Source organism: Oncorhynchus masou, chromosome 33 (genome assembly GCF_036934945.1).
Source record: "Oncorhynchus masou masou isolate Uvic2021 chromosome 33, UVic_Omas_1.1, whole genome shotgun sequence".
Taxonomy (NCBI): domain Eukaryota; kingdom Metazoa; phylum Chordata; class Actinopteri; order Salmoniformes; family Salmonidae; genus Oncorhynchus; species Oncorhynchus masou.
Window position 1 is genome coordinate 18,143,550 of NC_088244.1, and position 121,896 is coordinate 18,265,445.

A 121,896-nucleotide genomic window follows, 5' to 3' on the forward strand; every position below is an offset into this window, starting at 1 on the left:
TTATAATAGCAATAAGGCACCTCGGGGGTTTGTGGTATATGGACAATATGCCACAATATAAAATAGAGGTCTTCCGATGATTATGTGAGAAGGAATGGAATTTAATAAATCCTCTTCTGGTGCCTTCTTGGAACATTCTGTTATTATTGTGACCTTCTCACAAGGTTGATGAGGTAAAGTCTTCTCGTTGCCTCTAACTCACGACCCACCTGAGAACTGCTTGACGGAAAAAGAAACAGAAATGCAAATGAAAGGGTTTCATAACACCTTATTTATATAAAGATGATTATGTTTCTCTGCAGAGACTCCAACTGTGCTCCTTTTTAGTGTTTGAAACACACAGAAATAGTTTCTCAAAGGTACATCTTGCTTCATTAGTGAAACAAGGGATGATAATTACTGGATTAATGTACTAAAGATGCTATGTTGAAAGAGGCAGCCTCAAGTGATCTAAAAGCTGAAGTTGACAATAAGTTAAAGCTTTTAAGTGGACATTTTAGTAATTAGCTTAATTGTAATAGTAAGGGTTAACGATGAAGGATTTCATTCCACTATGGCATCATGAGGTGTATGGTCTCAGAGTGACTTCGAGAGTTCATACTCTAGTCCATTATCATTCTTGAGTGATTCATATACTGTTACAGTCTTTGAATATAAGCCAATTCAGAGTTATAAGTAATGACGGATTTACAGTCCCATGTGGCTCCCAGGACCAGGACAAAGCGGCTGTGTAAAACCCAGTGAAATCGGATTCCCTTTCGTGACTTTTTCTTTTACAGCTCTCTTTGAAGGATTTACCCAATATATGGCTGTGGGTGGCAGTTTGAAGGTTTACTGTTATGCTAGCATGATTTCAGTTTGTGTGACTAATTCGTAGACTCTTAAAGGTTGTGGTTTGTAGCTTTTTGCTTTGATTGATTCCATTGGTTCGGTCTGGGCGAGAAAGAGCAATGTGAGAAGGAGGTTGACAGACAGCTGTTAAACTTCTCCCCATGTGTGTTTTCTCTGATGGTGTGATTTGGTGAAAGGGCAACAGACTGACAGGATTAGAGGTAGACAGCACACACACAGCCCTACAGATGTGACGTGTTGTCAAGTGTCAGTTGTGCAGAGGTGAGGACAGAGTCAGACGCAGGACACAGAACAGAGTAAAACAACGTACTTTACTCTGGAAAATAAATCAGCCAAAATAAATCCACGCAGGGATAACAAACCCTAACACAAAATACTAACGCAAGACCAGGAACAATGATGCACAAAACATAATGAGAACCAGAGGGTTAAATAGGGAAATAATAATGTAATGGGAACCAGGTGTGTACAAGACAAAACAAATGGGAAAAGAAACGTGGATCGGTGGCAGCTAGAAAGCCGGCGGCGGAAGTCGTGACACGTGTCTGTGTGTGTGCATGCGGTGTACATGCGTGCATGTGTTGTTTAGTCCATTGGGCTCGTGTCAACTTGGCTTAATGCTCTGTCATTAACCATCCCCATAGTGGATGTGTAATGTTCAGGGGAACGGACCTGCAGTGAGCTGTACATGGGTAAAACTCCACTACAGTAGGGAGATATATCATAAATCCTCCACTAACTGCCTAAAATATATTTTTGAAATGTCATTCTGCACTGAGGCGTCCATTGGCATATGATGGGGAAGAATGTTCTGTTCAGGAAGCTGTAGCTTGACATTTGAGATTAACTTCTTATAGAATAATAACACTTACAAGACAGTTACATTTTATAGTGATAAACTCGGTCTACTTGAAAACCAATTTGGATTATTCATGATAGTTGATGAGATGCCGTTATCCATGTGATACAACAAGTGTGTGTTAAAATCAGTTAGAGAGGCAAGTGAATGTCAAACTTGTGAATTATGAGTAAAAATGGGTTTTCCACTGAATTTCTGACTGTAGAAGATGTTTTTGTGCACATTGTTTTATACCAATGGAGACAGAAACTTTTTAAGATGTGAAAAACATCAAAGTGCCTCTCGTGAGATTGTGATTGTGGAAAGGTTTAGAACTCATGTATCAGCATCATCTAAGAAAGTGTAGCAGAAGAGAAAGAGAGAGAGTATGTTCAGATGAAACACAGCCTCACACTCCAGACAGTGTCTATCATTCCTCTGCTGCTTATTTTCATTTCATCTTGCTGAAAGAGAGAACTGTATTTCACTGCAGAAAAAAGCCAGACACTGACAATGTAAAAGTTCCCAGCATCTCCAGCATGAGATAAGAAAACTGTGACAGAAGACATGCGTGTGTGTGTGTGTGTGTGTGTGTGTGTGTGTGTGTGTGTGTGTGTGTGTGTGTGTGTGTGTGTGTGTGTGTGTGTGTGTGTGTGTGTGTGTGTGTGTGTGTGTGTGTGTGTGTGTGTGTGTGTGTGTGTGTGTGTGTGTGTGTGTGTGTGTGTGTGTATAATGTATGTTTTGGCTTTGGCCTCCTTTTGTAAAGTCTTAAGGATTCTTTAGGGAAGGCCTCTGACAGCTGGTCTCCCAGGGAGTTGTGATAAAGAGTGATAAGATATACATATGTCTGCCTGTTGACGTTTCTGTCATCCTCTACAGAGGAGCATGTAGTCCCCAGACCAGGTGTATTTACAGTGCCTTGCGAAAGTATTCGGCCCCCTTGAACTTTGCGACCTTTTGCCACATTTCAGGCTTCAAACATAAAGATATAAAACTGTAAATACTAACACCTGCATATGTTTATTTTTGAACCATTCCATTGGAGAAACATGTAGAAACATGAAAAACATGTTTTGGTTTCAGTGGTGTAGACTGAGTTGCAAGATGAAAAATGGTCCTTTACAGCAGAAGAGGCCCTCTTTTAATAACTAACTCCTATTCTCCATGGAAAACACCATCATCGCATGAAACACTGTTTTACTCCTCCTAACAGTGACTGTTTACAACATGTGAAGAATCAACAGCAAGTGGGACACAATCATGAAGTGGAACGACATTTATTGGATATTTCAAACTTTTTCAACAAATCAAAAACTGAAAAATTGGGCGTGCAAAATTATTCAGCCCCCTTAAGTTAATACTTTGTAGCGCCACCTTTTGCTGCGATTACAGCTGTAAGTCGCTTGGGGTATGTCTCTATCAGTTTTGCACATCGAGAGACTGAAATTCTTTCCCATTCCTCCTTGCAAAACAGCTCGAGCTCAGTGAGGTTGGATGGAGAGCATTTGTGAACAGCAGTTTTCAGTTCTTTCCACAGATTCTCGATTGGATTGACTTGGCCATTCTAACACCTGCATATGTTTATTTTTGAACCATTCCATTGTAGATTTTGCTTTATGTTTTGGATCATTGTCTTGTTGGAAGACAAATCTCCGTCCCAGTCTCAGGTCTTTTGCAGACTCCATCAGGTTTTCTTCCAGAATGGTCCTGTATTTGGCTCCATCCATCTTCCCATCAATTTTAACCATCTTCCCTGTCCCTGCTGAAGAAAAGCAGGCCCAAACCATGATGCTGCCACCACCATGTTTGACAGTGGGTATGGTGTGTTCAGGGTGATGAGCTGTGTTGCTTTTACGCCAAACATAACATTTTGCATTGTTGCCAAAAAGTTCAATTTTGGTTTCATCTGACCAGAGCACCTTCTTCCACATGTATGGTGTGTCTCCCAGGTGGCTTGTGGCAAACTTCAAACAACACTTTTTATGGATATCTTTAAGAAATGGCTTTCTTCTTGCCACTCTTCCATAAAGGCCAGATTTGTGCAATATACGACTGATTGTTGTCCTATGGACAGTCTCCCACCTCAGCTGTAGATCTCTGCAGTTCATCCAGAGTGATCACGGGCCTCTTGGCTGCATCTCTGATCAGTCTTCTCCTTGTATGAGCTGAAAGTTTAGAGGGACGGCCAGGTCTTGGTAGATTTTCAGTGGTCTGATACTCCTTCCATTTCAATATTATCGCTTGCATAGTGCTCCTTGGGATGTTTAAAGCTTGGGAAATATTTTTGTATCCAAATCCGGCTTTAAACTTCACAACAGTTTCTCGGAACTGCCTGGTGTGTTCCTTGTTCTTCATGACGCTCTCTGCGCTTTTAACGGACCTCTGAGACTATCACAGTGCAGGTGCATTTATACGGAGACTTGATTACACACAGGTGGATTATATTTATCTTCATTAGTAATTTAGGTCGACATTGGATCATTCAGAGATCCTCACTGAACTTCTGGAGAGAGTTTGCTGCACTGAAAGTAAAGGGGCTGAATAATTTTGCACGCCCAATTTTTCAGTTTTTGATTTGTTAAAAAAGTTTGAAATATCCAATAAATGTCGTTCCACTTTATGATTGTGTCCCACTTGTTGTTGATTCTTCACAAAAAAAAACAGTTTTAAATCTTTATGTTTGAAGCCTGAAATGTGGCAAAAGGTCGCAAAGTTCAAGGGGGCCGAATACTTTCGCAAGGCACTGTACAAGACAGGTGCTTTGAGGAGCTGAAATGGGCAGGATGCAAGAGAGTAAGAGACAGAGAGAGAGAGGAGGGAAGGGAACCTTTAAGAGGTTGAAAGGGGCAGAGTGATCAGGGTACAGATGGAAGATTGGAGGTTCAGAACTTCATATACAGTATGTTTTCAATCTTCGTATTTTTTCAATCTGTTTTTAGTGTTTCCCTTCTCTTGCTGTGTACGGCATGTCTTAAAGTCATTTTTTAAAAATCTATAAATATTTTAGTTTTTTAATCATGGGTTTCAACGAGGGAAAGGGAATCACATTTTATCCAAACCTCATTCTTTATTTGTATGATCCAAGTGCTTTTTCTGGTCCATGAAAGTGGATTATCTTTTCTGAGTGATTTCTCTCCCTCTCTTAGCTAGAGTCTCGCTGCTTGCTTGTGCGCTTGCTCAGCCACTAGGGAATCAATGGCCTCATCTCTGAAGAAACACACACACACACACACCACACCACATCACATCACATCACATCACATCACATACACACACTATTCTTACTAATGTAATATTAGAAGGTAATAATGGAGCAATCTAAATTTGTATAATGCACAATTTTTTGTTTAACATAATGTTTTATTTCTGTTTGGACCACAGGCAGAGTAGATGCTGCCTTGGCAACAGCTAATGGGGATCCTAATAAAATACTTTATCTCCTGAAAGCTCGGAATGGTCAGAGTGTGAGTCGCTATGACCCGGGTTAACCCAATAACCATCAACTCCATCTCTCTTCTAGGTCCATAGTATTATACATCACCTTCCACTCCAACAAACCCAACAAACCCACATGACTGGCGGAAATAAATTCTGCTGAAGACTACATGTCCAGAATAGTGGAGATCGTAAATCAACCATAACATTTCAAATAGTTGGGAATAGCCTACATTGACGATTACATGGCATGCACACAGACAAAGTATTCTATACAAATGCAATGAACAATGATAGCAGAAACAACCAATAAGCCAATTACATGTACAATGTATACTGAACAAACATATAAATGGAATATGTAAAGTGTGCTGAAATAAAAGATCCCAGAAATGTTCCATACGTGCAAATGTTCCATTCTCTCAAATTTTGTGCACACATTTGTTTACATCGCTGTTAGTGAACATTTCTCATTTGCCAATATAATCCATCCACCTGACAGGTGTGGCATGTTCTGGGGACAATAAAAGGCCAGTCTAAAATGTGCAATTTTGTCACACAACACAATACCACAGATGTCTCAAGTTTTCAAGGAGTGTGCAATTGGCATGCTGACTGCAGGAATGTCCACCAGAGCTATTGCCAGAAAAATTAATAGTAATTTCTCTACCATAAGCCTCCTCCAACGTCATTTTTCAGAATTTGGCAGTACGTCCAACCGGCCTCACAACCGCAGACCACGTGTAACCACACCAGCCCAGGACCTCCACATCCAGATTCTTCAGCTGCGGGATTTTCAGAGTCCAGCCAACCAGACACCTGATAAAACTGTGGTCGTTGTCCTCACCAGGGTCTTGACCTGACTGCAGTTCGGCATCGTAACCGACTTCAGTGGGAAAATGCTTACCTTCGATGGCCACTGGCATGCTAGAGAAGTGTGTTCTTCATGGATGAAAATGGGTTTCAATTGTACCAGGTGTTGTGTGGGTGAGTGGTTTGCTGATGTCAACGTTGCGAACAGCGTGCCCCATGGTGACAGTGGAATTATGGTATGGGCAGGCATAAGCTACAGACAACGAACACAATTGCATATTATCGATGGCAGTTTGAATGCACAAAGATACTGTGACGAGATCCTGAGGCTCATTGTCATGCCATTCATCTGACTCCATCACCTCATGTTTCAGCATGATAATGTACAGCCCCATGTCACAAGGATTTGTACACAATTCCTGGAAAATGAAAATGTCCCAGTTCCCATACTCATCAGACATGTCACTCATTGAGCATGTTTGAAATGCTCTGGATCGATGTGTACGATAGCGTGTTCCAGACCCCGCCAAAATCCAGCAACTTCACACAGCCATTGAAGAGGAATGGGACAACATTCCACAGGCCACAATCAACAACCGGATCAACTCTACGTGAAGGAGATGTGTCACGCTTCTTTTTAGGTATCTGTGACCAACAGATGCATATCTGTATTCCCAGTCATGTGAAATAAATAGATTAGGGCCTAATTAATTAATTTCAATTGACTGATTTCCTTATATGAACTGTTACTCAGTAAAATATTTTAAATTGTTGCATGTATATTGTTTTGGTTCAGTGTACCATTTTAGAGCAGTGAGAAGCATAGTACTGTATTCAATAACCGGTGGCATGTTGTAAACAGTCACTGTTAGGAGGAGTAAAACAGTGTTTCATGCGATGATGGTGTTTTCCATGGAGAATAGGAGTTAGTTATTAAAAGAGGGCCTCTTCTGCTGTAAAGGACCATTTTTCATCTTGCAACTCAGTCTACACCACTGAAACCAAAACATGTTTTTCATGTTTCACGTTGTTGTTTTTTTATTGTGTTGTTCTGTAAAGATTGTATTTTTAGACTTGAGTACAAAAGTGTGAATTGTTTCTTGTCTCCAAGGAACAGAAGCTGCTTCAAGGTCTCCTTTCTTTAATGGCTTAAGGATTTAGTCTGTATCTTCAATTATGCCAATTTTGACACATTTGGACTTAATATTGTACAAAACAAGTAACCAAAATATTGCTACTAACAACCTTGGTTTTCTGTGCAGGACTGGACAGAGTAGAATAGAATAGAAAAAATATATATTGTCCACATAAAGTGGAAATTTGTCTGTGAGAAGATTTAGATCATGTGGGATTTACAGTTTCTATTGTTGTTAATCAATTACTTACTATTAGAGTAGCGTTGATATTAAGGAGTTCTGTTGTTTTGTCTGTTATCATGATTTGCAATAGGGAAGTGACTTGAGATATTCTACCTGCCACACAGACGTGTTTACCGTGACAGTGAGGGATGGGAGGGCTGGTTATCTCTCTGTAAAGTTGTGTGATTAAATCAATGGTCAGACAAGCTGTCACTGACTCGAATAAACTCAACTCATCACCAGCAGAAACTTTATCGCCTCTCCAGCTGCCAGATTGGTTCAATAACAAAATGCTGTCTTGGCTTCCATTGGCCCATCAGTGTTTAACAGTGTTTATTTTCGGCTTGAGTGGTTGGCTCATAGTTAGGGAAATGGCTTCTGTAATTCACATGCTGCTGTGGACCTAAAGAGTATTTTTCCCAAGGCTATGTGTGTAGTCTTAGAGTGCTATGGTCACATACACAAACACACAATCAATCAATCAAATGTATTCATTCTTATATCAGCTGATATCTCAAAGTGCTGTACAGAAACCCAGCCTAAAACGTCAAACACCAAGCAATGCAGGTGTAGAAGCACGGTGGCTAGGCAAAACTCCCTAGAAAGGCCAGAAGCTAGGAAGAAACCTAGAGGAACCAGGCTATGAGGGGTGGCCAGTCATCTTCTGGCTGTGCCGGGTGGAGATTATAACAGAACATGGCCAAGATGTTCAAATGTTCATAGATGACCAGCAGGGTCAGCAGGATCACTATAGCAAATAATAATAATCACAGTGGTTGTTGAGGATGCAAAAGGTCACACACACTATGTTACTTAAAAAATTAAGGAGCATCACATCGATGGAAAAAGTTGTGTGTGTTAACTTTAGTGGTACCCATGGTGCTGGAGATCAGAAGTGTCCTGGGAGAGAAAGGCAAGGTTGAGGTTGCCAGGATCAGAGTAGTACAGAAGGTGTTGTATGCTGAAGCAGTGAAGAGATTAGTAGAGGAAGATGGGTCCAGAGTGAGGGATCCTAAGAGGCTCCCTGTGAGTAGGGAGAGGCCAAATGAGAGTGATAGGAATAGCATATGCTTCAGTTAAGAATAGATGTCCCTTGTGAGCAGGGCTATAAATAAATACAAATATTTTGTAGAACTGGTGCTCCCAACTTGAAAAAGTTAGGAGCAACCACATGAAATTTAGGAGCACCAGAATTGTTTTATTGATTGAGATACAACCTATATTGGGCCTATACCAATTTGAGCAACTATAGCTAGATATTTCATTAGCATTTTCATGATTGAGTATGCATAATGTCAGCCATATGAAAAATAAATAACTAAGTGTGTTTGGTGTTTTATTTCCATGGTACTATCAAATACAACACTGACACATTTAATATATGTGTATATATATATATATTTAATATGTAAATGCTTAAATGACAAATAATTTCTCATGTTTGCCATTTAATTTCCTTGTTGTGATTGCATGAATTGTGATGAAAAGATAAATAATGATCAATTCGCAATTGACAATTAGTTTCCATACCCTGTGGTTTAAGACCGTCAAAATTCTAATGATCAATCAAATACGATAAATCAATCGCAATGCTTAATTTTGCTATTTAGTTTCTTAATTTGTCATTTTCGATTGTCATTCAAACACTGTAGGTGGGGTTTCGGTAACACGAGGCTGAAGAGGTAGCCTGTGCTTGCTGGCAACAGTCATTTTCGGTCATAAATGTATCAATGTGGCGTGGGTAGACAGAAGTTTGAGTCCCAGGAGTTTCGAATATGGACGATGAAGACGGGAGGTTGATAGGCATCAAGTGCAAAAATTGAAAAAAGTATTTCAGTTGCTCGGAAGAGAACATGAGGAAGAAAGCAGAAAAGTTGAAGAAACAAAAGGAAAAAACCCTGGGACAAGAGAGGATGTTGAGAGAAGTACAAAAATGGGAAATCATGCTACAGCAGTTCAGAAAGTGAAAATGACAAGAGGGAAGATGGTGGCAGGGTCGAGTGAACAAGGAAAAACCCTGGGGAAAGAGAAGATGTTGGGTGTCAAGTACAAAACTAGAAAACAGTACTTTAATAGCTCAGAACGTGAAACTGAGGAGAGTGACATGAGTTGAAGAAAGAGAGGAAGACATTTAAAAAAATGGAGGAGCGGATTCGGAGCTGCAAAGTGTGGAGGTTGATGTGTCTGTGAAGAGTGGGAAGAAAGAAAAGGATGACAAAGATGATTCTGGCCCTGTGGGAGTGAGATTTTAGGGGAGAATGGATCCCTGCCTTCTGGCTGATCCATATGTGGTGTCAGGTTGAGTCGGTGAAAGTAACTGGAAGTGGACTCGTGATGATTTGTTGTGTTTTTTTGGTCCAGAGGGAGCAGACACAGCACCACGTGCCTAAGGACAAAAACTGACTTGTTTTCCTCTCAGAGCAGTGCACCGAGTGAAAACTGTGGTGGCATTAACTGTTAAGTAGGATCAACTGAAATGGAAGATTCCCAGTGTCTGAGACGGCTGCCATTTGTTGCGACGCAGACCGGCAGAGAGCGTGGTGAAGCAGAAAAGACACTGTCTGTCCTGCAGAGTTTTGATGTAAAGTCTTTACCCAACAAAATCAAGTTAGGATGTGTACTGACAAATATCCTGTATCCATTTGTCCCGAACCCATTAAGGTGTTTTAGGTGCCAAGGTTATGGTCATGTTGCAGCGGTGTGTAGAAGGGAAATTCCTAGATGTCAGAAGTGTGCAGGAGTGCATGAGACAAAGGAATGTGTGATATTCATGGAAAAAGTTGTGCGTATTAACTGTAGCATTACCCATGGTGCTGGAGATCAGAAGTGTCCTGGGAGAGAAAGTCAAGGTTGAGGTTGCCAGGATCAGAGTAGTACAGAAGGTGTTGTATGCTGAAGCAGTGAGGAGATTAGTAGAGGAAGATGGGTCCAGAGTGAGGGATCCTAAGAGGCCCCTTCTTTGAGTAGAAAGAGGCCAATAGAGAATGATAGATAAAATGTGCTTTGGTAAGGTTGCTACACAGGGTGTTAAAACAACTAAAATTGGACGTATCTTGAATATTTGACGCAGGAATCTGAAGTCAAATTGTTCAAACTGTGAGCTCTTGTTGTTGAAAAGACCGCCTGAAATTTTAACCTATTTTGCAGGGATGGAGTTTTGGCCTACCTGGTGACATCACCATGCAGGAAATTAGTTAATACACCAATAAGAAATAAGAGTGCAAAACCTCTCTGCCAATAACAGCTTGTTTTCAGTTTCCCCCCCCTCACTCAGAACACTCCCAGACAGTCCTAGCAACATTCTTGCTTGAGAAAGTGCTCTATGCTAAGAAACAATTTTTGTATCTTTTTGACCATTTTAATTTAATTAAATACAGTCACAATAAGGTACATAATTGATACCCAGAAATGATTCGATATTGATGTAAAAAACAGCTGCATTGGCCCTTTAAAGAAAGAGTGGGTCTTTAAACCAGTCATCACTCTTTGTCCTTCTCCATGGCCAAGGCCAAAATGGAGGATATGTGATTGCATAACAGATTAAAGATTTCCTCTCCACATCTATCTTGCTAGCCCCGATCTACTATCTGCTAGCTTGTTAGCACCGGCCTACTAACTGCTAGCTTGTTTTCTGTCTGAATCGCCGTGTCCCCAGCCAGCCCAACCACTCACTGGACCCATATGATCACTTGGCTACTCATGCCTCTCTCTAATATCAATATGCCTCGTTAGTGATTACTGTCTTATTTCACTGTAGAACCAGTAGCCCTGCTCAATATGCCTTAACCAACCATGTTGTTCCACCTCCTACTCATGAGATGACATCACCTGGTTTAAACGTCTCTAGAGACTATATCTCTCTCATCATTACTCAATGCCTAGGTTTACCTCCAATTAACTCACATCCTACCTTACCTTTGTCTCTACACTATGCCTTGAATCTATGCTATCATGACCAGGAAGTATCTCATTTTACTCACTAGACGGCCAGTTCGTATAGCCTTTAGCCATACCCTTATCCTACTTCTCCTTTCTTCCTCTGGTGATGTAGAGATTAATCCAGGTCCTGCAGTGCCGATCTCCACTCCCACTCCCCAGGTGCTCTCATTTGTTGCTTCTGTAACCGTAAAAGCCTTGGTTTCATGCATGTTAACATTAAAAGTTTTACTCGCTGCTTTAGCACACTCTGCCAACGCGAATGTCCAAGCTGTGTCTGAATCCTGGTTTAGGAAAACCACCAAAAACCCTGAAATTTCCATCCCTAACTGTAACATTTTCCTACAAGATAGAACTGCCAAAGGGGGCGGGGTTGCAATCTACTGCAAAGATAGCCTGCAGAGTTCTCTCTTACTACTATCCAGGTCTGTACCCAAACAATTCCAGCTTCTACTTCAAAAAATTCACCGTTCCAGAAACAAGTCTCTCACCATTGCCGCCTGCTATAGACCACCCTCTGCACCAGCTGTGCCCTCGACACCATATGTGAAATAATTGCCCCCCATCTATCTTCTGAGCTCGTGCTACTAGGTGACCTAAACTGGGAAATGCTTAACACCCCGGTCATCCTACAATCTAAGCTTGATGCCCTCAATCTCACACAAATTATCAATGAACCTACCAGGTACAACCCAAATCCGTAAACACGGGCACCCTCTTAGATATCATCCTAACTATCTCGCCCTCCAAATACACCTCTGCTGTTTCAATCAAGATCTCAGCGATCACTGCCTCATTGCCTGCATCCGTAATGGGTCTGTGATCAAACGACCACCTCTCATCACTGTCAAACGCTCCCTAAAACACTTCTGAGAGCAGGCCTTTCTAATCGACCTGGCTGGGGTATCCTGGAATGACATTGACCTCATCCCGTCCGTAGATAATGCCTGGTTTTTCTTTAAAAGTGCCTTCCTCACCATCTTAAATAAGCATGCTCCATTCAAAAAAATTGGAAACAGGAATATCATTAGTCATTTAGGTCAACATTTGATCATTCAGAGATCCTCACTGAACTTCTGGAGAGAGTTTGCTGCACTGAAAGTAAAGGGGCTGAATAATTTTGCACGCCCAATTTTTCAGTTTTTGATTTGTTAAAAAAGTTTGAAATATCCAATAAATGTCGTTCCACTTCATGATTGTGTCCCACTTGTTGTTGATTCTTCACAAAAAAATACAGTTTTATATCTTTATGTTTGAAGCCTGAAATGTGGCAAAAGGTCGCAAAGTTCAAGGGGGCCGAATACTTTCGCAAGGCACTGTATGTAGCCATTTTGTCAAGCAGAAGATGCAATCACAAACGCAGGATTAAAAGAAAAATAATTCACTAACCTTTTGAAAATCTTCATCAGATGACAGTAATAGGACAGTAATAGGACATGTTACTCAGTACATTTATGTTTTTTTCAATAATATGCAATTTATATCCATAAATCTCAGTTTACATTGAGCCATGTTCAAAAAATGCTACAGAAATGTATGGAGAAATTATAGATAGCTCCCCCAGATAACGCCAAATAACAGCAATACACATCATAAACTTTGACTAAATATACATGTTCTACATATAGTTAGAAAGATACACTGCTTCTTAATGCAACCGCTGTGTTACATTTATTTTTAACGTTACAGAATTCGTTCACTAGGCAATAATCTGAGGCGGCGCTCAGACATAAGCAATATTTCTCTGCTATGTTGGAGTCAACAGAAATACAAAATTACAACATAAATATTCCCTTCCCTTTGATGGTCTTCGATCAGAATGTAGTGGAAGGAGTCAAACTTACCCAATACATTGTTTGGTTTCAAGTTGTGTGTCTCTGTATTAGCATATGCTAACAGCTTCAGCTGAAATACACCCAAAATTACTTCTGGTCCCGCACAGTTGCGCATCAAAACTTAAAAATTACATATTATATGTCGACTAAACTGGTCAAACTAAGTGCAGAATCAAGCTTTAGGATGTTATTAACGTACAAAACAATTGGCGATTCGACCGGACAAAAGCAGCTCCTCTCAGGCAATCTGGAACGAAGGAATGATTGTGTACCATTCGTGCCAGAACGAGCGTCTATTTTATCGCGACACCTAGTATTTTGGCTGCCAAAAGGTCAAAGCTCGCGGGATTTTCTCCATTACTCGCCCTATTGAAAGAACACATCCCGCCGAAGACACAGAAACTGATCCCAGATCCGTAGCTGGTTGGGAAGGGTAGGGGCAATGACGTCAAAGTTGGCCCAACTTTCCTGATGAGAGAGGGAGTTTGGGAGAATGGCTGCCCTGTGAGTTCTGCTTTACATACAGACATAATACAAATGGTTTTAGAAGCTTTAGAGTGTTTTCTATTCAATAATAATTATATGCATATATTAGCAATTTTGGACAGATTTTTTTTTCTGTTTACTATGGGCACGCAATTCCTCCAAAGGGGGCAGTATTGTGCCTAGCCTTAACAGGTTTTAACCTTTTTTTGGTTACTACATGATTCCATATGTGTTATTTCATAGTTTGATGTCTTCACTATTATTCTACAATGTAGAAAATAGTCCACATTTTTTACTGGTACTGTATGTGGTGGTAGCTACAGAGAAGTACTTGGGTGTACAATATTTTACTGCGGTAGAGTTACAAGGTGTGTTGAACTACAGTTTCCCATCCTCCCGGGCTGTTGGCCTGGTGTCGTATCAGACAGGGCCATGTAATGGAATAGTGGTGAGGATTGAATGGGTGTAGGACTAGTTGGTAGGATCATTTTTCTTCCCTTTTCCCCATACTTTTTCCCTTCCTTTTTGTGTCACAAAGGGTTATGAATTCACTCTCCAGAGCAGTAGGCGTAACACAGGGCTAGATTAGATACATTGATTAATAGAGAGGCCATCACCTGCCTCACACTCCAGTACAGTACGTGGTAGTATATGCACCTCTTGGTTGCGATCCACCAATACAAATTTAAAGAAGAAGAATAAAATGTGGCAAGTTTTACAATGTTCCGGCAACAAGAGGCAATGTGACACCCCACAGTAGAGTTGTGCTTGGGTGTCTCTCAAGGATTTATCACCAATCGGAAACGTCTAACTCACAATTGTGATCTCTACAGAACTGTCGGGTGAACATCACTAGCAACATTCTTATTTATAAGGCCATTTCAGGAAACTGACGTTTTATCTATCCTCTCTTCTAGCTCGAAATGAAAACACATACATTCAATCAATCTTGTTCTATGCTAAAAGTCCCAACAATTTGAACCAAGCTTGGGAAAACTACTCAGCCCCCTGGTCATGGAATTCTCTCCAAGCCAACCTAAAACTGTAGGATCTGATATCCCTGGGGAAGTTCAAAGGACACATAGATTAGCAGGTTGTTGAAACGTAGTTGTTTCTAGTTGTCACCCGATGTCCATAGTTTGCATTGCCTTACGTAAGGAAGTATGTTGTTTTACTTCACACACACTGTACATGTGCCTTTCACACACACACATCCACTGTTTGTTTGCTGTTGTATTTGCCAGGGTCTTCTGTCTGTGTTGTCCATTTTTGTCTTACATTGTGTGTGTGTTGTTGTTTTTTTCCCCAGTCCCAACAGGAGCACTTTTCCCTCTTGCCAGGTTGTCAGTGTAAAAATAAGAATTTGTTCATAATTGACTTGCCTGGTTAAATAAAGGTTAAATTAAGAAAGAAAAAGAAGGACAGCCAGTGTGTGCAAGGAGTTTGCGGAAGGGGACTATAACGCTCAGTTTTTTTAAAGTTTTTTTTATTTCACCTTTATTTAACCAGGTAGGCTAGTTGAGAACAAGTTCTCATTTGCAACTGCGACCTGGCCAAGATAAAGCTTAGCAGTGTGAACAGACAACACAGAGTTACACATGGAGTAAACAATTAACAAGTCAATAACACAGTACAAAAAAGGCGAGTCTATATACATTGTGTGCAAAAGGCATGAGGAGGTAGGCGAATAATTACAATTTTGCAGATTAGCACTGGAGTGATAAATGATCAGAAGGTCATGGACAGGTAGAGATACTGGTGTGCAAAAGAGCAGAAAAGTAAATAAATAAAAACAGTGTGGGGATGAGGTAGGTGAAAATGGGTGGGTTATTTACCGATAGACTATGTACAGCTGCAGCGATCGGTTAGCTGCTCAGATAGCACATGTTTGAAGTTGGTGAGGGAGATAAAAGTCTCCAACTTCAGGGATTTTTGCAATTCGTTCCAGTCACAGGCATCAGAGTCCTGGAACGAAAGGCGGCCAAATGAGGTGTTGGCTTTAGGGATGATCAGTGAGATACACCTGCTGGAGCGCGTGCTACGGATGGGTGTTGCCATCGTGACCAGTGATCTGAGATAAGGCGGAGCTTTACCTAGCATGGATTTGTAGATGACCTGGAGCCAGTGGGTCTGGCGACGAATATGTAGCGAGGGCCAGCCGACTAGAGCATACAAGTCGCAGTGGTGACTTGAAGACACAAGGGGAGCTACTAGCTAATATGGCTAATTACTATTATATGTAGTTAGCTACCAGTAGGTTAGATAGCTAGCTGGTAGGTATTTTTTATTTTTCCTTTATTTAACTAGGCAAGTCAGTTAATTAAGAACAAATTCTTATTTACAATGACAGCACACAGTAGCAACAGTGGGTTAACTGCCTTAGTGTCACGCCCTGGCCTGAATGTGTTTTTGTACTGTCTAGGGTTTTTTGTAGGTTTATGGGGTTATTTACCATCTAGGTGTTAATGTATGTCTATGGTTGCCTAGATTGGTCCTCAATTAGAGGCAGCTGTTTATCGTTGTCTCTGATTGGGAACCATATTTAGGCAGCCATCTTCTTTGGGTATTTTGTGGTTTATTGTCTATGTTATGTTGCACGATAGCACTCAGTTTTGATAGCGGTCACGTTCGTCTTGTTGTTTTGTTTGTTTGCTTAGTGTACTTCATGTTTTTTCGTCTTTCATTAAAAATATGTATTCACATCACGCTGCACTTTGGTCTCCTCACTACGACGATCGTGACAGAAAAACCCACCAACAATGGACCAAGCAGCGTGGTAACGGCCAGCAGCAGCAGCGGCAAAGAACGCAGGACTCATGGACTTGGGAGGAGATTCTGGACGGCAAAGGACCCTGGGCACAGCCAGGGGAATATCTCCGCCCCAAAGCAGAGCTGGAGACAGCGAAAGCAGAGAGGCGCCGGTATGAGGAGGCAGCACGGCAGCGCGGCTGGTAGCCCAAGAGGCAGCCCAAAAAATGTCTTGGGGGGTGGCACAGGGAGAGTGTGGCAGAGTCAGGAGTCAGACCTGAGCCAACTCCCCCTGCTTACCGGAAGGAGCCAAGGATGGAACCAGAGCCGGTCAGGGTGGTATTGGAGGTGAGCGAAGCAGAGACAGTGAAGGAGTTAATGGGGAGATTGGAGGAGAGAGTTATGAGGGAGGTGCTGTGTTGTTGCTTGAGGCACGACATCTGCCCAACGGAGCGTGTCGGGGATTTGATGTCACCTGGGTCAGCTCTCCATACTCGTCCGTAGGTGCGTGCTCGCCGTCTGGTGTAGACTGTGCCAGACCCATGCACCAGGCCTCCCTAGCCCTGCACGTCATGTGCCAGCTCGGCGTTTACAGTTCTCCGAGCCGTACTTACCGTGGCGGGCGTTGTACTGGTCGGGCACCGTGTTATGCGGTGGAGTGCAAGGTGTCCCCAGTACGCGTGCTTAACCCGGTGTGCTACATCCAAGCTCCCCGCATCTGCCGGTCTAGGGTGAGGATCCAGCCAGGGCGGATGGTGCCAGCCCTGCTCTCAAGATCTCCAGTGCACCTTCATGGTCCGGTCTATCCGGTGCCACCTCCACACACCAGCCCTCCGGTGGCAGCCCCCCGCAGCAGGCTGTCTCTCCGTCTCATCCCTACAGGTGCTCCCGCCTGTCCAGCGCTGCCAGAGCCTTCCTCCTGCCCAGCGCTGCCAGAGTCTCCCGTCTGTCCTGAGCCGCCAGAGTCTCCCGTCTGTCCTGACCCTCCAGAGCCGCCAGTCAGCCAGGAGCCACCAAAGCCGCCTGTCAGCCAGGAGCCGCCAGAGCCGCCTCAGGAGCTGCCAGAGCCGGCAGTCAGCCAGGACCCTCCAGAGCCGGCAGTCAGCCAGGACCCTCCAGAGCTGCCAGTCAGCCAGGACCCGTCAGAGCCGTCAGCCAGCCAGGACCTGCCAGAACCGTCAGCCAGCCAGGACCCGCCAGAGCTGTCAGGCAGCCAGGAGCCGCCAGAGCCGCCAGTCACGCTGGCGATGCTGGATTTTCACTCCTGTCCGGAGCTGCCAGAGCCGCTCCTCAGTCCAGAGGCGCCTTTCCGTCCAGTGGCGCTCCCTACGATGATCTTCAGTCCGGGGCCCGCTGTGAGGGTACCCGCTCCAGAGGCGCCACCTAAGTGGGCCAAGACTGAGGTAGAGCGGGGTCCACGTCCCGCACCCGAGTCGCCGCCGGGAAAAAGGCCCACCCGGACCCTCCCCTTTTGATTAGGTTTTTTGCGGCCGGAGTCCGCACCTTTGTGGGAGGGGGGGTACTGTCACGCCCTGACCTGAGTATTCTTTGTTTTCTTTATATATACTGGTTAGGTCAGGGTGTGACATGGGTGATGTATGTGCTTTTGTACGGTCTAGGGTTTTTTGTAGGTTTATGGGGTTGTTTACCATCTAGGTGTTGCACGATAGCACTCAGTTTTGATAGCGGTCACGTTCGTCTAGTTGTTTTATTTGTTTGTTTAGTGTACTTCATGTTTTTCGTCTTTCATTAAAAAGAAGTATTCACATCACGCTGCGCTTTGGTCTCCTCACTACGACGATCGTGACACTTGGTCAGGGGCAGAACTACAGATTTTTACCTTGTCAGGTCGGGGATTCGATTTTGCAACCTTACTGGCCCAACGCTCTAACCACTAGGCTACCTGCCACCCCAGGTAGCTGGCTATGAAGAGGAACTACTGTCTAACTTTAGGTACAGAGTAGCGGAGTAGCAGAGTAGCGCTCTATTATGGACAGACTTCTCCCCATCTTAGCTACTGTTGTATCAATATGTTTTGACCATGACAGTTTACAATCCGGGGTTACTTCAAGCAGTTTAGTCACCACAACTTGCTCAATTTCCACATTATTGATTACAAGATTTAGTTCAAGTTTAGGGTTTAGGGTTTTTTAAATGATTTGTCAAAAATACAATGCTTTTAGTTTTTGAAATATTTAGGACTAACATTTCTTTCCACCCATTCTGAAACTAAATTCAGCTCGTTATTAAGTGTTGTTGTTATTTTAGTCACAGTAGTAGCTGATATGTATAGTGTTGAGTCATCTGCATACATAGACACACTGGCTTTAAACAAAGCCAGTTGCATGTTGTTAGTAAAGATTGAAAAAATAAGGGGCCTAGTCAGCAGCCCTGGGGAATTCCTGATTCTACCTGGATTATATTAGATAGGCTTCTATTAAAGAACACCCTCTGTGTTCTGTTAGACAGCTAACTCCTTTTCCACGATATAGCAGGGGGTGTAAAGCAATAACACATGTTTTTTCAGCAGCAGACTATGATTGATAATGTCAAAAGCGACACTAAAGTCTAACAAAACAGCCCCCACAATATTTTTATCATCAATTTCTCTCAGCCAATCATCAATAATTTGTGTAAGTGCTGGCTTGTTGAATGTCCTTTCATATAAGCATGCTGAAAGTTTGTTGTAAGTTTGTTTACTCTAAAATAGCATTGTATCTTGTCAAACACAATTTTTACAAAAAGTTTACTATGGGTTGATTGGTCAGCTATTTGAGCCAGTAAAGGGGGCTTTACTATTCTTAGATATTGGAATGACTTTTGCTTCCCTCCAAGCCTGGGGGCACACACTTTCTAGTAGGCTTAAATTGAAAATATGGCAAATAGGAGGAGCAATATGGTCTGCTATTATCCTAAGTTATTTTCTATCCAAGTTGTCAGACACCAGTGGCTTGTCATTGTTGATAGACAACAATAATATTTTCACCTCTTCCACACTCACTTTACAGAATGCTTTTCTTTCATAATTTGGTCAGATCTCCTTGGATGTATAGTGTCAGCGTTTATTGCTGGCATGTCATGACTAAGTTTGCTAATCTTGACAAAAAATGTTTTAAAGTAGTTGGCAATATCAGTTGGTTTTGTGATGAATGAGCCATCCAATGAATGATATTTTTATTTATTTATTTTTATTTCACCTTTATTTAACCAGGTAGGCTAGTTGAGAACAAGTTCTCATTTGCAACTGCGACCTGGCCAAGATAAAGCATAGCAGTGTGAACAGACAACACAGAGTTACACATGGAGTAAACAATTAACAAGTCAATAACACAGTAGAAAAAAAGAGAGTCTATATACATTGTGTGCAAAAGGCATGAGGAGGTAGGCAAATAATTACATTTTTGCAGATTAACACTGGAGTGATAAATGATCAGATGGTCATGTACAGGTAGAGATATTGGTGTGCAAAGGAGCAGAAAAGTAAATAAATAAAAACAGTATGGGGATGAGGTAGGTAAAATTGGGTGGGCTATTTACCGATAGACTATGTACAGCTGCAGCGATCGGTTAGCTGATCAGATAGCAGATGTTTGAAGTTGGTGAGGGAGATAAAAGTCTCCAACTTCAGGGATTTTTGCAATTCGTTCCAGTCACAGGCAGCAGAGAACTGGAAAATAAGAATTTGTTCTTAACTGACTTGCCTGGTTAAATAAAGGTAAAATAAAAAAACATGACGCTAACAAATTTGCACTCACTTTTTCTCTAAGGCACTTGGCAACAACGGTAGAGCAAAGCCTTTTTATTACAACAATTATCATCTGGGAATTTTTTTATCCTGGGCGCACATCCCTCCCAAAATAAAACTGGTTTCACTTTAGAGCACTGCTCGTGGGTAGAAAGCCTACATTTGGAAAGTGTGTTGAGGAACTCATGATCAACATCTAGGTGTCAGTATTTAACACCAATAACCCCTTCTGAAACTCTTTTGTTCAGATTAGCATTCATACGGACATTATCGCTGCAATGTATTGTATGAATTGCTCACGAGTCACGGCCATTAATAATCAGTAATATGTTGAGCAAGGCACTCTAAATACATACACTACTCTTGTTCCCACGTACTGGTAGGTCCTTTAAAAACAGCCTTGTGTCGTTGTCGTGCCATACATCAAGGTCAGTTGTCTTTAGCTATTTTTATGAAGTCCAGCCTTGCATGGGGATGAACAGCATTCTCCTCTCTGCTTCTCTTCAGAACGTGAAGCGTAACATTTTCCACCATATTGGTACAGAAACTCTCATTTCCATTTCTGAAATTAAGAGAAAAGCAGATCTGAAACAGCTGTCAAATACACAAAATCTACAACAGATTCAGAAGACTGGCTATAGGTGTACTTACAGTATTGCTGTTTATATTTAAAGGCAAAAGAGGACACATTGGACATGCTTGGCTAACGTAGTTTGGATGCACTCAAGACAACCATTCAACAGCTTTACATGGAGCTCACCCTCCACCCCATCTCTGTTCTCAGCAAGTTGGACCTCCCAGCCCTGGAGATGCTAACCAGGGCTAATAACCTCACAGGAGATGTAGCAATCAGACCACCACACACTGAGGATGCAAAAGAATCAATGCTGGATCTATGTCTATCTATGTGCGTTTCCATCTGGAACAAGGCTGGAGTGTTTATGGTCTGCTTTTTGGAGTGCTCTAACATTGTGCCACCTTGAAATAGTTACACAGGTAAGACACCATTTATGAGTCTATAGGTTAAGGGTGGCAAGTCAGACATACATTATGTTTAGCTGCACATTGGGTAGAGCAGTTCACTTTTTAAACGTAGTCCTTACAGAAGTTTGTACAAAAGGACAATCTTGTCTTGATCACTTATAATTGAAAACAGACATTTTATTGGACGTGCTAGTGTTTATTGTCTGACAAACAGACACCAATCTGACAAACAGAAACCCAGTCAGTTACACAGAAGGTCAAGGCTATTCTGCCATGACACACACAGACCCAGAATCCGTTTTATTCCTACCCTCATCTCTCACTCAGGGAAGTGCTAATCTGGTCCTGTGATGAGGATGTTAACTCAATATCTCTGTTGGCCTTCTAGGCAAAGTCCATTCTGTCAGGCATTTCATTCTATGAATATCATCCTAGCAACTGATAAGATGATAGATATGTTTCTCTTCTTGTCGCTTTCAGTTCCCCTCCTCTTCCCCTTCCACCAGTGGAGGCTCCTCAGTGAATTTCTTCAAAAATAAATAGTGAAACATTAAAAAAGTTATAATTTTAGATACAATTATACAAATATATTCACACCATCAAATAATTGATTAAAACACATTGTTTTGCAACGAAGTTCTGCAGCAGCTTCAACAGCATTCTGTAGGGTAGCACCTTGTTGTAGCTGGAGGACAGCTAGTTTCGGTCCTCCTCTGGGTACATTAATTTCAATACAAAACCTAGGAGGCTCATGGTTCTCACCCCCTTCCATCGACATACACAATAATTATGACAATTCCTGGAGGACGTCTTCTAACCTATCAGAGCTCTTGCAGCATGAAGTGAAATGTTTTCCACCCAATCAAAGGACCAGAGAATGAATCAAGTACTGAAAGCATAAGCTACAGCTAGCTATAACTATAGTGCATAAAATGGTGAGTAGATGACTCAAAGAGAGAGAAAGACCATATGTGAACAGTTTTGATCAAATACATTTCTTCAAAAATGAAGGCGAAGCAGGAGAAAGTGGGAGCGCGAGAGAGCTAGCTATATTTCATAGTATTTTTTAATCTTTCAATTTCTTTGCCAGCTAGCTAGTTTGGCCTACACAAAAACTGACTCAAACAGAGAGAGAGAGGGATGCTATGTTAGCGAGCTGGCTATGGCTATCCAACACTGGAACTCTTCCAAGTCAAGGTAAGCTTTTGGTTTTATTAATTTATTGCAACCGGGGCCTGCCGGTGCTAAAGTGCTTGCTAACTGTACACTGTACTGCAATATTGTAGCAGGTTTACCAGCAAATGTGTTAGTTTAATTAGCTATGCTGACTATGACGTTAGATAATATGTTGACAACAATGTAGCCGGATAGCGGTTATGATATGAAGGTTTGGCTTGGAAAGGTTGGTCACAGACATCTGACGTGTTGTGCACGAGAAGAAAACGCATAGACGCGAGAAAGAATTACAAGAGTGAAGATATCATGCTGTTGGTATGTAGCTGCTATGAAAAAAACTGTGTTTGCTTGTGATCATTCATTCGTCCAATTCTGTTGAAAAAAATGTTTCTTAAAATCAAATCAAATTTATTTGTCACATACACATGGTTAGCAGATGTTCATGCGAGTGTAGCAAAATGCTTGTGCTTCTAGTTCCGACAATGCAGTAATAACCAACAAGTAATCGAGCTAACAATTCCAAAACTACTACCTTATAGACACAAGTGTAAGGGGATAAAGAATACGTACATAAAGATATATGAATGAGTGATGGTACAGAGCAGCATAGGCAAGATACAGTAGATGGTATTGAGGACAGTATATACATATGAGATGAGTATGTAAACAAAGTGGCATAGTTAAAGTGGATAGTGATACATGTATTACATAAAGATGCAGTAGATGATATAGAGTACAGTATATACGTATACATATGAGATGAATAATGTAGGGTATGTAAACATTATATTAGGTAGCATTGTTTAAAGTGGCTTGTGATATATTTTACATCATTTCCCATCAATTCCTGTTATTAAAGTGGCTGGAGTTGAGTCAGTGTGCTGGCAGCAGCCACTCAATGTTAGTGGTGGCTGTTTAACAGTCTGATGGCCTTGAGATAGAAGCTGTTTTTCAGTCTCTCGGTCCCAGCTTTGATGCACCTGTACTGACCTCGCCTTCTGGATGATAGGGGGGTGAACAGGCAGTGGCTCGGGTGGTTGTTGTCCTTGATGATCTTTATGGCCTTCCTGTGACATCGGGTGGTGTAGGTGTCCTGGAGGGCAGGTAGTTTGCCCCCAGTGATGCGTTGTGCAGACCTCACTACCCTCTGGAGAGCCTTACGGTTGTGGGCGGAGCAGTTGCCGTACCAGGCGGTGATACAGCCCGACAGGATGCTCTCGATTGTGCATCTGTAGAAGTTTGTGAGTGCCGAATTTCTTCAGCCTCCTGAGGTTGAAGAGGCCTACCACTGTTGTGTCGTCCGCAAACTTGATGATTGAGTTGGAGGCGTGCGTGGCCACGCAGTCGTGGGTGAACAGGGAGTACAGGAGAGGGCTCAGAACGCACCCTTGTGGGGCCCCAGTGTTGAGGATCAGAGGGGTGGAGATGTTGTTGCCTACCCTCACCACCTGGGGGCGGCCCGTCAGGAAGTCCAGTACCCAGTTGCACAGGGCGGGGTCGAGACCCAGGGTCTCGAGCTTGATGACGAGCTTGGAGGGCACTATGGTGTTAAATGCCGAGCTGTAGTCGATGAACAGCATTCTCATATAGGTATTCCTCTTGTCCAGATGGGTTAGGGCAGTGTGCAGTGTGGTTGAGATTGCATCGTCTGTGGACCTATTTGGGCGGTAAGCAAATTGGAGTGGGTCTAGGGTGTCAGGTAGGGTGGAGGTGATATGGTCCTTGACTAGTCTCTCAAAGCACTTCATGATGACGGAAGTGAGTGCTACGGGGCGGTAGTCGTTTAGCTCAGTTACCTTAGCTTTCTTGGGAACAGGAACAATGGTGGCCCTCTTGAAGCATGTGGGAACAACAGACTGGGATAGGGATTGATTGAATATGTCCGTAAACACACCAGCCAGCTGGTCTGCGCATGCTCTGAGGGCGCGGCTGGGGATGCCGTCTGGGCCTGCAGCCCTGCGAGGGTTGACACGTTTAAATGTTTTCCTCACGTCGGCTGCAGTGAAGGAGAGTCCGCATGTTTTGGTTGCGGGCCGTGTCAGTGGCACTGTATTGTCCTCAAAGTGGGCAAAAAAGTTAGTCTGCCTGGGAGCAAGACATCCTGGTCCGTGACGGGGCTGGTTTTCTTTTTGTAATCCGTGATTGACTGTAGACCCTGCCATATACCTCTTGTGTCTGAGCCGTTGAATTGAGATTCTACTTTGTCTCTATACTGACGCTTAGCTTGTTTGATTGCCTTGCGGAGGGAATAGCTACACTGTTTGTATTCGGTCATGTTTCCGGTCACCTTGCCCCGATTAAAAGCAGTGGTTCGCGCTTTCAGTTTCACGCGAATGCTGCCATCAATCCACGGTTTCTGGTTTGGGAATGTTTTAATCGTTGCTATGGGAACGACATCTTCAACGCACGTTCTAATGAACTCGCTCACCGAATCAGCGTATTCGTCAATGTTGTTGTTTGATGCAATACGAAACATATTCCAGTCCACGTGATGGAAGCAGTCTTGGAGTGTGGAATCAGATTGGTCGGACCAGCGTTGGACAGACCTCAGCGTGGGAGCTTCTTGTTTTAGTTTCTGTCTGTAGGCAGGGATCAACAAAATGGAGTCGTGGTTAGCTTTTCCGAAAGGAAGCAAACGGAGCGAAACAGGGATAATAAACATGCCCGAATATGTCCAATAGGAACTCTTGTTTGCAACTGTTGGACTAATGATTACACCCAAGATCAGCTAGATACAGGCAAGAGTGTGCAAGGTGGTATTGAATGTGTCACTGTCTGTCACCTTGATTACAAATAATTATCTTGACTGGTGCACCTGCGTTGTAACCGTTCATTCATAGGCTAGGTTGTAGCAACCTCATGATGGGTATAGGGAAATTTGAGCATCATGTAGTAGCCAAAATCTATCAACGTTACATTGAACTGGGTAAATGGAATATGAATTACAGTCATCCAATATGCTATTATAGAAATAAGGCCATGCTCATTAATTTTTTTTCCGTCCTCCCTCATTTTAAATGCCACCGACCACCATTGGTATACATCCTTCTTTCTGAATAAATGGCCAAGATGGTTCCAGTTTCCCTTCCGTCAGAGTAATTGCTTTTGAGTTAATAGAAATTTTTTAACAAAAAGGGAGACTGTTAAGAAAGATGGCTGTCTGGCTTTATAATCATCAGGTTATTCTATTATGTGCATCAGATGTCAATGCCTATTTTCAGGCTGAAACAGAAATGTGTAGAGGGGAAATGGCTTTAACAGCTACACTACAGCATTCATTTTCAGTCATGTGGATTGCTCTGTCTCCCTCCCTCTATCCATCTCTCCTTTCTTTCTTGCTTACCCCTTTTTCCTTTCTCTTCCTTTCTTTAGAAGCCTTTTCGTTCTCTCTATTTTTCTGTTCATATTTCTCATCACTTAATATCTGGACTTTTCCTCTGACTCTCTCTGATTCTATCGCAGAACTCAAAGAAACAGGAGGAGGAAATTGATTGGGATCGGAGCGCCTGGCAACAGACCACTTCCGTATTGACTCCATGGCTAAATCACAGTTCCCATCTTTAACAGCGGCGTCTGTTGTTGAGTTACTGTTACAGTATTGTGTGTCTGTTGTTGAGTTACTGTTACTGCATTGTGTAATGCACGTTGTACTGACGTCAGATTTTCCATAAATCTGGAATCAAATTAAACTCTGGTTCAGTCACAGATACTGTACACGCTTGATTTGTAATACCCCTTTGCAATAACACATTGGTTTTATTAGCATGTGTGTACTCAGATTATTGTGTTAAGGATGAACTAAAATTCAGGGGAAAGGACCAGATTTGAATGTAACGCTTGCCTTGAAAACAGCTTCCTAGCAACTCAACAAGCACCAGCTGCTATCCATTGCCAATCAACCTCAACTACTGTTTGCAACACTTAACTAGATGGTTTGAACGTAACTCCTCAAACAAGCTCAATCTGCCACTAACTGCTAATCAGCCTCAACACCTGTTGTCACTCTCCTTAATCACCATTACCACCCTACTTAAACGTGACCAAACGTTAATTAATTTAACGTTAACAATAATTTAAAAATGAAGGAAGTCCCCGTTGTGTAGTGTCGTGTCTTTGGCATCATTAAATTGATGACTGTTATTTTATCAAATCGATTATTTGTAATTATTATTACATGATTAAACTAATCATGAAAATATAATTAACTAGGAAGTTGGGGCACCAAGGAAAATCTTCAGATTAAAACGTTGTAATTGTCCTAATATAGTTCTCAGGATATTTTAATATCTGATCAATTAGTCTTCTAATTAGTTAATTATTCTTTACCTCACGTTACTCTCATTCCAAACATCGTAAATTGTGCACAAACCCAGCCTTTACTATGAATCATCCATACACCAATTGTCTTAATTATGTATTTAATAACTAACTAAATAATCACAGAAATGCGTAAACAAGCAAACAGTAGATATCATTTCCTTGTAACCATAGGGGAGGTTCCCTAGTGGGCTAAGCAGATATGATGGCTAGGTGGACAAAGGGAAGTGGGTGTGGACTGAGAAGGGCGGGAAAGACAAAACGGAGTCACTACACAGTTGATAATTATATTGATTGAAATGCTAATCCTTTTCACATGAAGCTCACTCATTTGGGAATGATTGTAATCCATATATATTTAAACTCAGTGTGTCGTCATGATCTCTGTTGGAATCGTCCGTCTTTCTGTTGGAGAGTTCATCCGAGTGTCTTTTGTGCTTAGAATGGATACTTTAGAGTACCATTCAGAAATATTCTCATAGAATAGAAGTTTCAGTGGTTGTCGGTCTTCGCATCCCAGATTGACATAATTTCTAGCTGCAGACAAGTAATTAGCATCTAATATTTGCTCTTATTCTGTCAGGATCGATAGTCTCAGAGTTGAACCATTTCCCGCCGCGGAGCCAATGCTCCACGTGTTATGGTTAGGAATTCAACAACCATTACAACCTAATCATAAACTGTGTTTTTTGTGGACTCTACTCAAACCTTTTCCCCCTCGGTGTCCATCGAGGTACGAGTGGTCTGAAGAGGATTTCTTCAGGAGAGGGTTTTATTCGTAACAGTAGAAAAGGGCTGTCTCATGAGCCAGATCATGTCTGTGCTCATGGGGGCAGGCCAATGACGTAGTTAAACTTTAAAAGGAATACAATTCTCTCACATTAACGGTTTAACAAAGCATTACATAATTTAACAAATAGTTTCGTCTTTACTCATTTTTATTTTATAATTAGACGCAAACCTCATAACGGAGGCACCTGTATAAACAGAGTTATGGTAATGTTGCTGTATTGTCTTTCATGAGGTCACAAACATGAAACGAAGCGGACCGGGTCGTAGCTGGCTTCTCCACCGAACATGGATATTGTTCCATTCTCAAGTTCTGTGATGTAGAAGAAGATCCTTTGTTCTACTATGAAACTCTCTCTCTCTATACTGCATGGCCAGGAGGAGAGTCTCCTCCAGGAATTTACGACCTGAGAAATCAGAACCTGGGTGCAGGAGAGAGAGAGAGAGAGGGGGAAGCCACGATCTATACCCAGAAAGGGCCACGTCATGACAGTAGTGTAAATCCACTAGGGTCCTGGGGAGCCAGAGTAGCTAACCAAGCAAGAGGGGCCGAGGCACTCTTTTTGACTCTAACGACGACGTTTGACTTTCAGATCCGGTGTTATATGCCTGTTTACAAATGCTAGCTACAAGTCAAGATAGTCTGGTGTTCTATGCTTTACCACACTACTTTTTAGCCACAGAAGAAAACATGTCTCTTTTTAAATTGTAATTGCTAGAGCTTGAACAGCAAGAGCTTATACTGCTATTATTACTCAGGAGGAGAAAAAAAGAAATCGAAGACTACAAGATGGAGAATACACGTCTCTTATTCAACCTATGCCAAGCATTGACGAGGAAAGACATGTTCAATACTTCAGGATGTCAGTTACCTTGTAACCATGTCAGTTGCCAGATTTGACGACTTGCTTCAGCGGCTTGCCCCTCACATCTTGCAGAAGAGAACTCACAGCTTACCCGTAAGTGCTGCAGAAAGGCTGTCTGTGACCTTTCGGTCGTTGGCGAGTGGCAGCACACAGCAAAGTAACACTGTGTTATAATTTAAGCTAGGAATCTCGACAGTTTTGTGCCATTGTCACGGAAGTGTGTCACGAAAAAAGTCAGCCCGAGAATTGAACCATGTGGCACCCCCATAGAGACTGCCAGAAGACTGGACAACATGCCCTCCGATTTGACACACTGAACTGTCTGAAAAGTAGTTGGTGAACCAAGCAAGGCAGTCATTAGAAAAACCGAGGCTACTGAGTCTGCCGATAATAATATGATGATTGACAGAGTCGAAAGCTTTGGCCAGGTCGATGAAGACGGCTGCACAGTACTGTCTTTTATCGATGGCGGTTATGATATCATTTAGTACCTTGAGCGTGGCTGAGGTGCACCCGTGACCGGCTCGGAAACCAGATTGCACAGCGGAGAAGGTACGGTGGGATTCGAGATGGTCAGTGATCTGTTTGGTTGACTTGGCTTTCGAAGACCTTAGATAGGCAGGGCAGGATGGATTTAGGCAGGGCAGGATGGATTTAGGTCTGTAACAGTTTGGGTCCAGGGAGTCTCCTCCTTTGAAGAGGGGTATGACCGCGGCAGCTTTCCAATCCTTGGGGATCTGACGATACGAAAGAGAGGTTGAACAGGTTGGCAATAGGGGCCGCGACAATGGCAGCGGATAGTTTCAGAAATAGAGGGTCCAGATTGTCAAGCCCAGCTGATTTGTATGGGTCCAGGTTTTGCAGCTCTTTCAGAACATCTGCCATCTGGATTTGGCTAAAGGAGAAGCTGGGAAGGCTTGGGCGAGTAGCTGCAGGGAGGAAGGCATGGCCTGTCGTTGAGAAATGCTTGTTGAAGTTTGATTATCATGGATTTATCGGTGGTGACCATGTTACCTATCCTCAGTGCAGTGGGCAGCTGGGAGAAGGTGCTCTTGTTCTCCATGGACTTTACAGTGTCCCAGAACTTTTTGGAGTTAGAGCTACAGGATGCAAATTTCTGCTTGAAAAAGCTGGTCTTTGCTTTCCTGACTGACTGAGTATATTGGTTCCTGACTTCCCTGAACAGTTGCATATCGCGGGGACTATTCGTTGCTATTGCAGTCCGCCACAGGATGTTTTTGTGCTGGTCTAGGGCAGTCAGGTCTGGAGTGAACCAAGGGCTGTATCTGTTCTTAGTTCTGCATTTTTTTGAACGGAGCATGCTTATCTAAGATGGTGAGGAAGTTCATTTAAAAGAATGACCAGGAATCCTCAACTGACGGGATGGGGTCAATATCCTTCCAGGATACCCGGGCCAGGTCAATTAGAAAGGCCTGCTCGCAGAACTGTTTTAGGGAGCGTTTGACAGTGATGAGGGGTGGTCGTTTGACCGCGGACCCGTGGCGGATACAGGCAATGAGGCAGGGATCGCTGAGATCCTGATTGAAGACAGTGGAGGTGTATTTGGAGGGCCAGTTGGTCAGGATAATGTCTATGAGGGTGTCCATGTTTACAGATTTAGGGTTGTACCTGGTGGGTTCCTTGATGATTTGTGTGAGATTGAGGGCATCTAGCTTAGATTGTAGGACTGCCGGGGTGTTAAGCATATCCCAGTTTAGGTCACCTAACAGAACAAGCACTGAAGCTAGATGGGGGGCGAACAATTCACAAATGGTGACCAGGGCACAGCTGGGAGCTGAGGGTGGTCGGTAGCAGGCGGCAACAGTGAGAGACTTATTTCTGGAGAGAGTAATTTTTAAAATTAGTAGTTCGAACTGTTTGGGTATGGACCTGGAAAGTATGACATTACTTTGCAGGCTATCTCTGCAGTAGACTGCAACTCCTCCCCCTTTGGCAGTTCTATCTTGACGGAATATGTTATAGTTGGGTATGGAAATCTCAGAATTTTTGGTGGCCTTCCTAAGCCAGGATTCAGACACGGCAAGGACATCAGGGTTGGCAGAGTGTGGTAAAGCAGTGAGTAAAACAAACTTAGGGAGGAGGCTTCTGATGTTGATATGCATGAAACCAAGGCTTTTTCAATCACAGAAGTCAACAAATGAGGGTGCCTGGGGACATGCAGGACCTGGGTTTACCTCCACATCACCAGCGGAACAGAGGAGGAGTAGGATGAGGGTGCGGCTAAAGGCTATCAAAACTGGTCGCCAAGAGCGTTGGGGACAAAGAATAAAAGGAGCAGATTTCTGGGCGTGGTAGAATATATTCAGGGCATAATGCGCAGACAGGGATATGGTGGGGTGCGGGTACAGCGGAGGTAAGCCCAGGCACTGGCTGATGATAAGGGAGGTTGTATCTCTGGACATGCTGGTTGTAATGGGTGAGATCACCGCATGTGTGGGAGGTGGGACAAAGGAGGTATCAGAGGTATGAAGAGTGGAACTAGGGGCTCCATTGTAAACTAAAACAATGATAACTAACCTGAACAACAGTCTACAAGGCATATTGACATTTGAGAGAGACATACAGCGAGGCATAAAGTAATTGCAGGTGTTGATTGGGAGAGCTAGCTAAAACAACAGGTGAGACAATAACAGCTAATCAGCTAACACAACAACAGCAGGTAAAATGGCGATAACTAGGCAGAGAGGGTCGGATTAACGACACACAGAGCCTGAGTTCGCGGCTGGGGCCGACAGAAAAAAATAAAGAAACAGAATGGAGTACCGTGATTAATGGACAGTCCAGCAGGCATCAGCTATGTAGCCAAGTGATCATAGTGTCCAAGGGGCAGCAGTAGATGGAACAGGGAAGCCGCCACTACGCTAGCACGCGGGCGACATGTCGTTTAAAGTTAGTAGCCCGGGGCTAGTAGGAGCGTCTGCTCCGACGGAGGCCGGTTGAAGGCACAGCGGATGGAGTATTCATCGGCAGACCAGTCGTGATGGTGCAGCGGGGCGCCGTGTCGTCAGAGAATCCAAGCCAGATGGCGAAAGAGGTATTGTAGAATTTAGTTTGCTAGCCGGGAGATGCGCCTGGCTCATGGCTAACTGGTGCTAGCTTCCTTGGCAGTGTCGTTAGCCACTATAGCCAATCGGTAGCAGCGGTGATCCGGTGCCAAGGTCCAGAGTTTACAGCAAGGATCCGGTAGTATATTGGGCTCTAGCCGTGTATGAGTGGGGTTCGGGTGAACAGCTGAGTAGGCCGGGAGGTGGGCCTCAGGGATAGCTTCGGTACTGGGTGCCACAGTGAGTGCAAGCTAGCTGTGAGCTAGCTAGCTGCAAGCTGTGAGCTAGCAAGGTGCAAGTTAGCTGTGAAGATCAGAAGTAGTGGTCCTGGGATTACGGCAGGAATCCGGCGTTGTTGTGGAGAGACAGTCCGATACTGGTAGACTGGCGAGTATTATCCAGGCTAAAAACAGGGCTGATATCTGTGCAGAAGGTAAAAGCCACTAGCAGTGGCTAACAATGACTAAATAGCTTGTAGCTAATTAGCTGGTTAGCTTCTGCTGGTTCTTGAATGTGTTCTAAAATTGAAAATAATAATAGCGATTCCGTATCACATTGCGTGAGGCAGGTTACCGGAAGGTATAATCAAATAAAAAATCTAAAAGTGATTGAAAATAAAATTGAAATATATATACAAAAAATACATGAGAGGACAAACAAACACGTCTTCACTGCTACGCCATCTTGGTTAATTGATTAATTGGTTTGGTTTATTATCAGCAAACATCACTCCTGTGTTCCAATGTCACATTGTGTTAGCTAATCCAAGTTTGGCATTTTAAAAGGCTAATTGATAATTAGAAAACCCTTTTGCAATTATGTTAGCACAGCTAAAAACTGGCCTTCTTTAGACTAGTTGAGTATCTGGAGCATCAGCACTAGTGGGTTCGAATACAGGCTCAAAATGGCCAGAAACAAAGACCTTTCATCTGAAACTCGTCAGACTATTCTTGTTCTGATACATGAAGGCTATTCCATGCGAGAAATTGCCAAGAAATTGAAGATCTTGTACAATGCTGTGTACTACTCCCTTCATAGAACAGGGCAAGCTGGCTCTAACCAGAATAGAAAGAGGAGTGGGAGGCCCTGGTGCACAACGGAGCAAGAGGACAAGTATATTAGTGTCTAGTTTGAGAAACAGACGCTTCACAAGTCCTCAACTGGAAGCTTCATTAAATAGTACTTAAAAACACCAGTCTCAACGTCAATAATGAAGAGGCAACTCCGGGATGCTGGCATTGTAGGCAGAGTTGCAAAGAAAAAGCCATATCTCAGACGGGCCAATGAAAATAAAATATTAAGATGGGCAAAAGAACACTGACACTGGACAGAACGCCAGCATCCCGGAGTTGCCTCTTCACTGTGGTTGTTGAGACTGGTGTTTTGTGGGTACTTAGACCAGTGGAAATGTGTCCTTTGGTCTGGAGTCCAAATTGGAGATTTTTGGCTCCAACCGCCGTGTCTTTGTGAGACACGGTGTGGGTGATCTCCGGATGTGTATTTCCCACCATACAGCATGGAGGAGGAGGTGTTATGGTGTGGGGGTTCTTTGCTGGTGACAATGTCTGTTTAGAATTCAAGGCACACTTAACCAGCATTGCTACCACAACATTCTGCAGCAATACGCCATCCCATCTGATTTGGGCTTAGTTGGACTATTATTTGTTTTTCAACAGCACAATGACCCAATACGCCTCCAGGCTGTGTAATGGCTATTTTACCAAGAAGGAGAGTGATGGAGTGCTGCATCAGATGACCTGGCCACCACATTCTCCAGACCTCAACCTAATTGAGATGGTTTAGAATGAGTCGGACCGCAGAGTGAAGGAAAGCAGCCAACAAGTGCTTAGCATATGTGGGAAGTCCTTTAAGACTATTGAAAAAGCATTACAGGTGAAGCTGGTTGAGATAATGCTAAGAGTGTGCAAAGCTGTCAAGGTGAAGGGTGGCTACTTTGAAGAATCTCAAATATATTTTGACTTGTTTCACACTTTTTTTTGTTACTACATGATTCCATATGAATTATTTAATAGTTTTGATGTCTTCACTATTACTCTATAATGTAGAAAATAGTAAAATAAAGAAAACCCCTTGAATGAGTAGGTGTTCTAAAACTTTTGACCGGTATAGTATATATTGTGGCAAACCTCTTCAAGGTTAGGAGCGTTTGTCACAAACTAAGTAGTAAACTGTCACCAAATCACCCAAGAATGAGAGTTCTTTCGAACAGGACAGTACCTGTGTGTTTGTTTCTCCGTCCTGGTCCACCCAGGCCGTAGGCGAGGTCAAGGATAGCAGGGTTCGGTACACGAATCGGGTTCTTGGTAGGTCCAGGTCCAAACGCCAACAGGTAAGTCCAAAACAGTCCAACTCATACACGGTAAATCCAGCCAATCTCTATTGTCTCTTTCTCTATTGTTCATAGATCCTTCCAGCACACTCTTCTTCTCTTCCTGGTTTTTCTTGACCCTTTATCTGTGGGTTGGCTCCACCTTCTGAGGGTTCCCCTTGCTTCTGGGACTTCTGGGAGTTTTGGTGGTCGGCCATTTTGTGATCTGTAGTTCTGACAGGGGTGGCCATTTTAGTGATCGGGCAGAGCCCGTTTATTAGTTCTGCTCTCACATATCTGCCATTTACCACTCGACCCCCTTCTTTGCCACACATCTCTCCCCCTAGATCCGACCCCCTAGGTCGGGCTACCGCAGCAAAATATGCGTGCATGCGGGATAACCCATCCACGTTTCCCATTTCCTTCCCTGCTCTGTGTTTCAAGTCAAAATGAAACGGTTGGAGACTCAAAAACCACCGCATCACCCAAGCGTTCTTCTCTTTAGCCCTATGCATCCAGGTGAGTGGGGCATGGTCACTGATGAGGGTGAAGTGGCGCCCCAGCAGGTAGTATTTCAGGCTTTCTAGAGCCCACTTTACTGCCAGCGCCTCTTTCTCAATGACTGAGTAGTTGGTTTCCCGTGGTTCCAGCTTCCTGCTTAAAAACAGGATGGGGTGTTCCACCCCTTCTACCTCTTGGGATAGCACTGCTCCCAAGCCGACCTCTGAGGCATCCGTCTGAACCATAAACTCTCTCTCAAAGTCTGGTACCACCAGCACTGGATTACAGCAGAGAGCCTCCTGTAATGTCCTAAATGCTTTGGTGGCCCTTTCATCCCATTTGATCATGTTTGGCCCTCTGGCTCTAGTCATGTTGGTAAGTGGGGCGGCCACTGTGGCATAACTTGGGATGAACTTCCGGTAGTAACCCGTCAGCCCTAGGAAGGCTCGAACCTGCTTCTTATTTACTGGTTTCGGCCATTCTCTAATTGCCTTCACCTTCTTATGTTGGGGTTTGATTAACCCTCTTCCCACAGTGTATCCCAGATACTCTGTTTCCTCTAACCCCACATAACACTTGGCAGGGTTTGCCGTGAGCCCTGCCTTTCTAAGGGCGTCTAACACTGCCTGTACCCAGGGTAAGTGGGATTCCCAATCTGGGCTGTAGATCCCCACGTCATCTAAATAAGCTGCGGCATATGCTTTGTGCGGTTTTAGGACTTTGTCCATGAGCCGTTGAAAGGTGGCTGGGGCCCCGTGTAAGCCGAATGGCATGATGGTGTATTGAAACAAACCGTCAGGTGTTGCAAAGGCTGTGTTTTCTTTGGCCCTGGGGATCAGAGGAATTTGCCAGTACCCTTTTGTCAGATCAAGAGTCGTAATGTACCGAGCATTACCAATTTTCTCCAGTAGTTAATCTACTCGGGGCATGGGGTAGGCATCAAACTTGGAGATTTCATTTACCTTCCGAAAGTCGTTACAGAACCGCAAAGACCCATCGGGCTTGGAGACCATCACAATTGGGCTAGACCACTCACTATGTGACTCTTCGATCACTCCAGCTGTCAACATTTTCTCCGCCTCTGCTCTAATCGCGGCCCGTCGAGCCTCGGGTACCCGATATGGCCTCATACTCACTTTTCTCCCTGGTAGGGAAACGATATCATGAGCCGTAACCTCAGTTCGGCCAGGTACCTCTGAAAACACATCTCTGTTCTTCTGGATCAGGGTCTTTACTTCCTGTACTTGTGCTGGGACAGAGTGGGTGAGATATTTACTTCGGCTGTCTCCTGAGTGTGTGTGGGGTATGTGACCATTAGTGTTTCTCTCTCTCTCCATGATTTTAACAGATTTATGTGATAAATCTGTTCCTGGGGCCGTCGACCTGGCTGTCTGATCCGATAATTGACTTATCCTATTCTCTCCAGTACTTCATATGGTCCTTTCCATGTGGCCAGTAGTTTACACTCTACCGTGGGGATCAGCACTAACACCTTATCTCCCGGTTGAAATTCCCTCAGGGTAGCCTGCCGGTTATAAGTGTGCCGCTGGTGCTCCTGTTCTTGTCTCATGTGCTCTCTGACGATGGGCATGACTGTGGCTATCCTGTCTTGCATTGCCATGACGTGCTCTATGACACTAATATACGGGGTGGATTGGTGCTCCCAGGTTTCCCGGGCGATGTCTAAGATTCCCCGGGGATGCCTCCCATATACCAGCTCAAAGGGAGAAAACCCCAGCGAGGCTTGAGGAACCTCTCTAATGGCAAACATCAGATACGGCAACATGCAATCCCAGTTCTTCCCTTCCTTATCGATTGCCTTCCTGAGCATTGACTTCAGGGTCCGGTTGAATCTCTCGACCAGCCCGTCCGTCTGAGGATGGTAAACCGATGTCCTCAACTGTTTCACCTGCCACAGTTTACAAAGGTCCGCCATAATTCGGGACATAAAGGGGGTCCCCTGGTTGGTAAGGATCTCCTTTGGAACCCCTACCCTGGTGAACAAGAGCACTAATTCCTTTGCAATATTCTTGGAAGCCATCGTCCGAAGGGGAATGGCTTCTGGGTAGCGAGTGGCATAATCTAGAATGACCAGAATGTATTGGTGCCCTCTGGCGGATTTGGGTAGTGGGCCCACTAAATCCATCACTATCCTCTCAAATGGTGTTTCGATTATGGGGAGTGGCACTAACGGGCTTCGAACAGCTGGTCGGGGAGCTGTTAACTGGCACTCCGGGCACTCTCCACAATGCCGAGCCACTTCAGCTTGAATTCCTGGCCAGTAAAACCTCCTTACAATCCGGTCTCGGGTTTTATCGATACCAAGGTGTCCACCCAGAATGTGCCCATGAGCTAGATCCAGTACTGTCCTCCGGTACTGAGTGGGAACCAACAACTGTTCCACCACATCAACCCCTATTTTCGAGACTCTGTACACCAAACCCTTTTTCATGATGAAGTGGGGAAAACTATTAGGCATCATACCAACATTTATGGGAGTACCATCTATGACCTGCACATCTGCTCTGGCTTGCTGCAGGGTTGGATCCTGGTTTCGGGCCGTCCCAAAATTAGTCAAGGAACCTGCCAGGTCTGCGGGTTCTAGATCATCGTCCTCTGGATTCAGACCGACCCCAGCCCCACTAGTACCGGGCTGTTCGTTATCAGCGAGGTTTGCCACTTCATCCTCCTCCTCCCCTACTAGCACTTGTGATGTTGTCCCCTGGGAGACCTCTTTTCCTGGCTTTGGTTGAAGGCCCCATGCTTCTTCCTGCTTGGTCAGGGTTGTTGGCTTCTCAAATATGCCATTCTTGTGGCCTAACTTCGCAAAGTTAGGAAAGTCTCTACCCAATATTACATCATATGGCATCTTTGGGACCACACCGACCTCATAATCCAGCAGACCGTCCTCTGTTTGTATGCTCACTAAGGCCGTGGGGTACAGACGAGTATCCCCATGAATGCATGTAACACTGATATCCTGTCTTGTATCCCGTTTATGATTCGGCACTAGGCTTGCAACGACCAGGGTTAGCATACTGCCGGAATCCAGCAGTGCTTCAACCTCTTTCCCTTCAACCTTCACCCTGCACATATGTTTGTTTCTTGATCTTTCAAGTACAGTGGTTACAACAGGACATGCATACCGTATATCATCTTCATTTTCACCGAGGTTACATTGCATTGGCTCTTCTTTAATAGGGCAGTAGACATGCAATATGTCCTGGTTGATTACAATTATAACAGATAATAGGGGTTCGGGGGAGAGACACCCTCGACACCCAGTCCCGGTTTCCGTTTTTTCCCTTAGTGTCTCGGCCTGATTCTGATTCTTTCCTCATGGCCCCACGCTGCTCTCTTCCCCCTCTATATGCTGGGACAGCCTTACCCTGTCCGCTGGTTTGCCCATGCCTGGGGAACGGGAATCTTTCCTCCTGTGCCTGCTCAGCTGTTCCTGCCATACAATACCGTTCAACCAGGCCCACGAGATGGTCGGCGGAAAGTACCTCGTTCTGGCCAACCCATCGTCTCACTTCTTGGGGTAGACCTCGCTGAAACTGGTTGAGTACGATGGTCTCTACGATCTCGGCGGATGACCGGGTCTCTGGTCGCAACCATTTCCGTGCCAGGTGAATCAAGTCGAACATCTGTGTTCGTGGGGGTTGTCCCGGTCGGTAGGACCACTGGTGGAAGCGGTGTGCCCTCACGGTATTGGTCACTCCCAGTCTAGTCAGGATCTCTCCCTTTAGTTTATCATAATCCTGTGCATCTTTCAATTCCAGGTCGAAATACGCTTTTTGAGCGTCCCCTGCCAGGTATGGTGCCAGAAGCCCTGCCCATTCTTCTTTTGGCCACTTCTCCCTCTCTGCCGTCCTTTCGAAGGTGGTAAGATATGCTTCCACATCATCCTGCGCTGTCATTTTTTGAAGAAAATGATTGGCCCTCCTCTGGGTATTTGCAGCTGGTAATTGAGCCCCAATTTGGTCCGCTAGAACCTTTAGGCCTTCTCTTAACTCCCGGGTGTTTCTCTCTTGCTCTTCTCTGAGCAGCTGGTTGGTGCGGTGCTGGACCTGTAACGTGTCCTGATACATTCGCATTGCATCCTGATGAGCTATTTGTTGAGCTCTAGTTGCCTCTTGTTGGGCGGCCGCCGCTTGTAACATGGCCTGTATGGCTCCCTCCATACTCATTTTCCTGAGAAACTGTCCTAACCAAACAAAGCCACAAAAAAAAACCTGACTCCCCTTTGAAGTGCTAACTGAACATTTTTCTTTTTCTTCTACCTAACCAGTGGTATGGTTAGTCCATGTCCGCATCCTCCACCACGTGTGGCAAACCTCTTCAAGGTTAGGAGCGTTTGTCACAAACTAAGTGGTAAACTGTCACCAAATCACCCAAGAATGAGAGTTCTTTCGAACAGGACAGTACCTGTGTGATTGTTTCTCCGTCCTGGTCCACCCAGGCCGTAGGCGAGGTCAAGGATAGCAGGGTTTGGTACACAAATCAGGTTCTCGGTAGGTCCAGGTCCAAACGCCAACAGGTAAGTCCAAAACAGTCCAACTCATACACGGTAAATCCAGCCAATCTCTATTGTCTCTTTCTCTATTGTTCATAGATCATTCCAGCACACTCTTCTTCTCTTCCTGGTTTTTCTTGACCCTTTATCTGTGGGTTGGCTCCACCTTCTGAGGGTTCCCCTTGCTTCTGGGACTTGTAGTTTTGGTGGTCGGCCATTTTGTGATCTGTAGTTCTGACAGGGGTGGCCATTTTAGTGATCGGGCAGAGCCCGTTTATTAGTTCTGCTCTCACATATCTGCCATTTACCACTCGACCCCCTTCTTTGCCACAATATGTTATAATTTTCAATAATGGACGTGAGAGACTATAATATCACCAGGAAATTAGCTCAAAGTGATTTTAATTTAGTGAATCTGTTCCAAAGTATTCCCAATAATAAATAGAGAGGCGTATGTGATCATATCCAAATGTAATCAAGGTTTGAAATAATTCTGTTTTTGTCAAATACTAAATGTGTTTGGGATTCTTGCAGTCAATTTGCAGTGTACAAATTATTTATAACTATGCTCCTACCCTTCCGACCATCCACTGAAGGAAAATCGGCCCATGGCTGAATGTAATTGGGGACCCCTGGTGGCGATGGTGACAGGTTGGTTGAATGAATGTCACCATAATCCAACAGTTGTGGTCAGTTGTAAAGGGTTTGCAATCAGCAGCACTTCAGAATAAGAAGGAGAACCAGCCCTAGAATTCCCTGATTCTGCCCAGCAGGTTTATTTATCCCCCCTATTCAATCAGGCGTAACCCAACAGGACAAACTAGCTTATAATCAAGAAGATGTCAAATCCACCAGGGGACTCTGCATTCCCCTTCACTTTCTGTGCCTGATGTAATTATGCATGAGACGAGAAACCCTTTCCCTGACAGACTACTGTGACACAGTTTCAAAGAGGAATGCAGCTGTCATTCACTGACTACCTCTCATATGACCAGAGTCCACTGAATCCCCGCCCATAAAATCGACAAGTATGTAAAAGTTCTCTCAGACTTTCCCCTTCCTTGTCTCTGCTTGTTTTATCCTCGTCTCCTTCCATCCTTGTTTTATCCTCGTCTCCTTCCCTCCTTGTTTCATCCCCTTCTCCTCAAGATAGCAGTGGTGCAGCCTCGGCCCTGGTTAGTACCCTTGTGATTTTAATCATAGGCAGTTTGCCGCGTTGTGATTGGCTCAGAGACGATGACTCACTCTCTAACAGGCTGGAGAGATGATGAGAAGAGGAGGGGGGGGGTAGAGGTGGGAGTAGCTTTCTATCAGTCTATCTCTCAGTGTGAGCCTGCTTGCCTAACTCTCATTAGCGCTCACAGAAAGTTCATAACACACATGCCATGCATGTGAAGGAAGCAAACACAACCTGAATGTGCTGATCTGTTGTAGTATTCTTCTCCCTTTACCTCTGAGCAGCCTTGAGGAGAGACACCACGCCTGGAGGAGAAATAAAGAGAGAAAGAGAGAATAACAGAGTGAGGGAGGGAGACTTGAGCTGGTGACAGAGCTTGCAGGCTCCAGTCGTGCCTCTCATCTGTCTGCTGCTGCTGCTGCGTTGCAGTCAGAGTCAGAGCCAGGGGCTGAGCTGAGCTGGTGTTTTTCTCAGTGATCGACAGACAGACAGAGCAGTGAGCTGTAAGCTGTGAACAGTACTGTACCTCTGCCACACCACTGCCATGACAACACTGTGAGTGAAAAGAGAGAGTTCCTCCTGTCCACCACCTCTCCAAAGCTACAGCTGCGGAACCCTGCAGCCACAGACAGATAATTACAGAGGTGAGTCTGTCTGCTGCTTTTCTGTAGTCTGTAGTCAGAGAGAGAGGGCGAGAGAGATTTCAATTTGCAGTAGTGAACTGTTTTGGCAATAAAACATATGTATCCACTGAATTGAGGGAGAGAACGAAAGAAAGAGAGGAAAATAATTGTGTGGTGTGTTTTGGTTCACAGCTTACTGTGCTCGTAAAACTTCATGAATTGATCTTTGGTATTGTTTTCATTCGTCTTGGGTGAGAGAATGTGACGTCTTAGTTTCTTGGTGTGTTAGATGACTCAGAAAGATGTAACACTGAAGTGTTTATAATAAGACTGAACAGGTTTAATGCTGATGATATTACCAAAGGAAAGTGTGGAAAGGTTTATGAGTCTGATACCATTTCTAGGGTGTATCCATTATGAACTGCCACAGACAATGTGTGTGTGTGTGGATGCTATGTTTATGTTTGTGTGTGTGTGTCTCTCTGTTTGTGTATCATGTTTACTTTTTGAATGGCAAGTTATGTATCGAGCTATACCCCTCTTACAACCTACGTCGTGTGTGTGTGTGTGTGTGTGTGTGTGTGTGTGTGTGTGTGTGTGTGTGTGTGTGTGTGTGTGTGTGTGTGTGTGTGTGTGTGTGTGTGTGTGCGTGTGTGTGCGTGCACGTGCCCTTGTGTGTGCGTGCACGTGCCTGTGCCTGTGTTTGTGCGTTCCAGTGAGAGAGAGAAAGAAAGAAGCAGTGAGAAAGAGCGAGAGAGTGGGTGGATGAACACAGCAGCAGCAACATTACTGTTATCTGACTTAGCTCAGGAGTAATGAAACATGAACACACAAGTGTCTTTTCAGCTGCTCTGATTTAAACCACCGACCAGTTGACAGAATGCAAATATCCACATAGCTAGGCTACTGTACCTTACAGCTGTCCAGCCAGTCAACTGTATAACTCAATATCTGTATAGCTGTCCCTCTGGTTCTCAGGGTGACTGTGGGTCTAGAGATCATCTCCTCTGTACTGTATGAAGGCTGAACCATCCCTATGGACTGAGCTGTGTGGGCAGGGGTGGAGCATGGAGAGCTGTACTGCAGTAATCTTGCCCGTGACACAGTTGATAACTGACTCCTATTTCCGCTTTCTAAGCCATATAAATGGCTTTCTAAGCCAGCATGGGGAAAGGGTTCAGTGGTGATGTCTAATGTGTTAGTACTAACCACTTGTAGATGCTTCTGGGGGGTTACTGCTGCAGATTCTTCTGTTAGGTACTGTCTATTGCTATTGGCAGGCTCTGACTCTTTTGGAGTTTGTTTTTAATAGACCATCAATTCAGTGTGAAATTCCTCCATTTTAGTGTGTGAAGACATCGATTGAGGCCATTTCTGTTTCTTACGTCAGTTACTGGAGAAGCATAGAGGAATAGACTGAGAGGAAATGGTGGAGAACGTTGTTTCCTTCATTCATGTAGAACAAGGACAACTGCAGATTTCAGAGAAAAGGCAGCTTGTGGATAATACGCTGGGAATGCCACAGCCTCTGCCACAGCCTCTGCCACAGCCTCTGCCACAGCCTCTGCCACAGCCTCTGCCAAGCCTCTGCCACAGCCTCTGCCACAGCCTCTGCCAAGCCTCTGCCAAGCCTCTGCCACAGCCTCTGCCAAGCCTCTGCCAAGCCTCTGCCACTCCTGTCTGTCTATTTGAGAGATGTTGAGAGATGCAGAGAGATGCGTAAGCTTCCTACTGACCCTTTCACATCCCTTTATCCCCCTCCTTCCACCCCTCCATCTCTCTCCCACTGTAATTGAAGTGTCGTCTCTCCACTTTCACAGAATCGGCCCCCCCCTCTTCCGACCCCCTCCGCTTCTCCCCCCAGCTCTGTCGCCACAGAAACGGCTGATTCTGGAAGGGTGGTGGGTGGAAAAAGACACAGAGATCCTGAATGCTCTGCCTCCTGCAGCATTGTACTGTAGTTATCTGCATCTGTAGTGCCTATTGGCCGTGGCTCGGATGGGTTAGTGAATGGTGCTGGCAACACCACAGTTGTGGGTTCAATTCCTGCTTGGGTCACTGTTGGTTATTGAATATGTGTGCTCACTGTTCTGTGCTTTGAATGAAAGGGGCTGCTCAATGACTATGTTGTGGTTAATGTAATGCTGGAGGGTTACACACCTGACAGAGGACACTTTGTGTGTGTGTGTTCTCGGAGGTATCATTGAGCTGATTAATAATGTAATGTAGCATGACGAGACAGTTATTAATGGCTGTGGCTCGACCTTGCACTCCTGCAGTCGATAGGATGCCTAGTGAATGATGGAGAGATATGGATCAAGTTACAGGAGAGACCACAAACCAGATGTTGAGAAGCCATGCCATGCAAATCTGTTCATGATGTGATGTAATGGAACATGCTTGCCCCCTCAGATTGTAAAGGACCACACACATGCCAATGAACACTGTAAGAGGCAGGTCTATGGTAGGACCGACAGCACAGTCATGTCAATCAAACAGAATCCTTTCTGTTTGTCCCCTCCTACACACACACATTTTTCTGAGTGTTCTGTGTTTGTTTTCTTCTTGTCAAGTTTTCCATTCCTACAGTACAATATACAAAAATATTATTAATTCTATGCAACCTTCACTGTGTGTTTTTGCCATATACAGTTGAAGTCGGAAGTTAACATACACTTAGGTTGGAGTCATTAAAACTCGTTTTTCAACCACTCCACAAACAAACTATAGCTTGGCAAGTCTGTTAGGACATCTACTTGTGCATGACACAAGTAATTTTTCCAACGATTGTTGGAAAGGGTAGCCTAGTGGTTAGAGCGTTGGACTAGTAACTGAAAGGTTGCAAGTTCATATCCCCGAGCTGACAAGGTCGTTCTGTCATTCTGCCCCTGAAAAGGCAGTTAACCCACTGTTCCTAGGCCGTCATTGAAAATAAGAATTTGTTCTTTAACTGACTTGCCTAGTTAAATAAAAATAAAAAACATACAGATTATTTCACTTATAATTCACTGTATTACAATTCCAGCGGGTCAGAAGTTTACATACACTAAGTTGACTGTGCCTTTAAACAGCATGGAAAATTCCCGAAAATTATGTCATGGCTTTAGAAGCATCTGATAGGCTAATTGACATCATTTGAGTCTATTGGAGGTGTACCTGTGGATATATTTCAAGGCCTACCTTCAAACTCAGTGCCTCTTTGCTTGACATCATGGGAAAATCAAATGAAATCAGCCAAGACCTCAGAAAAAATGGTGTATTTCCACAAGTCTGGTTCATCCTTGGGAGCAATTTCCAAACGCCTGAAGGTACCACGTTCATCTGTACAAACAACAGTACGCAAGTATAAACACCATGGGACCACGCAGCCATCATACTGCTCAAGAAGGAGGCGCATTCTGTCTCCTAGAGATGAACGTACTTTGGTGTGAAAAGTGCAAATCAATCCCAGAACAACAGCAAAGGACCTTGTCAAGATGCTGGAGGAAACAGGTACAAAGTATCTATATCCACAGTAAAACTAGTCCTATATCGACATAATCTGAAAGGCCGCTCAGCAAGGAAGAAGCCACTGCTCCAAAACCGCCATAAAAAAGCCCGACTACGGTTTGCAACTGTACTGTACTTTCTGGGGAAATGTCCTCTGGTCTGATGAAACAAAAATAGAACTGTTTGGTCATAATGACCATCGTTATGTTTGGAGAAAAAAGAGGGAAGCTTGCAAGCCTAAGAACACCATCCCAACCGTGAAGCACGGGGGTGGCAGCATCATGTTGTGGGGGTGCTTTGGTGCAGGAGGGACTGGTGCACTTCACAGAATAGATGGCATCATGAGGGGGAAAATTACGTGCATATATTCAAGCAACATCTCAAGACATCAGTCAGAAAGTTAAAGCTTGGTCGCAAATGGGTCTTCCATATAGACATTGATCCCCAGCATACTTCCAAAGTTGTGGCAAATTGGCTTAAGGGCAACCAAGTCAAGATATTGGAGTGGCCATCACAAAGCCCTGGCCTCAATCCCATAGAACATTTGTGGGCAGAACTGAAAACGCGTGCGAGCAAAGAGGCTTACAAACCTGATTCATTTACACCAGCTCTGCCAGGGGGAATGGGCCAAAATTCACCTAACTTATTGTGGGAAGCTTGTGGAAGGCTACCCAAAAAAATTGACTCAAGTTAAACAATTTAAAGACATTTCTACCAAATACCAATTGAGTGTATGTAAACTTCTGACCCACTGGGAATGTGATGAAAGAAATAAAAGCTGAAATAAGTCATTCTCTCTACTATTATTCTGACATTTCACTTTCTTAAAATAAAGTGGTGATCCTAACTGACCTAAGACATGGACTTTTTACTAGGATTAAAAGTCAGGAATTGTGAAAAACTGAGTTTAAATGTATTTGGCTAAGGTGTATGTAAACTTCTGACTTCAACTGTAGGTCCTTCAGATGTTTTTTAAAATCATTTTATTTCACAAGTCAGTTAAGAACTAATTCTTATTTACAGTGATGGCCCACCGAAAGGCAAACGGCCTCCTCTTGGGACTAGGGCTGGGCTACATTTTTTTTAAATAAAATCGAATAAAAATATAGGACTAAATATATCACGGCAAGAGAGACAACATTACATAAAGAGAGACCTAAGACAACAACTCATCATGGTAGCAACACAACATGACAAAAATATGGTAGTAGCACAAAACATTATTGGGCACAGACAACAACACAAAGAGCAAGAAGGTAGAGACAACAATACATCACACAAAGCATCCAACTGTCCAGTTTGAGTACACTCAGAAAAAAGGTGCTATCTAGAACCTAAAATTGTTATTTGGCTGTCCCCATAGGAGAACCAATTTGAAGAACCATTTTTGGTTCCAGGTACAACCTTATTGGGTTCCATGTAGAACCCTTTCCCCATAGGGTTCTACAAAGAAACCCAAAAGAGTTCTACCTGGTTCTCCTATTGGGAAGCCGAAGAATCCTTTTGGAACCATTTTTTCTAAGAACATTTGAAATATATTGTGATATTGATTAATCACAATTTAAAAATGAACATCCATCAAACTCCAGGTGCAGGGTCCATGGAATAACAAGGATGCCAGCACACTGTCTCATACAGAACTAATATCTATGTGAGAGTGGGTATTCATCTTTTTATGAAGATGAATCACAGGGCATTAAAATCCACTCAGTTAATCAGGTCTATGGTCCATGTCACACTGCTGCTAGTGCTGACAGTGACTCATCCCTATGGCTATAGGTCAGTATAAACCCTTTTTAAACTAGCGTCATGAAAAAGGTCTCTGGAACAAGTTTGGGGCCCCATGGAAAACTCTGCTCACTGAAAGCTGTCACTGTCACAGAACCACAACACAGTTAGTCCCACACAGGACCCCATGAGACCGCCCTTAGTGAATGCCCGATTAAATTAGGACGGGAATTATGCTTCAGCAGGAAGTACTGTGGGAGATCCAGGTTCATCTCGGTTGTTTTTCTCCCTGGAAATGATCTTTTGGATCTCTGCCTGCTGTGTGATGTATTACGTCATTGATCCCCCAATGTGTAATTTCCTTTTATATTTGTCCAGAAATATTATTAGAAGTATACACTATGGGGACTGGAGTCTTTCTATTCAATAAGAAATATTATTAGAAGTATACACTATGGGGACTGGAGTCTTTCTATTCAATAAGAAATATTATTAGAAGTATACACTATGGGGACTGGAGTCTTTCTATTCAATAAGAAATATTATTAGAAGTATACACTATGGGGACTGGAGTCTTTCTATTCAATAAGAAATATTATTAGAAGTATACACTATGGGGACTGGAGTCTTTCTATTCAATAAGACTGACTTCAGTATGAAAGGTTCAAAGCTTCGAGTCCTACTTTACATTACTTGGGTAAGAACATGTCTAATGGCTAAAGAAAACTAGTACAATGCATGTGTATGTACTTACATATAGGCTGATACTCTTGCATGGGCATGTCCAGTTGCTATGGTGTAATGCCTACCCAAAGTTTAGTTGGGGCTATTCAATTCTATTTCTGTGATTCCGATAACAATAGGAATCGAAGAATAGAGAGGATGTGGGCTGCAGTGGTGCAGTCATTACCGTCAGCTGTGTGACGCAGAACCCGCCCCAGACTCCAGACTCGCACAGCATACTGCAGACACATCAAAAGTTAGTCACAGCACTGAGCAGAGTCATCTGAGAGAATCGCTCAACACAGGTGGAGGGAGGAAAACACAAGTGGCACTGCTTCATAATCCCTTTAAGGTGTTACGATAAGAAGAATATCCCATGATGAAGATGAGGATAGAATAAGAGGATATTGCTCCTGCGTAATGTTTTCCTCACATTCCTATTACCTTAGGTGTTGCACTTTCTAAATTCTCTCTCTATTCATGCCATTAGAACAGCAGTGGAAGCAGATATCTCTTACGACTATGCTGTTACCCCCATTGGAAGTCTTAGAGTGCAGAGCTATGACCTGATCAGTCACCCAGTCATGGTTTGAGGACACTTGCCCCTCCAGTGTAGCTGAGGGGATATGTGTGGAATTGTGGGCCTCAGGTGGAAATCAGCTGCTCTTTCCTTAAAGTACAACCCTTTGGAGCTAATTTGTTCAGTTATAGAAAGTGGGTGTGTGCAAGCATGTGTGTGCATGTGCCCTTCAGCTCATTCAGTGTGTCATGTGACTTCTGGTACACGTTCCTGCCGAGTAGTCAGCTGACTGTAGTGGCAGCTCCCTGTTGTGCACTAGCACGTCCTGTACCCATGGATACACAACATCCCCCAAGAGAGGAGAAGAGAGAGAGAGATAGGAGAGAGTAGGAGGATGTCACAGTAGCACCTTCCTGAACAATCCCAACAGTCTTAATGGTCAGGTAAGACCTGATAGGACCTCATCTCTCTCTGTCTGCCCAGTTGGCTAGGGTTAGGGTTAGGGTGACACTGTCATTGTGGGGGGAAGCAAGTCTGACCAACCCAAACTGTAGCAGGCAAAATTGAAGATTTTCAGGGATGAGAACAAGTACGAAGAGAGTGTTTATGAAGAGGAAATGAGAGCAAGAGAGAAAGAAAGAGAGGGAGATTGATAAAGAGAGAACGAGTGGGAGGGAGTCAGTGTTTCCAAGGTACCCCACTGATGATTAATGAGGGTGTGATAGAGGTTATTCTCGTTCCTCAACCCCCATCCTTCCATCCCTCTCCCTTTACTTTCTCCCTTAGTTTTCTCCTCCCTCTCTCTGCCAAAACAGCCCAGAACTGGCAGAGGCGTTCCTCAAACAGGGTAATGCAGTGTGGAAGACTGATCCATCCTGACTGGGTAATTGATTGAAGTGAAACGAAGAGGGGGAGGACATTAGCTGCGACATTCTACACTCATGTAGAGGGATGCATCCCTCACTTAGCTGATCAGATTAATGATTATGGAGTGGGCTTCGGTTATTGACTTTGCATTCTCAACTATCCCCAGCTGGCATATAGATTGATTTGCTCAATAAGTTTGGACCTTTCATTTTAATTGAATTGTTCTAATGATAAATTGGGCAGTTTTAAAATATTTGGTCTGAAGAATATGAATATGGCTGAGTAGTGGGGTTTAAACTGTGTGATCTGTAGAAAGAACTACTGCTGCGAATCGTAACTTTGCCGAATGGACTGGGGTCACTTTACCTTTAGTGTTTCAGTTAAGGTTTGGACCTGGGTAGTTCTTTATAGATGGCCCTTGTACTCTAGATCAGTGATTCCCAACCTTTTCCAGTCTGGGGACCACCGAATCACTGTCAAAAGCTTTTGAGAACCACCAGTAGATTATCTTTTTTTAATCAAATATCTTGCCGGTCAAATTTGTAACATATTAAATGCCTATTATTATTTTTAAACATTTGCATTGTGAAAAGTAATGTAAAATTCCCTAAAATAAGTATTTTTAAAAAAATGGATTGATAAATTGCAGTACGCAGACCGTAGTTTGAAAACCCCTGCTGTAGATGATGCTCTATAAATTGCACCTTGAGGAGATAAAAAAAAAAGTTGTATTATAGTATATATGGATTACTAGTGGAGACCTGATCCAGACAGAGACATCATCTGAGCTCATTTTAAACCCATCTGCAGCCATGTGAGCCCGACTCTAACAGTGCATTCGGAAAGTATTCAGACCCCTTGACTTTTTTCACTTTCTGTTACGTTACAGCCTTATTCTAAAATTGATTAAATAGTTTATTTTTCCCCTTATCAATCTAAACACAAGACCCTATAATGACAAAGCAAAAACAGGTTTGATTTTGTATAATAAAAAATGAAAAAATATAAATTTACATAAGTTTTCAGACCGTTGACTCAGTACTTTGTTGAAGCAACTTTGGCAGCGATTACAGCCTCAAGTCTTCTTGGGTATGACGCCACAAGCTAGGCACAGCGGTATTTGCGGAGTTTATCCCATTTTTCTCTGCAGATCCTCTCAAACTATGTCAGGTTGGATGGGGAGTGTTGTTGCACAGCTATTATCAGGTCTCTCCAGAGGTGTTCGATCAGGTTCAATTCCGGGCTCTGGTTGGGCCACTCCTGCATTGTCTTGTCTGTGTGCTTAGGGTCGTTGTCTTGTTGGTATGTGAACCTTTGCCCCAGTCTGAGGTCCTGAGCGCTCTGGAGCAGGTTTTCTTCAAGGATCTCTCTGTACTTTGCTCTGTTAATCTTTCCCTCAATCCTGACTAGTCTCCCAGTCCCTGCCAGTGGAAAAACATCCCAACAGCATGACACTACCATCACCTTGACCGTAAGAATGGTGCCAGGTTTCCTCCAGATGAGACGCTTGGCATTCAGGAAAAAGAGTTTAATCTTGGTTTCATCAAACTAGAGCATCTTGTTTCTCATGGTCTGAGAGTCCTTTAGGTGCCTTTTAGCAAACTCCAAGCGGGCTGTCATGTGCCTTTTACTGTGGAGTGCTGCAGGTGCTCCCATCTCAACAGAGGAACTCTGTAGCTCTGTCAGAGTGACCATTGGGTTCTTGGTCACCTCCCTGACCAAGGCCCTTCTCAGTTTGGCTTAGTGGCCAGCTCTAGGAAGAGTCTTGTTGGTTCCAAACTTCTTCCATTTAAGAATGTTGGAGGCCACTGTGTTCTTGGGGACCTTCAATGCTGCAGACATTTTTTTGGTAACCTTCCTGTGCCTCGACACAATCCTGTCTCAGAGCTGTATGGACAATTAATTTGACCTCATGGCTTGGTTTTTGCTCTGACATGCACTGTCAACTGTGACCTTATATAGACAGGTGTGTGCCTCTCCAAATAATGTTCAATCAATTAAATTGACCACAGGTGGACTCCAATCAAGTTGTAGAAACATCTCAAGGATGATCAATGGAAACAGGATTTGCCTGAGCTAAAATCTCATAGCAAAGGGTCTGAATTATTATTTAAATAAGGTATTTCTGTTTTTTTGTGGAAAAGGGGAAGGGGTCTGAATACTTTCCGAAAGCACTGTAATTTTGAAGCAGAGCGAGTTTGGGGGGGAAGACGAATTTCTTATGTCTGGGGCGAAATTTTGAATGCTGTGTCTTCAACGGGTTGTCATGAAAATCCCGCAGGCTTTGGTGGAGTGTCTGAGATGGCTGCCTCTGCCTTCAGCTCCCTGCTGTCTGCTGATGACTAATTCCCTCTCCACACACACTCGATATTAAAACGCTTAAATTGGCTTCAGCAAGCCCATTATTAACACACTCATTAGTACTGATTGAATGCTCAAGAGCCATCGTACCATCGTTTTACCTCGACTGCTCCTCCATCCTCCTCGTCTATCTTTCTAGCAGATTCGTAATCTTCACACAGAGGGTCTGAGTCATTTTGGTCCTTCTGAGGTGCCATTGAGCTTAGTTTCAGGGTGTCTCAGTGCTAACCTCATAGCTCTGGCCAATTAGTCCCATCTGGACCTGCTCTTCCTGCCATCTGGTCCTCTTTTCGCTCTAAATGGCCAATCACCTTGTGAGTTCTGGTTTCAAAATGGCTCCGGTGTAACATTCCTGGCTAGAGGGAGGTGTGATGAAGGATGAATGAAAGGGCAACATAGAGCTTTACAGGGTAGATATAGTTATGGCTTTTCAATTGATGAAGTCCCTTTCACTTTATGCTACTACACACAATATGATTTTCCAATCTGTCGCAGTATAAAGTGCTGACCAATTTAGGAGGGAGATTACTTAGAGAATGATACAGACTTCATGTTATCATTTGACATTTACATTTTAGTCCTTTAGCAGACAGTCTTATACAAACCACAACATTTAATTTCATTTTTTGGGAACACTTCACGTGTAGTTTCATGTTATCACATGTTGCTTTACATGTTGTGACATATTATCACATTAACTTCAATTAAGATCACATGTGATTACATGAAAACATGTGTTTTTTGAACACTTCACATGTGAAATTCATGTGGTTTTTCCATAAGCCTGATTCCTCAAATCAAAAGTTGCCTACCGCCAAACTCAGTTTGGAAAGGGAGACAGAAGAAGGGGTAAACCAAGCTAAGGTGGATATCATGTCGGTGTATGCCAGAGAGGATGGTGATAAAGGTGATTGATGATGATGTGTGTGTGTGTAGGCCTACCTAACCAGGGGTACTGAGAGGAAATGCAGGTCGTGATTCTGCTACTGGTGCTGTACTGGTGGTGACGATGGTGATGGTTGTGATGTTGTTTTGGCCTCTCCTGTCAATCAATCAATCACATGTATTTTATAAAGCCCTTTTTACATCAGCAGTTGTCACAAAGTGCTTACACAGATACCTAGCCTGACTGCTCTATGCAGATGAGTGTGAGGAGAGCAGCCTGTATGAGAACTATCTGTGTGGCTGCCATGGCCGAGGCCTGGGGGTCTCTCCACTGAGGGACAGAACTGAGACTACTAATGGCATTACTATTGTCTCTCTGAAATACCATAACCCTATTCAACACCCATAGATTCAAACAGACAGAGGCACACACACGGGCAATAAAACAGACAAGCATGTATGCATGCCAGTGGAGGCTGCTGAGGGAAAACGGCTCATAATAATGGCTGGAACAGAGCGATTGGAACGGAATCAAACACTGTGTTTGATGTGTTTAATACCATTCCACCTATTCCACTCCAGCCATTACCATGAGCAAGTCGTCCCCAATTATGGTGCCACCAACCTCCTGTGATGCACACACACACACACACACACACACACACACACACACACACACACACACACACATACACACACACACACACCCACACAAGCCAAACTCATAAGGCTGGCCTCGGTGTCATAGTCTAACATTAATATTTACAACTGTGAATACTGAATGGAGTCAAGTGGATGGTGTACTGATTGTCAAAATGGAAGGGGATTTTTCTGCTCTGCAATGATTGACTGTGACATCCATGTAAATCACCACGGCTGTATGAAACTGACTACACTGTTAAGAGGCTGATTTACATAGAAAATTCTTACACACTCCCCAAATCCCAAATCTAAATTCTTCTTCTCCAGATGGCAGATCTGCATTTTAAATTCTTCGTTTTCTTGAGTTCTCTGTTTGGAATTCCTTTAGAGGCTAGATCCAGTCAACCAGAAAGATGTGGGTTTCTGCTAATGATTTCTCTTATCACCTAAATGGGTTTGATGAGATGAGGGAGCGCAGTGCAACGAAGCTGCTAGCTATTACAACTCCTCTGTAAAAACCGCAAGCATGCACACACACACACACACAAACAAAAGCATGCACACACATATGCGAGCGCACATTCTCATACACACACACACACACACACACACACACACACACATACACACACACAGACACACACTCACAGACACTCACACTCCAAATCAATGTGAGCGCACAATCTCATGCACACACACACATACACACTCACAGACACTCACACTCCAAATCAACAGAGCTGCTATGGTGCTGTACCACCTGCCTCTTATTAACCCCCTCATCAAGCAGAATAATATCACTGCTAATCCAATTGTCTCAGCCCGCAACCTTCCTACAGCATTCCGATGGCATTCCTACAGCCTTACACAGCATTCGTACAGTGTTACCACAGCTTTCCTACAGCCTTCCTACAGCATTCCTACAGTGTTCCTACAGGCTTCTTACAGGCTTCCTGCAGCCTTCACACTGCATTCATACAGCATTCATACAGTGTTCCCACAGCAGGAATGGGCTGGATTGGGTTTTCCCCTCTTTCCCCGCATTCGGGAAGTCAAATGAAAAGTAAAGCACTCCTGGCTTACACATACATTTATTTATCTCTTGCTATTTTGCCATGTTTCTTGATTTTTCTTTCTCCCTATTGCATCTCTCTCCCTCTCTATCTTCTGTGAGTGCAGAGGAAGTGGAGGTCAGAACATGGTGAGCAGAACCCGGCTGGGTGTCTGGATCTGATTAGAAAAAGCACTTTCTGTGTGACTGTGTCTCCTGCTTACCTCATGGGAGGCTCTCTAACCGTTAATCAAACAGGGGGAACTACTGAAAGAGGCATCAAATCACTCTTTCTTCCCTACTAGTTCTTGATTCGTATTTATTTTATTTTTCTCTCCCTCCACACTAGCATCCTAAACCTCCCTTTCCTAAGTCTTCCTGGTTGTTTTGATCCACTGGCATAGGGCTGCTGATTTGATTAGGTGCGGTCAACCCGGTCATAGAGGGAATTGTAATGTGAGGAGTGCTGGGAGTTATTTTACCCCTGTAGTCCTCACTGCGACTGTCAGGTAAATTAATTTGAGGCTGTGGGTAATGATTTCACCCCCAGCCCTGTAAATGCAGTGTGTGTGTGTGTGTGTGTGTGTGTGTGTGTGTGTGTGTGTGTGTGTGTGTGTGTGTGTGTGTGTGTGTGTGTGTGTGTGTGTGTGTGTGTGTGTGTGTGTGTTCACACAGTGTTAACTCATGCATAGTCAGAAAGCACCCAGACTCTGAAGAAATCACTGTAGAAATATTAAGCACCTCATACACTTTTTACAAGCTCTGCTATAATGAAACTCCTTAATATGACATATACTGAGCTCATATCGTATATAGGCTTCTCCTAGTTGTTGTAAAACTACATTCATTGTTAAAAGACCAGAGACTCCTTATTAAGAAGCCAATTAGAGGTTATTGAACCTTAACCCTGAAAGAGTGTGACTGAAGCACTATTGGACACTTTTAAACAATGTCCTCAAACATTGGTTGACTTGGCCATGCCTTTAATTGCTAAGGAAACAGGATTAAGCAGGTACAATCACCAATGGTCTGTCCTTTGAATTACCAGATCCTGCTAGTACCACATTTGTCCTAGGTTATCTTGCAAAGGAATAGAAGGTTCAAGTATTCATCCCCCTTGGCATTTTTTCTATTTTGTTGCATTACAACCTGTAATTTAAATGGATTTTTATCAGATTTCATGTAATGGACATACACAAAATAGTCCAAATTGGTAAAGTGAAATTTAAAACAAATATGTTGATTTAAAAATATAAAAAACAATAAAAATGAAAGTGGTGCGTGCATATGTATTCACCCCCTTTGTTATGAAGCCCCTAAATAAGATCTTGTACAACCAATTACCTTCAGAAGTCACATAATTAGTTAAATAAAGTCCACCTGTGTTCAAACTAAGTGTCACATGATCTCAGTATATATTCACCTGTTCTGAAAGGCCCCAGAGTCTGCAACCTCTAAGCAAGGGGGACCACCAAGCAAGCGGCACCATGAAGACCATGAAGCTCTCCAAACAGGTCAGGACAAAGTTGTGGAGAAGTACAGATCAGGGTTGGGTCATAAACTTTGAACAACCCACGGAGCACCGTTAAATCACTTTAAGCCGTACACTCCACAGAGCTGGGCTTTACGGAAGAGTGGCCAGAAAAAAAGCCCTTGCTTAAAGAAAAAATTAAGCATTCACTTTTGGTGTTTGCCCAAAGGCATGTGGGAGACTCCCCAAACATATGGAAGAAGGTACTCTGGTCAGTTGTCCATCAAGGACAACGCTATGTCTGGCGCAAACCAAACACCGCTCATCATCCCGAGAACACCATCCCACAGTGAAGCATGGTGGTGGCAGCATCATGCTTTGGGTATGTTTTTTCATCGGCAGGGACTGGGAAACTGGTCAGAATTGAAGGAATGATGGATGACGCTAAATACAGGGAAATTTTGGAGGGAAGCCTGTTTCCGTCTTCCAGAGATTTGAGACTTGGACAGAGGTTCACCTTCCAGCAGGACAATGACCCTAAGCATACTGCTAAAGCAACACTTGAGTGGTTTAAGGGGAAACATTTAAATGTCTTGGAATGGCCTAGTCAAATCCCTGACCTCAATCCAATTGAGAATCTGTAGTATGGCTTAAAGATTGCTGTACACCAGCGGAACCCATCCAACTTGGAAAAATGCCAAGGGGGGTGAATACTTTCACAAGCCACTGTAAATACTTTAGTCTGAGACTGACATCATTGAAGTAATTTGTGGTGACAAGTGCCACGAGGAGCATTGTACAAAGCAAGGTCATCAAAGATGGGATCGTCTCTAACCAATCAGAGTATCAATGCCTCTGTTTTACTCATGTGTGTTCTGGCTCTGGACCAACCCATTGGTTTCTGGACCAATCAGATGTCCTCTAATGTGATCGCATTTGGTGAAGGGTTGGGGAGGTATTCAGATCCAGACTCATTGCGGAGTAGACACTAACGTCCGTGGGCGTGGCGTAGCGTTTGGCCCTAAACAAGGAGCCTGGGTCGTTCCATCAATTCGGTTTTCTGAGAGGTAAACATGTTTTTTTCTTATGGATTTCACCAAATGTTATTATTTTATTAATTCTGTCATAAAGAATTTATGTTCAACTTCATGAGAAAAAAACTTGAGGTTAAATTTAAAAGAATGTCTACAGTAAGTGCCTATTAAGTACCAAATAAAGTTAAGTTAAAAATAAAGTAACAGGATTGATCGTAACAGAGTTGATGATTTCATCTTAAATCAGCCATTAATCCCCTTGTGGCAGGGTGGAAAATGAATGCACGCTTAATTTTTGGGCTCCCAAGTGGCGCAGGGGTCTAAGGTACTGCATCTCAGTGCTGGAGGCATCATTATAGACCCTGGTTCAATTGCAGGCTGAATAACATCCTGCCATGATTGGTAGTCCCATAGGGCGGCGCACAATTGGCCCAGCGTCGTTAGGGTTTGGCCGGGGTCGGCCATCATTGTAAGTAAAACCTTTGGAAAAATTGTAAATTCACAATAATTATTTTTCTTCTACATTTATAGCCTGTCTATCTATGCGTAATAGGGTTGACGTGTTACGCTCGACCTGCCCACAAAAACACCGGCAAATGGCCAAAAAGCTGCTTTTACACTATGATTTGACTATTAGATGTTCAATGTTTCTTTGAAAGAGGGTGCATGGAGGGACATGTCAAAATGCTGCAATTTTTGCACTTTAGCAAGTCTTTATTAATATAAAAATCTGATTTATTGAATTCTCCATGTGGTCTATATTAAAGGGCACTTAATTGACTTTAACAAGCTTTACAATTCAATATTGGGGCACAATTTCTACTTTAAATATCAAAGGGATGCGAAAGGTACTCTTTTCATGGAACGACCCTACTATGTTAGAAACAGGAGGTCCATTTGGACTAATAAAGAACAAAATTAAGACTTGTTATTTCTTCCATTAGTTTGTTGAAATGTTAATTGTAACAGTATTTACAGTAGCAAATAATTTGTCCTTAGAATGACCACATGCCTACAAGAGACAATTTGTCCGAAGGCCCATTTGGAGTAAAAGAGCAACACCCACATTGTGGAAGAAATGGTGTTACAGTAATTCAGTTGTAGCTCAGTGTAGCCATGTCTTGAACCTTAACCTGTCATTGCATACTAATATACTAGTTAAAACTAAAATGTTCTACTGGTTCTCCTTTATGTCCTTCTCTCTGCTGGTTGTTAACGTGATGGTCCCCCCTACCATAGTGGTGATGTCATCCAGGCTGAGTTTACTCCCCACATAGCTGTATGCCTCCCAGGCCCCACAAAAACAGAAACACGTTGCTAATAGCTACCAGATCCACCTCATTAGTTAATTGTGTGTTGTGTAAAGGTCTTAATCTGTATACTGTAACTAACAGCCCACTGACATTTACACTAATGCTAACAGATAACCTCTGGAAATTACTCACACTGTTATATTGTTGTGTTGGACATTCATAGTTACCCTATTGTCATATTCAAAGAGCGTCACTATGGTCTTTGATATGAAAGTCACACAGTAGTATGATTACTACAGGGGATCAGAGAATAAAAGCTATATTAAACGCTAACATATATGTCTATATGTCTATATGTAATCCCCCTCTGGTTCTATTCTATGGTCCTGCCATGCATCCCTGGTAGACTAAATATGTATTCTCACAGTCAAATAAAATGTATAACATCAAGCACCACATAGTAGGCTGTTCGGTGAACAAAAAACTATGGCAACACCAGGAATGGTATTTTGATACGGTATGTTACATAAACACCTTCTTGTTCTACTTCAAGGGGCTTTGTGAGTTAGACTTGATCTATGGAGACTTGATCTCTTGATCTTGTTTCATTGTCTGCCTTCTTTTTAAATGGTTGACTGTCACTGTCAAATTGGAACTCTTTGTGAGTACTATAAAAAAAATGGGCGTGAGTCATTACACAGCCATTGTTCATGACATGGCTACACAATGGAGCTAGTTTTCAATAAAAGCTGCAACAATGGGACAGGGTGTTAAATGAATCATGCCTTGAATGAGTGTTCCTTCTATTGTTGGGATTGGTAGCCAAGCTCAAACTGCTCCAATAGAGTCCCTATCCATAAGACTTTCCCTACAAAAGACTTTCCCAGACAGATGGCGTATTTTAACCTCCTGCCTTTTACATGGTCATGCTTACCTGAAATATATCTTTCTCAAAGCAATTATTCCCAGGTGACAGGCATTTTATACTCTACATAGACTTTCATTCTTGTGTCAAACATGAGCTAATGGCAATATATCATCTTGATAAAGATAGTTGTGACACTGTAAACGCAGTTACAGTATGTATGTGGTACAAAGATTATTCAAACAGAACACACACACACACACCTCCATACATGCTTAGTCCACATAACACTCATCTCCAGATTGAACACAACCAAAGACTCAATTGAATAACACTGCACATGCGTAGAGTGAAGTAAATGCTTTCCATATGGTTGAGTTCACGCATTGGCCGGACCCTCTGTGCTGGTAAAAATATATATAAATATATATATATATATTTGGATTTATGACGTTATCTATTTCCGGAAGGAGAATTCTGAGAGTTCTTGCAACTGTTCAATCCAAAGTGTCATCAATCAAACAACAAATCAGAAAAATATATGCGTTATCGCTGCTTCTGAGAACAATCAAAGACATTAATCAATGAGAAAAAAATCTGATTGTTGAAAGTCGAAGGTAAAGATGGGATGTTATTTTTACAACTTAGTGAGGAGGTTCCTTTGGGTGTGAAACTGACTGACCAGGCACTTTCTCAACAATGTACTAGCAGAGTCAATGTGCGGGGACACAGGTTAGTTGATGTAATTGGGGTAATATTTACATGTAGGTAGAGTTAAAGTGACTACGCATTGATAATAAACAGAGAGTAGCAGAAGCGTAAAAGAGGGGATGGGGGCAATGCAAATAGTCTGGGTAGCCATTTGATTAGCTATTCAGGAGTCTTATGGCTTGGGGTAGAAGCTGTTAAGAAGCCTATTGGACCTAGACTTGGAGCTCCGGTACTGCTTGCCGTGCGGTAGCAGAGAGAACACTGGCTGGAATCTTTGACAATTTTTAAGGCCTTCCTCTGACTCTGCCAGGTATAGAGGTCCTGGATGGCAGGAAGCTTGGCCCCAGTGATGTATTGGTCCGTACACACTACCCTCTGTAGTGCCTTGCGGTCGGAGTCCGAGCAGTTACCGTACCAGGCAGTGATGTAACCAGTCAGGATGCTCTCGATGGTGCAGCTGTAGAACTTTTTGAGGATCTGAGGACTCATGCCAAATTATTTTCAGTCTCCTGAGGTGGAATAGGCTTTGTCGTGCCCTCTTCACGACTGTCTTGGTATGTTTGGATCACGATAGTTTGTTGGTGATGTAGACACCAAGGAACTTGAAGCTCTCAACCTGCTCCACTACAGCCCCGTCGATGAGAATGGGGGCGTGCTCGGTCCTCCTTTTCCTGTAGTCCACAATCATCTCTTTTGTCTTGATCACGTTGAGGGAGAGGTTGTTATCCTGGCACCACACGGCCAGGTCTCTGACCTCCTCCCTATAGGCTGTCTCATCATTGTCTGTGATCAGGCCTACAACTGTTGTGTGATCGGCAAACATAATGATGGGTTTGGAGTCGTGCCTGGCCATGCAGTCATGGGTGAACAGGGAATACAGGAGGGGACTAAGGATCAGCGTGGCAGATGTGTTGTTACCTACCCTTACCACCTGGGGGAGGCCCGTCAGGAAGTCCAGGGTCCAGTTGCAGAGGGAGGTGTTTAGTCCCAGGGTCCTTAGCTTAGTGATGAGTTTTGAGGACACTATGGTGTTGAACACTGAGCTGTAGTCAATAAATAGCATTCTCACATAGGTGTTCCTTTTGTCCAGGTGGGAAAGGGCAGTGTGGAGTGCAATAGAGGCTGCATCATCTGTGGATCTGTTGGGGCAGTATGCAAATTGGAGTCGGTCTAGGGTTTCTGGGATAATGCTGTTGATGTGAACCATGATCAGCCTTTCAAAGCACTTCATGGCTACAGACGTGAGTGGTACGGGTCTGTAGTCATTTATCAAATCAAATCAAAGTTTATTTGTCACGTGCGCCGAATACAACAGGTGTAGACCTTACAGTGAAATGCTTACTTACAGGGTCTAACCAATGGTGTGGAGGAAAAAGTGTGTGCGTGTGGGGGGGGGGGGGGAAAGTAAAGAAATAAAACAACAGTAAATAGACATTTGAAAATAAGATTAGCGAAGCTATATACAGACACCGTTTTTTCAGGCTTATTGAGGTAGGGGGAGCACTGGTTGGTCGGGCCAATTGAGGTAGTATGTACATGAATTTATAGTTAAAGTGACTATGCATATAAGATAAACAGAGAGTAGCAGCAGCGTAGAAGGGGGGTGGGGGGCACACAATGCAAATAGTCCGGGTAGCCATTTGATTACCTGTTCAGGAGTCTTATGGCTTGGGGGTAAAAACTGTTAAGAATCCTTTTTGTCCTAGACTTGGCACTCCGGTACCACTTGCCATGCGGTAGTAGAGAGAACTGTCTATGACTGGGGTGGCTGGGCTCTTTGACAATTTTCAGCTCCTTCCTCTGACACCGCCTGGTGTAGAGGTCCTGGATGTCAGGCAGCTTTGCCCCAGTGATGTACTGGGCCATACACACTACTCTGAAGTGCCTTGCGGTCGGAGGCCAAGCAATTGCCGTACCAGGCAGTGATGCAACCGGTCAGGATGCTCTCGATGTTGCAGCTGTAGAACCATTTGAGGATCTCAGGACCCATGCCAAATCATTTTAGTTTCCTGAGGTGGAACAGACTTTGTTGTGCCCTCTTCACGACTGTCTTGGTTTGTTTGGACCATTCTAGTTTGCTGTTGATGTGGACCCCAAGGAATTTGAAGCTCTCATCCTGCTCCACTACAGCCACGTCGATGAGAATGGGGACGTGCTCAGTGCTCCTTTTCCTGTAGTCCACAATCATCTCCTTAGTCTTGGTTACGTTGAGAGAGAGGTTGTTATTCTGGCACCACCCGGCCTGGTCTCTGACCTCCTCCCTATAGGCTGTCTCGTTGTTGTCGGTGATCAGGCCTACCACTGTTGTGTTGTCAGCAAAACTTAATGATGGTGTTGGAGTCATGCCTAGCCATGCAGTAGTGGATGAACAGGGAGTACAGGAGGGGACTGAGCATGCACCCCTGGGGAGCTCCAGTGTTGAGGATCAGTGTGGCAGATGTGTTGCTACCTACCCTCACCACCTGCGGGCGGCCTGTCAGGAAGTCCAGGATCCAGTTGCAGAGGGAGGTGTTTAGTCCTAGGTTCCTTAGCTTAGTGATGAGCTTTGAGGGTACTATGGTGTTGAACGCTGAGCTGTAGTCAATGAATAGCATTCTCACATAGGTGTTCTTTTTGTCTAGGTGGGAAAGGGCAGTGTGGAATGCAATAGAGATTGCATCATCTGTGGATCTGTTTGGGTGGTATGCAAATTGGAGTGGGTCTAGTGTTTCTGGGTTAATGGTGTTGATGTGAGCAATTACCAACCTTTCAAAGCACTTCATGGCTACGGACGTGAGTGCCACGGATCTGTAGTCATTTAGGCAGGTTGCCTTTGTGTTCTTGAGCACAGGGACTATGGTGGTCTGCTTGAAGCATATTGGCATTACAGACTCAATCAGGGACATGTTGAAAATGTCAGTGAAGACACCTGCCAGTTGGTCAGCCTATGCCCGGAGCTCACATCCTGGTAATCCATCTGGCCCTTCAGCCTTGTGAATGTTGACCTGTTTAAATGTCACAGTTGTCCGGAACAGCTGATGCTCTCATGCATGCCTCAGTGTTGCTTGCCTCGAAGCGAGCATAGAAGTGATTTAGCTTGTATGGTAGGCTCGTGTCACTGGGCAGCTTGAAGCTGTCCTTCCCTTTGTAGTCTGTAATAGTTTGCAAGCCCTGCCACATCCGACGAGCGTCCGAGCTGGTGTAGTATGATTCAATCTTAGCCCTGTATTGATGCTTTGCCTGTTTGATGGTTCATCGCAGGGCATAGCGGGATTTCTTGTAAGCTTCCGGGTTAGAGTCCCGCACCTTGAAAGTTCTACCCTTTAGCTCAATGCGAATGTTGCTTGTAATCCATGGCCTCTGGTTGGGGTATGTACGTACAGTCACTGTGGGGATGACGTCCTCAATGCACGTATTGATAAAGCCAGTGACTGGTGTGGTGTATTTCTCAATGTCATCGGAAGAATCCCGAAACATGTTCCAGTCTGTGATAGCAAAACAGTCCTGTAGTTTAGCATCTGCTTCATCTGACCATTTTTTAATAGACCGAGTCACTGGTGGGGGGGATAGAGTTGTGGTCAGATTTACTAAATGGAGGGCGAGGGAGGTTTAGCTCTGTAAGCAACTCTGTGTGTGGCGTACAGGTGATCTAGAATTTTTTTCCCCTCTGGTTACACATTTAACATGTTGATAGAGATTTGGTTGAACTGATGTTTCCCTGCATTCCCTGCAGTCTCCGGCCACTAGGAGCGCCGCCTCCCGCTTCTGGGTGAGTGGTTTCCTGTTTGCTTATTTCCTTATACAGCTGGCTGAGTGTGGTCTTAGTGCCGGCGTCCGTCTGTGGTGGTAAATAAACAGCCACGAAAAGTATAGCTGAGAACTCTCTAGGCATGTAGTGTGGCCTGCAATTTATCATAATATACTCTACTTCAGGCGAGCAAAATCTAGAGACTTTCTTAGATTTCGTGCACCAGCTGTTGTTTTTCAAATATGAACAGACCGCCCCCCCCTGGTTTTACCGGAGTGTGCTACTCTATCCTGCCGGTGCAGCGTGTATCTCGCTAGCTGAATATCCATGTCGTCATTCAGCCACGATTCCGTGAAACATAGGATATTACAGTTTTTGATGTCCCGTTGGTAGGATATTCGTGATCGTACCTCGTCTAGTTTGTTGTCCAATGATTGCACGTTGGCGAGGAATATTGACAGTAACGGCAGCTTTCCTAGTTGCCTTCTGCTGGTCCGGACGAGTCATCTGGCTCTTCTTCCTCTGCGTCACTTCCTTTTGCAAATAATTGGGATGTCTGCCCTGTGCGGTGTTTGGAGAATATTGTGTGAGTCCTGCTTGCTGCTGTTGTTGTTGATAAAATCTTTGTCTAATCCGAGGTGAGTGATTGCTGTCCTGATATCTATAAGCTCTTTTCTGCCATAAGATACAGTTGCAGAAACATTATGTACAAAATAATTTACAAATATCGTGAGAAAAAAACCCACATAATAGCATGATTGGTTAGGAGACCGTAAACAGTGTCCATCTCCTCTGGCTCCATTTAGGCAGACTACCTTAGTGTTCTTGGGCACAGGGATTATGGTAGTCTGCTTGATACATGTTGGTATTACAGACTCAGTCAGGGACAGGTTGAAAATGTCAGTGGGTCAGCGTATGCTCTGAGTACACGTCCTGGCCTTGTGAATGTTGATCTGTTTAAAGGTCTTACTCACATCGGCTACGGAGAGCGTGATCACACAGTCGTCTGGAACTGCTGACGTTCTCGTGCATGCTTCAGTGTTGTTTGCCTCGAAGCGAGCATAGAAGTAATTTTGCTCGTCTGATTATCAGTGTCGTAGTTCTGCCACAACTCTGTGAAACATGAGATATTACAGTTTTTATTGTCCCGTTGGTAGGATATTCGTGATCGTAGCTCGTCTATTTCATTATCGAAGGATTGTACTTAGATACATGATTGATGGTAGAGGCAGTTTACCCATTCGCTGTCGGATCCTTACAAGGCACCCCGACCTACGTCCCCGATATCTCCGTCTCTTTCTCATGTGAATGACGGGGATTTGGGCCTTGTCGGGTGTCTGGAGAAAATCCTTTGCGTCCGACTCATTAAAGAAAAAATCTACAGCCAGTACGAGGTGAATAATGGCTGTCCTGACATCCAGAAGCTCTTTCAGTCTTAAGAGAAGGTAGCAGGAACAGTATGTACAAAAGTTGTTACACATAACGCGAAATAACAAACACAATAGCACAATTGGTTAGGAGTCCGCAAAACGGCCGCCATCTCCTCCGGTGCCATTCTCACGCCCTTCTCATTTCAATATTAACAGTAAATGTGTGACACTCATAGTAAACGTAAATGTATTTTATGTTTAGTATGGTTACATAAAACAGAAGGTTATTTAATCCAAAAAAGAAAGGAGGTAGATTGGTCCTTGAGGATGGGTAGGTGTATAACGTGAATGTCTAGCAACAAACAAGTTGTGTGTTCATATCACATCATGGACTTTTGCATTTTAGCTAATCAGCAACTTTGTAAATACTTAATACTTTTTATCTACTTTGCAACTACCTAACCTTAATCCTAACCTTAACCCTTAATCCTAACCCTTTTAGCTAACGTTAACAACCTAGCTAATATCAGCCACAACAAAGTGGAATTCATAACATTTCATACTAATTTGTAACATAATGTAAGAATTGTAATTTGTAACATATACGAAATGGATGATGGACATCCACAAACTAATGCATACCATACAAAACGAACTTCATAATAAATGGAAGATAACATCACAAAAATAACATCATAATAAATGGAAGGATATAGATTTACAGTTACTATGTTAGGTTTATCTCTTATCCAGGTTCATCATTCTAAAGCAGGTTTAAGCCCTTTTCTCTATACAATATAGAGAGATAGTGCTTTGAAGATTTCCATGACCACTGGAGCTGTATATATGCAGTGGCTTCAGAAAGTATACACACCCTTGACTTTTTCCACATTTTGTTGTGTTACAGGCTACATTTCAAATTCATACATTTAGATTTTGTGTCACTGGCCGACATACAATACCCCATAATGTCAAAGTGGAATTATGTTTTTAGACATTTTTACAAATGAATAAAAATCGAAAAGCTGAAAGTCTTGAGTCAATATGTATTCAACTCCGTTGTTAAGGCAAAAGCATAAATACATTCAGGACTCAAATTATCTTAATAAGTCACATAATAGGCTGCCTCGTGTTCTACATGATTATTATCTCTGTACCTCACACATTCAATTATCTGAAAGGTCCCTCAGTCGAGCAGTGAATTTCAAACACAGATTTGACCACAAAGACCAGAGATATTTTCCAATGCCTCGCAAAGAAAAGCATCTATTGGTAGATGGGTTAAAATAAAACATACTTGGAATACCCCTTTGAGCATGGTGTAGTTATTCATTGCACCTTGGATGGTGTATCGATACACCCAGTCACTATACAAATTTACAGGCGTCCTTACTAACTCAGTTGCTGGAGGAAGGAAACTGCTCAGTGATTTCATCATGATGCCAATGGTGACTTTAAAACAGTTACAGTTGAATGGCTGTGATAGGAGAAAACTGAGGATGGAGCAACAACATTGTAGTTACTCCACAATACTAACCTAAATGAAAAAGAAGGAACACTACAGAATGAAAAAAATATTAAAAAACATGCATCTTGTTTGCAATAAGGCACTAAAGTAAAACTGCAAAGAACGTTAAGTCCTGAATACAAAGTATTATGTTTGGGGCAAATCCAACACAACACATCACTGACGACCACTTCATATTTTCAAGCATGGTGGTGGCTTCATCTTGTTATGGGTATGCTTGTCATTGGCAAGGACTAGGGAGTTTTTTTAGGATAGAAAGAAACAGAATAGAGATCTGCTTTCCAACAGACAAATTCACCTTTCAGCAGGACAACAACCTAAAACACAAGGCAAAATATACACTGGAGTTGCTTACCAAGACGACATTGAACTTTCCTGAGTGGCCTAGATAGTTTTGACTTAAATCAGTATGACAATCTATGGCAAGACTTGAAAATGGAATATTGTATGTAGATGGTTGAGAACAAAATCCATTTAATCCATTTAGATTTCAGGCTGTAACACAACGAAATGTGGAATAAGTCAAGGGGTGTGAATACTTTCTGAAGGCACTGTAGGCTTGGAATTCTCAGAGCCCTTAGTGGTGAAGCATCACAGTATGATCACTCAGCTCAGCTCACTGATGGTTGGTGTGAAGAGGCTGGTGGTAGGCAGGGATGTGGAAAAATGCATAGCAACAGACTCTCTCCTTCTCTCCCCCTCTCTCGTTCACACACACATACGCACACACACACACTCAAATAATAATGGGCCCAGATGAAAGATTCCACCCTCAAGCGAAATGGTGTAAGTATAATTTTGAAGCAGAGCTCAACGTCATGGGTAGTGAATCACCAGCAACATCCAAAGGAGAAGATTTGCCTCTCTGCTCTCCCTGTTGCATCCATTCTCCTGTTCTTAACAGTGGAACTAGTGATGGTCTGCTTTGCACTGGCATTATGCTCACCGTCACTCTCCTGTTGTTCCATCCCACTCCCCATCCCACTCCCCATACCACGGTGCCTCTCCCCTCTTGTCATATTACCTTATCATGTCTCTCTCCCTGTAATACATGTGAATTTGGCACAAAGCCTACAGGGGGATGGGGAAGGAAAGATGTACAGCAGCAGAGGGAGTAGGGTATACATTTCTCTTCATTTCTTGCCAAGTCCTATTCTTCCAACATTGACTCCTGACTGTGCTGCGGCGTAGTAGCTATGTGAGTGTGATTTGCCTGCCTGGTTGGTGGAACCTAGGGATTCTATTTCGGGTCATCACACACACTGGGGGAGAGGAACCCACATTTGTCACCGTTAATTACAGCTTTCTACTTCCTGAGAAATCATTTGCCTCTGTAGACTTTAGATTTCAGGAACCAACAGGCCTCTGGCAATTAGCACATCAAGGAGATGTACTGTGTGTGTGTTTTGTGTATTTGTGTTGTGTGTGTGTGTGTGTGTGGAGTCTGCATGCATGTGTGCATGAATGCGTGTGCGCATGTATTTGTAAGAGGTTTGCGACTGCAATTTTCATAAGGATTCTCAGAATTTTCTTAATTGTGGTCAATTTGACCATATAAGATTTGGTTCGAAGGGAATAGCTGCTGCCGTCTGTGTGTGCTATATTTGTTCAACAGATTTATTGAAAAAGCAACATACTGTATCCATTTATTTTTCTGTTGTTTTCTCCTCCCACTCTATCCCTTTTTGCCATGCTGATATCAGTCTGTCTAACCATGGAGGTTTGGTCTACTCCTATAGGGTCATGTGCTTGCAATGCATTTCTTGTTAGGTTGTATCCAGATAAACTGTATAAAGGACTTATTGCTCATGTTTGGATTATGATTTGATAGTAAGCTGTGCATCATTCTGATGAACAGTTGCATACACGTTAATATTTTGGTAAATTCACTTTTTTTGCTTAAAGAACTTCTAAAAGAGACTGGTGTGTTTTTTAAGCATCTAATCATGAATTGGGGATGTTCAATGACAGGCGTGTATATTTTTTTCATCTATCACTTGATGGTTTCATTTCAGAGACACAAATAATCATGTTTTGTTGTAAAACATTACATACAGTGCATTCGGAAAGTATTCAGACCCCTTCCCTTTATTCACATTTTGTTACGTTACAGTCTTAATCTAAAATTGATAAAAACAAACATCAATCTACACACATTACCCCATAAAGACAAAGTGAAAACAGATTTTTAGAAATGTTTGCAAAATAAAAAACTGAAATACCTTAGTTACATAAGTATTTAGACCCTTTGCTGTGAGATTTGATGAGAACAACTTTAGCAAATACTTACTACTTTTTAGCTACTTTGTGACTAATTAGCATGTTAGCTAACCCATCCCCTAAGCCTAACCTTAATCCTTTAAACTAACTCTTAACCCCTAACCCCTAGCTTATCTAAAGTTAGCCACCTAGCTAACGTTAGCGTTATCCACCTAGCTCCTAGCTAACATTAGCTACACAAATTGGAAATTGGAAAACATACGTTTAGCAATTTTTATGTTGTATGAATTGTAATTCGTAACATATCATACTGTCACGTCTGCTCCCGCTCCCCTTCTCCGGTGCTCAAGGTCAACAGTTCATTCATCATTGCACACACCTGCATCATCGTTACGCGCACCTGCGCTTAAGTATGGGACTTACCAGGGCTCCATCATGTAATTTACCTCCCCTATATCTGTCACTTCCTCAGTTTCATTCTCGAGTCAGCATTGATGTTATGTTTCTCCTGTCCAGACGCTGTTCTTGTTTTGTTTCATGTCCATCTGTTATTAAATCCACACCCTGTCCTTGCTTCTTGTCTACCAGCATCTGTTGTTACAGAATGCTGACTCCACAATTGGAAGAATCAGGGAGTTACATTTATTTTTATTTTTGGGGGGGTGACGTCAGGTCCGGGTGTTGCTGCCGAAAGCAATCGGGGATGCCTCAGCTGGCTCGTCATGCTCACATGCCTCAGTTGGCTTGGGAGGTTCGCACGCCTTGGTTGACTTGGCGGGCGCCCACACTTCGGCCTGCTCATCAGGTTCCCACGCCTCGGGCCGGCCCGTCAGGCTCACCCAGGTAAGACGCCAGGTGGCGCCCCTAGAGGGGGGGGTACTGTCACATCTGCTCCTGCTCCCCCTCTTTGGTGCTCAAGGTCACCAGTTCGCTCAGCATTACACACACTTGCCACCATCGTTACGTGCACTTGCGCTTAATTATGGGACTCACCTGGACTCCATCACGTCATTTACCTCCCCTATATCTGTCACTTCCTCAGTTTCATTCCCAAGTCAGCATTGATATTATGTTTCTCCTGTCCAGACGCTGTTCTTGTTTTGTTCATGTCTTTTATTAAATCCACACACTGTACCTGCTTCTTGTCTCCCAGCGTCTGTCATTACGGGACCGTTACACATACAGTTAAAGTCACAGTTGAAGTCTGAAGTTTAACTGCACCTTAGCCAAATACATTTAAACTCAGTTTTTCACAATTACCACCATTTAATCCTAGTAAAAATTCACTGTTTTAGGTCAGTTAGAATCACCACTTTATTTTAACAATGTGAAATGTCAGAATAATAGCAAAGAGAATTTTTCATTTCAGCTTTTATTCTGTCATCACATTCCCAGTGAGTCAGAAGTTTACATACACTCAATTAGTATTTGGTAGCATTGCCTTTAAATTGGTTAACTTGGTTAACTTGGGTCAAATGTTTCAGGTAGACTTCCACAAGCTTCCCACAAGAAGTTGGGTGAATTTTGGCCCATCCCTCCTGACAGAGCTGGTGAAACTGAGTCAGGTTTGTAGGCCTCTTTACTCGCACACGCTTTTTCAGTTCTGCCCACAAATTTCCTATAGGATTGAGGTCAGGGCTTTGTGATGGCCACTCCAATACCTTGAATTTGTTGTCCTTAAGCCATTTTGCCACAACTTTGGAAGTATGCTTGTGATCATTGTCCATATGGAAGACCCATTTGTGACCAAGCTTTAACTTCCTGACTGATGTTGTCACGAGTCCGATCGAGGGTGGTTTCCCTTCCCGGGCGGGTGGCGCTCGGCGGTCGTCGTCACCGGCCTATTAGCTGCCACTGATTGTTTTTGCTCCCCCTCCTTGTATGTTTATTGGTAGCACCTGTTGGTGAATGATTAGTTTGTTTTTATTAGACAGCCGGCCCGCCTGGTTGTTTTGCGGGATTAATGATTGTAACCTTCGGCTCTAATGTAGAGGAACGTGTTTGTTCCTGATCGTGAAATTTCAGTTGTACCTTTCTCATTCCCCATGTTTGGGGCCGTTATTATTGTGAGCACCCTGTGGTGCGTTGGTGCATTAAAAGAGCACAGCCTTGCACTCTCTGTCTCCTGCGTCTGACTCCACACCCACGACACCCGGAGCATTACAGATGTCTTGAGATGTTGCTTCAATATATCCACATAATTTTCCTCCCTCACGATGCCATCCATTTAGTGAAGTGCACCAGTCCCTCCTGCAGCAAAGCACCCCCACAACATGATGCTGCCACACCTGTGCTTCAAGGTTGGGATGGTGTTCTTCAGCTTGCAAACGTCCCCTTTTTTCCTCCAAACATAACGATGGTCATTATGGTCAAACGGTTCTATTTTTGTTTCATCAGATCAGAGGATATTTCTCCAAAAGGTACGATCTTTGTCCCCATGTGCAGTTGCAAACCGTAGTCTGGATTTTTTTCTGGCAGTTTTGGATCAGTGGCTTCTTCCTTGCTGAGCCGCCTTTCAGCGGCCTGAGCAGCCTTTTTTTATGTCGATATAGGACCAGTTTTACTGTGGATATAGATACATTTGTACCTGTTTCCTCCAGCATCTTCACAAGGTACTTTGCTGTTGTTCTGGGATTGATTTGCACTTTTCGCACCAAAGTACTTCGTCTCTAGGAGACAGAATGCGTCTCCTTCCTGAGCAGTATGATGGCTGCGTGGTCCCATGATGTACTATTGTTTGTACAGACGAACGTGGTACCTTCAGGCAGATGGAAATTGCTCCCAAGGATGAACCAGACTTGTGGAGGTCTACAATTTGTTTTCTGAGGTCTTGGCTGATTTTTTTTCTTCCGATGATGTCAAGCAAAGAGCCACTGAGTTTGGAGGTAGGCCTTGAAATACATCCACAGGTACACCTCCCATTGACTCAAATGATGTCAATTAGCCTATCCGAAGCTTCTAAAGTCATGACATCATTTTCTGGAATTTTCCAAGCTGTTTAAAGGCACAGTCAACTTAGTGTATGTCAGCTTCTGGCCCACTGGAATTGTGATACGGTGAATTATAAGTGAAAAATTCTGTCTGTAAACAATTGTTGAAAAAATTACTTGTGTCATGCACAAAGTAGATGTCCTAACCGACTTGCCAAAACTAGTTTGTCAAAATAGTTTGATATTAACAAGAAGTTTGTGGAGTGGTTGAAAAATGAGTTTTAATGACTCCAACCTAAGTGTATGTAAACTTCCAACTCCAACTGTACGAAAAGGATCTACAAATGGATCTACACATGAAAAGGATCTACAAATGGATCTACACATGAAAAGGATCTACAAATGGATCTACACATGAAAAGGATCTACAAATGGATCTACACATGAAAAGGATCTACAAATGGATCTACACATGAAAAGGATCTACAAATGGATCTACACATGAAAAGGATCTACAAATGGATCTACACATGAAAAGGATCTACAAATGGATACATATCATAATGAGTACATACATAATACAAACCCCATCATACTAAATGGAGGGAGACATATTTCAATTGATCAATACAGTAATATGAGATCTGCATGTAAAATATTTACATTTGACATTTTAGTCATTTAGCAGATGCTTTTATCCAGAGTGACTTACGGATAGTGCATTCATGTTAAAATAGTTAGGTGAGACAACATATCGCAGTCAAATATACAGAACATGAACATTCCATTCCAGCTGAACAATGGAGATGTTGCCCTTTTACAACAAAACCCATTTTAATACGCATCTAAAATCTATGAATAAAAACATCTGAGAACAGTAATATTTTACATACACATGAAGTTACCCATGAGCAATAACCTTTTTTATGAAAAAACACAAAGTTGAAAAATTTGATGTAGCATTTTGGAATCAAATCAAATCAAATGTATTTATATAGCCTTTCGTACATCAGCTGATATCTCAAAGTTCTGTACAGAAACCCAGCCTAAAACCTCAAACAGCAAGCAATGCAGGTGAAGAAGCATAGTGGCTAGGAAAAACTCCAGAGAAAGGCCAAAACCAAGGAAGAAACCTAGAGAGGAGCCAGTTTATGAGGGGTGGCCAGTCCTCTTCTGGCTGTGCCGGGTGGAGATTATAACAGAACATGGCCAAGATGTTCAAATGTTCATAAATGACCAGCATGGGAAAGGAAGATCACATCAGTGACTCAACCCACTCAAGTGACGCACTCCTCCTAGGGACGGCATGAAAGAGCACCAGTAAGCCAGTGACTCAGCCCCTGTAATAGGGTTAGAAGCAGAGAATCACAGTGGAAAGAGGGGAACCGACCAGGCAGAGACAGCGAGGGCAGTTCGTTGCTCCAGAGCCTTTCCGTTCACCTTCACACTCCTAGGCCAGACTACACTCAATCATATGACCCACTGAAGAGATGAGTCTTCAGTAAAGACTTAAAGGTTGAGACCGAGTTTGCATCTCTCTCACATGGGGAGACAGACCATTCCATAAAAATTGAGCTCTATAGGAGAAAGCCCTGCCTCCAGCTGTTTGCTTAGAAATTCTAGGGACAATTAGGAGGCCTGCGTCTTGTGACCGTAGCGTACGTGTAGGTATGCACGGCAGGACCAAATCAGAATGATAGGTAGGAGCAAGCCCATGTAATGCTTTATAGGTTAGCAATAAAACCTTGAAATCAGCCCTTGCCTTAACAAGAAGCCATTGTAGAGAGGCTAGTACTGGAGTAATATGATCAAAAATGTTGGTTCTAGTCAGGATTCTAGCAACAATTAGGAGGCCTGCGTCTTGTGACCGTAGCGTACGTGTAGGTATGCACGGCAGGACCAAATCAGAATGATAGGTAGGAGCAAGCCCATGTAATGCTTTATAGGTTAGCAATAAAACCTTGAAATCAGCCCTTGCCTTAACAAGAAGCCATTGTAGAGAGGCTAGTACTGGAGTAATATGATCAAAAATGTTGGTTCTAGTCAGGATTCTAGCAGCTGTATTTAGCACTAACTGAAGTTTATTTAGTGATTTATCCAGTTAGCCGGAAAGTAGAGCATTGCAGTAGTCTAACCTAGAAGTAACAAAAGCATGGATGAATTTTTCTGCATCATTTTTGGACCGAAAGTTTCAGATTTTTGCAGTGTTACGTAGATGGAAAAAAGCTGTCCTTGAAACAGTCTTGATATGTTCATCAAAATAGAGATCAGGGTCCAGAGTAACGCCGAGGTCCTTCACAGTTTTATTTGAGACGACTGTACAACCATTAAGATTAATTATCATATTCAACAGAAGATCTCATTGTTTCTCGGGACCTAGAACAAGTATCTCTGTTTTGTCCGTGTTTCAAAGTAGAAGGTTTGCAGCCATACACTTCCTTATGTCTGAAACACAGGCTTCTAGCGAGGGCAATTTTGGGGCTTCACCATGTTTCACTGAAATGTACAGCTGTGTGTCATCCGCATAGCAGAAACTCTTCTTGTCTGGTCTACCTTTAACTTCTTATGGTTTAGGGGACGGTTGCATCCCACTTGGGCAAAAACAGGGAAAATGCAGTGCTGCAAATTCAAAAAAATTATATAAAAATTTCATTAAATCACACATTAAAGATACTCAATTACAGTTTCTCAGTCGCTTTGGTGCATTTTTCACATCATCCCTAACATGTGCAAAATAATAAGTGCATTTCTCAGAACAATTTGTACAAACTGCAATATACAATGGATATGTTTCTAAAGCTAGTCAGTCACTAAAAATCCTTTGTACATCTCTCAAAAGTAAATATTCATGCCAATGATCAAGTCAGTGTCATCAGAATGAGTCATTGAGTCATTGTTCACGAACAAGGTCGTCAAAATGTTTAGGCATGTTGTCAATGTAACTGTGTACTTTGACAGTATTACCTGATGTAAACTTAGGCTACAGTTTGGATGACAGTTACTGTATTGAAAATGCACAAGGTTGCACTTCTATGGCATATCAATTTCAACAGTACTATTTACATATTACTGTATGTGGGGTATGGATTGAAAGAGACTGGACAACCCAAGGGGCACAAAGGGAAAAAAAACTAAATTAGAAAGAAACACAGGAAACCACCCCTAAGGCACAACTTTGCCCGCAGCACTGTTGTGCTGTCTCTACACATCCAGACGTTCCTGTCTGTCGGCCCACATATTCTCATCCACATCACACCGGATATTTTCCCATCCAATGCTACGTGGAAAGAATCTTTTGGAATGCCTTATCCATCCTCTGCAGGCGTCTACTGTGATGTCCTCACATGCTGCATCCATTGCAGCCAGCAGGGTCATCTGTGTGTGTGGCTGACGATCGTACACCTCCCACCTCCATGCTGAAAAGAACTCCTCAATTGGGTTAAGGAATGGTGAACAAGGCGGGAGTAATTCTACGAGCATCCTGGGGGGGGTCACAAACCATTGCCTTATGATGTTTGATCGATGGAAACTCACATTATCACAAATGACCACATACTTTGGCAAATCTTCTCTAAACAGACCCCTCTCATCATCAGGGATGAGAGCCCTGTAGAGAGTCTCTAAAAAGTTGAGTAGATGCTGGGTGTTGTATGGCCCTATAAGGGGGATATGGGTTAGGACACCATGCTCCGAAATAGCAGCACACATGGTGATATTTCCTCCCCGTTGGCCTGGCAAATCCACAGTAGCTCTGTGACCGATGATAGTCCGACCCCGCCTTCTGCATTTGGTCAGGTTGAAGCCAGCCTCATCCACGTATACAAAGTTGTGAGAGGGTTCACTTGATTCCAACTCCATTATACACTATATCCCAGAACACACAGTTGAATTTGTTTTGGTAAGGAAGAGTGACATAAAATGTACATATATTGCAAGTTCCTTCCACAGCAATGGAAATGTGTGCAGTTTATGCTTATTGTACTATGTATCACTATAAAATGTTGCTGTAAAGTAGTTACATAGATATATGTTTTACCTGTACATACTGGTACCATAGCTCCTTAACTCTGTCCTCATTCCTTTGGAATGGTACACGGTACAGCTGTTTCATACTAATCTGGTTTCTATGCAGCAACCTGTCGATGGTTGAGATGCTAACCATATGGATGTTTTCAAAGACACCGTTGTCTTCTATAATGGTCCTTTATATTTCCCTGAGTCTCATGGCATTGTTTGCTCAGACCATGGTGCAAATAGCCACCTCCTGTTAAGGTGTGAAAAGGCGTCCTCTGCCACCGGTTTGAGGTAATCTTGCAGTCCTATGTGGGGAAAAATGCAGTGATGCGTTGCACACTTTCACATAGACAAAAACTATGCGAACACACATTTTACTGTAACACATACAGGTGGGTGCATGTAAGGTGCAATATGTATCTGTATAGAGTATATTTCTGTATGCTGTGAAATACAAGTGGACTACTGTAATATGAAGCATTGCAGGAAGTATACAGTATACTGCTTATATACAGTAACAGTGCACTGTACATTGGTGGACATACCTGTTCTCTCTTCGAAACGTTTGAACTATTGAGGACACGGTTGATCTCCCAATATTCGGTTGCACCCTTCGACCCGCCTCAGCCATTGTAAGGCCATGATTGACAACATGGTCTACAATAGTGGCCCTTATGTCATCAGATATGCGGTTATGTCCTCTTCTGCCTCTTCCTCTGTTTTGCCTTCCACCACGCATCCTTGCTCATCATCTTCTTCCTCCTCTTGGCTGTTGAACCTGTTCGTTTCCTGGTTTGTCCATTATTGGAAAATTGCAACTCTGTGTTGTGGTCTGTCTATATATGCTTGCCAATTGATTCTTCATGAGATGCACCATTGAGCAATTTAGACAACTGGATGATTGTTGGTTGAACTAACACTTTACATTCCTTCATGAGTGAGGGTCAATTTCACCTGCACGATTAATCAATTCACGTTTTTGTACAAAAGGTCTAAAAGAAATGTGTAAAACTATGCTTGATAGTTTATAACAAATAGTTCAACAATTTTGCATGTAATGGCTTATGCAAAGAACTAATGCCTAGATGTTTTGAGGGGTAAGACTATTCAACAGAGAACCATCTACTATATTTTGATCAACATGACATGAGCAATTGATAATGTGGAAAAAAGCTGACACTTGTACATTATCAATTGCAAATAGTTCAAAGGAATAAGAAATTGATTTAATGATGTGCACAAGTGACTAGATTATTTGGAATTTGTACAAGTAGTATCAAAAATTGAACTTTTGATCTAAGAAAAGCACCAAAGCGACTGAGAAAAACTGTAAAGCTACACTGGTTGTGATTCCAGCCAACATGTCAGATTTGAAAAAGGCTTTTCGGTGAAAGCATAAGAAGCTATTATCTGATGATAGCCCAATAGTAAACAAAGAGGATAGCATATTTCAACCCTGCAGGCGCTACACAAAACGTAGAAATAAAATATAAAACATGCATTACCTTTGATGAGCTTCTTTTGTTGGCACTCTAATATGTCCCATAAACATCACAATTGGTCCTTTTGTTCGATTAATTCCGTCCATATATATCCAAATGTCAATTTATTTGACGCGTTTGATCCAGAAAAAAACAGCTTCCAAAAAACGCAACGTCACTTCAAAATATTTCAAAAGTTTCCTATAAACTTTGCCAAAATATTTCAAACTACTTTTGTAATACAACTTTAGGTATTTTTAAACGTTAATAATTGATCAAATTGTAGACGGGTCTATCTGTGTTCAATACAGGAAGACAACAAACCATGCTACTTTTCTTGTCTTACGCAACTCTCAACAGTGTTACCCAGTTCCTAGATGGCCTACTTCTTCATTGCACAAATTAATAACCTCAAACAAATTCCAAAGACTGGTGACATCCAGTGGAAGCGGTAGGAACTGAAAACAGGTTCCTAAGAAATATAATTTGCCAATGAGAACTCAGTGAACAGACAGAGACAAAAAAACAATCTGAACGGTTAGTCCTCTGGGTTTTGCCTGCCACATAAATTCTGTTATACTCACAGACATGATTCAAACAGTTTTAGAAACGTCAGAGTGTTTTCTAACCAAATCTACTAATAATATGCATATCTTATATTCCTGGCATGAGTAGCAGGAAGTTGAAATTGGGCACGCTATTTATCCAAAAGTGAAAATGCTGCCCACTATACCTTAAGAAGTTTTAAGGGTCCCAGACAGTTTCTTATGTAGTTGTTCAACTTAAATACATTGTTTCTACAACAATTTTGTTGTTCTGGTGATTATTGATATAGTCTTTGATTCTAGGCATTGTGCAGTAGTTATTCTTTGGTCTAAATATATTTTACAAGTCATAAGGTGCAGATTTGAGAAATAAGGGACAGTTTTGTTAGGCGTAATGTAATATAACGGCACTTATAGGCTACTCAGTGTTGATAGATTGGTGCTGAAGTTAGCAAGGACAGTGCAGTGCGGATATCCTCTGTGATCTCCTTGCCACAGACAGACAGACAGACATATTACCAAGGACCTGCTGCTATGTATCCTGCATGTTAACACATGGAAAATGGGAAAGAGGTGGGTGGTGGGCTGGAAAACAGAGAGAGTGGTTGCTGGGTTGATTGAAACTCATTCAAATTGGACTCGACATGACCACAACACAAATTATTGCACTTAGGATATTCAACGTTTCAACCTCCATCAGTGTGTGAACTTCTGTCACTGCATAAGCTATTGCATTTCATCATATCAGTATGTAAAGTTTATCCCTCTCATTACTTTATCTCTGGTTGTATCTCCTTGTACCCACACTCAGACAAACAGAATGACAGACATCCTTTGTGGTTCCTCCATCTTTGCCATCGTGTAATTGCATTTCTCTCTCATCCCTCACTCAGTGTGCCAGGGAGAGCTGGACTGGGGTTAATGTGGTGATTTGCCTGACCTTACTCCATGGAAACCAGCCCCATTGGCATATAGAGAGGGGGGAGGGAAATGGGGTGAGATAACTGTCTTCTGGAACACTGGTTTCTTGCTAAGTGAAAAGTGTGTTGAGGTGGAAGGAGGGAAGAGGGGGAGACCACTGTGTTCTGGAACATTCTTTTTCCCCCAGAGTGAAATAATCAGTTCCTTCAGGTTATTAGGAAGGGTGGATTTGTGTATGCTCTTGCTCTCCCTCCCTCCATCACTTCATTATTAATCGGGGATGGCTGTGAGTTCAGCTTCAGAGAGAAAGGGGCCAGCTGATGACATTTGGGCTGTTGCTGTAAGTCCACAGGGAGGGGGACTTACAGCAACACCATGTGTGAATCAGTGGGTTAACACTCTGATCCACACTGTCACCACTGCTTTGGTGTGTGTTTCTCCAGAGTCACCGTGACTATGTGAACATGTTCTAAGCGTTCTACTTCTTATTGTAGCACAGTGTCACAGGGATGAGGTGACATTCTAGCAAGGCCCAACAGGAATACAACAGTTTGTTATCTAATGATCAGTCATTGTGCATTGTCTATGCTGCCTTTGTGAGAGTTGTAGGCACTGTGCCTGCTTTAAGGTCACATTTGCACCTGTTTGTCAGGCTTACATTTTTTATTGCCATTTCATATTATTCAGAACGTGGAAAGTGATTCATATTGAATAACAGGTGTCACAAGAGAACGCTGCCCTGTACTTGCTGTTAAACCATGACAAAATAACAGTTCTCAATTCTCAGTAGTGGGATTTCAACCAATCCTTGTGTCGTTTGGTCTTCTACGTCAAATCTATTTTTATTTGTTACGTACACAGCTAACAGCAGGTGAAAGGTGCAGTGAAATGCTCGCGTGCAGTAGAGTAAAGTACTTAAGTTAAAATACCTTAAAAAGAACACTTATCAAGAGAACATCCCTGGGTATCCCTACTGTCTCTGATCTGGCGGAGTCATTAAAAACAAATGCGTTGTTTATAAATGATGTCTGATATTTGGAGTGTGTCCCTGACTATCTATAAATGAAAAAAAAAGAATTGGGTACTTTTCTCTTTTTCCACAAGCAGTGCAAAGCTCCCTTAACATTGCAGTGCTAATTTCAATATGATAATAATCAGAAGTCAAACAAAAATAAGAAGTAATTAGAAGAAGGTGGTAAACTAATATGTACACTATAGAATATACAGTATAGATAATGAACAATAGAATATACAGTATAGATATGGAACAATGGGATATACAGAATATATAACGAATGTGCTATGTCAAGTTTGACAGTATTTAAAAACATAAAGTGGGTAGTGTCTTGGTCATGCAGTTAAATACATAGTATATAATAGAACAGCAGTGTTAGCTGTGTGTGTGTGTGTGTGTGTGTGTGTGCGTGTGCGTGTGTGTAAGGGTTGGATGTGTGGAGAATGCTGCTAACATGCTGAGCCCACCGCCCGCTTCGAGTGCAAAATAAATGTACATATACATGTTATTCATTGCACCCACACTGCTCACACGCGTCAACGAGTGTCTGCGTATCCAGGCGCTAAAATAGAACGCGGACGCAAGCGCACAAGCGGTCTGGTCAGCATGTTAGGAGCAGTTTTTTGTTGTTGTTGATGTGCAAGTAGTCTCTAAGGTGCAGGTTTGAGCAGGTAGACAGCTTGGGTTAGTTGTTCAACAGTCTAATGGCCTGGTGGTAGAAGCTTTCCTGGAGCCTGTTGGTCTGAGACCCAATGCTCTGATACCATTTGCCAGATGATAACATAATGAGCAGTCCATGGTTTGGGTGACTGGCATACTTGAAGATCTTCCTGGCCTTCCTCAGACACGGCTTGGTGTAAATGCAGCCAGGTCACCTGTGATAAAAGTCAGTATTCGACATCCATCCATGTCTGAGGACGTCGGGAGATGAAGTGGAAACCGTCCACTAGGGGCATCTGCCTCTGGTGTCAAACGTTGCATGTTCTAATCCAGCGATGGAAAGTTGTTTTTGAAATGTTTGTTTTAAGCCTATCCCAAACCTTAACCCTTACCTTACCCTTTTTACATGTGAGTTCTAAATAACGGTTGCCCCAGCGTGAGTTGTTTTATGCACATGATGTCAAATTACACTCACTGTTCCAAAATGTGATTGTTACGCAACAGGACAGTTAACGTGCGCTGCCTGCTAATTATCTATCGGCTATGTTTCATCTTGTCAATTTTCCCAAAAATTCTAAGAAGTTGTTTTTTCTAACAAGTTTGAATTGAGGTGTGTTCCACCTCCTCATTAATTCACAAATAAGTAGCCCATTTCAGTGTTGCAAAAAAAAATTATGTTTGAGGCTTTACTGAGCCGGACAACCTTCCCTCTTCGAGGAGAGCCCTTCCCTAAGTATGCAGACATATAAACAGTCTTGCTGGAACTGGCACATTTTCTGGCCAGTGCTCGCATTTTTGCATTGATATTATTCTTACAAATAATAACTTTGGACATGTCAGCATTCCTATGTAAGTATTTTATTTTACTTAACGAGGCAAGTCAGTTAAGAACAAATTCTTATTTACAGACTGCCCAGGCAAAATCCAAACCTGGCCATTTGTGATACAGCCTGGAATCGAACCAGGGTCTGTAGTGACACCTCTAGCATTCAGATGCAGTGCCTTAGAATGCTGCGCCGCTCAGGAGCCTGAAAAGTGGGTGCTTTATTTTCTGTATGCCGTGTTGTCATTTCTACTGTAGCATACGGTATGTATGTATGTATGTATGTATGTATGTATGTATGTATGTATGTATGTATGTATGTATGTATGTATGTATGTATGTATGTATGTATGTATGTATGTATGTATGGAGCATAATGTCTTTACCGTTTTATTCACGTTTTCAAGTACTGGTCACAAATAATGCAGTCCGATTATTGCATAGATTGTAATAGACACCTATGATTTGTGTAAAATACTTTTTTGAAGGTTGTACTGATTATAATGTGCTAATGCTAAGATATTTGCCAGCTATATGTGGCGCCATGTTTGTTGACATTATACAATGCATTCTGGATGTCACGTAAACGTCTCAGACCAAATATATTATAATGAGATAAAGGAATGAAAAAATCAAATAAGGTGAAGGAATGGTTCACTCATCTTCCGAGTAAACCTCCGGAGGTGAATGAAGGGAAGTGAATGATCATAGATGACACACCCCCTTCAACATGCATACTGCAAACAGACCTTACTCCTCTTGTCTCCTCTTATTATCTTTGGTTGACGCGAAAGAAACAAATATGCCAACGCGCACAAACTACCCATCCTATGATTACTTTCGATTTCTAGAAAGTGTTTTATTTAATTATTTCGATCAATGTTGAGCTCACCTGTAATGTGATGAATTATAAATAGTAATTGCTATTAGCTTATTCAAATTGTGGTTTCTGTTTTCTAAATATGACTTCTTGTGTTAATTATGTCAGTCTTTCCTCAGTTAGCACTGGGACTAATGTAGCCTACATTTTCCAGTTTGGATGATTGTGTATGTTGTCGTTACTTCTGTAAATGTCTGAATATTGCATCCCAATTAAACTGGCCACATTCAGGACATAACTTTGTAAGGACTGTGTTTGCGCAAAATGTTTCTAGTTAAAAACCAATGGGGCTAGCTCAAATGCTGTCCGTTGCATCAATCGAAACTGGACGTTCTAAATAAGCGTTCTAATCACACCAGTTTAAGCGTATGCTGCAGGAACCACTAGAATGATCACACCAGTTTGTTGATAAGTGTGAAAAGGTTAACCATTCAGAGTACATGCCTAAACTTAACCCTAACTCTAAGAATTTGGAGTTAATGCCTGAACTTAACCCTAACATTCAAAATTCAGAGTTAATACCTAAACGTAACTATTAACCCTTCGAACTGTCCAATTTGGAACAACTTCGAAACTTGACATTTTGAAACATGGATGAATGTCTAATTCTGACGTGAGACTGAAAGCTGGTTGGTAAATGTTCTGGAAGGCAAAGAGCATTCCCCCAGTGACGTATTAGGCCCTCTGCACCACCCTCTGTAGACCCTTGTGTTTGAAGGCGGTGCAGTTGCCATACCAGGCGGTGATACAGGAAGTAAGTGAGCGGGATGGTGTTAGGTAGCATCTGTCTGTTGTCCCACAGCAGATTGACATATTCTTTTGTTCATGTATTTTTGTTGGGTAGTTTAGACAAATAAAGTGTCTAAATGGGATAGACCCAATAAACCAATCCACTCTACACACAATAGAAAATGGCCTTCTCAGTTACCATTGAAAGTGGGCCTTATCAGCCAAATTAATATTTATGAAGGTTTAATCCATACACTGCTGAGTTATGTCATTAGAGAAGAGCACTTTTCAACATAAATTCTACATTTACAGTATTTCCCCCAACTCTGATTATTCCTCTATTATACACTAGCAGACTTACTCAATGAATCCGGATTTTCAATTTTTCAATAATTGACCTTTAAGCACTTTGGTAATTTATACATGTGTCTGCCACAACTTTCCCAATTGCCCAAGGGCATATTATAAATGTGTTTGATGTTTTACAGTATTGCAAAGGAAGGACACACCAGTCCTAGAGGGGATTTAAATCACTCGTACATGAGGAACCAATTCAAGCACACACACACACACATGTACCCTCTCATCTAGTAATGTTTATAGCTTAGTGGCTTCACATATATTCTTTCTTCAATATTTCATTGGATGAGCAGAACCATTGAAGTTCCTCTACAGCTGTGAGTGATGAAGTGCTGTCAGTAGAGCTGGGGAGAGAGAAGTGTCTTTATATCTGTCACCAAGACATACCTAGAGGCTGTGTGTTTAATCCAGCCAGCCAGTACTGTACAGGTCACACAGCTCCCTGAAGAGCCCAGTCCATCCTGGCCTCAACAGTTAGGCTGCTTGGTCCAGCATTCTCAGTCTGTTATAGTCAGTATTCATGTGACACTGGCTTTAGGATGCTATATCCCGCATCCAGCTCTGTCCCTGCTCGCTCAACAAGCCTCTCTGCCATAAATGAAATGTGAACTGTGAAGGTGTCAGGGAAATGAAATACAGTATATACAGTACCAGTCAAAAGTTTGGACACACCTACTCATTCAAGGGTTTTTCTTTATATTACTATTTCCTACATTGTAGAATAGTAGTGAATACATCAAAACTATTAAATAACAAATAACACATATGGAATCATGTAGTAACCAAACAAGTGTTAAACAAATCAAAATATATTTTAGATTTTAGATTCTTCAAAGTAGCCACCTTTTGCCTTGATGACAGCATACTCTTGGCATTCTCCCAGCATCATGAAGTAGTCACCTGGAATGCATTTCAATTAACAGGTGTGCCTTGTTAAAAGTTAATTTGTGGAATTTCTTTCCTTCTTAATGTGTTTGAGCCAATCAGTTGTGTTGTGACAGTGTAGGGGTGGTATACAGAAGATGGTGCCAGGTTTTCTCCAGAGGTGATTCTTGGCATTCAGGCAAAATAGTTCAATCTTGGTTTCATCAGACCAGATCAGACCAAACTCCAAGCGGACTGTCATGTGCCTTTTATTGAGAAGTGGCTTCCGTCTGGCCACTCAACCATAAAGGCCTGACTGGTGGAGTGCTGAAGAAAGAGATGGTTGTCCTTCTGGAAAGTTCACTCATCTCCACAGTGGAACTCTGGAGATCTAACAGGTTCTTGGTCACCTCCCTGACCAAGGCACTTCTCTCCCGATTCCTCAGTTTGGCCGAGCAGCGAACTCTAGGAAGAGTCTTGGTGGTTCCAAACTTCTTCCATTTAAGAATGATGGAGGCCACCGTGTTTCTCGGGGACCATCAAAGCTGCAGAAATGTTTTGGCACCCTTCCCCATATCTGTGCCACGATAAAATCATGTCTCAGAGCTCTACGGACAGTTCCTTTGACATCATTGCTTGGTTTTTGCTCTGACATGTACTGTCAACTGTGGGACCTTATATAGACAGGTGTGTGCATTTCCAAATCATGCCCAATAAATGTAATTTACCAGGTGTACTCCAATCAAGAACAAGTGGACTCCAATCAAGTAATGGAAACATCTCAAGGATGATCATTGGAAACAGGATGCACCTGAGCTCAATTTTGAGTCTGAAAGCAAAGGGTCTGAATACTTATGTAAATAAGGTATTTCTGTTTGTTGTTATTTATAAATTTGCCCAAATTTCTAAAAACCTGTTTTCGCTTTATCATTTGGGCTATTGTGTGTAGATTAGTTTTTTTTTCATAAAACAAAATGTGGAAAAAATGGAGGGGTCTGAATAATAGACGGCAGGAAGCTTGGTGATGTGATGTACTGGGATGTGCACACTACCCTCAGTAGCTCCTTACAATTGGATGCCAAGAAGTTGCCATACCAGGCGGTGATGCAACTGATCAGGATGCTCTCAATGGTAAAGCTGTAGAACGTTTTGAGGATCTGGGTACCCATGCCAAATCTTTTTAGTCTCCTGGGGGGGGAAAGGTGTTGTTGTGCCCTTTTCACGATTGTCTTGGTGTGTTTGGACCATGATAGTTTGTTGGTGATGTCGACACCAAGGAACTTGAAACTTTCGACATGCTCCACTACAGCCCTGTAGATGTGATTGGGGGCATGTTCCTGTAGTCCACGTTCAGCTTCTTTGTTGAGGGAGAGCTTTTTGTCCTGGGACCCCATAGGCTGACTCATCGTTGTCGGTGATCAAGCCTACAACTGTTGTGGCGTCAGCAAACTTAATGATGGTATTTGAGTCATGCTTGGCTGTGCAGTCGTGGGTGAACAGGGATTACAGGAGGGGACCGAGCACCAACCCCTGAGGGGCCCCCGTGTTGACTATCATCGTGACAGATGTGATGTTTCCCACCCTTACCACCTGGGGGATGCCCGTCAGGAAGGCCAGAATCCAGTTGCAGAGGGGGGTGTTTAGTCCCAGTGTCCTTGCTTAGGTTTGAGCTATTTGGGCACTATGGTGTTGAACGCTGAGCTGTGTCAATGAACACCATTCTTACATAGGTGTTCCTTTAGTCCACGTGGGAAAGGGCAGAGTGAAGTGTGTGATTGAGATTGCGTCATCTGTGGATCTGTTGGGGCGGTATGCGAATTGGTATCACTTCATGGCTAATGACGTGAGTGCTACAGGGCGGTAGTCATTTAGGCAGGTTACCTTCGCTTTCTTGGGCACAGGGACTATGGTGGTCTGCTTGAAACTTGTATTTCTCTCAGCGAGAGGTTGAAAATGTCTGTAAAGACACTTGCCAGTTGCTTTGCGCATGATCCTGAGTACACGTCCTAGTAATCCGTCTGGTCAGTGGCTTGTGGATTTTGACCTGTTTAAAGGTCTTGCTCACATCTGCTACTGACAGCGTGATCACACAGTCGTCCAGAACAGCTGGTGCTCTCATGCATGCTTCTGTGTTGCTTGCCTCGAAGCAAGCATAAAATACATTTAGCTCGTCTGGTAGGCTCGCGTCACTTGGAAGCTCGCGGCTGGGTTTCCCTTTGTTTCCCGATGTTGGGACAGTGAATAGCTAATGTCCCCCAGACTGTTTATAATGTTTGTATACTCTTTGATAGTTTTTGCTATTATATATTTTGAGTTGCTTTTATTAAAAAAACAAAAACAAAAAAACAAACATAATTTCTCGCATTCTAGGACATAATGGACTATGTGGGCAAGTTATGCAACTGCTGATGTTTTTGTGGCTGCAAATAGAATCAATCACCATTTTGTTTCTCATTGTTGAACATGAGATGAGAAAAGAGATACTGATCAGTGTTTAGAGATGATCATTACAGAGTTTTTGCTCATAACCTTCACAGATGAAGGATGTGTATAGTATAGATACAGTGCATTAGGAAAGTATTCAGACTTTTTCTTATGTTACAGCCTTATTCTAAAGTGGATTAAATTCATTTATATCCTATAATGATGAAGCAAAAACAGACCCATTGCTGTGAGACTTGAAATTGAGGTGCTGTCATGCCTTGACCTTAGAGAGCCGTTCTATTTCTCTATTTGGTTAGGTCAGGGTGTGATTTGGGTGGGCATTCTATGTTTTCTATTTCTTCATTTTTGGCCTAGTGTGGTGCCCAATAAGAGGCAGCTGTCTATCGTTGTCTCTGATTGGGAATCATGCTTAGGCAGCCTTTTCCCACCTAATGTTGTGGGTAATTATTTATTTTCTGTGAATGATTGTGTGCGCCATGGTTGCGTCACGTTCGGTTTCTGTTTACCTGTTTTTTTGTGAATGTTTCACTTTTATTAAAGATGTGGAATTACATGCACGCTGCGCCTTGGCTCATTTATGACAGGAAGTTCGAAGACAGTGAACGTGACAGAATCACCCACCACAAAAAGACCCATCAGCGTGCACCAACTTGGAGGACGAGCTTGACCGGGGAGGAGATTATGGCAGGGGACAAGACCTTGTCATGGAAGCAGGCGGAGGCAGCGAAGTTAGGTCATCAACAGAAGCCCGAGAGGCAGCTCCAAAAAAAATGTTTTGGGGGGCACACGGGGAGATTGGCATAGTTAGGGTTTAGACCTGAGCCAACTCCCGTGCTTACCGTGAGGAGCATGTGACCGGTCAGGCACTGTGTTATGCAGTGATGCGCACTGTGTCTCCAGAGAGCATTCACAGGCCAGTGCGCTCTGTGCCAGTGCCCCGCATTTGCCGGGCGGAAGTGGGCATCCAGCCAGGACGGGATGTGCCAGCTCTACGCTCGAGACCTCCAGTGCGCCTCCACGGCCCAGTGTATCCGGTGCCTGCTCCACACACCAGGCTTCCAGTGCATCTCCCCAGTCCGGTGAGACCTGTTCCGGTTCCACGTACCAGGCCTCCAGTATGTCTCCCCAGCCTGGTAAGCTCTGTGACAGCTCCACGCACCAGGCTTCCAGTACGTATCCTCAGTCTGGTGAGACCTGTTCCGGATCCACATACGAAGCCTCTAGTGATATATCCATGGCACGAAGCCTCCATTAATGATCCATGGCCCGGAGCCTGTAGTGATGATCCATGGCACGAAGCCTCCAGTGATGATCCATGGCCGGAACCTGCAGTAAAAATCCAGGGTACGGAGCCTCTTGTGACGGACCCCAGTCCGGAGCCTCCAACGACGGTCCCTAGTCCGGAGCCTCCAGCGATGGTCCCCAGTCCGGAGCCTCCAGCAATGGTCTCCAGTCCAGAGCCTCCAACGATGGTCCACAGTCCGGAGCCTCCAGCGACGGTCCACAGTCCGGAGCCTCCAGCGACAGTCCACAGTCTGGTACGGAGCCTCCAGCAACGGTCCCCAGTCTGGTCCACAGCCTGCAGCGACAGTCCGTAGTCCGGAGTCTCCAGCGGCGGTCCGCAGTCCGGAGTCTCCAGCGGCGGTCCACAGTCCGGAGTCTCCAGCGGCGGTCCGCAGTCCGGAGTCTCCAGCGGGGGTTCCCAATCCAGAGCCTCCGTCGATGATCCACGGTCCGGCTCTTCCGGAAACGATCCACGGTCCGGAGTCTCCGGCGGCGGTCCGCAGTCCGGAGTCTCCAGCGGGGGTTCCCAATCCAGAGCCTCCGGCGATGATGCACGGTCCGGTTCTTCCGGAAACGATCCACGGTCCAGAGTCTCCTGCAACGATCCATGGTCCGGTTCCAAGGTTCCGCAGAGGGATCAGCATGCGGAGTGGTGGCTACGTCACGAACAGGAGCCGCCACCGAGGATAGATGCCCACCCGGACCCTCCCCTATAGAGTCAGGTTTTGTGGCTGGAGTCCGCACCTTTGGGGGGGTACTGTCACACCCTGACCTTAGAGAGCCGTTTTATTTCTCTATTTGGTTAGGTCAGGGTGTGATTTGGCTGGGCATTCTATGTTTTCTATTTCTTTGTTTTTGGCCGAGTGTGGTTCCCAATCAGAGCCAGCTGTCTATCGTTGTCTCTAATTGGGAATCATACTTAGGCAGTCTTTTTCCCACCTAATGTTATTATTATTTATTTTCTGTGTGCGACACGGTTGCGTCAAGTTCGGTTTCTGTTTACCTGTTTTTTTTGTGAAGGTTTCACTTATATTAAAGATGTGGAATTAAATGCACGCTGCGCCTTGGCTCATTTATGACAGGGAGTTTGAAGACAGTGCACCATGTTTTCATTGCACCATGTTTTCATTGATCATCCTTGAGATGTTTCTACAACTTGATTGGCGTCTACTCCTCAGTAAAAGGCACATGACAGCCCGCTTGGAGTTTGCCAAAAGGCACGTAAAGACTCTCAGGCCATGAGAAACAAGATTCTCTGGTCTGATGAAACCAAGATTTAACTTTTTGGCCTAAATGCCAAACATCACGCCTGAAGGAAATGAGGCACCATCCCTATGGTGAAGCATGGTGGTGGCAGTATCATGCTCTGGGGATGTTTTTCAGTGGCAGGGACTGGGAGACTAGTCATTATCAGGGGAAAGATGAACAGAGAATAGTACAGAGAGATCCTCGATGAAAACCTGTACCAAAGTACTCAGGACCTCAGACTGGGGCAAAGGTTCACATTCCAACAAGACAACGACCCTAAGCACACAGCAAATACAGCACAGGAGTGGCTTCGGAATGTCTTGAGTGGCCCAGCCAGAGCCTGGACTTGAACTCAATCGAACATCTCTGGAGAGACCTGAAAATAGCTGTACAGCAACGCTTCCCATCCAACATGACAGAGCTTGAGAGGATCTGCAGAGAAGAATGGGAGAAACTCCCCAAATACAGATGTGCTAAGCTTGTAGCGTCATACCCATGATGACTCGATGCGATAATCGCTGCCAAAGGTGCTTCATCAAAGTACTAAGTAAAGGATCGGAATACGTATGTAAATGTGATATTTAAGAGAAACATGTCATGTGTTTTATTATAACGGCAGTGTGACATGGGGAACGCACAACAGCGGCATATGATTGGTTGAGAACTGTCAGTGAAGAAGTAATGGACCCTTGGTTAGGTGTTCAGTGCTTCAGACGAGCACTTCTTCTCATGTTCGTTTTTAGATAAAGAAGAGGCTCTTTCTCCCTCCCTCCCTCCCTCCCTCCCTCCCTCCCTCCCTCCCTCCCTCCCTCCCTCCCTCCCTCCCTCCCTCCCTCCCTCCCTCCCTCCCTCCCTCCCTCCTTCTTTCTCTCATGCACACTCACACAGAGACTGTCAGATCCACATGAGGATGGAAGGATGAGGACGGAGGGAGGTGAAGCATGACACATTAAAAAAATTACATTTATTTCAGCAATGATTTGACAGATCACTATAACTCTCTCTCTCTCTCTATCAATCTCAAATCAATTCAATTTCAATTTAAGGGGCTTTATTGGCATGGGAAACATATGTTTACATTGCCAAAGCAAGTGTAATAGATAAACAATAACAAATTTACAGTAAATATTACACTCACAAAAGAAACATTTCAAACATCTTATTATGTATATATACAGTGTTGTAATAATGTGCAAATAGTTAAAGTACAAAAGGGAAAATAAATAAATATAAATATAGGTTGTATTTACAATGATGTTTGTTCTTCACTGGTTGCCATTTTCTTGTGGCAACAGGTCACACATATTGCTGCTGTGATTAAACACTGTGGTGTTTCACCCAATAGATATGGGATTTCATCAAAATTAGATTTTTTTTAATGCTTTTTAGGTCTGTGTAATCTGAGGGAAATACAGTGCCTTGCGAAAGTATTTGGCCCCCTTGAACTTTGCGACCTTTTGCCACATTTCAGGCTTCAAACATAAAGATATAAAAATGTATTTTTTTGTGAAGAATCAACAACAAGTGGGACACAATCATGAAGTGGAATGACATTTATTGGATATTTCAAACTTTTTTAACCAATCAAAAACTGAAAAATTGAGCGTGCAAAATTATTCAGCCCCTTTACTTTCAGTGCAGCAAACTCTCTCCAGAAGTTCAGTGAGGATCTCTGAATGATCCAATGTTGACCTAAATGACTAATGATGATAAATACAATCCACCTGTGTGTAATCAAGTCTCCGTATAAATGCACCTGCACTGTGATAGTCTCAGAGGTCCGTTAAAAGCGCAGAGAGCATCATGAAGAACAAGGAACACACCAGGCAGGTCCGAGATACTGTTGTGAAGAAGTTTAAAGCCGGATTTGGATACAAAAAGATTTCCCAAGCTTTAAACATCCCAAGGAGCACTGTGCAAGCGATAATATTGAAATGGAAGGAGTATCAGACCACTGCAAATCTAACAAGACCTGGCCGTCCCTCTAAACTTTCAGCTCATACAAGGTGAAGACTGATCAGAGATGCAGCCAAGAGGCCCATGATCACTCTGGATGAACTACAGAGATCTACAGCTGAGGTGGGAGACTCTGTCCATAGGACAACAATCAGTCGTATATTGCACAAATCTGGCCTTTATGGAAGAGTGGCAAGAAGAAAGCCATTTCTTAAAGATATCCATAAAAAGTGTCGTTTAAAGTTTGCCACAAGCCACCTGGGAAACACACCAAACATGTGGAAGAAGATGCTCTGGTCAGATGAAGCCAAAATTGAACTTTTTGCCAACAATGCAAAACGTTATGTTTGGCGTAAAAGCAACACAGCTCATCACCCTGAACACACCATACCCACTGTCAAACATGGTGGTGGCAGCATCATGGTTTGGGCCTGCTTTTCTTCAGCAGGGACAGGGAAGATGGTTAAAATTGATGGGATGATGGATGGAGCCAAATACAGGACCATTCTGGAAGAAAACCTGATGGAGTCTGCAAAAGACCAGAGACTGGGACAGAGATTTGTCTTCCAACAAGACAATGATCCAAAACATAAAGCAAAATCTACAATGGAATGGTTCAAAAATAAACATATCCAGGTGTTAGAATGGTCAAGTCAAAGTCCAGACCTGAATCCAATCGAGAATCTGTGGAAAGAACTGAAAACTACTGTTCACATATGCTCTCCATCCAACCTCACTGAGCTTGAGCTGTTTTGCAAGGAGGAATGGGAAAAAAATTCAGTCTCTCGATGTGCAAAACTGATAGAGACATAGCCCAAGCGACTTACAGCTGTAATCGCAGCAAAAGGTGGCGCTACAAAGTATTAACTTAAGGGGGCTGAATAATTTTGCACGCCCAATTTTTCAGTTTTTGATTTGTTAAAAAAGTTTGAAATATCCAATAAATGTCGTTCCACTTCATGATTGTGTCCCACTTGTTGTTGATTCTTCACAAAAAAATACAGTTTTATATCTTTATGTTTGAAGCCTGAAATGTGGCAAAAGGTCACAAAGTTCAAGGGGGCTGAATACTTTCGCAAGGCACTGTATGTGTCTCTAATATGGTCATACATTTGGCAGGATGTTAGTAAGTGCGGCTCAGTTTCCACCTCATTTTGTGGACAGTGTGCATATAGCCTGTCCTCTTGAGTGCTAGGTCTGCCTTCGTCTGCCTTTCTCAGTAGCAAGGCTATGCTTACTGAGTCTATACATAGTCAAATATTTCCTTCATTCTGAGTCAGTCACAGTGGTCAGGCATTTTGCCCATGTGTACTCTCTGTTCAGGGTCAAATAGCGTGGTAGTTTGCAGTTTTTTTGTAAATTCTTTCCAATGTGTCAGGTATTATTTCCAATATGTCTGCATGCATTATTTAGTGTTTTATGTTGTACACAGAGGATATTTTTGCAGAATTCTGCATGCAGACTCAATTTGGTGTTCGTCCCGTTTTGTAAATTCTTGGTTGGTAATCGGATCCAAGACCTCACAACCATAAAGGGTAATGGAGTCTATAACTAATTCAAGCATTTTTTGCCAGATCCTAATTGGTATGTCGAATTTTATGTTCCTTTTGATAGCATAGAAGGCCCTTCTTGCCATATCTCTCAGGTTGTTCACAGCTTTGTGGAAGTTACCTGTGGCGCTGATGTTTAGGCCGAGGTATGTATAGTTTTTTATGGGCTCTAGGGCAATGGTGTCTAGATGGAATTTGTATTTGTGGTCCTAGTAAATGGATCTTTTTTGGAATACTGTTTTTGTCTTACTGAGATTTACTCTCAGGGCCCAAGTCTGACAGAATCTGTGCAGAAGATAAAGGTGCTGCTGTAGGCCATCCTAGGTTGGTGACAGAAGCACCAGATCATCAGCAAACAGAAACTTCATTTGACTTCAGATTCTAGTAGGGTGAGGCCGGGTGCTGCAGACTGTTCTAGTGCCCTCGCCAATTCGTTGATATATATGTTGAAGAGGGTGGGGCTTAAGCTGCATCCCTGTCTCACCCCCCGGCCCAGTAGAAAGAAATGTGGGTGTTTTTTGCCAATTTTAACCGCACACTTGTTGTTTGTGTACATGGATTTTATAATGTCGTATGTTTTTCCCCCAACACCACTTTCTATCAACTTGTATAGCAGACCCTCATGCCTAACTGAGTCGAAAGCTATTTTGAAATCAACATAGCATGATATGCTTTTGTTTTGGTTTTGTTTGTTTGTCAATTAGAGTGTGCAGGGTGAATACCTGGTCTATTGTATGGTAATTTGGTAAAAAGCCAATTTGACATTTGCTAAGTACATTGTTTTCGCTTAGGAAATGTACGATGTTAATGATAATGCAGAGGATTTTCCCAGGGTTAGTGTTGAACATATCCCACGGTAGTTATTGCTGTCACATTTGTCTCCACTTTTGTGATTTGGGGTGATCAGTCCTTGGTTCCAAATATTGGGGAAGATGCCAGAGCTGAGGATGATGTTAAAGAGTTTAAGTATAGCCAATTGGAATTTGTGGTCTGTATATTTTATCATTTCATTTAGGTTACCGTCAACCCCACAGACCTTCTTGGGTTGGAAGGTCTGTATTTTGTCATGTAGTTCATTCAATGTAATTGGAGAATCCAGTGGGTTCTGGTAGTCTTTAATAGTTGATTCTAAGATTTGTATATGTTTTTGCTGCTTGTTCTTTGCTATAGATTAAAGAGCCAAAATCTATACCTCTCAATCAATCGCTCTCCATTTACAGCATCTCTATTTCTAATTCTCTCTCTCTCTGAAGATGAAGTCGTTTGGAGTTTTGGATGCAGTAGAAAGCATACTACCACCCTTTCATTAAAATTGAGTGATTACCTTCTTCTACAGACAATGAGATGTAGCAGCATTCATCCTCTCTTGATATTTGTCTGATAAACTTTTTCTTAAGCCATAGCAAAACTAAATGTCATGGTGATTATTGACTGAACCTCCTTGAACTTTACAGTATGTAACAAGAGTGGTAATAATGATGCTCCTGGCCAAAGCTGTCATTCATGCGATGCAGATGATGTGTCACTCATATTGGCTATGTGCTCATATTCATTATCAGTGAACTAATGGCACATAATGCATGTTATCTCTGATTGGCTGTGACTGATAGACAAGCCTCTGTTTTTTTCTCTCTCTAGAACGCAGAACTGAACACAAACCAGTGAGAAAAAAAGTGAAAGATCAAATTTGCCTGCCTGTCTCCCTCCAAATTCCTCCACCCCCTTAATGTGTTGCCGGGGCAGATCAGAGGAGTGCGTGATGACAAACCACTCGGCGTAGTGAGAGTGTGTTACATCAAACTCACACACACACTCTCCAGGTCTCCCATGAGGCCTTCTCTCCCTCACTCTCTCTACTCCATACAGTTGTGATGTAACTGATGCACTGTCTGCCTGCTCGGGCCAGGCCAAGAGCTAGCAGCTACATCAACACCAGCTTTACCTAGAACCCTAGAGGAATCAGCAGCGTCCATCTTAGAGCGAGATAAACAACACACCACACTACCTCATGCAGTCTGACTCACTGGCTCACTCCTCAAAGCACAGCGAGGGAGATTAGTTATGTCCTTGTGCTTTCATGGCTTTAGTTATCTCATGTGGCTTTGTGTGTTGTGTAAGAAGCTCAGAAAAGTTGTTGTAGCTATCTGTTAGATCCCAGGTAATGGACGTTCCACAGGGTGTCTGTGTTGTGGTGAGGGAATGTTGTTTTGGATTAATGGTGGACAGATCCTGTTTGAGCCTGATCCGTGACGTGTCAAGTGGTGGGACTGATTTTATTGGAAGTGGATTAGCTACAGTAAACCCATCTTGTTTCTCATATAGACCAACTTACTGTAGGGGCACCTTGCCCTGGCCTTTACCCCTATCACCCACCCATGCTATAAAATGTCCCATTTTCTCCCTAAATGAATTGCTTTCAGTGCCATGTTTCTAGTGACGGCAGGTAGCGATCTGCAGCAGATACCGTCTACTCCTAATCAGTCATGTATTAGTAATGTGTCCAGCTGTTCCACTATCCAGCCAGAGACCCTCCATCCTCTCACTCTCACTCTCTCCCTCTCTATCTCTATTGCCTCTGCATTGATCTCTGCTCATCCTAATTCATATTCTGAATTATGATCAACACTATCTTAGGAGCTCAGCCATATCTGATAAATGGTCACATAACTTAGGTTTGTTGTGTTAGATTTCTGTGTTTGGACTGTATATTAGTTTTGAAAACTATAATGGCACAAACATTTTGTGCATTTGACAGTTTTATTAAAGTCTGAGCCAGTGTGTGTGTTTGTGTGTATGACTCTGTACAATATTTATGCATAATTGGTTATAACAAATTGGTGAAAATGCTTTCATATATCTGCCATAGCCCTGATGTATGGCCCTGGGAAATCTGAAACCGCAGCCTGTAGTGTAGAATACTAATTACTTTCTCTTTCTCTATCTTTCTCTCTCTCCCCTCTATATCTCTCTTTGTTTTCCCTCCCTCCCTCCCTCCCTCCCTCCCTCCCTCCCTCCCTCCCTCCCTCCCTCCCTCCCTCCCTCCCTCCCTCCCTCCCTCCCTCCCTCAACCCCCACTCTGTCTTTCTCTCCCCCTTTCTCCCTCCCTCTCTCTCTCTGCTCTGCTAAAGTAAGACCTGTGTCTACTCTAAGTGTCCCAGTGAGGAGCATGTGGTGAGGGCCATGTCTCTGGAGATGGAGAAGAGTGTCACTAAGTTGATGTATGACTTCCAGGGGAACTCTACCTCTGACGACGACTCAGGCTGCGCACTGGAGGAATACGCCTGGGCGCCCCCTGGTCTCAGCCCTGAGCAGGTACACCATCCACTTTGTACCCCTCTTTTCCCCTTCTTCTTTTCCCCTTCTTCATTTTCCTAGTTATCTGAGAGTGGTGGATTCATTGATTGATGAACAAGCAGCAGAACTGATGGTTAATAGCTTTAAAACTCCCTCTATGGTGTCCTGAATGCCGAGAGAGAGAGAAAGCGAGAGAAAGAGAGAGAGAGAATCAAACCTACCAAGCATAACAAATTAGCTGTCAAACATTTCATGGAAGTGCAAATGTGAAGAAATTACTCAACTGTCACTGTTGAGATGACATGACATGAGCAGAGAGGTCAGAGCCCAACCTAATGACAACCGTGACCAAACCATGAAGATGACCTGAAGGATAATCTGTGGACTGCATCGTCTGAACGACATGAAAGTAATGAAATGATGATGCCTCTTTTGGTTTCAGTGGTGTAATGATGGTGTGTATTATATATTCTAGAATTTTTTGCTGTTTGTTAGATTGCTATGTTTTATTCTATCAGGATTGTCATTCCTAACCCCTCAAATTGGAACAAACTGAAACATAAACTTTCACCACAGAGAGAAAACAGCACAGACATAAAAATGATTAGTTCTTTCCGTTGACGGGAGCTGTCCAGATGAGGGAGAAGTTAGTCCTTTGTTTGTTCTCAGGCTGAAGTAATAATTCCTGCTTGTCTCCACTGTAAAGTGCTGCACAGTGGGACCTGTGATGCAATGCTGCCATGCTCCCTTCCTCCCACCACCCCTTCCTCCATCGCTCCCTCCCTCTCTCCCATCCTTCCTTCCCTTCCCCTTCCGCCGACCCGCCCTCCCTCCAGCCCACCTGCCCTCCCTTCCTTCTTTCCTTTCCCCACCCTCCCTTCCTCCCTCCCTTCAGGAGCTCTGTTAATAGATGACAGGCAGGGCTGATGATAGTTATTTTCTCCAGTTAGCCATCTTGACAGGATTCTGAGGGAGGCTGTGGCCTTTCTCTGAACCTACAGGAGACGAAGGCAATCAAGCCTGCTGGATGATTGTGACCTACAACTAAGTTTAGCATCTGCTGTTGACTTGATGGCTGTTTTCTAGTGGATTGGAAGGCCCTAATTTATTTTCTGCAATGTTAGGTGTGAGCCACACAATGATTTTAGTTTAAATCTGCTCTGTATGTGTCGAGGATTATGTTGCAAATCATTGAGGTGTGACAAAACTTTAATTGTACCATAAGATTGTTGTGTTCTTGAAGAATAATTACCTGAAGCATTTTCCCTCCTTTCTATCATGTGACTTCAGCTCAGCAAGTTTTCCTGAATGCCTATAATTACTTTGATTGTAGCCTACAGGCATTCAGAAATCATAGATACTTTTCTATTTTCCCATCACTATGGGGACTGCGGTAGCTTTGAGGGGGGGCCAGCAACTGGAGGGTTGGCGGTTCAAATCCTACTGTAGACCAGGGCAAAAATCTAGTGGGAGTGAGCTGGCAGCTGGAAGTTTGCTGGCATTGATGTCTCAGGTTGAAGTAATAATTCCTGCTTGTCTCCACGGTAAAGTGCTGCACAAGTGGGACATGTGATGCAATGCTGCCATGCTCCCTTCCTTCCTTCCATGTTCCCTAGAGCAAGGAACGTATTTGTTGGATAAAAAGCAGAAGACAAATTTCCATCATATATGGACTAATAAAGCTAAGTAGAATAAGAGCCTACAATCGGGACTCTACAAAACACTGTCTGCAATGAAAGAGAACATTGCTCTCCAAGGCTGTGTCTGCTGCAGAGCCACAAGAGCCTTTGTTCCAGACACTTCTAGTTCCAGCCGTTGTTCTCAAGGCCAAAGATGATGGAGGACAGAACAATAACCAACACAGCAGAATATAAAGCCCATCATCTATTCATTAAAAACTGCTGCTTTCAGGTTCATCTGGGAGGGTTTTTTAACTTTTGTTTTTAATCGACAGACATTTTACCGTTCAATTTACAGAGATAGTAACGTTTATAATGATAGGTAGGCACATGGCATACTTCAAGAAGGATCAGACTAACCACTCTATCAATCCTGTTATTACAACAACAACAAAAAATGTTGAGTGCAAAAAACAAACATGTACCAAGGCTGTAGAAGATGCTATCATTGTCACTATGCTGAACTAAGACCCTTAGCGTTTTGTGAGACTAAAGCCAGAGTGTTGTGGTTTGTGTCCCTGTCAGGTGCATCAGTACTACGGTTCTCTACCTGAGGACAGGGTGCCGTATGTGAACAGCCCAGGAGAGAAGTACCGCATCAAACAGCTAATTCACCAGCTGCCCCCGCACGACAACGAGGTGACACTAGTTTACCTGATTACCTGTGTCTAGTGACCTTTGACACATTTATGAAGGGATGTCTAATGTTTTTAATATGGGTGACGAAAGAGTGTTTTGGTTTGGTCGTCAGGTCCGATACTGCAACACACTGGACGACGAGGAGAAGAGGGAGCTCAAGCTCTTCAGTAACCAGAGAAAGAGGGACAACCTGGGAAGAGGCAATGTCCGCCCCTTCCCCTTGTCCATCAGTGGGGCCATCTGTGAACAGGTACTCACTGCTGACACAAAACAAACATGACACAAAACCTACAGCACAAAGAGCAGAAACATAGAGGGCACCACTAGGGGATGGTGCAAATGGGATAAAATATGTGCTACAGCAAATCTAATTTATATTTGAAAATAAATTCAGCTTTCTACTCAGATCTGTTCATGTCTAAATGAGATGCTTTCTTTTCCATTGTTTTTGGTTTGATGTCTAATCAGCAGGATTAGCCATAAAAGCCCTTCAGTGATAAGATCATGCACTTTACATTTAGAAACATTGGATTATTCATATCGTAACTGGCATCTTTCTCCCTTCTCTCCCTCCTCCTTCAATCTCCCCTCCTTCTCTCTCCCCCTCCTCCTTCCTTCCCACTCTTTTTCTCTCCCCCGCCTTCTCTCTTCTTCCTCCTTCTCTCCCCCTCCTTCTCTCTACCCCTCCTTCTTCCTTCCCCCTCTGTACATTTATTTTCTCTCTCTCTCTCTCTCTCTCTCTCTCTCTCAGTGTGGGGGCCAGATAAATGGACGGGACATTGTGGTGTTTGCATCACGGGCAGGCCACGGCCTGGTGTGGCACCCTCACTGCTTCGTGTGCTGCATGTGTGAGGAGCTCTTGGTGGACCTCATCTACTTCCACCAAGAAGGGAAGATCTACTGCGGCCGGCACCATGCAGAGAGGCTCAAACCCCGCTGCTGTGCATGTGATGAGGTAAGCACGCCTGGACTCAGAGGGCTGGGGTGGTGGGGGGTCGGCTGGAGCTCAGCGGGAGATGGGGTTTAAGGGGTATGGAGTGTTGAGGGGTGTCACCTTCCACATCTCAGTTATCTGAGGAAGTCTTGCTGGGTTTGATTTTGGATCTATTTGCTTTAGATTCCGGTTTGCTGATGATTGTGATGAATGGTCTCTCTCTCTCTCTCTCTCTCTCTCTCTCTTTGCTTTGCTTTAGATTATCTTTGCTGATGAGTGTACGGAGGCGGAGGGCAGGCATTGGCACATGAAACACTTCTGCTGCTATGAGTGTGAGGCTCCGCTGGGCGGCCAGCGCTACATCATGAAGGATGGACACCCACACTGTTGCAACTGCTTTGAGTCCCTCTACGCAGAGTACTGTGACGCCTGCGGTGAACACATAGGTACACATTGTACACACATTGAGTGTACAAAACATTAGGAACACCTGCTCTTTCCAAGACATAGACTGACCAGATGAATCCAGGTGACAGCTATGATCACTTATTGCTGTCACTTCAATCAGTGCATTTACAAGTCTCTTTCTTTGTTATTGTCAGTTTGTATGTTCAATTAATAAATCATGCTATGATTCTATATTCTTCAAAACGCTCCTCCATCATTTACTTGTACGTCCATCTTCACCTCTGTCACTGCTTCTCTCTTCATTGCTGTCCATCTTCCTCCATCTCTCTTGTTGACATTATATCCATCCCTGCTTTTCTTTTTACCATTTCTTATTCCCTTGACCTATTTTTATCACTTTCTCTCTCTCTGTAGCGTGGTTTCCATCCAATTGGCGACAGATTTTCATGCGAATATTGTAAAATCCTCATAGAAAATATGCACATTTTCCCACCAGTGTTGTTTCCAGTGTGGATAAAAATCATAGTGTGTTGACATAGTGCACACAAAATGAACTTTTTCGTGTTCCGAAAAGAAATCTAAATTTCAATGTGTTTCCATCACATTTTCAACTCTACCAACTCTATTTTTATTTGTCAGATAGCAGTCAAGCATCAATCATCATGTCGCCAGAATAACACCATCGAAATGTATTGTATCACTATGCACTTTCACCACTCTGTAAAGTTCATTATAACTTATTTCATCTGTAGCCTAATAAACTGCATGACTTTCAAATTTGGGATGGAAACGTGGTTAGTGTCTCTTTTTACATGTATCTTCCCCCCTGTTTCAAGTCTCTATGACTGTGTTGTTCCAACACACCATCAGTCTCCCTTTGTCTCTGTTTCTCTACCTCCATTTCTCCATGTCTCAACTAATTTCATTATTGACATGTTTTACTTGTGACGACAACCTAAATGGAGCCATTCAAAGAACCTGTGGTCGTTAAGTGCCAATAGTCATAAAATCTGAGATAAATGTATATTTATTGAGTTTTTTATTTAGTTATTATACAGACCTCATAATCCCAGTTTTGGATAAAATCACAATATCAACCTTCTGGGAAATAAAACGCAGCGTTTGTGCTGTATTTCATTTCTTCTTCCAGTAAATATCATACAAATATTTTGTAGGCTCATGTTTTACAGATTAGCTGAGGCTCTGAGCAGGCTCTTCAGAGACTGTGTGCTTGGCTCAGCTCATTACTGAGGAAAGTTACAGTCTCTCACTATAGATGATGGGTTTCAGCCAGTCAGTTAGACTGACGGTAATGCTGCTGATATACCATATGCCTATGCCAGTGTTCTTTCATCCAAAGACAAGATCAAGCCTCCAATTGTCTGTGATCATTAAGAATCAGTTTGTGATATCCCGAAACTGACACCTTATTAGTAGTAAGCATCATTTCTAATTCTAATGCCAGGATGTGATCCTCTCCCCAGGCATTGACCAGGGCCAAATGACATATGACGGGCAGCACTGGCATGCCACAGAGGAGTGTTTCTGCTGTGCCCGCTGTAAGCGCTCCCTCCTGGGGCGCCCCTTTCTGCCCAAACAGGGACAGATCTACTGCTCACGCTCCTGCAGCGCCGGACAGGTGAACAACCATCATTTAACTGAATATTCTGGTGACACCTGTATGTGTGTTTTCTATGTATTTCAAATATGTAATCAATTCCATCAATCAGGACCCAGAAGAATCTGACTCCTCGGACTCGGCCTTCCAGAGTGCCCGCTCCCGTGAGTCCCGCCACAGCACCAAGATCACAAAACAGGATCACCGAAATACCGAGAAGGAGCGTCGCCAGCCAGCGCCCATGCCTGACCGTCTGTCTGTCGAGGTGGACCCCCTGTCTATCCATATGGACCGTCTGAGCCTTGGCTCCATCCAGACACCCAGCCGAACCCCCAGTCGCACCCCAAGTCGCACCCCTAGTCTCAACCAGGTGTGGATGAGCCGGGACGAACCTTACCCTCCAGCATACGAGGCAGCCTATGAGGGCTCCCCGCGGGACCCTTCTCCAACCCCCACGCCCCTGCTCCTGGGCCCGTGTAACCCCAGGCAGGGCTACAGCCCCAGCCCCAACCTCCACCCCCCAACCCAGAGCTCTGGCAACCCAGGGAAGAGGCCTGAGTCCTGGGTGAAAGAGCAGGGCAACACCAAGCGGACGCCCATGGCGGCATTGAGGGGCCAATCCTTCCAGGACAACTGGATCCACCACAGCCAGGACGAGTTCCGGCCACCTAAGCTGAGGACCCAGATGAGTTTTAACGAGGTGTCCAGCCAAGGCCAGGGCTTCTCAGACAAGAGGAGCATCAGCATGCATGGCTTCCAGAGGGACAGCAGGCCCCCCCTGACCAGGAACGCCATGAGCAACGGCATTAGCTTCACAGAGCCCCTCACCCCTCTGGAACAAACCCCCCGAGGATCCATGGAGTCTCTGGCCCTGTCCAACGCTACAGGTGCTGTGCCCTCTCTCCTGAGTTTAGAAGATAGACAGTAGATATGATCGAATATGATAATATGGATAATGATATGCTCCCAATCAGGTAATAAAGTATCAATAACCTGTCTGTGAATCTTTCCCAGGTAACTCTCTGGATGGAGTCAATAAGCGTCAGGAGCACCTGTCCAGGTTCTCCATGCCAGACCTTAGTAAGGATTCTGGGATGAATGTGTCTGAGAAGAGCAACATGGGGACACTGGGTTCCCCTGTCCAGTTTCGCAGCTCTGAGTCCCTGACCTCCTCTCGGCCGTACAGGAACCTGAATGCGCCCGTGCAGGTGGGGTACCCCCTGGGCTACTGGGACGCCCCCCAGTCTCTGGCCTTTGAGGGTAAAGGTCGTGTGGCCCTGATGGGGAGTAGTGGCAACCTCCGCATGCCCCCCATGATTGAGAGGACACCTCGTCGTCGGCCCAATGAGCCAGAGCCCATACGGCAACAACAACTACCAACACAACCACGGCGACGGAAACACCGCGGCAACGGTAATGATGGAAACGGCAACCACCGCAACAGTGGTCGCCACCACCGGCGCTCTCGACGCTCACGCTCTGACAATGCCCTCCACCTGGCGGCCGACCGGGCAAATCACATGATGGAACCACCACACCGTCGCATTCAGGAGGACTACGACCGTTTCCCCGCAGGCCGCACCGCCCGGGACCTGTTTGGGGTTGGGGGCATGGGTGGTTACAGACAACAGCCTTATAGACCCTGCCCTCGCACCACCTCAGATCTCACCCTGCACAATGCAGCGGGGGCGGGGGGATTCAGCCGCTGGGCCTGGGGGGGCCATACTGTGGTGGAGAGGGGTACGGGGAGGGGGCAGACCCCTGGTGCTCCAGCTGCTCCTCGTCCTCTGAGTCTGAAGAAGATGAGGGGTACTTCCTGGGTGAGCCCATCCCCAGACCTATCCAGCTACGCTACCTCAACAATGAGGAGCTGCGCCACAGATACAGCCCTACAGGAGTGGGAGGGATGGGGGGCCACCATGGACCCATACATGGACCCCTACATGGAGGAAACCACGGGCAGCTGCACGGACAGCTACAAATGCGCCAGAGGAGGAAGAGCAAGAACTGCACCATCTCATAGAGAGTGGAAGGGAAAAAGAGAGAGAAAGGGAGTGGGAGGGAGACAGAGAAAAATTAAGTGAGAGAGAGAGTGTGTGAAAGAGTGTATGTGTATGTGTCAGAGAGAGAGAGAGAGACATATACATTTGATGTGTGTAAGTTATACAACTGGCTCTGTGCGCGGGGGGGGGGGGGGGTTGTGTACACCTACACAGTATGATCTAATCAGAACAGGAAGCCTGCAATGGACCGGCTTCTTACACAACTGCAATGTTTACAATGGTGACTAACGATTGGCACGAGCATCACATTTGTATTGTTAACTGTTTATTATATACAACAAGAAAGGTTACGGCAAATTATAAACTGTGTGTGTGCGTGTGCGTGCGCATGTGAGAGAGATACATCTACAGATACATCCAAGAAATACTGGACTTATTCATAAAATGTACTGCCATAGTAAAACTACTAGCTGTTTTTTCAAACCAGTTAAAACATTTATAGAAATTGGATTCATGCATGCATAATATTCAGTATGTCAACAAGGCATACAATAATACTGCAAATAGTTGCAATTCATGATGGAATTTAGCAACTATTTAGCATTGTTTTCCATCTTGAAACAGACAGGGGACAAATTCACCAAGTCTGTAAAGTTTAATGAATGCTCCCATATGACTCAGTTAAAAGAAGTAATGGTACACAGCAACAAGAGCTCTACGGGCCGAAGTGCTCATGTATTTTATGTACCTTACTGGACCTTGGAAAACCACCTGAGTGGACCTCTCATACCAGTGGTCCACCAATGACTTATAATCAGTCCATCAATTACTAAGGAGAACCAAAAACTGCCTGGCACACACGGCAGCCCTCCAAACCAAGTCAACTGGCTGCGTGGTTGTGGGAAATGTGTGCTAGATTCTGTACAGTGTTGTCTTTTACCTCAGTGGAAACCAAGAGCTGCTGAATGTACAGTATCGTTGGCTAGCCGGCCATGTTATCACCCTGTATAAGTAGGCTGTTGAACCTAACCCTGTGCTGTGTGTTTTACATAGCCTCCTGCCCTCCCTCCATCCATGCTTACCAAGGACAGCTCGAGGCTCTGCTCCTTGACCATTCAGGCACAGCAGCGTCTCATATGGTCCCGTTATCTCCTGCAACATGCTTTGTTTTTCAGAGTTAGAATACCACTACTAGATTAATAATAATGAAATATAATAATAATAACAATAATAATACCTGTTAAATGTATATAACAGTAAAATAAATGTTATTTAAGTTATGGATGTAGTAATGTAAATGTTCTGTACATAATGGCCCTACATATTTATATATATTTTGTAACTACAGAATCATTATTTGTATAACATGATGTAGGGATAGAAAAGTCTTGCATGTTTATTTGTTGATGTTGTGTCATATTGGAATTAAAGTGGATTTTAATGAACAGTGAAAATGTCACGTCTTCTTTTGGTAACACTGTAATAAAAACCCTGTTTAATAGGTCATTATAATTGCTTATACATTTTTATAATAATATAAATGCTGTGAAGCAGCTTTCTCCAGATTTATGTGGTTGATTCAAGCTGTGGTCCTCTGTAGCTCAGTTGGTAGAGCATGGCACATGGTGCATGCATGACTAAGTCGCTTTGGATAGAAGCGTCTGCTTAAGGGCATATATTATTACGTATATTATGGAATCCCATGTTGGTTTGGTTGACTGGCAGTCCCTGTCCCTCCTGACGTCGCTCCAACCTTTGGTGTAGAAATTCCATCTGTTCATTACCAGTCTGCAGCTAATAAGCCCAAAATAAGTCAATACTTGGTTCTAACTTGCATCCTTTGTCCTGATCTTGTCCACGTTCTGATTGTGCCCACATTTTCAAACAGGTATAGACGATTAAAATCTGCAATGTGATCATTATCATCCTGCCTTTTAAAAACATTGACAGGTAGCACCATTGATTTATGGCATCAATATGTGTCTTAAAATAAAATATTGTTTTGAAAGAATAGCTGTTAAATAATTTGGTCACAATGCGGACACAGTGGACCGATATGAGAAACATTTTAATACCATGGATAGACATATTTCTGAAAATATGGGCACAATCAGAATGTGGGGAAGATCAGGACAAAGGACGCATGTTATCGAAAAGTATAAAATAGGCGTTGACTGACTAACTGGTTGGCTACTTAGCGATCAAACATTCATCAACATCAGGGTTCCCAAACTGGTGGCCGCTGGCCGAATTTAATTTATTTGGTCCACCAAGTGAAAACACGTTTTTAGAGATTTTAGCAAATTTATTTAAAATGACATAAGGAGATATCTCATAAATATTCACACCCGAGTCAATAATTTGTAAAAGCGCCTTTGGTGGTATTAAAGGTGTGAGTCTTTTTGGATCTCTAAGAGCTTTGCACACCTGGATTGTATAATATGTGCCCATTATTATAAAAAATAAATAATTCAAGCCCTGACGAGTTGATTGTTGATCATTGCTAGACAGCCATTTTCAAGTCTTGCTATAGATTTTCAAACCTATTTCTGACAAAAGTGTAAGTAGGCCACTCAGGAACATTCAATGTTGTCTGGGGAAGCAACTCCAGTGTATATTTGGCCTTGTGTTTTAGGTTATTGTCCTGCTGAAAATTGAATTTGTCTCCCCATGTCTGTTGGAAAGCACACTGAACCAGGTTAAACTCTAGGATTTTGCCTGTGCTTATAGCTGTATTCTGTTTATTTTTATCTTAAGAAACTCCCTATTCTTTGCCAATAATAAGCATACCCATAACATGATGCAGCCACCAACATGCTTTAAATATGAAGAGTGGTACTCAGTGATGTGCTGTGTTGGATTTGCGCTAAACACGACACTTCGTATTGAGGACAAACATAGAATTTATTTGCCTCAGTTTTTTGCCTTGTTTCAAACAAGATGCATGTTTTCGAATATTTGTATTCTGTACAGGCTTCCTTCTTTTCAGTCTGTCATTTAGATTAGAGATGTAACGACAATGTTGTTGATCCATCCTCAGTTTTATCATATCACAACCAAGCTGTAACTGTTTTAAAATCACAATTGGCTTCATGGTGAAATCCCAGAGTGGTTTCCTTCCTCTCCGGCAACTGTTAGGAAGGACGCCAGTATCTTTGTAGTGACTGGGTGTACTGATACACCATCTAAAGTCTAATAAATTCACCATGCTCAAAGGGATATTCAGGGATTGCTTATATTATTATTATTATTTTCTCCCACATCTACCAATCGGTGCCCTTCTTTGCAACCTCCCTGGTCTTTGCGGTTCAATCTGTGCTTGAAATTCATTACTTAGTTGAGAGAAATTACAGATACAGTGGCTTGTGAAAGTATTCACCCCCTTGGCATTTTTCCTATTTTGTTACCTTACAAAATATTTTTTATAGTGAAACAAAAAAATGAAAACTTGAGCGTGCATAAGTGTTCACCCCACATTTTGCAGCAATTACAGCTGCAAGTCTCTTGGGGAATGTCTCTATAAGCTTGGCAAATCTAGCCACTGGGATTTTTGCTCATTCCTCAAGGCAAAACTGCTCCAGCTCCTTCAAGTTGGATGGGTTCTGCTGGTGTACAGCAACCTTTAAGTCATACCACAGATTATCAATTGGATTGAGGTCTGGGCTTTGACTAGGCCATTCCAAGACATTTAAATGTTTCCCCTTAAACCACTCAAGTGTTGCTTTAGCAGTATGCTTAGGGTCATTGTCCTGCTGGAAGGTGAACCTCTGTCCAAGTCTCAAATCTCTGGAAGAATTTAAACAAGTTGAGGATCCCTGATCTACATTTTCAACTCTATCAGCCTGAGCTGACTTCTGCACACATTGACCATCTTTACTGGGTAGTAAAGGGAATATTTGTAGACCAGGGTCATTTGATGTTTAAACAGTGCCTTCAGAAAGTATTCAGACCCCTTGACTTTTTCCACATTTTGTTGCGTTACAGCCTTATTCTAAAATATTGTTTATTTCGCAGCAATCTACACACAATAGCCCATAACAAAGAATATCATTTTTCTAGTTTTTATTGTAGCAAATGTATGTAAAACCAAAAAACAGAAATTCTTTATTTACATAAGTATTCAGACCCTTTGCTGTGAGACTCGAAATTGAGGTCAGGTGCATCCTGTGTCCATGAATCATCCTTGAGATGTTTCTACATCTTGATCCACCTGTGGTAAAATGCAATTGATTGGACATGATTTGGAAAGGCACACATCTGTATATATAAGGTCCCGACAGTTGGCAGTGCATGTCAGAACAAAAACCAAGCCATGAGGTTGAAGGAATTGTCCGTAGAGCTCCGAGACAGGATTGTGTAGAGGCACAGATATGGGGAAGGGTGCCAAAACATTTCTGAAGCATTGAAGGTTCCCAAGAACACAGTGGCCTCCATCATTCTTAAGTGGAAGAAGTTTGAACCACGAAGAATCTTCCTAGAGCTGAACGCCCGGCCAAACTGAACAATTAGTGGAGAAGGGCCTTGGTCAGGGAGGTGACCAAGAACCCAGTGGTCACTTTGACAGAGCTCAGAATTTCTTTGTGGAGATGGGAAAACCTTCCAGAAGGACAACCATCTCTGCAGCACTCCACCAATCATGACTCTATGGTAGGGTGGCCAGACGGAAGCCACTCCTCAGTAAAAGGCACATGACAGCCCACTTTCCCAAAAGGCACCTAAAGACTCTCAGACCATCAGAAACAAAATTCTCTGGTCTGATGAAACCCAGATTGAACTCTGGCTTGAATACCAAGCGTCACGTTTGGAGGAAACCTGATACCATCCTTACGGTCAAGCATGTTGGAGGTAGTATCATGCTGGCAGGGACTGGGAGACTAGTCAGGATTGAGGGAAAGATTAAACAGAGCAAAGTACAGAGAGATCCTTGAAGAAAACCTGATCCAGAGCGCTCAGGACCTCAGACTGCGGCAAAGGTTCACATACCAACAAGACAACGACCCTAAGCACACAGCCAATAAAACACAGGAGTGGCTTCGGGACAAGTCTCTGAATGTCCTTGAGTGGCCCAGCCAGAGCCCGGACTTAAACCCGATCAAACATCTCTGGAGATACCTGAAAATAGCTGTGCTGCAACGCTTCCAATCCAACCTGACAGAGCTTGAGAGTATCTGCAGAGAAGAATGTGAGAAACTCCCCCAATACAGGTGTGCCTAGCTTGTAGAGTCATACCCAAGAAGACTCAAGGCTGTAATCCCTGCCAAAATTGCTTCAACAAAGTACTGCGTAAAGGGTCTGAATACTTATGTAAATGTCATATTTCAGTTTTTATTTTTAAATAAATTAGCAAATATTTCTAAAAAAATACTTTTGTTTTATCATTATGGGGTATTGTGTGTAGATTGAGGAGGAAAATAAACTATTTGATACATTTTAGAATAAGCCTGTAACGTAACAAAATGTGGAAAAACTCAAAGGTTCTGAATACTTTCCAAAGGCCCTGTACACTGAACAGAAATATAAACGCAACATGAAACAATTTCAAAGATTTTACTGAGTTACAGTTCATGTAAGGAAATCGGTAAATTCATCAGGCCCTAATTTATGGATTTCACATGACTGGGAACCCAGATATGCATCTGTTGGTCACAGATGCCTTACAAAAAAAGTAGGGACGTGGATCAGAAAACCAGTCGGTATTTGGTGTGACCACCATTTGCCTCATGCAAGGCGATACATATCGGGGTGAACAGGCGGAGGCTCGGGTGGTTGTTGCCCTTGATGATCTTTTTGGCCTTCCTGTGACATCGGTTGCTGTAGGTGTCCTGGAGGGAAGGTAGTTTGCCCCCGGTGATGCATTGTGCAGACCGCACCACCCTCTGGCGAGCCCTGCGGTTGAGGGCGGTGCAGTTGCCGTACCAGATGGTGATACAGCCCAACAGGATGATCTCAATTGTGCATCTGTAAAAGTTTGTGAGGGTTTTAGGTGACAAGCCAAATTTCTTCAGCCTCCTTAGACCCACTTCACAGTTGAGTACGGTAAATGCACTGCCCGCAAGCTTAGGGCTCTCCAGAGGGTGGTGCGGTCTGCCCAATGCATAACCGAGTCACACTGCTTGCCCACCAGGACATCTACAGCACCCGATGTCACAGGAAGGCCAAAAAGATCAAGGACATTAATCACCCCAGCCACGGCCTGTTCACCCCGATATGTATCGCGTTGTAAATATAAATGTAAATATAAATAAAAACCCTTGAGTGAGTAGGTGTTCCCAAACTTTTGAACTGTACTGCATATATGCACACATATTTTTATACTCCGGACTCCGACATTGTTCGTCCTAATATTTCTTAATTCCATTTTTTTTCTTTCAGATTTGTGTATTGTTAGATATCACTGCACTGCTGGAGCTAGGAACACACACAAAATAACATCTGCAAAATATGTGTATGCGACCAATATTTGATTTGATCAGGGTGATTTGTAGATCAGGGTGATATGTGCATTAGGATGATTTGTAGATCAGGGTGTTAGTAGATTAGGGTGATTTGTGTAGAATGGTGATTTGTAGATCAGGGTGTTTTGTAGGTCAGGGGGATTTGTGTATTAGGGTGTTTTGTAGATCAAGGTGATTTGTGTATACGGGTGATTTGTGTACAAGCGTGATTTGTAGATCAGGGAGATTTGTAGATCAGGGAGTGAAGGGAGCAGCAGCATGAGACATTACAAGACTGAATCAAACACAGAGAGACCTCATTTTCAAGAACAGATTTTTATGCTCCGAGAATATCCAAAGGTTGTGTAAATAGAAACTGTATTGAAAGAAATCCCCCTTGTATATCAACATAGTATATAAAAAAATATTATAGCTCATGTATTAATCATGTCATAAATACATTTTCAATAAAAAGACAACATTTCAATATAATACAGGGCTTGGAATTCATGACCTACACTTTGGTAGGAAGCACAAGTGCAATAGCTATATTTTACATAATCACAAGCAATATTGAAAGTTGACAAACATAAATTATTGAGTTTCAGCAGCAGACAGAGCTTCCAGAAGGCTGAGCACCAGGAGTGACTTTGGCCTGACTGATCAAGGACAAACCAGCTCACAAGTTTACATACCCAATCAGCATGAAAACACCACAATCAGTGTTTTGGTAGAGAAGCCAGCCACTTACACAGGTTAAGACAAAGGTGCATGTGTGCGTATCACTGTGGATGGTTCCCTGGTGTCATACTCCTCAATGAACTCTTGCATGGCCTCTACACAGCGCAGGCCAATCTCCCTGAGGTTCTCCTGTAGAGACAACTGGATGGGCCGCTCCAGGGAGGGGTCTTTGGCTATCAGCATCTTCACCACCACACCAAACGTGTCACAGTCCTGACGGTACACCTGCATAGCACACAGACAGTCAGCTTTTTCACCATCACATCTAAACTGTGCATCACAGTCCTAAAACACAAACCTGTACACGCATCTTCTAAACCACATTAAGCTGTGTCACAATCCTAATTGTACACCAGCACGACAAACGATTTATATTTTCATTGCACATGAGAGTTTTCTTTGCATTGTGGCTCCTGTTCCAGTGAGGAGCATAGCACAGACTGGTCTAAAGACACCTCAGCTCACTCTAATACCAGAGGAATGCTGCAGATATGAGCCTTCAGACACAGGAGGAGCAAGGCAAAAAAAAATATGGAGAGAGAGAGAGAAGCTGGGCTGAAGAGAAAGGAAAATCACAAGAGAGAGGATGGAGAGAGAGCGGGTCTGAAGAGAGGATGAAAGAGAGGATGGGAAGCAAGAGAGCATGAAAGAGAGGATGGAAAGACAGGGATTGAGAGAGTTCTGGGAGAGATGCTTGGGGCGAGAGTTCTCGTCATGTGTATGCCATTACCACTGAGTGGATTAGCAGTCCAGGGCAGCAGCACACACACACAGACAGCTGTTCACACGACAGTACACACCATGAAAGGGCACTGTGTGGATCTTTGAAGGATGGGTGTATCAGCTACCTGTTTTGAGACTACTCTCTCACGGAGCCTACCATCTCCAGTAACCATGGAGATGAGAAGGTATCTCTCGCTCTTCACATCAGTCGAGTGGATGGAGACAACACAACACACCTCCCACTGGCAACGCTTCATGTGATGTTCTGTCACATTGACTGTGACGTATCTATTAAAGCACGTGTATCAAAAGCTATTCAAAGAAAACAGCACCGTGCGCATGTGATGACTCATTATGATTTATGATTAAAAAAACCTGGACAAACAACCTGACAATAACAGAAGTTCCATCTGCGAGTGATTGCAGGTAAACTACCCAGGGATGTACAGGCAGATTATAACCTCACCATGTATTGGCTAAAATCATGAATGATAACCTATTCAACTGATTCAGCTGCTACAATGAAGAAAAAATTATAATAAATTAGACGTGTCTCTGGCGCAATGTTACTCAATTAGTTTTGGCACTGCAGTTATCAAATCTCCCTTTCCACAACCCCCCGCTCTCTTTCTTTCCCTCTCTCCTTTCCCTCCCTCTCTCTCTATTTCCCCTCACTCTCATAAATCCTACCTCCTCGTCTCGGTTCTTTCTTTATTTCTCTCTCTCAAATTCAAATTGCTTTATTGGCATGAAATACAATTTGTAGCTATTGCCAAAGCGGTATAGTGGTACAGCATTTCAGTAAATACAATGCAATGAAGATGGTGAAATACAGTTCATTTCAGTAGTAATAATAGTACAGATACAGTGCCTTGTGAAAGTATTCGGCCCTCTTGAACTTTGCGACCTTTTGCCACATTTCAAGCTTCAAACAAAGATATAAAACTGTATTTTTTTGTGAAGAATCAACAACAAGTGGGACACAATCATGAAGTGGAACGACATTTATTGGATATTTCAAACTTTTTTAACAAATCAAAAACTGAAAAATTGGGCATGCAAAATTATTCAGCCCCTTTACTTTCAGTGCAGCAAACTCTCCAGAAGTTCAGTGAGGATCAGTGAGGATCTCTGAATGTTGACCTAAATGACTAATGATGATAAATACAATCCACCTGTGTGTAATCAAGTCTCCGTATAAATGCACCTGCACTGTGATAGTCTCAGAGGTCCGTTAAAAGCGCAGAGAGCATCATGAAGAACAAGGAACACACCAGGCAGGTCCGAGATACTGTTGTGAAGAAGTTTAAAGCCGGATTTGGATACAAAAAGATTTCCCAAGCTTTAAACATCCCAAGGAGCACTGTGCAAGCGATAATATTGAAATGGAAGGAGTATCAGACCACTGCAAATCTACCAAGACATGGCCGTCCCTCTAAACTTTCAGCTCATACAAGGAGAAGACTGATCAGAGATGCAGCCAAGAGGCCCATGATCACTCTGGATAAACTGCAGAGATCTACAGCTGAGGTGGGTGACTCTGTCCATAGGACAACAATCAGTCGTATATTGCACAAATCTGGCCTTTATGGAAGAGTGGCAAGAAGAAAGCCATTTCTTAAAGATATCCATAAAAAGTGTCGTTTAAAGTTTGCCACAAGCCACCTGGGAGACACACCAAACATGTGGAAGAAGGTGCTCTGGTCAGATGAAACCAAAATTGAACTTTTTGGCAACAATGCAAAACGTTATGTTTGGCGTAAAAGCAACACAGCTCGTCACCCTGAACACACCATACCCACTGTCAAACATGGTGGTGGCAGCATCATGGTTTGGGCCTGCTTTTCTTCAGCAGGGACAGGGAAGATGGTTAAAATTGATGGGTAGATGGATGGGGCCAAATACAGGACCATTCTGGAAGAAAACCTGATTGAGTCTGCAAAAGACCTGAGACTGGGACGGAGATTTGTCTTCCAACAAGACAATGATCCAAAACATAAAGCAAAATCTACAATGGAATGGTTCAAAAATAAACATATCCAGGTGTTAGAATTGCCAAGTCAAAGTCCAGACCTGAATCCAATCGAGAATCTGTGGAAAGAACTGAAAACTGCTGTTCACAAATGCTCTCCATCCAACCTCACTGAGCTCGAGCTGTTTTGCAAGGAGGAATGGGGAAAAAAATTCAGTCTCTCGATGTGCAAAACTGATAGAGACATAGCCCAAGCGACTTACAGCTGTAATCGCAGCAAAAGGTGGCGCTACAAAGTATTAACTTAAGGGGGCTGAATAATTTTGCACGCCCAATTTTTCCATTTTTGATTTGTTAAAAAAGTTTGAAATATCCAATAAATGTCGTTCCACTTCATGATTGTGTCCCACTTGTTGTTGATTCTTCACAAAAAAATACAGTTTTATATCTTTATGTTTGAAGCCTGAAATGTGGCAAAAGGTCGCAAAGATCAAGGGGGGCGAATACTTTCGCAAGGCACTGTAAATTTCCTATCTCATGATGCCATATATTTCGTGAAGTGCACCAGTCCCTCCTGCAGCGAAGCATCCCCACAACATGATGCTGCCACCCTCGTGCTTCACGGTTGGGATGGTGTTCTTCGGCTTGCAAGCATCCCCCTTTTTCCTCACAACATAATGATGGTCATTATGGCCAAACAGTCCTATTTTTTTTTGCATCAGACCAGAAGACATTTCTCCAAAAAGTACAATCTTTGTCCCCATGTGCAGTTGAAAAAGGCCTGTCAGGTTATGTCGATATAGGACTCGTTTTACTGTGGATATAGATACTTTTGTACCTGTTTCCTCCAGCATCTTCACAAGGTCCTTTGCTGTTGTTCTGGGATTGATTTGCACTTTCCGCACCAAAGTACATTAATCTCTAGGAGACAGAACATGTCTCGTTCCTGAGCGGTATGACAGCTGCGTGGTCCCATGGTGTTTATACTCACGCACTATTGTTTGTAAAGATGAACGTGGTACCTTAAGGCGTTTGAAAATTGCTCCCAAGGATGAACCAGACTTGGAGGTCTACAAAATAAATTCTGAGGACTTCGCTGATTTCTTTTGATTTTCCCATGATGTCAAGCAAAGAGGCACTGAGTTTGAAGGTAGGCCTTAAAATACATTCACAGGTACACCTCAAATTGACTCAAATTATGTCAATTAGCCTATCAGAATCTTCTTAAGCCATGACATAATTTTCTGGAATTTTCCAAGCTGTTTAAAGGCATAGTCAACTTAGTGTATGTAAACTTCTGACCCACTGGAATTGTGAAACAGTGAATTATAAGTCTGTAAACAGTGTTGGAAAAATTACGTGTCATGCACAAAGTAGATGTTCTAACCGACGTGCCAAAACTGTAGTTTAACAAGAAATTTGTGGAGTGGTTGAAAAACAAGTTTTAATGACTCCAACCTAAGTGTATATAAACCTCAGACTTCAACTGTATATATTAATATCAAAACTTGGGGTTGTCTTGTTTCCAGACATTAAGATGTTTGTTTGTCAAGTATTTGGATGTTCTGTGAAAAAAAAGAAGCTCCACATTGATATCTTTGTATTTTTGTTGCATATAGTCTGCTCTCAGGGTGCTCTTTTGAAACCTTTGCTTTAGATTTTTTTCCTCTTTCCTGAGAGTTGACAAACTTGTAACCCCACTTTTGAGAAAATGGCCCTTGAATGTTTTGGGACACCTACTGGAGAGCTCTTCTTTATCTACACCCATTCAGCATCGTTCACACCCTCTTAAGCCCCAGCCCCACCCATCCCTTTAAGGATTCACGTGAGGCCATGTGCTAAACAATGAGTACGGTAGTGTACAACTAAAGATTTCAAGACTAAGGGCTGGTTTATATTACTTGTATCGACATGTCTGAATACAGTTGTCGCAGCAACATCATGAGCATTCTTTGTCGTCCGACATCAAAATTGTCATTGTGAAAATGTATAAACACAAAAATGACAGGCTGCATGACATCAGTTACTACCCTGCATGAATCTACAGGTAGCTAATAGCTAGGTTCAATGTTAGCTACCTAGCTAACACTATGCTATAACTAGCAATGCAAATGGCTCTGAGACATGAATAACATTACTACAAAGAGCAGACAGGTAACATTAGCTAGCGAGCCAATTAGAAACGTATAATATCTGAAAATGTAGCTAGCTAGACTCTCTTACATGGATGTTTGCTTCTGTCACTGATGCCATGGTTGCCGTTAGTTTGAAGATGTAATCCAGACAGGTGTTTTATACAACAGCCTTCTGTGTTCTCTCTTTAGTCAGACAGGAAAGCCGAAACAAAAGATCTAAATCTCTGCTTCTCCCGGAGGTTCCACTGATTTCATAACTCGGTCCTCCAGAAAGTGGAGAGCCATAGCAACATTTGCGTGGTTCTCTATATCATCTTTCAAAAAAGCCGCTTTAGAAAGGATCACCTACACATACTAAGCTCATGTTATAGACAGAAGCGTGCTACATGGCAAGCGCAATCCGAACTCATCTCTTGGCATATCCAGCCCATCCATTATCCCAGCTAGTGGGAAGGTTCCTGTTTTTATCCATGGCTAAACCAATTAGGCTCGTAATTTACCCATTTTATTTGCATTTACAGATGGCATACACTTTTGTATTTAAGGCACATGAAAGTTCACGTTCCAGAAGGTATTTGTGCCAAAAGATGCATTCAAATGCCTCGCCTGTGGAGTAGTGACACACGACATACATCTAGTTTCCTGAAACAAGTCACAAATGTATCCATCTTAGTTAATTACAGCTGGATACAGTAGATGTTTTCACTTTGCTAGTTGTAGCTAGGCATTTCTCAATGTAAACAAAGCCCACCTTTCTTGTTATCTGTCTGAATTGTTTTCTCATGCTTGTGTAAGTTTAGGTACTTGTTTTGCTGTCTTTTGTCCTGTCCTTTGCTGTTTTTTATTGTCATTTTTTAAATCATTTTTGTTAGCTAACAGCAGGTAGCTAGTAGCTAGAAACTCTCTTAGCGTGTTAGTATCCAGTTGAGTTATCAGGATGAAAGTTGTTTTCTGATGTACTTTATTGTATTCTTCTGATATTATATTCTTAGTCCTTCATCTTTCACTCATTTGTTTTTCTCAAATGTACTCTTCCTCCAAATCATTTCAAACATGATATACAATACTAGATATTAAGAGCTCACTGTACTATACCTGTTCTATTTCTTTCCTCTTCTGTTGGATGGTTCTGTTTCGTGCTGCAGCCCTGCTCACGGTGGAGGGGAGCTCTCTATCCCTCTCTCTTTCTCCCTCTCTGCTGTGGGATCTCTCCTTCTTTTGAGCCACCTACAGACACAGGGGAGAGAGTTACAAGCAGTTATAAGCAAAGCACTACTTATGAACAGTAAAAAAAATTCAAATCTAAAAATTCTGCAATTGAGGTAATATTTACATGTAGGTAGAGTTAAAGTGACTATGCATAGATAATATTTACAGTTTAAAAGAGGGGGGGGGTAATGCAAATAGTCTGGGTAGCCATTTTATTAGCAGTTTGGGAGTCTTATGGCTTGGGGGTAGAAGCTGTTGAGAAGCCTTTTGGATCGAGACTTGGAGCTCTGGTACCACTTGCCATATGGTAGCAGAGAGAAAAGTCTATAACTAGGGTGGCGGGAGTCTTTGACCATTTTTAGGGCCTTCCTCTGACACCACCTGGTATAGAAGTCCTGGATGGCAGGAAGGTTGGTCCCAGTGATGTACTGGGTCGTACGCACTATCATCCGTAGTGCCATGCGGTCAGAGGCCGAGCAGTTGCCATACCAAGCAGTCATGCAACCAGCTCTCGATGGTGCAGCTGTAGAACTTTGAGGATCTGAGGACCCATGCCAAAAAAAACAACCATGTCTCTGACCTCCTCCCTATAGGCTTTCTTATTGTTGTCGGTGATCAGGCCTACCACTGTTGTGTCATCAGCAAACTTAATGATGGTGTTGGAGTCGTGCCTAGCCATATAGTCATGAGTGAACAGGGTGTACAGGAGGGGACTGAGCACACACCCGAGGGGCACCGGTGTCGACTATCAGCATGGCGGATGTGTTGTTACCTACCCTTACCACCTGGGGGCGGCCCATCAGGAAGTCCATGTTCCCTTTGTATTCCTTAAGACCTTAACACATTTGCCATTCAGAGCCCACCTGATTGTTGTTGAGTTCATTACGAGCCTCTCTCTCCCCCTCTACTGTATCTTCTCAAGGTTAGCAGGCAGCAAGCCTCCGTTTGAATCATCAGCATGGTAAAACGGAAGGAGACAACCTTGTGCTTCGCTCTGCTCCTTTCTCTCTAAATCAGACCATCCAACTTTCAATTCCATTCTTTATGCTGCACCTGTGCTCTCTCTGTCCCTCCAATTCCCATCATAGCCAAGAGCGCAGAAGACACACACACACACACATATAAATAATCTTACCGAGCAGACTAGCCAAGATTACTCAAATGTTTGAGGTTTTCTTTTTTTATATCTTTGATTTGAAGGACCTTGAAAGACTGTGTGTGTGTGTGTGTAATAAACATTTTGACAGCGAGCATCATGGGAAAAGAGATGCACTCAGACTTAAATTCAATATAAGTACATTTGTTGCAGTGCATACCTCCCAGTGTGGTACATGTGACTTCTGAGAAATTGAAGCAGCAGTCAAGCAAGGGGGGGGGTGTCATGGATTATATGTAATCAGTTACATATAAGGGACTACTCAGTTTGCTTCCGTTTATTTTTCAACTCGAAGAAATGAGCCCAATCAGTCCTCCAGGACAAAATAAATTAGGCTAATTAGTCCTTAGTTTTTGGGATATGTGGTCTGGATATGTGATATGTGGAATGTTGTTCCACTCCTCTTCAATGGCTGTAAGAAGTTACTGGATATTGGAACACGCCGTTGTACACTTTGATCTAGACCATCCCAAACATGCTCAATGGATGACATGTCTGTGAGTATGCAGGCCATGGAAGAACAAGAACATTTTCAGCTTTACACTTTACATTTTGCGTTTATATTTTTGATCAGTATACATTTCCAAGTCCTATTCTTGAGGATCAAGGAGTATTTAATTAATTGGAATGACTGGAAATGTACACTGTTTTTTTCATGTGAAGATATAGCCTAATCGTATTATTATCTGTAGTAAAAAGCAATTGGTTAGAAGAACCCTACATAACCAACCCATAAAGTAAAATGCAACATCCATTTTAGGCGAACTATGTAAACTAGAAGATTGAATTAACCTGCTATTGATGTCATTCAAATGGTAATTTTGTCTTCAAAATTGTAACGCCCAGGTTAGTGGCTGGCACAGCCACAAAGTCATAACATCTGATTTTAAACACAGCAGTTTACTTAAGGTTAAGGCTAACACTAATGCCTAACCATAACCTCAAAATTGACTATATTGTAAAAACTTATGAAAACAAAAAGTTAAGGTTAGGGTTAGACATTAGGGTTAGCACTGTGCTTAAGGTTAGGTTTAAAATCAGATGTTATGACTTTGTGGCTGTGACAGCCACGAACCCGCACCTCTTAAGGGGAAAGTAATCAGATAACATTACTGAGTTTTGGTAATCCAAAAGTTACATTGTTGATTACAATTTAACAGGAAACTGTAACGGATTACATTTAGAAAGGAACCTACTCAAACCCTGCTGGCTAAACTTTATATTTTTTATTTTATGAAGGAGGCCTACCTACACGTAGTTTTGAAAGAGAGAGGGGATGATTTACAAGTTCAGTCACCGCAATACACTAGCGGAGCATGACAACAAATACAGGATGTGTGCCCTCCCTACTTTAAACAGCACAGACTCCCCAGAGGCTGAGGAGTGGTGGAATGTGGACTTACTGTGAACGACACAAGCTGCTTCTCCTCTCTGCTGGCACCTGCAGAAGACCTGAGAGCACCTGCAACATCACAGACAAACCACATCTTCAAACAACAATACAACACAAGCCCCCACTCAACATAACACACACCTACAACTCAGAACAGATGGGGGATAACTTAGAGCTAAACTACAGCAGCTGACATCTGTGATGAACTCTAATATCCTTGATTGGCCCAGTTGATATCTCTCAATTAACTCTAATATTTGTGATTGATGCTGGGACTACTCAATCTACCCATTAGCACCTCTAGCTGAAGGTATAATTCAGGACTAAGCTTCCCCATCTCCATCTCTCTGGCTGCAATCTGCCATCAGCGGGAGAGTTATTGTTTATAGGCAGCACGCAGGGGCTAAAATTAATGTTTCGTTAAGCATTCTTTCAGCATTGGGTGTGATTTGCGAAGTCTGCCTCGCAACGTTTGACTGCAGTGTGGGTATGTGAGGCGATAGCTTTGTTATGGTTCATTACCTGTATACAGAGCTGGCTGTCTGCCTGGTACCTCACTCCCTCTTTCTCCTTGTTTTCTTTAGCTATATCTCTCTCCTTTTCCATCTCTAACACACACACTATAGAAATGAGTCACCATCATAGCAGATCTCTCAGGCACATAGAGCAACCTGTTCCTCACACACTCACCCACACCCACACACCTCCACAGTACTGCAGTCTGCGCAGAGACATAGCAGCTGATTAAAATAGGAGAAAAAGCAAGAACCACCACTACCACGGTTGAGAATAGCGATACAGCTAATTTTAACAAAAGCAAGGAGATGAAAGATGAAATGATGGTTTCTATTGCAGATATGACCTGGGTCGTCTTCAGGCAATGCAAAGTTATTCAAGAAAACACTTTCAAACATGATAGAGAATGAGGCTTAAGCATAAGAACTAATTGATGACTTACAGGCACACCGATTGCGGTCTTACTAAGCCACTTTTATTCTTCATGATACTAATGCTAACGTGATGAGGCAAACATTGATGATCAGAAATATTTACAGTACAGTACTTAAAGGGATACTTCGGGGTTTTGGCAATGAGGAAGTTAGATGTAGTTTCACGAGTCAATGCTAACTCACATTAGAGCAATGACTGGAAGTCTATGTGTATCTACTACCATACTAGCAGATACCCATAGACTTCCAGTCAATGCGCTAACGCTAGTTGGCATTAGCTCTCAAAACTACCTCTAACTTCCTTCATACTGGACACAGAGAGATAAAAATGGTATCCACGAGTTTATCTGGCTCCTGGGAAGTAGATAAAGGGCCTCTTTCCCAAAACCCCAAAGTATTCCTTTAAATATATGCCCAATAGAGTACTGTATTTAATAAATTATATTATAATTTGATGCTCAGCAGCTGTTATCTTATACATAAGAGGTGACATAAATACACTGGTGTTACTGAAGGTTGGAATGATTGGAACTTTTTCAGTAGGATACTATTCTTTGCCATTTCATTGTATACTGTCATTATAATATCTACCAATGCTGTGTGCAGACAGTATTATGCAACATTGTCAGGTTGTTGCTTGGTGACTATCAACCACCAGGAATACTGATGAGCAAAACACATTCCAAATGTAGCTAATATATTCACTGTCTGAGTTGACATGAACACGGTTTGCTCATACTGCACTCTAGTGTTCACACGAGTAAAGTGATATAGGTATTTTAGGAATATTTTTATTTTTTTGCCTGTACTAGGGCTGCCCGATAAGGGTAAGATCTGATTTTTTTTAAACCAAATGTTAAATTTTTTGTGCGATATAGAACAAAACACTTGGGTGAACTGTTGGAATCCTAGAAATAGGATGACATATTGAGAAGCTAAGTAGAAAGCAGCATCGTTCTTGTTCTGAACAATCGGTTGACTGCATTTGATCTAAGAGAACAGAACACAAACTTTTAATGATCTAACAGCGAGGAAGAGGAACTGCCCTGCTTGATTGCCAGGGGCGGTCTTGGTGCGGGAAACAGCCACAAGAGAACAAAAAAATTGGGGAAAAAAAAGAAAAAAAGGGGCCATTACGCAGCTGAGATGCGTTTCAAAATATTTATTGCGATGTGAATATTTCACATGTCAATATTGACATTTCGATGTGAATCTCATTAATTGTGCAGCCCTAGCCCCTACTATGAACTCTGCCAAGAGATCTGGTTCATGTTGGCATAGACGATAATACGCTTACCCTGTAGCCACAGGTTAATTAATTTGGTCAAAACTCCCCTCAAACACAACATGAGTGTAAACCTACTGGTGTGTCCTTTAGGTGAGGACTTGGCGGGGGAGTTCCTGTCCATGTTCCTCTGGTCACTGTACTGGCTGTTGGGGCCTGATGGGTCTTGTCGTGGGCCTAGGGGCCCAGGGGGAACGGACTGGTCTCTCCAGTGAAACCGTGGGCGGGGGGTAAAGGAGTGGTATCTCTGGAACCCAAAACTGAAGCGGGGCTTCCGGAATGAATGATCGTCCCTTATGAATCTGTACAGTAAGGAAAACAGCAGAAAATAAAAAGCTTGAATGAGTGACTGAGAGTATTGTGAGTCGGTGAATGTGTGGAAATGTTGAAATGACCAAGAACAAACCTTAGGCTACACAAGGTTGCTCTGAAATGTCCTTAAGTCTTACCGTGGTCTGTTGAATCTCCCTCCAAACCTCTGCCTAAACGAACCAGTTATTCTGTGTCTCGGCGGACTTCTCATTCTTCCCAAAGGTCGTTTCTCCTCCTGAAAATGTTAGAGTAAGTAAGCTAATTAGTGCTCATGATGAGAAGTTGTATCCACTGTGAGCACGCTGTAGCCTGGTATCCAGATATGTATGCAGCAAATGCCATAGAATGAATATGGCAGAAGAGTTGGCTAAAGCAAACAACTACAAATCTGGGACTGGGACCATGCTGAACCTGGCATTACACAAAATGACTCACATGTAACTTCAGTTAAATTGTTTGAGTGATTATATATCTGATACCGCAGTGACATGTTTGATAGGTCCCTCGCGTGGCCTCTTGTCACGTGACTCTTCATTGCATTCTCTGTGTGGCATGGTGGAGCTCTGGAAAGTGAAAGTTGAATCATACTTCAGACTTTAGTGTTTTAGTGGAGGTGTAACTCATGCATTTGTGTCTGGATTGGGACTGCTAGTACAAAGAGAATGTGCAATGTTTGATTGTGCTATGATGACCAATTATTTAGTAATATGTCTTATAACAATAGTTTTAGCCGAGCCACAACTATGCCTGTTTGTTTCCTTCACAATGAAATAATCAGGAAGTGGAGTTGAGTAGGGGTTTACATAATTACATGATCATGGTGCACTTCTTTGGTAAAACACTTATTTGACAAAATAAGCTAGCTGACAGCTTGACGGATGTTTTTCCTTCAATGAGACAACCCAGTGTAGGAATGATCACACGGGTCAGTCGGTCTTAAGAATAGCGGGTATATTTACCTTGCCCTGCGTTGTCTCGTATGGCCGTGTATCCATTTATTTTATTTAGAAGTTCCAGTGAAATTGTTGTTTTCATTCAGTCGTTACAGCAACACACGTCTGATCAGGTGTGGGCTTGTTGTGTTGCTCTGTCAGGTTCGTTTCATTATCACCACCTACCTTATGTATTTCGTGACAGCATCATTTAACTTTCGATTCCTATGCGAACAATGCAGAAAGCCGTCCGTACGGGGCATTCAACTTCTTGTTGTAAAAGTCAACGTAGGAAAACTTTCAAGAGAGACAGCACACAAAGACCTATGTACAAATGAGCCTGTCCTATCACCAGGTTCCCTTAAAAACTAATTTGAAAAAAAACAATAAACAAATGAAGGTCCCAGCCACACTGTGCTATCTGGCGTTGTCACCTGTGATTTGCATTACCGTCAAACCTGCCTGCGACTTGTGAGGTTTCCGGTGTTGTGGCGAAAATCTCCCCCCTCCCTTCGCGTGAACGCGCACGCACTCAATACTAGTTGAGATTTCTGATCACGTTAGACTGCATTTCATTTTTTTTTATGTCGGTTTGGTGCAGGGGAGGCACTCGTAATGTCTGCAGTTTTCGGTTTGGCTATTTGTGTATTAGTCTATAAATAAATATATTTGCCAAAATTCGTCATCTCTCCCATGTCTTATTCGACTAGTTATTATTCTGAAATGTTTATTGCTTGCCTAAATTTTACTCCCTTCTCTATGTTTAATGTAAGACACAGATTAATTATTAATTTTGAAGTTTATTCTATAGAAAGTATTTGACTCTGATGTGTGCCACAGAAAGTATTTGACTTTAGCCACAAGATTAAGGAAATTAGAAGGGGAGTGGGGGATTTCGGCAAGGCCATTTTCTTGCCTGCCGAAATCCCCCCCCCCCCCATTAATGTATGTGTGTTATATTAAACATAGAGGAGGGGGTCAAATGTAGGCAAGCAATAAACTTCTAGATTAAGAGGACATGGGAAACCTGCAGATATTAGTGTCTCCCCCACGATCAAACCTAAAAAATGAAGAAAAAAAATGAAACGCAGCCTAACGTGATCAGAAATCTCAACAAGCAAGCAAATCGCAGCAATGAAGATTTGACTGCGTGCGCGTTCAAGCGAAGGGGGGAATTCTGTCGGGGGGAGATTTTTGGCACAACGCCTGTAAACGCGGTCATCACTAGTTACAACAGTCACAAAGTCATAAACCCTGTCTATTTCAAATTATCTTATTAAAGTCTGATTTTAAACCTAACATTAACCACACTGCTATACTTATGCCTAACCCTAAACTTAAATTAAGACCTCCAAAAAATAAATCATACACTTAGACTTTGTGGCTATGGTAACTAGTGGAAACCAGCAAACACTGTCCAATGATGGACACAAGATGGCGATATTTAATTTCACACTCATCTTCTGGGCAAGACACGCCTCCGCTGAAGTGTTGCGATTGGCTGCTGGTCGTTAGGTTCGAGTCTTGTGAGCGGTTTTGA

General features: G+C 43.1%; 1 protein-coding gene and 1 pseudogene across 3 annotated transcripts; one reads left to right on the top strand and one right to left on the bottom strand.

Annotated features, from left to right (window-relative positions):
- Positions 1–39,908: 39,908 nt before the first annotated feature.
- Positions 39,909–101,210, top strand: LOC135527938 (prickle-like protein 2; annotated as a pseudogene).
- Positions 101,211–107,909: 6,699 nt separating this feature from the next.
- On the bottom strand, positions 107,910–120,860 carry LOC135527936 (periphilin-1-like). Of its 3 annotated transcripts, none has more exons than XM_064956611.1 (7): positions 120,543–120,860; positions 119,904–119,987; positions 119,562–119,659; positions 119,191–119,414; positions 116,888–116,946; positions 114,215–114,346; positions 107,910–108,514 (listed from the first exon to the last, which is right to left on the bottom strand). In XM_064956611.1, the coding sequence occupies exons 2-7, from the start codon at positions 119,976–119,978 to the stop codon at positions 108,305–108,307; spliced, it is 798 nt and encodes a 265-aa protein (XP_064812683.1). In that variant the 5' UTR covers positions 119,979–119,987; positions 120,543–120,860; the 3' UTR covers positions 107,910–108,304. The 3 variants fall into 3 exon arrangements, with proteins under 3 accessions (XP_064812683.1, XP_064812682.1, XP_064812684.1); XM_064956610.1 differs by having other exon boundaries at positions 120,384–120,860; XM_064956612.1 differs by lacking the exon at positions 120,543–120,860 and having other exon boundaries at positions 119,860–119,947.
- Between the last annotated feature and the right edge of the window lie 1,036 nt (positions 120,861–121,896).

Coding starts and splice junctions, on each gene's coding strand:
- LOC135527936 (XM_064956610.1), bottom strand. CDS start 120,419: ATGGATACACGGCCATACGAGACAACGCAGGGCAAG. Junction 119,415..119,561: donor GGGAGATTCAACAGACCACG/GTAAGACTTAAG, acceptor CTTACTGTACAG/ATTCATAAGGGACGATCATT. Junction 116,947..119,190: donor CTCACCTAAAGGACACACCA/GTAGGTTTACAC, acceptor GTGATGTTGCAG/GTGCTCTCAGGTCTTCTGCA.